This window comes from Neoarius graeffei, chromosome 1 (assembly GCF_027579695.1).
Source record: "Neoarius graeffei isolate fNeoGra1 chromosome 1, fNeoGra1.pri, whole genome shotgun sequence".
Lineage (NCBI taxonomy): Eukaryota > Metazoa > Chordata > Actinopteri > Siluriformes > Ariidae > Neoarius > Neoarius graeffei.
The window spans coordinates 126,249,295-126,393,473 of NC_083569.1; the positions used below are offsets into that span (position 1 = coordinate 126,249,295).

Sequence of the window (144,179 nt, forward strand, 5' to 3'; positions counted from 1 at the left end):
CCTCTCGCCGTACGGCCAATGCACGGCCGACTTACTTGACACGCATGGATGACATGCGAAATATCTGAACGTGCGTTGGCCGCACTAATTAGGTATGTATGTACGTATGCACGACACACAGAGTCCGCAAGTGCGACGTACGAAAAAAAACTGACATTTTGCCCAAACCTGACACCAGCAAATCGTACGAAAGACGCACATCGGCCGTACGGAAGACACACGAGGCCGTAAGTTTGTCTTGCAACCTGAAAAAAACGTAAGCACCCGTAGAGTTTGTTTGACATGACAAAGAACCTCTGCGGCCAGTCTACGGCTCGAAAATCAGCACGTCTGTTAGGTTTATATAAGTATTATTCTTATAAGTATTATTATTAAAATGGTGACAAAATTAAGAGTTAACTTAAGGTTCAGTTAAAAATGACCTTCTGTCTCGGCTGGACATTGTTTGGGAACATTTTGTTTATGAAATGTGTATTTTGAACAGAGAAGTGTCTGAAGGACCCACCAAGGTCTGTTTTAGTGTCAGATCGACCCACACACACTTTAATGTTGGATGTAATGGTAGCCTTATTGCTGAACAAAGAGTTAAGACTCTTATATTTGTACAGTATAGTTATAGTATATATTATAGTATATATTACTTATAGTATATTTTAGAGCTTTTTAAGATCCTTTATTATTTTGGACTATTGCATATACTATGGCAGTGATTTTAAACTGTTCCTGTAGCCTGACCTTCGTCCAGTGGAGAACACTTCTTTGTTAGACCAAACTAGTCTTTGTTTAAAACATTGTCGTAAAAACATCTCATGCGCTTTGACGTGCGTAAATGAAATTGCTGAAATATTATTTTGCTTATGACTGAAGGCTTCATTCACACATACATATGGAATTAAGATGTGATTTGCTGACCTAGCACATAGACACAGATATCAAAATGATGTCACTCACTCACACCCTCCCATAGACACACACACACCCCTCTCTGAGGTCACATACAAACACACACACATTTGACAGACACAATAGCCGTTTGGAGAGATTATGATTTGTTATAAAAGGTGTTTGTAATCTTTCATCTTTGATGAAGTGACTGTGCGAATAAACCGGCATGTGAAACCTCTGGTTCCTTGTCTGTTTCTCTCGACCTGATCATTCTTGTCCCGGATCCGAGGGGACTCACGAAGGAATCTTGGGGTCTCTTTCTGGGTGAACCCCAACAACGTCACACGCGTGCCCTCCGTGCGTTTCTTTGCGTTTTTTGCACGTAGACCGGCCGTAGGAGCATGTACGGCCGGTTGTGACCGAGGCTTTAGACGAGCTTCATTTAAGTGCTCCGTACTCATTTGGTTTGATCGACATTTCCATTAAACATTAAAATCCTGATCAGTAATAATTACATGAACAATTAGTCTCATGCTGCAGTACTACACTGATAAGTGTTACAGTTAAATCATTATTTGTATGGTGGCAATTAATGACTAAAGAGCAAAAGAAAACATTAACAGTCTCATTTTAAACATAACTATAAGGTTACATATTTTAAAACAGTCATAGAACACTGGTCTACAGCCAAAATGCTTCTGAAATATAGTCAAACTTTACTATTTCTGGATTGCTGAGAACGAAAATGAAACTTAAAATTGTTCATTGGCTCGTTTTCAAGATTGGCTCTATGAATAAATCAATGAGTGGGTTTGGATAGTACTTACTTTTTTGGGAAAACAATGAATGATGCAATCTGAAGCCGGTATTGCATCATACATGACATTAGGTTATTCCTAGAAGTCACTGATGATGCATTCATAAGTCAACTGACATCACTCTGCTGAACAAACTGGTCTTATATCAGCTCAAAAAAAAAATTCATACAGTGCTATGCACTTGAGATCAAGTCTTTGCTTGACAAGAGATGCTCCGTTTCATGAACACAAGAGACAAGCTGCCAATAAATAAATAAACCCACTGCATACACACAGAATAAGGACTAAACCTATTCAGTACTTATACATAATTGGTTTTTGCAATTTTGTTCATAATACATTTTATTTATATAAACTTTTGGCTGATTTTCTAGTGTTACATGAAGAGAACAGGTGAAATATCATGTAAACCGACCATAAACACGAGACCTAGTTTTACAATTTATATTTAAAACATTACGATCTACACAATGTACATAAGTATAAAATTTAAAATCTTAAATATCTTGGAAGCCATAGCCAATCAGCTGATTAACTGTCACTTCTAATTCAACACACCAAATTTCATAATAGCCAACTTCATCTCTGAAGCAGACAACTTCTGAAAAATTGTTGACCAGTATAACATGAACAATAAAGTTCAAAGTACAGGTCATTTTCAGTCAAAACTGTAATAACCATATTTAATTTGACAACTTTAAATCATGCAGTGTCTCTGAGTTAGTGCACTTGAAGGTCTTAAATGTAACTAAACAAGCAAACATCTTCCCACACTGTGAGCAGTGAAACGGCTTCTATCCTGTGTGAATGTGCTGGTGTTGTTGGAGATGACTCTGACGAGTAAAACTCTTCCCACACTGTGAGCAGTGATATGGCTTCTCTCCTGTGTGAATGCGTTGGTGTCGTTGGAGAGTCCGCAGATGAGTAAAACTCTTCCCACACTGTGAGCAGTGATACGGCTTCTATCCTGTGTGAATGCGCTGGTGTTGTTGGAGAGTACTCTGACGAGTAAAACTCTTCCCACACTGTGAGCAGTAATACGGCTTCTCTCCTGTGTGAATGCGCTGGTGTCGTTGGAGATCACACTGTTGAGTAAAACTCTTCCCACACTGTGAGCAGTGATACGGCTTCTCTCCTGTGTGAATGCGCTGGTGTGTTTGGAGATTATTCTGCTGAGTAAAACTCTTCCCACACTGTGAGCAGTGATACGGCTTCTCTCCTGTGTGAATGCGCTGGTGTTGTTGGAGAGTACTCTGACGAGTAAAACTCTTCCCACACTGTGAGCAGTGATACGGCTTCTCTCCTGTGTGAATGCGCTGGTGTTGTCGGAGATCACTCTGTTGAGTAAAACTCTTCCCACACTGTGAGCAGTGATACGGCTTCTCTCCTGTGTGAATGCGCTGGTGTGTTTGGAGAGCACTCTGATGAGTAAAACTCTTCCCACACTGTGAGCAGTGATACGGCTTCACTCCTGTGTGAATGTGCTGGTGTTGTTGGAGATTACTCTGCTGAGTAAAACTCTTCCCACACTGTGAGCAGTGAAACGGCTTCTCTCCTGTGTGAATGTGCTGGTGTCGTTGGAGAGCACTCTGAAAAGTAAAACTTTTCCCACACTGTGAGCAGTGATGCCGCTTCTCTCCTGTGTGAATGTGCTGGTGTCGTTGGAGAGCACTCTGACAAGTAAAACTTTTCCCACACTGTGAGCAGTGATACGGCTTCTCTCCTGTGTGAATGCGCTGGTGTTGTCGGAGAGTACACTGTTCAGTAAAACTCTTCCCACACTGTGAGGAGTGAAACGGCTTCTCTCCTGTGTGAATGTGCTGGTGTTGTTGGAGATGACTCCGACGAGTAAAACTCTTCCCACACTGTGAGCAGTGATACGGCTTCTCTCCTGTGTGAACGCGCTGTTGTGTTTTGAGAGCACTCTGGTAAGTAAAATTCCTACCACGCTGTGAGCAGTGATGTGGATCTCCTCCTGTGTGAATGCACTGGTGTGTCTTGAGTGCATTCTGATAACTAAAACTCTTTCCACAATCTGAGCAGTGGTGAATTTCCTTCTGTATATCATTATGGGAAGTATCAGAATGGATATCATCAGTTGATGTTGGTTGACGCCTGGAGCATTTGGAGGGGATCTGAAGCTTATATTTAATCTCTCCTGATTCTCGCAGTCTCACGTACTCTTCATAGTGGCATCTCTGGATATGCTTGTCGAGGTAAATTGGAGATGCATCGGAACGAGGGCATGTGGAGCATGAAAAGACTTGCAGCAGAGCGTTCTTTACTTCTGGAGAAATGAAAGGACAAAAATAACAAATTGAACATGAAATGCAACAAGATTATAAAATATAACACTAACCCAATGTAAGGAGTGCTTTTACTGAAACTTAAGATTCTACATGAATTAAGACTGAGACAAAAACAAAAGGTTGCAGACTAAGACATAGCAGCCTCTAGCTTGGAATACTGGGAGATTCAATAAGGTCCTGGAACAGCAGCTATGCACAGCATTGGCCATAGCCCCATGGGTCTGAGCGACCAAAGGGGAGTTGTTGGTTCTTGTTGGACATCATGTCAAGTCGAGGTAATGGCAAGCCTAGCCTTATTTACATCTCATCCAGGATTGAGAAGGAAACTCAGCCCTCACATTCAAGGTTCTGAAAGATCCAAAAATGGGCCTTATTTATCAAACTGGATATGGATAAATTTATTTGCAAATAGTTTCTAGTAGCATTTACACAAGCAAATATGTATTTTCTATCTGGATTTTTTATATGGATTAGGTTGTCAAGTTTAAAACACATTAATTTCAATTACACACAAATTTCATGAAATTAAGTTTTGTGGGATTTTGTGAAGCCCAGTTGATTCATATTAATGTAATTGATGAAAGCAAGCCAACATCCATAAATTAAGACACATAACAATAGTCATTTAATTTAAATGTAGGCGTATAAAAAAAAAAAAAAAAAAAAGGGACACACTGCATCTGTTCAGATGGCATTCAAGTAGGTCTGCAGCAGTAAGAATTTCCTTACTGCAGTATTTGAAGAACGCCATGGTGTGATTTGTAGTAATAAAGCAACCAAACCTCCATGTGTTTAATTGTTCGTTAATTCATCAGACGCTATTTGTTCCTTAACATGTTGAAGTTCTTCAGCTGCAAGAGTTTAAAGTGCATATCCTGGACCAATTTATTTATTTTATATATGAAAAGTATGTCCCTTTACACACTCATCCAGAAGGGTAATTTTGCACAAGACCATCTGTCGACAGCAGAAAAAAATAAAATAACAAAATGCGTCTGGAAAAATCCCAAGGGAGTCTGGAGCCAGATTCGTGACGTCACCTGCGGAAGCGCCAGCAGGCTGCGAGAGCTTGCACGGTTTCAGTGCACAGCCTGTGTAGACCAAGCGCTCCCATTTCTCTCTCATTGTCCGGGCTTTTGGGAAACGATGAGTACTAATCCCATCAAGACTGGTGTTGCTACACCCTCCTACGATACATCTGTTAACCATTTTAATAATTACACGATAACGAAGAAATTTGCAGAAAACCACCAGGTCATTTTCTCATAAACAAACCAGCGCTGACGTAGGATTCAGGAGGGAGGCGTTCCGCACGCGACATCACGTAAATCAGTGTTTGCCGGGAAATTCAAATGCCAAGTTTTTCCAGAGGCGGACCAATTCACCTCAAATGGCTTGATTTCAACTGAATTTTTCTGGTATTGCGCAAGGTAAAAAAAAATTTCAGAGAATGCAGAATGGTATAGATATTTAACCAAAGTTTAATATAAAATAGGAGAATTACATTGATCTTGCTCATGAATTTACCCGTGATATACACTTTAAGGAGCTAAAATTTAACATAATTAAAAAGATAAGTTCTCCATGGTATGACTCTTGTGGAATTATTGAATTCCATAAAAATACTAAAATTGTTATTGCTTGATAACATAACCATCACATACGCTCCTGAAATAAAGCAAATGTGTTGCAATTGATTTTTATAATGGTTGATGGGTTTGAGTGACATCTGCATTATCCAATTAACAACTTCGCTTGGTTCAGACACACTGCATGTGTGTGTTCAACTAACTTCTTTCCAGCCAGCTTGTTATATTGCACTGAAGGTATTATAATGACGCCCCCCCACCAGTGTTTCTGTAATATGGGGAGGTCTGATATTATCCTATATTATGTGTTTGCTGTGACAGGGCATTCCCCCCCGATTTCTCCCCAATTTAGCCATGGCCAATTCCCACCCATCAGACTCCTCTCCAGTATCACATAACAGATACCAACCAGGGAGGGCTATCATGTTCTTCCTCCAAGACAAGAAACACCAGTTGACCACGTTTTACTCATACAATGTCGGGGGCTGCAAAGCACACTTGGACGAAAGCCCAATCCACTTACTTCCAATTAAATGTGCCCTCACACACCCATGACTGGCCAGTGTAACTGACAGGGCAAAGAAGAGAGAGCATGCCATCTCTCCCTCCCAGACAGCCCAGACAATTTTGCTCTCGAGCTTCCAACCACAGATGATTGTGGCGTCATCAGGATTTGAAAGTGGCATTATCTGGATGATGGGGAAGATGACAGAGACAACACTTTTCTGCTGTGCCACTTGGGATCCACAGGGCATGCATTTTATGCTACTTCTGGTTAAACTGGGCATGATGAATAAAACAACAATATCTTGTGGTTTACTATATACAGTGGTGCTTGAAAGTTTGTGAATTCTTTAGAATTTTCTATATTTCTGCATAAATATGACCGAAAACATCATCAGATTTTCACACAAGTCCTAAAAGTAGATAAAGAGAACCTACTTAAACAAGTGAGACAACAATATTATACTTGGTCATTTATTTATTGAGGAAAGCGATCCAATATTACATATCTGTGAGTGGCAAAAAAGTATGTGAACCTCTAGGATTAGCAGTTAATTTGAAGGTGAAATTAGAGAGTCAGGTGTTTTCAATCAATGGGATGACAATCAGGTGTGAGTGGGCACCCTGTTTTATTTAAAAAACAGGGATATATTAAAGTCTGACCTTCACAACACATGTTTGTGGAAGTGTATCATGGCACGAACAAAGGAGATTTCTGAGGACCTCAGAAAAAGCGTTGTTGATGCTCATCAGGCTGGAAAAGTAGAGGAAATTCAAGACCGTTGTTACCCTCCCCAGGAGTGGTCAACCAACAGAGATCACTCCAAGAGCAAGGCGTGTAATAGTCGGCGAAGTCACAAAGGACCCCAGAGTAACTTCTAAGCAACTGAAGGCCTCTCTCACATCGGCTAATGTTACTGTTCATGAGTCCACCATCAGGAGAACACTGAACAACAATGGTGTGCATGGTAGGGCTGCAAGGAGAAAGCCACTGCTCTCCAAAAAGAACATTGCTGCTCGTCTGCAGTTTGCTAAAGATCATGTGGACAAGCCAGAAAGCTATTGGAAAAAAGGTTTTGTGGATGGATGAGACCAAAATAGAACTTTTTGGTTTAAATGAAAAGCGTTATGTTTGGAGAAAGGAAAACACTGCATTCCAGCATAAGAACCTTATCCCATCTGTGAAACATGGTGGTGGTGGTATCATGGTTTGGGCCTGTTTTGATGCATCTGGGCCAGGACAGCTCGCCATCATTGATGGAACAATGAATTCTCAATTATACCAGTGAATTCTAAAGGAAAATGTCAGGACATCTGTCCATGAACTGAAACTCAATAGAAGGTGGGTCATGCAGCAAGACAACGACCCTAAGCACACAAGTTGTTCTACCAAAGAATGGTTAAAGAAAAAAGTTAATGTTTTGGAATGGGCAAGTCAAAGTCCTGACCTTAAACCAATCAAAATGTTGTGGAAGGACCTGAAGCAAGCAGTTCATGTGAGGAAACCCAGCAACTTCCCAGAGTTGAAACTGTTCTGTATGGAGGAATGGGCTAAAATTCCTCCAAGCCGGTGTGCAGGACTGATCAACAGTTACCGGAAACGTTTAGTTGCAGTTATTGCTGCACAAGGGGGTCACACCAGATACTGAAAGCAAAGGTTCACATATTTTTGCCACTTACAGGTATGTAATATTGGATCATTTTCCTCAATAAATAAATGACCAAGTATAATATTTTTGTTTCATTTGTTTAACTGGGTTCTCTTTATCTACTTTTAGGACTTGGGTGAAAATCTGATGATGTTTTAGGTCATATTTATGCAGAAATAGAGAAAATTCTAAAGGGTTCACAAACTTTCAAGCACCACTGTAGTCAGTTTCGCAATAGCAAGATATGCAGTGGGCGGACTTCACGTGTCTCAAAGGAAGCTGATAGACTTCACCCTCTCTGGTTGATCACGGTCATATGATCGAGAAGACCTACCTGGTTGGTGTAACACGCCAAAATGAGTTCTCTGAGAAATGCTCTAGTTATTGCAGACTGCATTGTACAACAGCTTTCATCCCAGAAACACTGGTAGGCTCAGAAACGTCACGAAATGATGCAGAAAATAACCTCTATAACCTCTTAGACAAAAGTAACACCTTGCTGTCTGGTTGTTCCTGTAGGTGCAGGACTGAGTTCTCTGGTGTATTCCTCTTCATACCACACCAAGAGCTCCTGTCCTGGGTTAATGGATCGACAGCAACGATACAGAATTCCCCCTTGATACTCAAATGCCACAAGATTTTGTTCTTCTTCATTACGGGCACAATTCACATACCTAAAAGAGTGAGGCAACGTTTCAGAAAAAGGTAAAAATCAGATCAGAGTTACAGACTTGGAGAAAGCATGGTGGAGATATCAATGACATGAAGATAAAGTTCTTCCAACAAATGAGGAGCTGTAAAATCAAATCACTAAAATGACCCAACAGCTGGTGTACTGCTCACCTCATCCAATTCACATGCATCTCTCTTTTGGCATTGATGTATTCTGCACACTGCATGCTCCTGTATACCTGTAAAAAAAATATAATTTACTTTTTTTTTTATTACATGAAATCAATACAGTGGGGCAAAAAAGTATTTAGTCAGCCACCAATTGTGCAAGTTCTCCCACTTAAAAAGATGAGAGGCCTGTAATTTTCATCATAGGTACACTTCAACTATGAGAGACAGAATGGGGGAAAGAATCCAGGAAATCACATTGTAGGATTTTTAATGAATTAATTGGTAAATTCCTCAGTAAAATAAGTATTTGGTTACCTACAAACAAGCAAGATTTCTGGCTCTCACAGACGTGTAACTTCTTTAAGAGGCTCCTCTGTCCTCCACTCGTTACCTATATTAATGGCACCTGTTTGAACTCGTTATCAGTATAAAAGACACCTGTCCACAGCCTCAAACAGTCACACTCCAAACTCCACTATGGCCAAGACCAAAGAGCTGTCAAAGGACACCAGAAACAAAATTGTAGACCTGCACCAGGCTGGGAAGACTGAATCTGCAATAGGTAAGCAGCTTGGTGTGAAGAAATCAACTGTGGGAGCAATTATGAGAAAATGGAAGACATGCAAGACCACTGATAATCTGCCTCGATCTGGGGCTCCACGCAAGATCTCACCCCGTGGGGTCAAAATAATCACAAGAACGGTGAGCAAAAATCCCAGAACCACACGGGGGGACCTAGTGAATGACCTGCAGAGAGCTGGGACCAAAGTAACAAAGGCTACCATCAGTAACACACTACGCCACCAGGGACTCAAATCCTGCAGTGCCAGACGTGTCCCCCTGCTTAAGCCAGTACATGTCCAGGCCCATCTGAAGTTTGCCAGAGAGCATTTGGATGATCCAGAAGAGGACTGGGAGAATGTCATATCGTCAGATGAAACCAAAATAGAACTTTTGGTAAAAACTCAAATTGTTGTGTTTGGAGGAGAAAGAATGCTGAGTTGCATCCAAAGAACACCATACCTACTGTGAAGCATGGGGGTGGCAGTGTCCTTATGTGGGGCTGCATGAGTGCTGCTGGTGTCGGGGAGCTGCATTTCATTGATGGCATCATGAATCCACAGATGTATTGCTCGATACTGAAAGAGAAGATGCTACCATCACTCTGTGCCCTTGGTCATCGTGCACTTTTCCAACATGACAACGATCCTAAACACACATCTAAGGCCACTGTTGGATTTCTGAAGAAGAACAGGGTGAACATGATTCAGTGGCCAAGTATGTCTCCTGATCTGAACCCAATCGAACACCTATGGGGAGTTCTGAAGAGACAAGTTGAGCATCGCACTCCATCCAGCATCCGGTCACTAAAAGAGGTCATTGTTGAAGAATGGAGAAAGACTGATGTTGCAAAATGTCGCCAACTTGTTCATTCCATGCCTAGAAGACTTGGTGTTGTCATTAAAAATCATGGAGGCCACAGAAAGTACTAGATGTAGTCGTAGTTTTTGTTGTGGGGTGTACTCATTTTTACACCACCCTAATTTGAGTAAAACTGAAAAATGTGTAATCTAAGTGTGGCAGCGGGGGCGTGGTCAAGCGCCGGTCTGTGACAGGAGGGAGGAGTCAGGGAAGGTAAGTGGCAGAATCACTACACCTGACGGCAATTAACCTGTGTTTGTGTGTGTCTTCCCAGTGACCACGCCCTATTTAGGGAGGTAGACCGAGAGCAGAGGAGCTGACCCCGAAACCAGATGCCGGTTGTGTGCGCGCGCATCTGTGTGAAGCATATTGTTAGACTGAAAAGTGTGGCAATAAAAGCCTTAATTTACAAACCTGATCTCTGTCCTGCCGTCCTCTGTGCTCCACCCCTAGTCGAAACCGTTACCATGGTGCCGAAACCTGGGAGAGTGGAGCGCCAGCCGATCAGCCCCATGGAGTCCTCCCCGTTCACCGACCTGGTCCACGCCCTCGCCACGGCCCAGCAAAGCCAGCACCAGGCGCTCGTCATCCTCCGGAAGGAACAAGAGCGACGCTTCGAGGCCCTGGTGCTGGCCCAACAAGAAGACCGAGAGGCGTTCCGGCACCTCCTCGCGTCGGCGGGGTCCACCAGCACTCCTACCGCGGGCCCGTCTCCCCTCACCGTCACCAAGATGGGCCCGCAGGATGACCCCGAGGCATTCATCACGCTCTTGGAGCAAGTCGCAGAAGCCTCGGGGTGGCCGATGGAGCAAGTCGCAGAAGCCTCGGGGTGGCCGATGGAGCAGCGTGCCTCCTCCCCCTACTAACGGGAGAGGCGCAGCTGGCCGCGCTACAGCTCCCCACCGACCGCCGGCTGGCCTACGCGGACCTCCGCCGGGCCGTCCTCCAGCACATGGGGCGCACCCCAGAACAGCAGCGCCAGCGCTTCCGCGCGTTGCGCTTGGAGGAAGTCAACCGGCCGTTCGCGTTTGGCCAGCAGCTCCGGGACGCCTGCTGGCGGTGGTTGAGGGCCGACAACCGTGACGCCGAGGGAATCATCGACCAGGTGGTGCTGGAACAGTTCATCGATCGCTTGCCAGCAGGAACGGCGGAGTGGGTCCAGTGCCACCGCCTGGCGTCGCTGGATCAGGCAGTCGAGCTGGCGGAGGACCATTTGGCGGCTGTCCCGGCGGCAGGACAGCAGATGGCATCTTCCCTTCTCTCTCTCCCCCTCCTCTTGTGTCCCGTCCTTGCCCCATTCCCCCACCGCGGAGGCGGGGGCCGGCACCGGCCCGCCGCACCCGCAGTGCCCTCCCGTTTCTCCCTTCTCTGCCTGTCTCTCCCCCACCCCCCTCAGGTGAGTGAGCCCCAGAACACCGGTTCAGAGGGAAAGCCCGGGCCGGTTTGCTGGCACTGCGGGGAGCCGGGCCACTTTCAACAGCAGTGCACGGCGATGGAAGTGGGCGCGGTGGTTCAGATCCCCGACGCGCCAGAGGCCGCCCTCGATCGGGCCGGAGCGTATCGCATACCGGGGAGTATCCAAGGGGATACATATCAGGCGTTGGATTCTGGCTGTAATCAGACCTCAATTCACCAAAGCCTGGTGCAAAATGAGGCATTGGGGGGAGCACAGGGGGTGAAGGTGTTGTGTGTGCACGGGGATGTTCACAGCTACCCTTTGGTGCCGGTCCACATTTTTTTCAGAGGGGAAAAAGTTATAGTGAAGGCGGCGGTTAATCCTCACCTTACCCACTCGTTGATTTTGGGGACTGATTGTCCGGGATTTCAGAATTTAATGACGCACTTAGTCAAGAGTGGGTCCTGCCATATAACGGGGGGAGGTCCCAGTGTTGCTTTGGCGGGAGCAGCCGTCACAGAGCCATCTGCGTCATCTCCGCGTCAGAGTGAGGAGCCGCCGGCCCCTCCTCTCACTATTGGGGAATCCCTCGCAAATTTCCCATTAGAGCAATCATGGGACGAGACTCTGCGATATGCGTTTGATCAAGTGAGAGTAATCGATGGTCAAACGCTCCAGCCGAACGCCACCCCGTCCTTCCCCTACTTCGCGATTATGAAGGATAGGTTATACCGAGTGACGCAGGACACTCAAACTAAAGAGCAAGTCACGCAGCTTTTGATTCCGAAGAGCCGCCGGGAATTGGTATTCCAGGCGGCTCACTTTAATCCCATGGCTGGACACTTAGGGCAGGATAAGACACTAGCCCAAATAATGGCCCGATTCTATTGGCCGGGGATTCGCGGTGATGTTCGTAGGTGGTGTACGGCATGCCGCGAATGCCAGTTAGTAAATCCAGCGGCCATTCCAAAAGCACCTTTGTGCCCTCTTCCATTGATCGAGACCCCGTTTGAAAGAATTGGGATGGCTCTCGTTGGGCCATTAGATCGGTCAGCACGGGGGTACCGCTTTATATTAGTTCTGGTGGACTATGCAACGCGATACCCGGAAGCAGTGCCTCTGCGCAATATCTCAGCACGCAGTATTGCAGAGGCACTCTTCCGCGTCATCTCCCGAGTCGGAATCCCGAAAGAGATCTGACTGATCTGAATGATCAAGGCACTACATTTGTGTCACGGACACTGCGCGAACTGTATGGGTTATTGGGGATTAAGCCGATCCGCACCAGTGTGTATCACCCACAAATGGACGGTTTAGTGGAACGGTTCAATCGCACCCTCAAAAATATCATTAAAAAATTCGTAAGTGAGGACACATGTAATTGGGATAAGTGGCTCGAGCCCTTGTTGCTCTCAGTGCGAGAGGTTCCCCAAGCCTCCACGGGGTTCTCCCCGTTCGAATTATTACATGGGCGTAAGCCACGCGGCATCCTAGACCTGCTGCGGGAAAATTGGGAGGAGGGACCTTCACAAAGCAAGAACGAAATTCAATACGTTATGGACCTGCGCGCAAAACTCCACACGCTCACCCACCTAACCCAGGAGAATTTGCGGCAGGCCCAGGAATGGCAAGCCCGCCTGTACAACAAGGGTACGTGCCTTAGGGAGTTCACCCAGAGAGATAAAGTACTCGTACTGTTGCCCACTTCGAGCTCCAAATTGATCGCCAAGTGGCAAGGACCCTTTGAGGTCACACGGCGAGTCGGGGACGTCGACTACGAGGTAAGGCGAACGGACAGGGGTGGGGTGCTACAAATTTACCACCTCAATCTGCTTAAACTCTGGAAGGAGGAGGTCCCCGTGGCGTTGGTGTCGGTGGTTCCGGAGAAGGCGGAGCTGGGGCTGGAGGTTCAAAAAGGGGCATTGACATCACATACCCCTGTGGAGACCACCTCTCCCCGACCCAGCTCACGGAGGTCACCCAGTTGCAGACCGAGTTTACGGATGTGTTCTCGCCCCTGCCCGGTTGCACTAACTTCATACAGCACCACATAGAGATGCCCCCGGGGGTAGTAGTGTGTAGCCGCCCTTACAGACTACCCGAACACACAAAAAAAAGGTGGTTCGGGAAGAACTCGAGACCATGCTCGAAATGGGCATCGTCGAGGAGTCCCACAGTGACTGGAGCAGCCTGGTGGTCTTGGTACCCAAGGCCGACGGGTCGGTCCGGTTCTGTGTGGACTACAGAAAAGTCAACGCGGTGTCTAAATTCGTGTGGCAGCGGGGGCGTGGTCAAGCGCCAGTCTGTGACAGGAGGGCGGAGTCAGGGAAGGTAAGTGGCAGAATCACTACACCTGACGGCAATTAACCTTTGTTTGTGTGTGTCTTCCCAGTGACCGCGCCCTATTTAGGGAGGGAGAGCGAGAGCAGAGGAGCTGATCCCGAAACCAGATGCCGGTTGTGCGTGTGCATCTGTGTGAAGCATATTGTTAGACTGAAACATGTGGCAATAAAAGCCTTAATTTACAAACCTGATCTCTGTCCTGCTGTCCTCTGTGCTCCACCCCTAGTCGAAACCGTTACACTAAGTTATATTATTAACCTTACTTTCACGTTATAAGTTACAGATGTTATTTTAAACTTTGTCTTGTCAACATTTTGGAAATTGTGTTCATTTAGATATTGTTTAAAATGTTACTTTTTAAAGGGGGTGTACTCATTTACGCTGAGCACTGTATGTGGAGTTAGCCACGACTAATGGTGATGAGCGCTATTTTCATATGAAGACGTTACTTTGTTCAGACCAATGCCGTGTGTGTGTCCTGACTCATATACCCGTTAGAATCCAGGAGCATTATGAAAGCCATGCGAGCAGGGAAGTGAGCGAGTCTAGCAAACCGGATTCACTCCCGCTTCCCAACTACGGTCAGGAATGTGAAAAAGAGGGAAGGCAACATACTGGAATGGATTTTGCAAAGGATATTTCCCCTAGCTGTAAAAATTCCCTTGAGAAGTAAGCTAGGATGACTGTCTGAACAGAACCAGCTATCTTGGGTCATGTTTATTCATCAGGGCATAATGAACAGAGATTGTTTTGCCGTGCTTTTACCGGCCCTCTCTGTGGGCCTGTCATTTCAGGTTCACATGACAGCATACGTGTTCTCACCGGTCAATCACAACCAAGTTAGCTAATGCACATTAACATTCTACACTAATGCAAAAGCAGTGTGCAGCAGTGAAACAAAAGCCATGGAAAGGTCAAAAATGAAAGGAGGGGCCAAAAAAACAAACAAACCAGGCATTAGAGGCAGAGGCTTCTAAATGTTTAAAAAAAGAAAATCTACATACTGTTTGGGCATCAGCACCCTGAATTGGCCTGCAATGCCATTTTCACGGACCAGAATGAAGAGCTTAAAATGGACATTAAAACATAGCTATAAACTAGGCTGTTGCCTCTCGCGGTTACCAGAGGACTAGCCCCCCTGTAACCCTAGCTGTGTAGGTGAGAGGCCGAGGGCTATGGAAACGAAGGTCAGTGCCGCCCAATGCGCCTGACTGCATGGAGCGGGAAGGACTTTAGAGATGGGCTAGGCTGCATGTTCATTTAAAACTGCTGTAACTTGCCCAACCATAACTGACTATCATATGTGCCAGAGATTTCCAAGCTTGTTGGGGCTGAAGCACATCAAAGGTCAAATCAGAATGTCAAGGCACACCAAATTAAAAGTTGGCTATCGATTATGAAGAATGTCACACACATTATGATGGGCTAGAAGGTCATTTGCAAAATTTGACCCAGATTGCACTTCAGCAGATTGTCAAATAATTATTAAAACAGATAAGTAAATCAGACAGGCAATTGTATAATTTATTAAAAACGTGAGGCAATGCTCATTACAGTGTTTTCCATTAGTTACCTAGACTGTAGTGACGGAAGCATTTTCAGAACACAAACACTATTTGATTTGAGACTGATAACATTAACTTTACAGTGTCCACTCCAGTCATCCACTAGTCCAAACACAATACTATGGTTATCAATTTAAAACAGCAAACAGATAACATCAATGAAGAAGTTAGCATTGATAATTAGCATTCATCAAACTTGAGCTTAGAGAACGTTAACATCAGCATGTCCGAATCTCATATCCTCGCTTTAAAACAGTGCACGGTTAAATTTGTAGAGTTTTAGCTTATTTGAATCAGAAAAGTTGCTAACACATCCGGTAGCATGTATTCGTCATTCAAAACACAAGTGCATGCTCTAACCAGAGTTCAAAATAGGTTTATTTTTGGCTAAAATGCATGCTCTCTATTAAATATTTTAAATTTTCTAAAAAAAATAAATAAACCAGTTGAACACAGGTAACCACTTCTGCTTCATTTCTTTGAGGGATGAAGTGTATGCTCTAGTCATTTTTTTAACCGTTTATGAACTGTTAAACTCCTTAACCATACTTTGTGAGTGTGGCCTTTTTGCTGTGGCATCACCATTCATATCGATACAACCAGTGTGTGTATGCTTAAATTACTAAAAGCACAAAATTGTTTTGTACAAGTTCTTCATAGATCTAAAACTCTTAATTTTGCTCTCAAAGTGCACCAGTTTGATATATTTAACTTTAAAATAAACAAAATTATCTCACAGGGGAGCATGCCCCCAGAGCGAGGGTCACTGACCCTAGTTTCACAAAATCCTGAGGGAAACACTATTATTCTGTCTTTTTTTTTTTTTTTAATAACTACTGCCAGTGGAAAAGCTACCTGTTCTTTTGCAAGTTAGGGTAGCTGTGAAAGAAATCTCTCTCAACTCAAACATAGAAGTAGGTGACCGTGATTATGCAACATATCCTAGAAGCATGTTGATGTTCAAAAATAAACTTGACGGGTAGTGAACTAATGCGGCAAGTGTGTGTGGAAGGAGAAATCATGAGACGGAGAGCTCCGCTTTTGAATAGAAAAGTGTCTCATTGCAACGAAATTGGACGCCATCCTACCAGTGCAACATCTGCTTATTTTTTAGATTTAATTATTTATTTTGGTAGTTTCAACTTTCAATAACATACACACTGGTTACATACATATCAGCAAGAAAGACCGAAAAGGATTAGACTGAAGCAAAAGCTTATTGCGTCTACCCTCATCACATTTCATAAATTAATAAATCTTTTTTTTATGCCAAAGGAATTAAGGAAAGAAACAAAAAGGAAAAAAAATAAAATAGTAACAACAGTATCCGTTACATTTTGTTCAATGCAATTTTACAGCTTTCAATTTCAAATGAACATCAAAACATACATATTGGATTTTGCCGTTTTCGTAATCTGTAGCATTACATATCAAGTAGCTGGATCAAATTTAAATCAAACCATTTCTTTCCAAACATATTTCATATCTCAGTTTTGTATTTACTGATAATCTTATGTTTGTATGCTTTTTTAAGGCCTTTAAGCGTGTTACACAGTTTAATTTCATTTTCAAGACCATGCCATAAATTAACTCCTGTTATAGATATACACCCCTGTTTCACATTTGTTCTGAACTTTGTTTTAACAAACATATGAGTTCCTCTCAACTCAAATCTCTGATTTGAAAGAATCTCTGAATACAGTCAGGGATAGTTTTGTTTTTGATTTTAAACATAAATTGAGCAATTTTGTAATCCACAAAATCACGAAATTTAAGGCCATTCAAGTTTATAAACAACTGATTGGTTGGTTCACTATAACATACGTTGTGTATGATCCTAACAGCTCTTTTCTGCAATATGAAGATCGGGTTTGTGATTGTTTTACATGCATTTCCCCAGACCTCCACACAATAAGTTATGTATGGAACAAGCAGAGAATAATTATAAAGTGCGTGCAATGATTTTTGGCTTAGAATGTGTTTAGTTTTATGAAGTATTGCAATAGACTTGGACATTTTTGTTTTTACATGTTTAACTTGACAGGTAGTGAACTAAATGTGGCAAGTGTGTGTGGAAGGAGAAATCATGAGACGGAGAGCTCCACTTTTGAATATAAAAAAGTGTCACTGCATATCGTACAACGAAATCGGATGCCATCCTACCAGTACAACATCTGCTTATTAAAAATAAAGAAATAAAATATGTCCATATAATATATATTAACAACTCAAAAACTCTAAAAAGACATACACGCACAAAACATTCACACACTGCTGTTTTTTTTTTTTTTTAATTGCACGGTCCCTTTAAAAGAAGCACTGTTTAGTGCAGTTATGGCTCTTGGGTAGAAGCTCTTTCAGTCTATAGACCCCTTACACTGACATCACATTTACGTTAGCAACGGTCACTACCCTACCCTATACCTGGGGGACAAGCAAACTTTGTTTACATACTGTTCACATACTGAAGCCAAGCAAAGACGTCAGACGTCCGTTGCTGTTGTCTGAAGAAAACTACAGCTAAAAAAGCTCTACTAACAGATTACTTGGATAATCTTAGTTATAAAGAAGTGAAGGATACATGGAAATTAGAGTTTATTAGTGGCTATGATCTGTACAAAATTCCTCAAAACCAATGGAGTGATGGTACAGATTTGTGGCCTAGTGTTAGCTACATGTTGGAATGTACTTTCCTTTTCCTGAAGAATCCGGACATAGAAGAACAGTTTAAAAAAAAAACTGCACACCCCACTACATAAAGAAGAAAACCTTTGTGTAAAGAATTTTTACCGACATCAGTTTTAGGGAACAGAATGCTGCAAAAGCCTGAGCATTTACTCTCAAAGGACTACTACTTGAACTGTGGGCTAGATGGTATTCCCGGCCCGCCATGTCTCAACAACCTCAAGGACATCAAGTTACAGAGCTATTTGCACTCATTTATACATTGATATTTATGATTAGTTAAAAAAGAAACAAATCTCTGAAGTATTATTATTTGTAAAATAACGTTATCTTGCTCTAGACCAGGGGTCGGGAACCTATGGCTCGCGAGCCAGATGTGGCTCTGTTGGTGACTGCATCTGGCTCGCGGACAAATCTGACATTTGTTAACAGTTGGTCAAAAATAATTTTGTTAAGCATATATTATCAAAGTTTAAAAAATGACTTCCTGAAATCTAAATGTTAAATTAGCTTTCAAAATATAAAATATGATCACGTATTTGCAATCCATTCCATCTGGGGGTTTTTTCCACCGCTGAAGTTCACGGGTGCGTCAGATCAGCCAATCCCAGCAGGCGACACGTCAGACATTAAAAAAAACCGCGATTTTTATTGGACAATAAGGTGCCTACGGGGTCGTGTGAGGTAAAATTACATCCGCTTTATTTAAAATTCCAGCTAGCTACCTGTTGCATGCACAACTAACAAAGAAGATGGCGAAGAGAAAAAAGGATGACGATTACCGAACATTTCAAAATGCGCTTCCAGTCACATACCACACACTGCAGCGAGTGAGCGTTGCTGTGTTGACCATGTTCGGATCTACGTATACATGTGAGCAGTCCTTCTCTCATCTAAAACACATCAAGACCAACCTAAGATCGCGTCTAACTGATGAAAGCCTCAACGCCTGCATGAAGCTCAACCTCACCGCATATCAGCCAGATTACAAAGCCATCAGTAAAACGATGCAGTCCCAGAAGTCTCATTAATGGTGAGAAGTGGTTTTTTTCCCCTTCTTGGCTTCAATATAAAAACGTAATTAAAAATAATACATTCGTACACTCTAAAATTGTTTGGTCTTTTTAAAAATACATAGGCCTACATTTAATTGTATTCATTTTTTTTTAATGGTATGGCTCTCACGGAAATTTTATTTTTTAAAAATGGGCATTTATGGCTCAGTCAGCCAAAAAGGTTCCCGACCCCTGCTCTAGACTTTCAAACAATGTTGTAAGATTTTATTTTAATTTTATCTAATAGTGGATGGTACAATAATTACAAATGCAAACAGAATCGGCACATTCCAGGTGTAGCTGTAGTCATATAGCTAACTATAATCATATAGCTAACTATAATCACCCTTGTAATAATAATTTCAATAAACTGTTCATGTTCAGTTCCCTCTTCATTTATTCTCTATTCAAAAGGCACAACTGAGTCACACAGGTTGATAAGTGTGCAACAGACAGTAACAATTTTATCCAAAATAGTTTTTCCTGCCTTAGTCGATTTATTTCCATTTCACATGCCTGCAGCTGTTGTGAAGTTCAGTGCGTTTGTGTAGAACTCTTTCAAACTGTAGGTTCATTACTACACTCTGGCTTGACATTTTGCACAGGACTGAGTTCCTCTGATAACAGAAGCAAAGCTTCAGCACTTTTTGCTCTTAATCCTTTGTTCTTTCAGGATGCATCAGGAGCATGTCGCTCCTTGTTGGGTTTAACGAATTATGTCAGCGTTGTTTCGTGCCCAATCTGGGTTTTCCATGTCAAATGAGGAAGTTGGTTCATTTGGAAGAAAATCATTTGGTTTTGTCTGAACACTTTCATGAAGAAGCTAATTCAAATGTGAGCAGAAATAAAAGGAGATTCTTAAACACTTCCATACTCTGTTGCGCCTGTCTATTTTTAAAAAAATACATTTTAAATAGTCGCAAATTTCTCTGCAATTTCCAGGGTTAGCTCCTCTCGCTGTATTCTCTTTAACCACTCATTTCTTCATTGTTCTTGAAGCATTTGCTTCTCTTTGTTAACATTTTTCTTCATAGCAGGGAAATGGTAATATCTTATCTATTCCTCGATTTAAATGATTGGAACAACCAAAAACAGCACAAAAATGAACCATATTTAAGACTGGTTAAGCCTTGCTTACACGAAAACTGGTGTCTTTTCACCTGGGGGTCAATTATCACGTGATGCGTAACGTCATGTGCAAGGGGTCTATTTGTCCATTTCTTAATTGACCTGAACTGCCTGCCCAAGGGCAGCAGTTCAAACAGAGAATTTCTGGGGTGGGACGGATCTTTTAATATACTGAGGGTTCTTTTGAGGCAGCAGGAACTGTAAAGCTCTTCCAGGCAGGGAAGAGGGCATCCGATGATCATCTGGGTGGTGGTGACAACCCTCTGGAGCACTTTTTTCTCTGCTCCTGTGCAGCTGACAAACCACACACTGATGCAGTATGTATGTAAGTATGTTCTCTATGGAGCAACAATAGAAGGACACAATTTTTTTTTGAGGGAGGTCGTTCATCCTGAGGATCATCAGGAAGTAAAGTCTCTGCTGTGCGTTCTTTATCACTTGTGTGGCATTAGAGCTCCAGGTCAGCTCCTCCTCTATGTGCACCCCTAGGAACCAGAAGTCCAGGATGCTCTCCACATATTGCGCACTGATGAGAATAGGCTGAAAGTCCGTTTTCTTTTTCCTGAAGTCTATGATCAGCTCCTTGGTTTTGGTGGTTGAGGACCAGGTTTGTTGTCTCAGCACCACCCAGACAGCTGCTCAGCCTTGTGCTGATAAGCAGACTCCTTCCCCCCCAGAGATGAGCCCCACTATGGTAGTATCATCCGCAAATATGATGCCATTACGGGAGCGAGCAGGGTGCAGTTGTAAGCGTCGAAGAACAACTTGTTTAATCCTAAATAAAGCCGTGGCACAGCAGTTATGCTCATATTTACATAGGAATAACATCCATGAAATGTATCAGTCAGGATTTAGACCTCATCATAGCACAGAGACAGCTCTGGTAAAAGTAGTAAATGACCTACTGTTGGTGTCTGATCAGGGCTGTGTCTCGCTGATTGTGTTGCTTGACCTTAGTGCAGCATTTGATACCATTGATCATTCCATTCTTCTGGATGGACTAGAAAATGTTGTGGGAGTTAAGGGAACGGCCCTCTCCTGGCTCAGCTCTTATTTAACTGATTGCTATCAGGTAAATGGTGATTTTTCTAGGACATACTGCGCATATATATCTATCAGGGCTTTACATTAGCACCCGCCAAATGCGGGTAAAATTCGGCTTTGGCGGGTAATAACTTTAGTCTCACTAGCCACTTTGGCAGGTGGTTTATTCTGTGGTATGACAATATTTTAATTGCAGTTTTCTCTGAAGGCATCTGATATAATAAACACATTGCAATGTAATATTACACGCCTACAACTCCCATGAACACCTGCGCAAACACTGACATGTTAGAATTGTTTAGAACGTTCGTTAACGTCTCGGATAAAATCAAATGATACGGTAACTTGCGGTTAATGAACAAAGCAGCAAAGTTGCTGATGACTGACAAGCACACTGTGTGGCAGCATATAGCTGGAGTTTCAAACCCTGCTGCTCAGGAAAAAAGGGGCAGAAATGAGCAGGGCCGGAGCAGCATTTTAAAAATCACCGAGGTCCGTGATGGGCAAAGCGCGCGGTGAAAAATTTTCGCCATATTTAAATAAGAGGGGTGAATTACACACCACACAAGAGATCTCATCTCATTATCTCGAGCCGCTTTACCCTGTTCTACAGGGTCGCAGGAGTCTATCCCAGCTGACTACTGCGTGCGAAAGGCAGGGTACACCCTGGACAAGTCACCAGGTCATCACATGGCCGACACAGACAACCATTCACACTCACATTCACACCTACGGTCAATTTAGAGCCACCAGTTAACCTAACCTGCATGTCTTTGGACTGTGGGGGAAACCGGAGCACCCGGAGGAAACTCAGGCGGACACGGGGAGAACATGCAAACACAGAACACAGAAAGGCCCTCGCCGGCCACGGGGCTCGAACCCGGACCTTCTTGCTGTGAGGCAACAGCGCTAACCACTACACCACCGTGCCACCCAGATTGGCTCGTTCATAGCAAAACCATACCATGTACTGCGAAGACTGTAGAAAGTCTGGCAAAGACAGGCACCAGTAATTTTAAGTTCGAAACTATCAAGGACCACAAAAAGTCAAATGCACACATCGGTACTATAACATCAAAACCAGCCAAGACGGCTGGTTCACTACAGGGCAGCATTGCTTTCAGTCCCTGGCTGTCGTGAAGTCGGCTGAGCTGGAGAGGATGGAACTGCCATTTAGAAACGTTCACGTGATTGTAAAGAAGTTGATCCGCCCCAGCTATCAACTCATGACCTGCTGGAAGCCTCAGGTCACGAAGACCATTTTTCATGGACCATTCAGACTCATCTGATGATGAATGTAATGAGGACATTTAATGTCTCTCTGCACATGTTCTCACACACACACACTTAATAGATAATACATAATATACATAATACTTGCATATCAAAACATCAAATGTTTTTCAATGATAAATGTTTTGAATTGGACTTTTAATATTAGAATCAGTTCAGTTGTACTGAATGTTATTTTTCATATTATACGATATTTCATATTGTAAGGGGCTTGAATTTGAGTTCAATAAACAGAAAGCTCTGCTTATATTTTTGTCTGAATTGGTTCCATGTTTTCATATAGGGAGCGACCTTAACAGCACTGAATACTTGAGCGCTACTGTAGAGATACATTATACGCTGCCATTCATGATTAAATCTAGATCTTCCGAACTTTAACGTATCATTGTGAAGAAAAAACTGCGATTTCCTGGCAACAAAATTGTGGCTAGTGAAAAGGCTGAATGGTTAGTGACTCAGGAAAACCACTAGCCACACTGGCCGGTGAGCAAAAAAGTTAATGTAAAGCTCTGATATATATATAAAGATGCTAGCTGGATCAGCGTACATGGAGAGGCACAACCAAGTGGCTGGGATAGTATACAGGAACATCTGCAACCAGTATGGAATAGAAGTACCCAAGTCCCAATGGGCCATACCACAGAAGGTGGCCGAGAACAACAGGGCCAAGGTTCTGTGGGACTTCAGCTTCCAGACTGACAAACAGATCCTGGCTAACCAACCGGACATAGTGGTGGTGGACAAAGAGCAGAAGAGGGTGGTGGTGATAGATGAAGCGATCCCAGCTGACGCAAACATCAGGAAGAAGGAACATGAGAAACTTGAGAAGTATCAAGGGTTGAAAGAGCAGCTGGAACGGATGTGGAAGGTCAAGGGTTGCGTGGTCCCCGTGGTAGTGGGGGCACTTGGGGCAGTAACCCCCAAACTGGGACAGTGGCTCCAGCAAATCCCAGGAACAACATCTGAAGCCTCAGTCCAGAAGAGCGCAGTCCTAGGAACATCGAAGGTACTGCGCAGAACCCTCAAAGTCCCAGGCCTCTGGTAGAAGACCCGAGCTTGAGGATGACGTGGATACCACACCCCCCCGCAGGGGGTGAGAAGGAGATTTTTTATTTATTTTTATATATATATATATATATATATATATATATATAAAAATCTCCTTCTCACCCCCGGCGGGGGGGGTGGTATCCATGTATATATATCTCCATCCTCTGGGTGATATTCATAAACATATTCGTTTCCACTGTTATGCTGATGACACAGTTGTATGTTTCTACAAAACCTGATGAGAGACACCAGCTTAATAGAATTGAGGAATGTGTGAAGGACATTAGACATGGGATGCTTATTAACTTCCTTCTGCTTAACTCTGACAAGACTGAAGTACTTGTACTCGGACCACATGCAGCTAGAAGTAAGTTTTCTGATTCCACAGTAACTCTGGATGGCCTTTCTGTTTCTTCACGTGCAGCAGTAAAAGACCTCGGAGTGATTATTGACCCCAGTCTTTCATTCGAAACTCGCATCAATAAACATTACCCGGTTAGCTTTCTTTCATCTCAGAAATATTTCTAAGAGAAGAAATTCAATGTCACTACACGACGCAGAAAAACTAGTTCATGCTTTTGTTACCTCCAGGTTGGATTATTGTAATGCCTTACTGTCTGGATGTTCCAATAAGTGCATAAACAAGCTCCAATTAGTTCAAAATGCAGCAGCAAGAGTCCTTACTAGAGCTAGAAAATATGACCCCATCACCCCTGTCTTATCCACACTGCATTGGCTCCCAATCAAATTTCACATTGATTGTATAATACTATTCTTGACTTTGAAAGCACTGAATGGTCTCGCGCCACAGTACCTGAGTGAACTTCTGCTCCTCTATGACCCACCACGCCTACTTGGATCAAAAGGTGCAGGCTATCTGCTGGTACCTCGTATAGTGAAGGCTACATCAGGGGGCGGAACCTTTTCTTACAAAGCCCCAAAGTTATGGAACAGCCTTCCAAGTAGTGTTCAGGAATCAGACACAGTCTCAGTGTTTAAGTCTCGGCTGAACGCATATCTGTTTAGCCAAGCCTTTTGTTAAGAGCGTTTATGAGGGAAAGGAGTAGATCTGGAGAGTCCTCAGACAGATTGTTTTGGTAAACTGGGATGTATGGATGCTGTCAGTTCCCCACTCACTTGCTCGCTCGAGTTTGTTGATCCTGTCGTGGCTGCTGCTTTATGTCCCGGGGCTCCCTCATGCCTGTGTTACCTTCTGGCTCTCCCCTTTTAGTTATGCTGACATAGTTAGTTGCCGGAGTCCCTGCTTGTACTCAGTGCAAAATGTATACTGTTCCTACTCATCAGGTGACATTGGGCATACCCAACAACCTGTGTTTTCTCTTTCTCTCCCCCCATCTGTCCCTCTTAGTTACATGGCAATCCTGACCTCTTCTGCTCCTCAGACCTGCCTGATCCATTCTGATGCCCTACATCTGGTTGGAGTCTCATCACATCGCTCCTGTGGAGGACGGCCCCATATGGACAGTTGAAAGTCACACGTGGAAGACACTCTGGATTCTTACAGTAATGCTTTTATGGCTGAGGACTACAGCCGACTTGCCAACTTTAGGACTGCAGTTGTCATGAACAGTTTTGCACTCAAGTTTCCATCAATGAAGAGTTAGAACATCAACAAAACTGATTTCATGTTAAAAATGTTAGAATCACATTGTCTATCATCACCCAAATGAGGATGGGTTCCCTTTTGAGTCTGGTTCCTCTCGAGGTTTCTCTCTCATGTTGTCTGAGGGAGTTTTTCCTTGCCACAGGTTTGCTCATTGGGGATAGATTAGGGATAAAATTAGCTCATGTTTTAAGTCGTTCAAATTCTGTAAAGCTGCTTTGCGACAATGTCTATTGTTAAAAGCGCTATACAAATAAACTTGACTTGACTAGAGGGTGAAGAGTGGGGAGCCATTGCTGAGGCAATCAGACAGGAAGTCCTTTATCCAGAGGCAGATGGATTAAGACAGTCCCAGGTCTGTCAGGTTGGACACCAGTCTGTGAAGGAGAATGGTGTTGAATGCTGAGCTAAAGTCCACAAAGAACAGCCTAGCATAGCTCTCCTGCTGCTCAAGGTGAGTGAGGGCAGTGTGGAGAGTTGTTGCTATGGCGTCCTCTGTAGACCCATTAGCTCTATAAGTATACTGGTGTCTAACATGAGTGGGGGACTTGAGATGATGCAAGTCTGAACCAGTTGCTCAAAGCGCTTCATGATGACGGGTGTAAGTGCCACTGGTCAGTGGTCATTCAGGCTGCTAATGGTCTTTTTTTGGCAATGGAAGATGGTAGAGGACTTCAGGCAGGGTGGGATGGTGGACTGGGACAGGGACTGATTGACTAATGTGACATCCTATGCTCTGTACATAACATGGTTCTACATGTTTTATTTTACTGCAAGATACATGTCTATCAGAAATACTGGACAGAGGTGGTCAATTACTGCAGGAGTCTTGGTCAAGGTGGCTCATTGATATTTAGCCCCTACTGTTCTCCAAGCTTTAACATTAACAGCCCCATGAGCCTTTGCACTCTGGCAAGGCTCCGTGGAACTGGCAACAACGAAAGCGACTGCCTTTTCTGGTCGCTACAATAATAATCCTCCTCCCTGGACTCAAATTTATTTTCAAAATGGGATTAAAGGCCATTTAGCTAAAAAAAAAAAAAAGTGACTACCTACAAACATTTTTAATGAAAAAAGTACAGTCATTGTTGTATTTAAAAAAAATTATATTTCATGAGCCTGCATGAAAGTGCATGGGGTTGCTCAAAATTCCACAGCACACTTCACTTTGTCTCACAGCACACCGGGTATATACTGTCTCATCTCATTATCTGTAGCCGCTTTATCCTGTTCTACAGGGTCACAGGCCTATCCCAGCTGACTACGGGCGAAAGGCGGGGTACACCCTGGACAAGTCGCCAGGTCATCACAGGGCTGACGCATAGACACAGACAACTTGAGCACTGAGGTGTTACTAGTATTTTTATTAACAGGCAAGTTCCACCACACTAGCTAAAAGAACCGATGTTGGACCGGATTGTGCTCAAACTTGCGATTTCAGGGATGAGAATGAAAAATATTTTAAAAGTCTGAAAAAACCGGGGCGGGGCCCATGGGGCTAATGATTTTTGGATATATTTTTTTACCCCAAAACCATTAATTTTATCAGCAAAAATTTGCAATTTATTTGGAAATAAATTCCCCTTCTTGGTGGACTCCCAGGTGAAAATTATTAATATGGTACAAGAGACTTGTTTTTAATCAATTCACATTTGGTGATTTAAAAAAAAAATCAAATGCACCTTTTAATATAAACGAGCTCTACAGTATTATATTTCTGCATTTTAGCTATTCATGTCTTTGAATACTCTAATCCTTTAAAATGAAGTGCAAACCAGAAAAAAGTTCTATCATATAATTCTCTTAAGCTTTCTTCTGATGTCATCATGGTAGCAAGAGGTCTTGCATATTAAGCAGGCAACATTCAACATCACTTATCACTTCCCTTTCAACTGTTGTGTGTACTAACTAGGTTTTATCTGGACAGGATGTTGTGTAATGTAATACAGATACCATACGGTCAATTTGAAGATCGAGATGGTGATTTTGAATTAAAGAACAGGCATGTACAATGGGCATTACATTTTGGAAATTTTTTTTAAATCAAAAACTATAAGTTCATCTCGGCCTAAAAAATTTGGACAGACGCTCCCGCGCGGCACATGCCAGCAATTCCGTACCCCTATGAAATGAGCAATAAGTAGGAGAGTTATACATGCTATCATACTTAAAATTTCATCAGAAATATAGATATGATACTCAGACCCGTTGCAACAAGGTAGGCAGACTTGGCAATTGCCTAGGGCCCCAGCCCTCGAAAGGCCCCCGCTGTCGAACGACTGGTTATGTATTCAATAGCAATGACAACTTTTTGAGCGCGGCAGCGCAGCGCCTAATGACACTTGTTGAAATACCCTAGTTCCAAGGGGGCCCCCCTAATGCACAACAGCGCATCCCTACATGCTTTGGCCGAAAAGTACAATGACAGTCTGTTGTCAACCCCTCAACGCCCATCTCCGTCCAGTCAAGTGGTTGCAGAGCTCCGCGGCAAAAAAACAAAAACAAAAATCAAATATGAAGCGAAATTACCCCTCAGGGAGCCAAAAGAGAAAGAAGAAAAGGGAAGAGGAAGACAGAAAAAAACAAGACACTGGTAAGTGAGAATGTACACACATTAATACCAAGCGGGTCGACAAGCAAATTTGGTAGCTAGCTTACGTTAATGGTAGTTATCTTGTAGACAGTGTTTATAACAGTGATGTAAACGTTGTCATGCACAACAGGCTTACAAACTTGCAAGGACTGGCTAAAAATTCTAATATGTGCCATGCAAATAGGTGAAAGACTGTCAACTTCTCCCAGATTAACTTATTGTGTTTATCAAAATGTCATAGTCAGAGTCAGTTTCAGCGAGCTGCATGGCTTTCATCAGAAGTAGCTAGTGTGTCATGAGCATGAGTGGAGTAGGACAGGGGATGGCTCACAAGAAAGCTCTTTTTTTTACATGGGCCAAGAGAGGCTCTCCGGACTGGCACTGATGTCAATTGAATGTGATGTCCGCAGGTCTTTGGACATGGAGGGTATTGTGGCTGCCTTTGCTGAAGCCAAAGCCCGCAAGCAGCAGTTTTAGACATTTTGCCCATGATTCAAGTTGTGTATTCTTAAATTGTGTGTTTTTCTATACCTTTTGCACTTTTCTGTGTGTGCTGGTTCTTATTAAGATTCTTATTCATGTTTGTAATCATTTAATCACCATTTGAAGTTATTTCTACTTGTGTATATACTGTAAATATTTAGTGTTGTGTTATTTGCACATTTTATATTACTTTGTATTATTTTCATAATTGATTTATATATATATATATATATATATATATATATATATATATATATCAGCTGGATAGTACAGTGGTAATGCTCACTGACTACCACGCAGGAGATCGGGGTTCGAATCCCGGTCGGGGCAAAACATCATCCAGTAAGGGTCCTTAGGCAAAACCCCTCATGATATATCAGCCTACCTCAGGAATGAGTGAAAACATAACTGATAGAGTCATACCGGCTCAGACGTCGCCCGGGTCAACAAGGTCTGCGTCAGTTGCTAGGGAACCAGGGCAAACTGATGAGAAATGGGCTACTGGAACAAGACATCGATGGACGAGGACAGAAAATATGGATTTGCTGGAATGCTACTATACAAGCAATCCCAGAGAGAGGGGATACATGCAGAGAATGTGGGACCATTGGATACTTCGAAACCCACAATCAAGGCTAACAAAGAAACAGCTATTAGCCCAGTGTTCCAACATCCATAATCGAAATCTGCTATCACAACTAGAGATTAATGAAATACAACAACGATGCTACGGCAAGGGGGAGCCAGGAAGACAGGTCAGCGGGGAGATGTCATCATCCCCACAACCAGAGATGGGGTACCAAGCCAACAGCTAACAGCTAACAGCTGTTAGCCAACAGCTAACAGCCTCAACACAAGAGCTGCTGACCTGAGAAGGAAGATCGTGACCCAACTGGAAACCTGGAGCCCCCGACAAATACCGAAGCTGAGTTGCCAAGTACCTTCAGAAGATCTACTAGTAGATGTGAATGCTGCTCTGAAGACAATCTCCACAAGAACCATCACTGAGACCAACAAGCTGATACACAGTACAGCAACAGTAATCATGGAGATGCTTGGACACAAGGTGGGCTTGGGACATAAACAGTATCCACCATGGAAGAGACGATTAGAGGCCAAGATAAAGGCAGCAAGGAGAGAAGTTAGCCAGCTAGCTGAACTACAGAAAGGGAACATGGTGAATAAAGGGGCGCCCAGGAAGTACAACTCACTCTCCATACCAGAGGCACTCGAAACTGCCAAACAGCGACTAACAGCTCTGGCCACCCGGTTGAGGAGATACACCAAGGAAGGAGAGGCCAGGAGAATAAACAAGCTGTTCTCCACTGAACCAGCCAAGGTGTACTCTCAATGGCAGGGGAACAACAACCGGGCAGACCCACCAAGAGCTGAGGTGGAAAAATACTGGAAAGACATATGGGAAAGAAAGGCATCACACAACACCGATGCCCAATGGTTAGTGGACCTAAGAGCTGACCACAGCAACCTCCCAGAACAAGAACCAGTAACCATCTCAATGGCAGACGTCCAAGAAAGAGTGTCAAAGATGAAGAGCTGGACAGCACCAGGCCCCGATATGATCCATACGTACTGGCTGAAGAAGCTAACTGCACTCCATGAACGCCTAGCAGCACAGATGAACCAGCTGCTGAGGGATGGAACCCACCCAGAATGGCTAACCCAAGGCAGGACAGTCCTAATCATGAAGGACCCCCAGAAGGGACCCATCCCATCCAACTACCGGCCAATTACCTGTCTCTGCACAACATGGAAGGCCCTGTCAGGCATCATTGCGGCAAAAATGAGTAAGCATGTGGCTCAATACATGAGCGAGGCACAGAAAGGAATTGGCAGGAACACCAGAGGAGCCAAGCACCAGCTACTGGCCGATAGAACAGTCGCCCGAGACTGTAAGAAGAGACAGACCAACCTGTGCACTGCCTGGATTGACTACAAGAAAGCATACGACTCAATGCCACACACATGGATACTGGAATGTCTGGAACTGTATAAGATCAACAGGAACCTAAGGATCTTCATACAGAACTCAATGGAAATGTGGAAGACAACCCTAGAGGCCAACTCAAAACCCATTGCCCAAGTCAACATCAAGTGCGGCATATACCAAGGAGATGCGCTATCACTGCTGTTCTGCATAGGCCTGAACCCCCTCAGTCGGATCATCACGAAGAGCGGCTACGGGTACCGATTCCGTAGTGGGGCAACAATCAGCCACCTGCTCTACATGGATGACATCAAGCTGTATGCCAGGAATGAGCGAGAAATAGACTCGCTGATCCACACCACCTGGATCTACAGCGATGACATAGGGATGTCATTCGGATTGGACAAGTGTGGCCGGATGGTCTCAAAGAGAGGCAAGATGATCCGGACTGAAGGGATTGACCTACCAGAGGGCAACATAGGTGATATCCAAGACAGCTACAAGTACCTTGGCATCCCACAGGCTAATGGAAACCATGAAGAGGCCACAAGGAAGTCAACCACAGCCAAATACCTCCAGAGAGTAAGGCAGGTCCTGAAAAGTCAGCTGAATGGTAAAAACAAGGTCCGAGCCATCAACATGTACGCACTACCAGTCATCAGATACCCCGCTGGTATCATAAACTGGCCAAAGGAGGAGATAGAAGCCACAGATATCAAGACTAGAAAGCTCCTCACCATGCATGGAGGGTTCCACCCCAAGTCCAGCACCCTGAGACTATACACTAAGCGGAAAGAGGGAGGCCGAGGGCTAGTGAGCGTCAAGACCACGGTCCAGGATGAAACATCGAAAATCCGAGAATACATCAGAAAGATGGCCCCAAAGGATGAACTGCTAAGTGAATGTCTCAGGCAGCAGAACCCTGATGAGAGTGCAGAGGAGGAGGAGGAACAGACAACCTGGAGAGACAAACCCCTACATGGCATGTACCACCGTCAGATAGAGGAAGTGGCTGATATCAAGAAATCCTACCAGTGGCTGGATAATGCAGGACTGACAGACAGTACAGAGGCACTAATCATGGCAGCACAAGAACAGGCCATAAGCACAAGAGCCATAGAGGCCAGGATCTACCAGAGTAGATCAGACCCAAGATGCAGGCTGTGCAAAGAAGCCCCTGAAACAGTCCAGCACATAGTAGCAGGGTGTAAGATGCTAGCTGGATCAGCGTACATGGAGAGGCACAACCAAGTGGCTGGGATAGTATACAGGAACATCTGCAACCAGTATGGAATAGAAATACCCAAGTCCCAATGGGCCATACCACAGAAGGTGGCTGAGAACAACAGGGCCAAGATTCTGTGGGACTTCAGCTTCCAGACTGACAAACAGATCCTGGCTAACCAACCGGACATAGTGGTGGTGGACAAAGAGCAGAAGAGGGTGGTGGTGATAGATGAAGCGATCCCAGCTGACGCAAACATCAGGAAGAAGGAACATGAGAAACTTGAGAAGTATCAAGGGTTGAAAGAGCAGCTGGAACAGATGTGGAAGGTCAAGGGTTGCGTGGTCCCCGTGGTAGTGGGGGCACTTGGGGCAGTAACCCCCAAACTGGGAGAGTGGCTCCAGCAAATCCCAGGAACAACATCTGAAGCCTCAGTCCAGAAGAGCGCAGTCCTAGGAACATCGAAGATACTGCGCAGAACCCTCAAACTCCCAGGCCTCTGGTAGAGGACCCGAGCTTGAGGATGACATGGATACCACCCCCCCCCGCCGGGGGTGAGAAGGAGATTTTTTATATATAGTCTATTCTTGTGTTTAATTGGGTTTGATAATTATTTATAATAATGTAGAGTTCATTTATTAAGTAAAAATCGTAAGAATGATTACAATATGTGTGATGTTTATTAAGTCTTCAGTGGGTAGGTGGCCATAAGGCCTTTCGTTAAGGGGGGGGTAATTATGGGCCCCAGATCCCCCTTTGCCTAGGGCCCCCAAATAGCTTGAAACGGGCCTGATACTACATCCCCGACTCCAAAAAAGTTGGGACAAAGTACAAATTGTAAATAAAAACGGAATGCAATAATTTACAAATCTCAAAAACTGATATTGTATTCACAATTGAACATAGACAACATATCAAATGTTGAGTGAGACATTTTGAAATTTCATGCCAAATATTGGCTCATTTGAAATTTCATGACAGCAACACATCTCAAAAAAGTTGGGACAGGGGCAATAAGAGGCTGGAAAAGTTAAAGGTACAAAAAAGGAACAGCTGGAGGACCAAATTGCAACTCATTAGGTCAATTGGCAATAGGTCATTAACATGACTGGGTATAAAAAGAGCATCTTGGAGTGGCAGCGGCTCTCAGAAGTAAAGATGGGAAGAGGATCACCAATCCCACCAATTCTGCGCCGACAAATAGTGGAGCAATATCAGAAAGGAGTTCGACAGTGTAAAATTGCAAAGAGTTTGAACATATCATCATCATCTACAGTGCATATCATCATCAAAAGACTCAGAGAATCTGGAAGAATCTCTGTGCGTAAGGGTCAAGGCCGGAAAACCATACTGGGTGCCCGTGATCTTCGGGTCCTTAGACGGCACTGCATCACATACAGGCATGCTTCTGTATTGGAAATCACAAAATGGGCTCAGGAATATTTCCAGAGAACATTATCTGTGAACACAACTCACCGTGCCATCCGCCGTTGCCAGCTAAAACTCTATAGTTCAAAGAAGAAGCCGTATCTAAACATGATCCAGAAGCGCAGACGTCTTCTCTGGGCCAAGGCTCATTTAAAATGGACTGTGGCAAAGTGGAAAACTGTTCTGTGGTCAGGCGAATCAAAATTTGAAGTTCTTTATGGAAATCAGGGACGCCGTGTCATTCGGACTAAAGAGGAGAAGGACGACCCAAGTTATGAGCGCTCAGTTCAGAAGCCTGCATCTCTGATGGTATGGGGTTGCATTAGTGCGTGTGGCATGGGCAGCTTACACATCTGGAAAGACACCATCAATGCTGAAAGGTATATCCAGGTTCTAGAGCAACATATGCTCCCATCCAGACGACGTCTCTTTCAGGGAAGACCTTGCATTTTCCAACATGACAATGCCAAACCACATACTGCATCAATTACAGCATCATGGCTGTGTAGAAGAAGGGTCCGGGTACTGAACTGGCCAGCCTGCAGTCCAGATCTTTCACCCATAGAAAACATTTGGCGCATCATAAAACGGAAGATACGACAAAAAAAAAGACCTAAGACAGTTGAGCAACTAGAATCCTACATTAGACAAGAATGGGTTAATATTCCTATCCCTAAACTTGAGCAACTTGTCTCCTCAGTCCCCAGACGTTTACAGGCTGTTGTAAAGAGAAAAGGGGATGTCTCACAGTGGTAAACATGGCCTTGTCTCAACTTTTTTGAGATGTGGTGTTGTCATAAAATTTAAAATCACCTAATTTTTCTCTTTAAATGATACATTTTCTCAGTTTAAACATTTGATATGTCATCTATGTTCTATTCTGAATAAAATTTGGAATTTTGAAACTTCCACATCATTGCATTCCGTTTTTATTTACAATTTGTACTTTGTCCCAACTTTTTTGGAATCGGGGTTGTATGATTCTCCCCAACATGCTACATTAGATAAGCTAACCCCTTTTATAAAAGATACACACTTATATAGGACATGTAATTGATGTATATTTTTTGGGGCGCGCGCTCTCTCTCTGCCATGCCGATCCTGTAGGCTGCACTGACTCAACTGAAAACTCCGGTCTTCGAGAAAAGAGATAAAAGCCCGCCCACACTGAAAGCTGATTGGCTTATTTTGCTGAGTAACCCAATCAAGATGCTCTTTGTCTGGCATGCGCTACATGAACAGGCACACAGGCAGTGTTGCCAGATTGGGTGGTTTTAAGTGCATTTTGGAAGGTTTTGAACATATTTTGGGCTGGAAAACGTCAGCAGTATCTGGCAACACTGCACACAGTCTCCCTCGCGCACGCACATTCTAAGATGCGTGATGCAGACCTTAATGTTGCGCGCGCACGCTCTTGCTCGCTTCTATCAATATGCAGGAGACTCACGGAACTTCCGGGAGACTTGGGATGTCTGCGTTATAAGGTGACCACAAATCATTAATCATAAACCCCCCCCCCCAAAAAAAAAAGAAAAAAAAAAAATTCTCAACGGATTTAGATCGATCTCAAAAACGATCATTTTGGTCTGAAAAAGTCGGAAATCCGCCAATCGGCGGAAAATTCTCATCCCTGGATTTACACCACTACTCCACATATCTGCAAGAGGAAATTGATATTAATTGGAGCTACCTTCATCTAGTCATCATATTTTGTTACATAAAAATATACAACCTTTATAATAAAATTTATGACAAACTCACAACCGAGGAGTCTCCACTGTTCTTGGCTTCCTCTCTGTTCACCAGCTCTCCCTGGCAGGGGCCGAAGTGTGCACCTACTGGAACAGTCTCCCCCTTATTAAACACTCCCAGGCCTGCATCAGGAATACTGGACTTCTGGATTTCTAGCCCAGGAGGAAGTGTTTGTCTGGCTCGGTCAGGGACTCCCATGGGAACAGGAGTATCGGGGATGAAGAGGGGTGGTCCATGAACCTCGCATTTGTTGAGGAAGAAGGATTTGCAAACTTCACAGTCTGGGAGTAGAGAAAACACAACAGGAAGAAATGAGGCCCAAATGTGTGTGTCTATCTAAGACCATATACGGTACATTAGCACTGTATAAAGATTATCCTAAGAAAGCTTGCCAGTAAGGTTCACTGAGCATCTGGTTGAGACTAGGTGTCCATCAGGACTGGGATCAAACAGGACACAACAAAGTACCAGTATTGGCAAAAAATATGGAAATACCTACCAAAATGACAAAACACCACAATTTGACCTTTTGTTCTCAAGTTCTCTTAATAAACTAAACATTTTCATCATAACAAACAGATGTTACAAGTAACCAGAGTAAATCATTCTAAAATATTATCAATATTTGGTATGGAACCCCTTGACACTGAAGTGCACTGACACGATCAGGCATGCTATCATAAAGTTTATGAATAAAATCAAGTGGAATTGATCTCCATATATCTTGCAACACTTCCCAGAGCTGTGGCAGGTTTGAAGGAGCCCTTTTCAACTTCTCTCGCTCCATGTAGTTCCAGACTTGCTCCATTATATTCATGTCAGGACTTTGGGATGGCCAATCAAGAATTGCCAAGCTGCCATCTTGTTCTTTGTTTTGTAAATACTGTTTAACCATCCTGGTTGTGTGTTTTGGGTCATTATCTTGCTGGAAGATAAAGTTGTTGCCAATGAGAGCTCTTCCAGAAGCCACAGCATGATGGATAAGGATTTGTCTGTACTTGTCAGCAGTGATGGTCCCATCTATTTTGTAGAGATGACCAACTCCATTGTAGGTGATGGCTCCCCATACTTGCAGGACCCCTCCGCCATGTTTTACTGTGGGAGAAATACAGTTTGCCTTGCATCTTTCTCCCTTTCCGCACCTGACTTACTGTTGCATAGCGTTGCCAAATAATTCAAAATTTCTTCTCATCTGAGAACAGGACCCTTTTCCACTGCTCAGAAGTCCAACTCCTGTGAATTTTTGCCCAGTTAAGTCTCTTCTGCTTATTTCCACCTCTCAACAAAAGTTTTGCACACTGACACATGACCTTTGAGGCCTTCTGCTGAGAGCATCTTCCTAACCAGGTGTGGGGAGACATCCTTGCCTGTAGCATCTTGGAGGGCCTGTGCCAGTTCCTTGCTGGATTTCTTCCTCTCTCGTAGGGATGTAGTTTTGAGGTACTGGACATCAGCTTTAGTCAACTTTGTCTTCCTTCCTCTGCCTGAAATGTTCTTGAAGTTCCCAGTCTTCTGGTGATGCTTGAGGCATTTTCAGACAGCACTGTGGGTCACATGCAGTTTCTTTGCTATGGCTCATTATGAATGGCCCTCCTCCCACAAAACTTTCATCCTAATACGCTGCTCTTCTATAGTTTCTCTCTCTGATGCCATTTCTGCCTGTTGCCTGGCTGTAATCAGAGGATAAATACTTTTTCTAATGAATTATTTGTAGAGACCACATGATTTAGTTAATGGTTTTCACCTGTGGAATAAGTAGCATATCATGGTAGGATTGCCCAACAAGGAGTGATTGTGGTTTTTGGGGCTAAACTAAACAAGAGATACTATTTCCAATATTTTTATGATGTTTATCATACAACGATGGCCAAAACTGCTAGTATTTGCATGGGTAAAGTATAAAATTGTGGTTAAAAGGTGTCTCTGTATCTTCATAATGTATTTCAGTTGCCTTCAGTGCAGATTCTGATGTCATTTGCACGGATTAAGTATGCAAAAATCGATCTTTTCCTAGGCATTTCCATATTTTGTGCCAGTACTGGATACAAATATGAGTTTTTTTACTTCCTTGTGGGAATAAACAAATGGTCAGATACAAAGCTTGCAGGGCAAAATAAAACGAATGTTCATTAACATGACTGGCACTGCATGATGTATTTACAGTATTCTCTTAGGACTTGCCTGGTCAGGGTTGTTTTAAATTCAGCTACTTGTTTGCTTATCTTCTGGGGAACAGAATTTCCCAAATTTGTAATGAAAATCACATGCAGGTGCAAACAAAATTAACTGCGGCACGGTGGTATAGTGGTTAGCACGGTTGCCTCACAGCAAGAAGGTTCTGGGTTCGAACCCAGCGGCCGGTGAGGGCCTTTCTGTGTGGAGTTTGCATGTTCTCCCCATGTCTGCGTGGGTTTCCTCCGGGTGCTCCGGTTTCCCCCACAGTCCAAAGACATGCAGTTAGGTTAACGTGGGGCGGCCTTGGGCTGAGGTGCCCTTGAGCATGGTACCTGACCCCTAACTGCTCCCCGGGCGCTCTGGTGTGGCTGCCCACTGCTCTGGGTGTGTGTGTGCGCGCGCGTGTTCACTGCTTCAGATGGGTTAAATGCAGAGGATGAATTTCACTGTGCATGAAGTGTGCATGTGACAAAAAGTTTCTTCTTCTTCTTCTTCTTCTGTCCACACAGTAAGTAAGAAAGTAAGTAAATAAATAAATAGTCCAACACAGTCCAACGGGGACAGACAGCAACCCGAGCTTAAAATCGAATCCAGGACCCCGGAGCTGCGCCACTGTGATGCCCCGAAATCCGTATATTTGGACTCCTGTCTCTCACACCCACTGTCTCTGACTGAACATTCCATTCCAGAGGCATAATAAGGGGCATACTCTCTGTCCCCTATTAAATCACAGCTGGTTGGGATCTTCTGCGAGCTTATACATGTGGGGAACAGAGCACATAGCACTGTCCTCCAGGTGTGTTTTGCTATCATGTGACACAGCATGAGCTGCAATTGAAAAAGAGGAGTTTGATGGCTTTACATGTCTTGGAGGAAGTACGTGTTAGCCTTCACTCACATGGTTCGAGAGACCTGGCTAGTGGGTGGATACTAGCAGGTGACCACACTGGACGACAAACGGTTGGAAGAAAGAGGGAGGAAAAAAAAACCTTATAATCTTCTAATGTGGTGAAGACGTTACGACACATTTATTTAACATTTATGGAAGGAGACCCAGGTATCAGTCAGTAAATTTCCCCAAGATGGAAGAGTCTTCAGGACAGAGGACTTTGTGCTTTCTGGTTTCTCAGGTCACACGACATCCCACTTTTTTTTTTTGTCTCAGAATAAAACACAGGAGTGGCTGGAGAGAATGACAGACATTCTGCAACACTAAATGTAAACAGAAACAAATTAAACATTGAATGTGTCATTCATTAATAAATTAAAAATTGCAATAACAAGCAAATCACTATGGTTTGAAGGGAATCATACATTTTGGGCCATGCTGTAATATGAAAATAAAACTACGCAGCATAGATTTTTTTTAATACACACCCATCGTGTGATATTCCATGCTTTTTTTGTTCAGGTTAACATCCTCAGTTTATAACGACTAAAGTATTTAAAGGAACAGTCCACCGTACTTCCATAATGAAATATGCTTTTATCTGAATTGAGACGAGCTGCTCCGTACCTCTCAGAGCTTTGCGCGACCTCCCAGTCAGTCAGACGCGCTGTCACTCCTGTTAGCAATGTAGCTAGGCTCAACATGGCCAATGGTATTTTTTGGGGCTGTAGTTAGATGCGACCAAACTCTTCCGCGTTTTTCCTGTTTACATAGGTTTATATGACCAGTGATATGAAACAAGTTCAGTTACACAAATTGAAACGTAGCGATTTTCTATGCTATGGAAAGTCCGCACTATAATGACAGGCGTATTAACACCTTCTGCGCGCTTCGGCAGCGCATTGATACGGAGCTCAGGTATCAATGCGCTGCCGAAGCGCGCGGAAGGTGTTAGTACGCCTGTCATTATAGTGCAGACTTTCCATAGCACAGAAAATCGCTACGTTTCAATTTGTGTAACTGAACTTGTTTCAGGCGGCACGGTGGTGCAGTGGTTAGCGCTGTCGCCTCACAGCAAGAAGGTCCTGGGTTCGAGCCCCGGGGCCGGCGAGGGCCTTTCTGTGTGGAGTTTGCATGTTCTCCCCGTGTCCGCGTGGGTTTCCTCCGGGTGCTCCGGTTTCCCCCACAGTCCAAAGACATGCAGGTTAGGTTAACTGGTGACTCTAAATTGACCGTAGGTGTGAATGTGAGTGTGAATGGTTGTCTGTGTCTATGTGTCAGCCCTGTGATGACCTGGCGACTTGTCCAGGGTGTACCCCGCCTTTCGCCCGTAGTCGGCTGGGATAGGCTCCAGCTTGCCTGCGACCCTGTAGAAGGATAAAGCGGCTAGAGATAATGAGATGAGATGAGATGAACTTGTTTCATATCACTGGTCATATAAACCTATGTAAACAGGAAAAACGCGGAAGAGTTTGGTCGCATCTAACTACAGCCCCAAAAAATACCATTGGCCATGCTGAGCCTAGCTACATTGCTAACAGGAGTGACAGCGCGTCTGACTGCATCTGACTGACTGGGAGGTCGCGCAAAGCTCAGAGAGGTACGGAGCAGCTCGTCTCAATTCAGATAAGAGCATATTTCATTATGGAAGTATGGTGGACTGTTCCTTTAAAATAAATAAATAAACAGTTTCTCTCCCTCCTCGCTACCATGTTACATGCTCTATAAACAAAGTTCATACTTTAATCAATAAAAAAAATCTAAATTTCAATGTCAAATTTGTTGATTAAAATTGAGAGACTGAGGCTACATGCCAAATGTACTGTATTGCACTTTTAGTGCACCAGATAGTGTGCAGGGTAGAATAAACAGTGAGTGTTACTGAGCACCAGAGTGGCCTAATGTCTTACAGAGATAGTCTTTATCGTCAGGATCTTCCACTTTAATGGAGAGACCTTCAGGTGGGTTGTCGAGATAGGCTCCATAGCTGTAGATATTCAGCTCCAGCGTCTCCTCTTTCTTCACACAGGCTTCTGAAGTCTCTCCATCCATGGATGTCTCTGTTTTCATGTCCTCACACAGCTAAAGATCAAACAAATCTGTTAGGGCGGGACGGTATCCATCCTACCCGGGAAGATGCTGCTCTCATTTCTTGCAGCATAGCTCATAGTCTCAGAACAGGCCTAGTTAATCCACGACAATCCAGAGCCAAGGCCAGGGAGCAGACGGACAGGCTAAACTGTCTGCTACCTGCACAGAGTCATCACACAGGATTCATTACATTGAGACTGTGCCTGTTCCCCGAGCTATACAAAAAAGTAGAAATACTCAATACAAAATATTGATGAATTAACAGAGTACTGTTCTCCTCCAAATTCTGAAACAGAGAAACAGCTTTTGTACACATGCATGAGTTGTCTTTGAGGTTGTTGTGCTAAATGATACCTACTTTTAGCTTAAGGCAAATGCCAGATAAATTATTTACTAATAAGAACACACCTAAAGGATTATTGTGTCGCATTTTTGGACATAGTCCAACCTATTCTTCTTGTGATCCTGATAAATAAAACTCAGCCAATGTTGTCATAACCTATTGATATAACAGTGTACAATGAGGAACAGAAATGGTAAGTTAGGGAAAGAAAAAAAAAGCAAGTAAGTGTGAGGCTACATGTGCTATAATAAGAACTGGATGTTTCTAATGACAGCCCAAACATCCAGTTTATGAAAACCTCGTATGGCGAGGATTGTTTAGCACAGTTTGATATATGGGTAAAGGACTTAGAATTCCCTGAGAAGGGCAGTTTTAGTCCCAGGCAGATAGGACAGTTAGAAGAAAAGTTGAAACAGAAGGAAAAAGAAGAGTCTGCAGATAATGTTAAGTTCTTAGGGGACTGGAGGGTGTTTTCTGAATGGAAAGAAGAAATACTTAAGAGAAAGTACGAAAGAGAGACACGACAGGCAGGGCTCTCACCCTCTTCTCAGTGTTTGAAATTTAAGATGGACCCTGACCTGGAGTCTGCCCCACCACCCTGACACACACTGCCTCCTCAGCAAGGCGGAGCATCACTCCCACAAACGCTTCACCCACAGAAAGGGGGAGAAGTCGAGACAAAAAAAAAAAACCTGAGCCTCTGGAATCTCTCCCAGCCTACCAGCTGCCTCCAGCATCAGCGCCTCTCAGCGCTTCTCCATCACACACGAGATCCGGTCTTGCATATGGTGATGAAAGAGACACCCTCCTGGACCTGACCACATGCTCACCAGTGGGTCCACAAGGCTGTAACCTAAAGTCTGAAGTTCTTCATCTTCCAATGGTGGAAGTGGCTGGAGCCGACAGCGTGCTTCTAGTCCGCAGACCCTGGACGACAGCTGACATGAAGGAAAGCATGGCTTCTCTTCCCAATGTGAGAGAGGTAGGAGGAAAGAGATTTGGTAATGAGCTGTTGATATTTTGCAGAGAATTCTGACCGACCACCCATGAACTTCGCCGCCTACTCATGACCAAGATGGGTATAGATTGGAACAAGGTTTCCAGAGAGTGGCCGGAAGCTGACCAGTGAATGACTACACCAGACTGGAGCGCGGCTGGCAATGGTGAGTATAGAGATACCATCACTGCTCTCTGTGCTCGTCTGGACAGTGCTTTCCCTTGAACATAGACATTACTAAGATCAGTATGTGTAAGCAAGAAGATGGTGAAGTGGTGTCAGCATTTATCGTCCGTCTCACCACCACGCATGAGAAAAAAAATAAAAAATACAGTGGCCTGACCAGGCCCATGACCCTGGCTGCAGTGGAGGGCACTCCTGAGCCTCACCAAGATCGAGCAGTACGCTGTGCATGCAGAAAAGCTGCTGAAAGAGAAGGAGAAGACAAAGTCAGCACAAAGAGACCAAGACCTACACGCCGCCACTCTCACTCTTCTCCAGACTGCTCAGCCTGGACCTAGAGGAAGAGGTCGAGGTAGGGCCGAGGCAGGACGACCTGGGGTGACTCGTCCTGGATAAAAGGCGCAACCTGCTACAACCGCAATCAGAAGGGACACATTGCTCGAGATTGTCTCCACAGAAGCAGCCAGAGGCCTCGTGAGGAGTACAGCAAAGCAGACTGATGGGCGGATTCCAGGAACGGGCCCCGCACAGAGAACAGGGGAGGTAATACACGCACACACCTGATGATACACATACACATAGACAGGAGCATTCACATAACGTTAAACACATTAGTAGCAGCACCTGCATGCAACAGCAAGACTACACAGAAATGCCCGATACACCAGTCCAAATAGATACACCTGAAGTTGCATTAAGTTTGTTAAAATACACAACTACTCCCTTCTCTAAACTCCCTTGTATGCCCCTCACTGTGTGTGGGCATGTGTTAACCTTTTTAGTAGATTCTGGAGCAGGACACTCAGTGATACAACATGGGGTACTTCCAGTAGACCCACCGCTCAGCTCAAATTCTATTCAGACAGTGGGCATCTCAGGACGACCTGTAACCGAAACTTTCTCAGTCAACCTCCCGTGTGAAAGCGAGGGAGGAATAGTTACGTCCCACTCATTTCTCATCCCACATACATGTCCAGTAAGTTTGTTAGCACGTGATTTAATGTGCAAATTAGGAGTAAATCTCACGTCCACTCCAGATGGACTAACTATTGAAGTAAGTGAAATGTGCAGTGTGCAGTATGGGTTTGGAAGCCCTCTGTATGTGTACGTCTGGCGGCTCTGCTGTTGACACAGACTATAGGAAAGAGGAAGATTTACATTGCACAGCACATGTTCACCAAGGGCAAGATGTAGAGTTTGAAAATACTTGGCTTGCAGACCCCCATGCACGTGAACGATTGACCCTCAAAACTACATATTGGTCTAAACATTATTGTGCTGTGCAGGTCCATTTTACTCGTTGTCCGAACAGCTGCATCAATGCTCATCGCAGTGTTCTCAAACATGTTATGCGCGGCCTCATAACAGAGGACTCCGAGGTTGACTGCTGCCAACATGATCTCTTTGACATTGTTAATTCTATACCCCAGGTCTCATTAGCAAAACCGCGCCGCCCATTGGAAAGATGTGGGGAAGTGGGTCAAGAAGTGCGCAGCCAATGGCAATGAGTGGTCCCAAACAGAGGACCCTAGTGTGTTGTTTTGCAAAAAGCTTGGAGTCTACAACAAAAAGTCATGCCATGTTAAGCGCAGCGTAATATTAGCCACTGATGACCAGGGTCTTGGGGACCCCGGCCATAGTGGCCTGTTTGTCTCTGTTTCCACAGGCATAAGTCCAGCAGAGGTGCACCCCAAACTGGCAGGAGTTCCAAATGACATTTGGGTGAAGGGTAAACATGATGTGGGCCTAATAAAGAATGCTGAACCAGTGGTGATCACCCCAAAATCAGATTTCAGGCCTAGACAGACCCAGTACCCACTTAAACCAGAAGCAATCACAGGTATAAAGACCGGTCTTTGATTCGTTGCTGAAGGCAGATGTAATTGTCCCTTGCCAGGACTCTCCAGTGCAGACTCCTATTTTTTCCAGTTAAGAAGACAAGAAAACCGTCCCAGCCCGATGAGTGGAGGTTTGTCCAAGATCTGCAAGCAGTCAATGCTGCAGCTTTCCCATGCGCGCCTGACGTCCCTAAAGAGCGCTCTGCAGACCACACCCGCTCTGGGACTGCCTGACCCCAATAAACCATTTGTTCAAACTGTAGATGAAAAGAAGGGTTTCATGACCTCTGTTCTTTTGCAGAAACACGGGGATAGATTGAAACCTGTAGCTTACTTCTCCAGCAGGCTGGATCCAGTGGCGGCTGGACTTCCTGTTTGCCTGCGTGCAGTTGCTGCAGCTGAAAAGGCGGTAACTGCCTCCTGAAATATTGCGGGGTATTCTAACCTCACCCTTTTGGTCCCACATGCTGTCTCCCTGCTTCTGTTGGAGAAAAAGATGTCACATTTGTCAGCACAGAGATGGTTGAAGTATAACACTGTCATACTTGATATGCCTAACATCATTGTGAAACGTTGTTCTGTTCTGAATTCTGCCTCTCTTCTCCCTACAGAGGACAATGGAGAGCCACATGACTGTGTTGCACTCACTAACGATTTTTGTTCCCCCAGGGCAGATTTAAAGAGCGACCCTTTGGAAAATCCAGACATGGTCCTCTATGTGGATGGTTCAGCCTCCAGAGACCCAGAGATGGGAAAGAAGAAAGTAGGTTTTGCCGTAGTCTCAGATCACGAGGTCCTCAAGGCATCGTGTCTGTCCTCAAACCTGTTGGCACAGGCCGCAGAGCTCTGTGCCCTTATTGAGACATGCAAATTGGCTGCAGGGTGACCTGTCAATATTTTTACGGACAGTAGGTACACGTTTGGCGTTGTGCACAATTTTGGCACTATTTGGAAACACAGAAATTCTCACTAGCACAGGATCTCCCATTGCACATCATACACTGGTCTCTGAGTTGTTGGATGCTATTCTACTCCCTAGAGCCATTGCTGTGTGCAAGTGTGCTGCCCATACTAACAATACTGATCGTGTCTCAAGGGAATGCCAGGGCGGACGCGGCAGCCAAGTGTGCAGCCTCAACTTCCAGTTCACCCTCTAACCTCGCCTTTCCTCAGGTTTCTACCCCCTGTTTACAGCTAGCGGACCTTCAGAGCACTGCCACCCAGGACGAGAGACGAGTCTGGAAACAGGCAGGCTGTATCTTTGCAAACTCGGTCTGGTCTGGGTTTGTCCCTCGGGCCGTCCCTGTCTACGAAAATACATGTTCCCTTTCTATGCAAAATTGGCACAATGGGCTCACCCATGTGTCAAAAGGGGGGATGGTAGCAGAAGTAACAAAGAAATGGTTCATAGAGGGGTTTTCAAATTATGCTGCGAAATTTTGCAAGCAATGCTTGATATGCGCACAACATAATGCAGGTCATGGTATCAAACTAACTCAAGCAGCACACCCAATACCAGACAAACCATTTGATCATCTCCAAATGGACTTCATTGAACTGACACTTAGAGAGGGAAAATTGGCCCCTTAAAATAAACTAAGCAAAGCTTGTGCAGAAACAGGGCTAGGATGGACAAAGGTCCTCCCTGTAGTACTCACACAAATGAGGATGCAAACTAGACCTAAACATGGGTTAAGCCCATTTTCAAATTCTGTTTGGACGAGTACCCAACACGGGGATAGGGCCAGTTCAAGGAACACTGCCGGACACCACACTGTGTGATGATGCAATGTTGAATTACTGTGCAACGTTGTCCTCTGCTTTGAAATCTATCCACAAACGGGTAAAAGAAGCACTTCCCAAACCCGCTGAGGGACCTCTGCATGATCTACAACCAGGGGATTGGATCGTGGCGAAGGACTTCCAATGAACCAAGTGGAACAAGCCACGGTGGAATGGCCAATTCCAGGTCCTGCTCATGACCCCAATGGCAGTGAAGGTCACAGGCAGTGTGATGTGGATCCACACTAGCCACTACAGGAGGGTTCCTGAACCAGCTGAGCAGGAGGAAGAGGAAGGCCTAAGTGACCAGACGCTGACTAAAGCTCGTGAGGAAGAAAGGAATCACTGCATGGAACAGTGCAAGTATCACATCAATCACGTACACACCCTCAATAGGGAAGAGTATTTCAGTGTCTAGCCAATAAAGTCTTAGGGTTTCGAATTTCCTCCAAGTCCCGGTGAGGTGGGACGAGGGCTGATAGGGCATGCCCGCCCTCTGAGCACCAATACACGTCAAGAAGGGCAAGGGTTAACTCGGTAACATCACTGAGGCACTGAACAAGATGCGCAAGGTTGCTGAACAATTATGAGCAGATGAACATGGAGGAGTTGAAGACAGCTGATGGTGTTGGTTGAGTGGATGAAGACTCTGATTCTATCCACCATACCGGTCCTGGGCTTAGTGATTGTGATGCTATTTTTGCTCCCTCTTTTCTGTCAATGTTGTATGTCTGTGTTTCAGAGGCAGCTGACAAATACTGGTTACCAGATGGGAAAACAGACTCCGACGACTTACCTGACTGGCCTCCAAACCCACACGAAGACTATAACCCACCGTTTGATAACATCAGCACAGTTGACATGAATTAGTCCTAACTTAAAACACTTTCATTTACGGTTGTTTCCTGTTCTATTATTCCTGATCTATGTATATAGCTTGCTAACGTTAACTTAAGACGTCCATGTCTTACAAAACAGCCTTAGCATTATCCCTGTACACTCAATGACGTGTTAAGTCGAATCTCTCTGGGAACTCTCATCACTGAAATTGGGTACATTTCTTTTCCTTTAGCAATTATTATCCTGTAGGATAAAAAGGGGGGGAGAATGTCAGGGAAATTTAGTGGATGAACATTCCTATTCTCTGTGTTTGTGTGTTGAGCTCAAGTGGCCTAATATACTGAGAAAGATGTTTTTTCCAATGTTGTAATCGCTTTTCTGTGGCCTTGGTGGTAATGAGCAGGGTGCTTGAGTTCGTCCTAACTACGCATCTTCTCATGATGTAACCACCTTTCCTGACCTCGGTGGTGATGAGCAGGGAGCTTGAGCTCTCCCTAACTTGCATCTGCCTACACGTACCAAAGCATGCCAGGTGCACTCATTAGTAAAACTTCATAGAAAGTCTTGAGCCAATCACGTGAAGACACAAGCAGTGAGCGAATGCCTTCAGAGTATAATAGATAACATTCCTAAAACACAACTCGGAGTGTGCGTACTCTCGGCATCAGAAGTGGTATCTTCTCTTCTTCTTTCCCTTCCTATTTTATATATCTGTTTATATGATCTACTATAATAACTGAAAAGACGACTGCTAAGCGTTCTGAAGTGTTTATTAGAAATTTCCTTTACAGAGAGTGAAATTTGTGGCTGAAAACACAGTTTAAATGAGAAATTTAGAGCTTTTTTTTCAAGCTGTCTACACTCTAACTGGATCACCTTCACTGAAGTGCAACATCATAGACACTCAGTATAAAGTCTGAATTTCTCCAGAATTGATCATGGTGATTGATCTGTGACTGATCAAAAAGTATAGAACCTAGCAAAAAAACTTGAATGCAAGATCCACACAGGAGAATTTTTTCTCCATTTTAAAGTTTGAATCATGTCTCTAGGTGAAAGCATGCCAGAGCAGCGGATGTTTGAAAAACGATAAAAATGTGCGATTTTTCTTCATTTATTCCCATTGAAATGAATGGGAAATTTTGCGTGATTTTTTCGCGAAGTAGAATGATGAACAAAGTAATAGCATAGCGAGTCCAATCGAGCTGCACGTTTTGATATATTGTTTGTTTGTGTGCGATGTACGGTTATTGGGTTATTCGAAATCGAATTTTGTACGCAAGATGAATAAGAAGAAACACGCAGAAGAACAAGAGTTTGCTGTGCTTTGCACTGCAAACTATTGACTCCCATATACAGTTAGGTCCATAAATATTTGGACAGAAGCAACATTTTTCTAATTTTGGTTCTATACATTACCACAATGAATTTTGAACAAAACAATTCAGATGCAGTTGAAGTTCAGACTTTCAGCTTTAATTCAGTGGGTTGAACAAAACGATTGCAAAAAATGTGAGGAGCTAAATCATTTTTTTAAACACAATCCCTTCATTTCAGGGGCTCAAAAGTAATTGGACAAATTAAATAATTGTAAATAAAATGCTCATTTCTAATACTTGGTTGAAAACCCTTTGTTGGCAATGACTGCCTGAAGTCTTGAACTCATGGACATCACCAGACGCTGCGTTTCCTCCTTTTTAATGCTCTGCCAGGCCTTTACTGCAGCGTTTTTCAGTTGCTGTTTGTTTGTGGGCCTTTCTGTCTGAAGTTTAGTCTTTAACAAGTGAAATGCATGCTCAATTGGGTTGAGATCAGGTGACTGACTTGGCCATTCAAGAATAATCCACTTCTTTGCTTTAATAAACTCCTGGGTTGCTTTGGCTTTATGTTTTGGGTCACTGTCCATCTGTATTATGAAACGCCAACCAATCAGTTTGGCTGGATTTGAGCACACAGTACGTCTCTGAATACCTCAGAATTCATCCGGCTGCTTCTGTCTTGTGTCACATCAATAAATACTAGTAACCCAGTGCCACTAGCAGCCATGCATGCCCAAGCCATCACACTGCCTCCACCATGTTTTACAGATGATGTGGTATGCTTTGGATCATGAGCTGTACCACGCCTTTGCCATACTTTTTTCTTTTCATCATTCTGGTAGAGGTTGATCTTGGTTTCATCTGTCCAAAGAATGTTCTTCCAAAACTGTGCTGGCTTTTTTAGATGTTTTTAGCAAAGTCCAATCTGGCCTTTTTATTCTTGAGGCTTATGAGTGGCTTGCACCGTGCAGTGAACCCTCTGTATTTACTTTCATGCAGTCTTCTCTTTATGGTAGATTTGGATATTGATACGCCTACCTCCTGGAGAGTGTTATTCACTTGGTTGGCTGTTGTGAAGGGGTTTCTCTTCACCATGGAAAATATTCTGCGATCATCCACTACTGTTGTCTTCTGTGGGCATCCAGGTCTTTTTGCATTGATGAGCTCACCAGTGCTTTCTTTCTTTCTCAGGATGTACCAAACTGTAGATTTTGCCACTCCTAATATTGTAGCAATTTCTCGGATGGATTTTTTCTGTTTTCACAGCTTAAGGATGGCTTGTTTCACCTGCATGGAGAGCTCCTTTGACTGCATGTTTTCTTCACAGCAAAATCTTCCAAATGCAAGCACCACACCTCAAATCAAGTCCAGGGCTTTTATCTGCTTAATTGAGAATGACATAAAGGAATTTCCCACACCTGCTCATGAAATAGCCTTTGAGTCAATTGCCCAATTACTTTTGGTCCCTTTAAAAACAGGGTGGCACATGTTAAGGAGCTGAAACTCCTAAACCCTTCATCCAATTTTAATGTGGATACCCTCAAATGAAAGCTGAAAGTCTGGATTTTATGTCCATTATATAACTAGAATATGTTTCAGTAAACGGGTAATAAAAACAAAATTTGTGTCAGTGTCCAAATATATATGGACCTAACTGTATGGGAGTCAATAGTTTGCAATGCATAGCACAGCATCACTAACTAGACAATTCCCCTGTGGGAAATCGTGAGTGTGATACAGTGGGCGTAGCAGTCGCTATTGCAGGAGTTGTACTGTACTGTGTGAATGTGTGACTTGCTATGATGCTCCGATGCTATGATCATGTGTGTGTTTGAGAGAGAGAGAGAGAGAGAGAGAGAGAGAAGCCCCTCCCCCATCTGTTCTCTGACTGGAGCTGGTTGCCTTGGTGACGGTGCTCAGGTGCAGAGCAGAGACATAATATTACAGGCAAAGAGAGCTTTCTCAAATTTTCTTCTCCGAACAACAGTGATTTACATGAAAACGAAAGGAGGTATTCACAAAATTCTTTCACATTGAGTGCAACAAGGCTCTCAACACACTGATGTAATCTTTTTTGTCCCTAGTGTAAAAAATGTGGACAATAGAGCAAGTTGAAAACAACTGACATTTCTGATTTTGTAGTAAAATCGCTCTCGGGATTATAATGGGAGTCAATTGGGCAGTGAACCTGTCACTTTGAGGCTTCTCGTGCAGAAAATGTAAATCCTATCATTTAGGTAGACACATTGTGTGAATCAAGACAAGTGTGACTCCAACTTTTGAGAAAATTATATGTGTAGAGTGAAATTTGTGGCTGAAAACAGTTTTAATGAGAAATGAAGAGCATTTTTTAAAGCTGTGTACACTCTAGCTCGACTGCATAGACACTCATTATAAAGTCTGGATTTCTCCAGAATTGATCTGTGACTGATCAAAAAGTATATAACCTAGCAAAAAAGTTGAATGCCACATCCACACAGGAGAATTTTGTCTCCGTTTTGAAGTTTGAATCATGTCTCTAGGTGAAAGCATGCCAGAGCAGCGGATGTTTGAAAAACGCTGAAAATGTGCGATTTTTTTCACCTTCTCCCATTGAAATGAATGGGAAATTTTACATACGTTGGTCACTGAAGTTTGGGTGCGGGGGGCTGGTCCATCCGTGGTCCTGGACCGTGGAACCGGGCTGGAGGGGGCGTCGTCTTGCAGTCTCTGTGACAGCCTGGCTGGAGGGGCTCCAACCAGCTGTTGACAGATGAGAACAAATATATTAAAATTCAGACAGAGTCTAGTTATGTCTCCATGAAGACACCGTGTCAACTGTAAACACTGACTGTGTGTGTCAGTTGTGTGACATACGTTGTTCACAGGAGACTGGCGGTGGGGGGGGCATCTCTCCGCGGTCCTACGACGCCTGGCTGCCGCTGGGGAGGCCACCTGCAAAGTCAAATAAAACATAGCATCAGTAACTGTAGGGAACAAGGAGAAACTTTATAATACAGCTGAGAAGAGACATCAATTTACCTTCTTGCGTGCTGGAGGAGACTTGCAGTCCTCCACACCAGACAGCTGAGAAGGAGACACCTCCTCCATAGCACGAAGGATCATGCTACTAAACCACACTGGGTTCAGTGGGAGGAAGGACTCCTCCTATGAAAGACAAAAAAACAAACACAAATACACATCAATATTTGTCTGGTCAAATATACAAACTTTAAATACTAAATAAACCAGTTAACTTATTGTTAAAAAAAATAACTCACCTGCTGCTGAGCCAAGCTGGCCTGACCAGGAACCTGCAACTGGGAAAATTAACATCACATATTTGATTAAATAGATGCTTTTTAATTACAACTGTGAACCTGTTCACCAAAACGTACACAAACACATAATATAATAAAAAAAAAAAAAAAAAAAAAAAAAAAACTTTAACCTTGCTGCTCTGACCAACGACCTTCCACTGGAAGGGGTCAGGAGACAGAGGAGCACGTACCTCTCTCTTCACAACCAGCTTAGGAGAAACCGGGGGAGGTGGTGGTGTCTCCAGGAACTGCTCCGTGGCGGTCCACAGCAGCTGGGTAAGGATGCCCATCCCCTCACGATCGCTCAGGTGAATCTGCAGACATGACAATACAAATCCATTTACAGACAAAGTTCAACTATAAAAAAGTAGCTTGTGTTGACTGGTTCATATCAGCACACAAGAAATTATAGCAAATTAGACTTTTGTGTCACACATAGATATTCTACTTACGCCGTCTCTGCTCCACAGATCCAAGCGCGTAAGGGGGAAGTGCTCCGCCACAGAGAAGTACCTCACACCTAAAAATATAAAAAAGAAAAAAAATAAGTCATTACAACACCCACACGTGTATTATGACTATGTTCACTACTATATCTTCACAGACATTTTTAAGTACATTTCTTTTTCTTGTTTTTATTGACATGATGTGTTTACACACCCATACGAGCTGTCACGCGGTGGTACTCTTGACGAAGGAGAACCTGGTATGTCTCATCCTCCTGCAGACGGGGGGGGAAATCCAGCACAAAGACCTGTAGAAAACACGTTTGTTACCAATTGACATTTTCATTCAAAATCACACACGTTACAATAAATACACATGATTTATTAAAAGCTCATACGTTTAATCTTAGAGTAAGGCAAGGCAAGTTTATTTCTATAGCGCATTTCATACACAGTGGCAGTTCAATGTGCTTTACAGAGGTAAAAGCAAAACAGTAAACAATAGAAAATAAAATTACATAAAATAAAGGGGGAAGAAGAGAGAAAGTTCAGTGAAAACAGCAGAATAAAATGGAATAAAAGTTAAGTAAAGTTTAAAACATGTAAAGATGAGGATATTTATCAATTAGCAGAAAGCATCTGAGAACAGCTTGGTCTTTCGTCTAGATTTGAAGCTGCCAACAGCAGGAGCATTTTTGAGGTCCTCTGGCAGTTGGTTCCATAGCTGTACTGCATAGTAGCTAAAAGCTGCTTCACCACACTTTGTTTTAACAACAGGTTTTACCAGTAAATTTTGCTGCTGCGATCTGGTAGATCTGATTGGGTTAGGCCGCTGCAACATATCAGAGAGGTAATTGGGCCCTGTACCATTTAGAGATTTGTACATCAGCAGCAATGCTTTAAAGTCAATTCTGTAGCTTACTGGAAGCCAGTGAAGGGACCTTAGAATTGCAGTAATGTGCTCTGTTCTTTTTGTTCGTGTGAGAACCCTCGCCGCTGCATTTTGAACCAGCTGAAGTCGTTTGATGGTCTTTTTTGGCAGGCCTGTGAAAAGGCCATTGCAGTAATCAACCCTACTAGAGATGAAGGCATGGATAAGTTTTTCCAGATCATTTTTTGACACAAGTCCTCTTAGTTTGGAAATGTTTTTTAGGTGATAAAATGTCGATTTAGTGATTGCTTTCATGTGACTGTCAAAGTTTAGCTCGCTGTCAATGAAAACACCAAGATTTTTAACCATATCTTTTGTTTTAATCCCCTTTGTGTCAAGAATAGTGGTAATCCTGAGTCTTTCATCTTTTTTTCCCCAAATAGAAGTAATTTTGTTTTATCTGTGTTCAGGTGGAGAAAATTTTGTGACCTCCAGTTGTTGATTTGGTCGATACACTGGTAGAGACATTCAAGGGGGGTATAATCATTAGGTGATAGAGCAAAGTAAATTTGGGTGTCATCTGCACAGCAGTGATACAAAATTGAGTTGTTCTTGATAATTTGTCCAAGTGGGAGCATACAAAGGTTGAATAATAAATGGTCCAAGGATCGACCCCTGGGGGACACCACAGGTCAAGGACATTGATGTCGAGGAACAATTTCCCATGGTAACAAAGAAGCTTCTATCTTTTAACTATGATTTTAACCAACTGATAACTTTACCAGTCAACCCAACCCAGTGTTCAAGTCGATATAGCAGTATGTTGTGATCAACAGTATCAAAAGCTGCACTGAGGTCCAGTAACACCAGGACCGATGTTTTGCCTGCATCAGTATTAAGACGCATGTCATTTATAACTTTAATCAATGACTTTAGTCAATGTACCTCTAGTGTTGTTAAAGTCCTACGAATACAGGACAAGCGAGACATGAAATAGCACGTACCTCTGGCCAGCGGCTCCTCACAGCAGTGAGGAAACTTGCGTAATCGACGGCTGCCTCGTCGATGGTCCTGCTCGCGGTCAGGTTGTTGCTAGGGGCAAGAACACAAACAGCGTCAGGGGACCGAGGAACATTAGCATGTAGGACCTCAGTCCGCAGCTGAGCGGCGTGGGCCCCATAGGTCGACAGGACACCAAAAGAAAACTTTCCTTCTGGCATCACGGTGAAACCATCTGCGATGGACCGGAGGTGGGAGTCCCCGACAATCAGAATGAACTGCAACAACAAAGAAAATTTCTTTAGCATGAAAATCATTAATCCCTCTCAAGATCAATTACTTTCTTCATAAACTGGACAATAATAACACCTTCTTGTCAGGAGACTCCGGTGGGATAACCAACTTGTGGCTCCGTCCAGTGAGCTTCGAAATTGGCCACCTCCACACCCGATGGCGGAACCCGGTACCGCGGCCTGTTTAGTAAAGGACAAAACAGATAACGGTATTACTGAATTGAAAACAAACCAGGAAATGTCAACAATCATTCGTTTATATGAGCAAAACAGTACAGAAAAGAAAACCAGTTTAAAAAGTTTAATATTGATGATGAATTAGTTTATTGATCATTTAGGGATAAAACAGGTGGATACTCACGTGCACGAACTTCGGGACACACATCACCCAGGCTCCCGAAAGGCTGGGCTGGGGGTGAAGATCCAACCACCTGATGACACATAAAATAAGTGTCTTTCAAAACACTCAAGGTGACTTTGCATCACATAAAAAGAACATGGTTAAATCAAACAAAGCTAAGATAAAACCAGACAAGTTCAAACAAACACATTTTAAATACAAGACGATGTGTGACTGTAAACATATTAAACCTCAGACAGTGTCTCAGTGTAAACACTGTCTGCGTTCTTTAAAATAACTCCCTCTGTGTGCGAGTTGTGATAGGAACATACGTTGCTGACTGGAGCTCGAGAGCAGGGGGGGTGGGTCTCCCTGGTCCTGGACCCTGCGTCCAGTGGGGTGGACACCATCTGGACCGTCTGATGAAACATCAACACCAAAGAAATCTAAGTCATGGCAGTTACATACTGAACTCAGCAGTTAAAAAGAAAGCAATATGTGACATTTCTACTGCTATTTTCATGCAGACAGTTGTCACTGTGACACAGAAGCTTATCTACTGTGTAAATACCTTCGGGGGGGAAGTGACTGGAGTTGGCTCCTCCAGGTTGCGCTTCCTCCATCGGCGCCTCGCTGCCTCGGACCTCTTTCCCTTCCTCGGCATCCTGCTGGACAGAAGACAAAAAAAAAAAAACTTCTTCCAAAGATAATAGGTTAAGTAACCTAAACCTTAACCTAACTACTTAATGTAAATTAATCTAATCTAAAATAACCTAATATAATATTGAGAGTGGAAGAAAGGATGATGTGGTGATGGTGTGTGTGTAAACAAACTGCTCCAGGAGTCCTGAGGGTGAGGAGTTGAGGGCGATGAATCTCGAAGATGATGATCAAAACCTTCAATCAAAGAAAACCTGCAATAAAAATAGAAATGTCCCTCTGTTACTTTGAGTCAGCAGCAAGCCAACAGCATAACAGACACGTTAAACATGTTTACTTTTTGTAATGTGCGTTTGTGAGAGAGCAGAGCAGGGCCTGCTGACTTATCAGTAAACTACATTTTTTTTCCTCAAGACAAAGAATCACATTAACACTATAAATATACTACCACAAGTAATACTACTAACTTAAGCTAATGTGCAGGATTTTATCATCAAAATGTACATTAATTACTAAAAGTCAAAGTAGTCATGTAGGAAAATGCTCGCTTTTCTATTTAATCAATGTAGGTTGTTAAATCATATATATTACATTTAAATGTAATTTCTTTCTAAGTCCATACAGAGACATTTAATCACAGTTTATCACAAACAATCAAACAAACACGGAGAAATGTGGTTTTCCCTGGACAGAAGGAGAATGTAACAATGTAGTCTGAATAGATAGATAAATATATAGCTTTCATCTTTAATCTTCTTGTTTAGAAATACACCAACAGTTAAAACCAGGGATGAGAATGAAAAATATTTAAAAAGTCTGAAAAAACCAGGGTGGGGGCAGGGGTTCCAGGGGCGAATGATTTTTGGCTATTTTTTTTTTTTTTACCCCAAAACCATTAATTTTATCAGCAAAAGTCGCAATGTATTTGGAAATAAATTCCCCTTCTTGGTGGACTACCAGGTGAAAATTATTAATATGGTACAAGAGACTTGTTTTTAATCAATTCACATTTGATGATTTCAAAAAAATCAATGCACCTTTTACTATAAACGAGCTCTACAGTATTATATTTCTGCATTTTTGCTATTCATGTCTTTGAATACTCTAATCCTTTACAATGAAGTTTACCAGAAAAAAACAGAAAAAAGTTCTGTCATATAATTCTCTGAAGCTTTCTTTGGTAGCAGGAGGTCTTGCATATTAAGCAGGCAACATTCAACATCACTCATCACTTCCCTTTCAACTGCTGTGTGTACTAACGAGGTTTTATCTGGACAGGATGTTGTGTCATGTAATGCAGATACCATACGGTCAATTTGAAGATCGAGATGGTGATTTTGAGTTAAAGAACAGGCATGTACAATGGGCATTACAAATTGGAAAAAAAAAATTTTAAATCAAAAACTACAAGTTCATCTCGGCCTAAAAAAAATGTGGGTAGACACTCCCGTGCGGCACATCCCAGCAATTCCCCCCCATGAAATGAGCAATAAGGAGGAGAGTTGTACACGGTATCATACCTAAAATTTTATCAGAAATATAGATATGATACTATGATTCTCCCCAACATGCTACATTAGACAAGCTAATCTCATTTATAAAAAGATACACACTTGTATATGACGTGCATTTGATATATATGATGTATATTCTTACGTTGTTACTTTACGGAAATCTTCAATAAGTTTGGTCTTTTCATGACAGCCTGTTGTAGACCTAAATAAAGAGGTGTCAAAAGTATTACCATTTATTACTCAAGTAGAAGTACTGTGGTTTAGAAATACTTTTTATGAAGTAAAAGTATCAGCTGAAGCTTTTTACTCAAGTAAAAGTAAAAAGTATACTGATTTCTAAACTACTTTAAAGTACAAAAGTAAAAGTAATGAAAGAGGAAAAAATGCTATTAAGGACAAAGGCGCAGCCTAGAAGTCCACATACAGTCCATTCTCCTGACCCATTAAAATGCGTTTCATGGAGCACAACAAGTAATAATGACTTGTTGTCTAAGTGTTGTAATGGTGTAAAACTTCATACCTCAGAAGTTAGTTATCAATACATTTTTATTGAAAATGTATATATTAAAAAAAAAACATTGTAATGTCCAAAATATTGTATAACGCAATATTTTTGCAGTATGCTGGCAATCATTTTGTGTCCAAAGTTGCATTGCATTCACTGTCTAAACAGCAGTAATACAGTATTTGAATGCTATGAATGAATGAATACTACACTAACACTACTGTAAAATTGCAGGTTTTTTTCTTTTTCATATGGGATGTGCAGTAGAGGCAGCTAAAGGCAGCTTCCAGTTAAAATGCAAGAAAAACACTTTCTCATCCCTACTAGTTACTGGCTCACCGAGAGAAGTCAACAGAATGTTTGTGTTCCAACAATGCGAGGCTGAACACAGGCGAGGAGAGAAAGGGCGGCCGCTGGAATGCCGACACACTACAAGCTAATATAACGTTTACTAAGCTAAGACCTGTCACTTTACTCACTAACACCCACCAAGATACCATAACTGCGTTTGTAAACTTAACCTGACTCAGAAAAGAGAATGCCATATATGGTTCGAATGAGAGCCCGCAATTTACTAACGGTGTCGAAGTCAGAGCTCGGATTGCTGTGTGCTTGGAGCGCCCTGAGTGGCAGTTTATTAGGTGGACAAAGTAATATAAGTAATATAAAGACTGGCGCAATGAAATGCAAGTAACGAGACTATTATAAACGTAACAAAGTAAAAGTAAATGCTTGAAAATGTAACGAGTAGAGATAAAAAGTAGGTTGAAAAATTATTACTCCAGTAAAGTAGAAAGTACCAAAATTTCTACTTAAGTAAAGTAACGAAGTATTTGTACTTCGTTACTTGACACCTCTGCCTAAATATAATGCACAAGAAATGACACTCCTCAACTCAACATCTCATCTCATTATCTCTAGCCGCTTTATCCTGTTCTACAGGGTCGCAGGCAAGCTGGAGCCTATCCCAGCTGACTACGGGCGAAAGGCGGGGTACACCCTGGACAAGTCGCCAGGTCATCACAGGGCTGACACATAGACACAGACAACCATTCACACTCACGTTCACACCTACGGTCAATTTAGAGTCACCAGTTAACCTAACCTGCATGTCTTTGGACTGTGGGGGAAACCGGAGCACCCGGAGGAAACCCACGCGGACACGGGGAGAACATGCAAACTCCACACAGAAAGGCCCTCGCCGGCCACGGGGCTCGAACCCGGACCTTCTTGCTGTGAGGCGACAGCGCTAACCACTACACCACCGTGCCGCCCGGCTCACCTCAGCATGTCCTTTACAATCATTTAAGCCACCATGGGCAATGCTGAAATCACTGCTGCCAACAGTACATCGCGCGAAACTGTCATTATTTTCTACCGTTATTAGACAGGGAGATTATTAGACAGGGAGATTATTTTGTGTAATCTGAGCTGAAGTGGGTTTTGTACTTTCGTTTTTTGGGGCGCGCGCTCTCTCTCCGCTATGCCGGTCGGTCCTCGAGAAAAGGGATAAAAGCCCGCCCACACTGAAAGCTGATTGGGTTACTCAGCAAAATAAGCCAATCAGGATGCTCTTTGTCTGGCATGCGCTACATGAACAGGCACACAGGCAGTGTTGCCACATTGGGTGGTTTTAAGTGCATTTTGGCGGGTTTTGAACATATTTTGGGATGGAAAACGTCAGCAATATCTGGCAACACTGCACACAGTCTCCCTCGCGCGCACACATTCTAAGATGCGTGATGCAGACCTTAATGTTGCGCGCGCACGCTCTTGCTCGCTTCTATCAATATGCAGGAGACTCCCGGAAGTTCTGGGGGACTTGGGATGTCTGCATTATAAGGTGACCACAGATCGTTAATCATACCCCCCCCTGAAAATTTCTCAACGGATTTACATCAATCTCAAAAATGATCATTTTGGTCTGAAAAAGTCGGAAATCTGCCGATCGGCGGAAAATTCTCATCCCTGTAAAACAAATTCTATCCCCAAATCATGAGTAATGTCTACCTTCAATAATCTGAATTTTGTTTAAGCTTGTTTGCTTGTCAGTAAAGTTCAGGCTGCTAGCGGTCGGTGAAAGCAATGGCGGCTTTTCGTGCCGTTTGCCTAGCTCCGTCTAAAGGCAATTAGCTACATTAGCTTTTCATGATCACAATGGCGGCTTTTCACGCCATTCGCCTAGCTCCGTCTAAAGGCAGTTGGCATCGTTAGCTTTTTAGCTCGGCTTAATGTTCTTGTATAGAAACAAACCTACCGTAAAATCACCAGAGAGTAATATCTAGCTTCAATAATCTCATTTTTGTTAAGGATGTATTCATATCTGTGATTGAGAGAATGCGAGACTGGCTTTTAATTCCTTGACGTCCTCATGAAGATGTTCAAGTATATAAAGTTTGTGGTTTTTGGACTCCAGTAAACGGACCTCGATGGATGTCACCTTGGTGGTACTGATAGCGGGGGGAGTCTCTGGCAGGGGTGGGCGTATCAATCTGAGTATCGATAGTATCGATACCAAGGTGAGTATCGGAATCGAAACTAGCGTGATGAGATCGATACTTTCGTCGCAGTTTCTCTTCAATACGTCCAGTAAATTACTCGAATTTACTCAGAGTTCATGCGAGCATAGTTTCTCTCTCTCAATCTGTCTGTGTAGACAGCACACCTCTCTCTGCCGCTCACACCTTGCCCCTCCCTGCTTTGTCGGAGAGCGGAGAGTCAGAGCACGGACTGAAAAAGAAAGGATTTTCTCTAAGGCGGGACAGTTAATAACTCTGAGAAGTGCAATCAAAGGGAAGAATGTAATGTTACTGTTCCTGAACAAAAACCTTTAAATCTGTTATCAACATGGGAACAGAGTCAAAAGGGCACCTCAAGGGATACTTCCTTGAAGGGCTTTGTGCGTAAAGAGCCAAAGGTTACAAGCCACTTGTAGTTTACACCCGATTTGCACTACTGACTATTTTTCACACAGATATGCGTGCAATGGAAGGTATAGAACTGAGTTCACAAAACTCTCTTTTATTCAGCTTTTCAGCGTTCATATATACTCTCACACACACACACACATACATCAGCCGTCTGGTTGGGGAGAGAGCTCCCTCTGCTCTCGCTCTCTCTCCTTAAATAGGGCGCGGTCACTGGGAAGACACACAATCACATTAATTAATGACAGGTGTAGTGATTCTGCCACTTACCTTCCCTGACTCTGCCCTCCTGTCACAGACCGATGCTTGACCACACCCCCGCTGCCACAGCGTGTTATCTCCCGGCGCAAGAACAATGTGTCAAAAACGCCGAAGTGTGAAATGTTTTTCTTAGACTATAATCGTCAGACTGACTAAACTAATTGCTGGTAAATGAGTTTCACACTCGGGTGTTGCCGCGTTGTCGGTACTCCAACAGAGAAAGGCTATCTGTCACAAAGAAAACAAACGGACGTCTCTTCCTTTTGTAAAGGGGCGGCAGAAATTAAACGGGGGCGGGAATCACAGAAAGGGGGGCGGCACGCCCCTCTAAAACCCCTCGTGGAGAACCCTGACATTGTTGCTTTTGTTTACTTATTTTGCACTACTGACTTTGTTACTTTATTACTGACTTTATTTTTCACAAATATTTGCATGCAATGGAAGGTATTTTTGTGGTGTTGTTGACATTGTTATATTTATATTTTTATTACATTGTTGCTTTTTTGTTATTTTGCACTAGTGACTTTTCTTAAACAATTTTGTGTAGCAGAAGGTGATAAGGGAATTATTTTATTATTAATATACTGTTACATTGTTTTATATTGTTGTAGTTAGTTAATAAAAAACATTTTTATTTGCCTAAAATCTTTGTCCTGTGTTTTATCATACTCATAACTAAAAAAGGAAAAATCACAAAATTATTCAATGATCATAACATTTCAAGTAAAAAGTATCGCTATCAGTATCGGCGATACTAGCCCTGTATTTACTTGGTATCAGATCAATACCAAAATTCCCAGTATCGCCCACCCCTAGTCTCTGGAGCCTCGTCTGTCTCAGTTGACCAGTCGCGTGTTGGGCGTTTCTTGCTGGGTTCAGATGTCATAGTGTCCGGAATGAAGTGGCCGTCGGAAAAGGTAAACAGATTGGCCGGTTCTTGTTGAGGGGTAATAACCAGTTTAAACAGAAGGAAAAGAATATTCCTGTAATCCTGTGTTTACAAACGGTATTCAGCGCGCCGCCATGTTGGATCTCACCCAAAGTCTCGCGATAGACTCAGTGTAACATCGCCGCCTCAAATTAAAAGCCAGTCTCGCATTCTCTCAATCACAGATCGACACACTCGTATTAGAAAACAGTGAACTAAAAGGAAAGGTCACAAACTTGTCCAACCAGGTAACTCATCTCACTAGCAAAAATAGAATCATGAAAGAAAAAAAAAAAAAAAAAAAAATATATATATATATATATATATATATATATATATATATATATACACACACACTAGACCTCCAATGCCACAGCATGCGCGACCACCTCATTTTTTCAGGAATCCCACTATCAACAACTATACCTGATGATCCTGAGAAAGCTGTGAAAGAATTCATGTAGTCATCTCTGAAAGTCCCATCAGACGCAGTCAACAGGATTACCTTTCATCGAGTCCACCGTCTCACTTCCAAAGACAATAAAAAGCCACCTCCGATAAGAGCCAAATTCAAACACTACAAGCACAAAGAACTTATTAAAAGCAATAGAAAAGAACTGAAAGGCACATCATATGGACTAAACGACCAATTCCCACGAGAAATCCAGGAAAGAAGAGCCCTCTTGCCTGTAACGAAACAACTCAGGTAAGAAGGTAAATGAGCTACACTGTCTGTCGACAAGCTTTATGTTAATGGAACACTCTACTGCGACCGCAATATCACCACCATAGCTGCACAATGGCGCCTCCCGTGGTGAACGTGTTTGCGACGCGCTCCCGACACCGATTGTCTTTTAGCAAGTTTGATTGTGACAAATGCTCAGTGCTTGTACACTAGGATCACCTACAGCAAAGACACACTTCTGGACATTGGTAAAATTCACCACTGGCCCAGGCCAGTCCTTCTGGACTGTAGCTTTCTTCTCATCACCGACACCGACCGAAGCTACACCGACACCATCCGGCAGGCCGCATCATCACCAGACTCGAGTAGGCGAAACGGCCGATGATCCACGCACCCAAAACGGAGGCGCGGTAAGAGAGGCGGGCTACATGCTAGGCTAAAGGCTAGAGTTACAAGACAACCGCTACCTAGCCTTCTGCTAGCTAACGTTCGCTCGCTCAAGAATAAGATGGATGAGCTGAGAACCAGGATAACATCTCAACGTGAGATCAGAGTGTTGTGCCCTGATTTTTACGGAAACCTGGACTACTGCAAGCCTGCCAGATCCGGCCATTGAACTACAGACCCACTCCATGCACCGCGGAGACCGCACATCTGCTTCCGGTAAAAACAAAGGTGGCGGTGTGTGTGTTTATGTTAACAACAGATGGTGTACAGACGTACAGGTGGTTGAAAAACACTGTTGTGCGGACATTGAAGTGCTGATGGTGAAGTGCAGACCCTTTTATCTACCGAGGGAGTTCAGTGCTGTGTTTATGCCGGCTGTTTACATCCCGCCGCGGGCCGACCGCACTACAGCGCTAGGACTACTACATGACATCATCGGCAAACACGAGACCACACACCCAGATGGTGTGTTCATCGTGGCTGGGGATTTTAATCATTGCAACCTCAGGACTGTGCTACCAAAGTACCATCAACTCGTGAGCTTTCTGACAAGGGACAACAACATCCTGGACCATGTCTACAGCAACGTGAGAAATGGCTACAAGGCTGTGCCCTGCCCCCACTTTGGACAGTCTGACCACATCTCTGTGTTCCTCTACCCAGCCTACAAGGCCCTTCTCAAACAAGCCCCCACAGTGAGTAAAACTGTTAAAGTTTGGAATGAAGAGACTGATCTGGTGCTCCAGGACTGCTTCAGTTCTACAAACTGGGATGTGTTTAAGACAGCTGCTTTGAGAGAAGACTGTTCTGTGGATTTAGAGGAATATGCATCTGTGGTCACCAGCTACATCAGTACGTGTATTAATGACATTGTCCCCACCAAGCGCTGCAAAATATATCCTAACCAAAAACCTTGGATTAACAGTGAAGTACGCTCCATGCTACATGCACGCTCCACCGCTTTTGCCTCTGGTGACGGAGATGGATATAAAAAGGCCAGATATGACCTCCGCAGATCCATCAGGGAAACCAAGAGGCAGTGCAGACTGAAGCTGGAAGGATATTACAACACCTCAGACTCCAGATGCATGTGGCAGGGCCTGCAACACATCAATTTCCAGCAGAAGAACGGCAGGGTCACAGCCAACCACAACGCATCACCAGATGAGCTGAACGAGTTCTATGCTCGCTTCGACACCCTCAACACCAACCAACACCAAGGGATTCTATCAACAGAGGCAGCACAGAGCTCTTCACCTATTGTGACCATAACCGAGGTGAGCAAGGTCTTCAGGAGGACTAACCCCCGAAAGGCAGCCGGCCCTGACAACATCCCCTGCCGTGCTTTGAGGGCCTGTTCCACACAGTTAGCAGAGGTCTTCACAGACATTTTCAACCTGTCCCTCTCCATGTCTTCTGTGCCCACATGCTTCAAGACCACCACCATAGTGCCCCTCCCAAAGAAAAACAATAGAACATGCCTGAATGACTATCGCCCAATTGCACTCACTTCAGTTGTAATGAAGTGTTTTGAGAGGATAGTCATGTCACACATCAAAAAGGGCATCCCAGACACAATAGACCCCCTTCAATTTGCATATCGTCAGAACTGTTCAACTGATGATGCCGTCAATGCAGCCATCCACACAGCCTTGTCACACCTGGAACACAGGGACACCCATGTCCAAATGCTGCTTGTGGACTGCAGTTCAGCCTTCAACACCATCATCCCCAGCAGACTGACAGAGAAGCTCTCCACCCTTGGACTGACATCCTCCCTCTGCTGCTGGGTCCTGGACTTTCTCACAAACAGACCCCAGGCTGTCAGAGTCGGTACCAGAATATCCAGCACCAAGACAGTGAGCACAGGGACCCCCCAAGGCTGTGTGCTCAGTCCACTCCTGTACACCCTCTTCACCTACAACTGCACCCCCACCCAGAGCAACACTTACATCATCAAGTTCGCTGACGACACCACTGTCATTGGGCTGATCACCGGCAGAGATGAGTCAGTCTACAGGGAGGAGGTGGCTCAGCTGGTCTCCTGGTGCCAGGAAAATAACCTCTCCTTGAATGCTGAGAAGACCAAGGAGATGATTATTGACCCGAGGAAGAGGAGGAGAGACCAGCACGCCTCGTTGCACATGAACGGGACACAGGTGGAGAGGGTGAAAACATTTAAATTCCTCAGAACTCACATCAGTGAGGATCTCACCTGGACACACAGCAGACCATCAAGAAGGCTCAACAGAGACTCTTCTTCCTGAGGAAGCTGAGGAAATTTGGACTGTCCACCAAACTCCTCAGCAACTTCTACAGGTGCACAGTGGAGAGTGTCCTGACAAATTCCATCACTGTGTGGTACGGGAACTGCACAACTCAGGACAGAAAGGCTCTCCATTGTGTCATTAAAATGGCACAATTCATCTGTGGAGCTGTCCTCCCCCCACTACAGGACATTTACAACACCCGGGTCACAAAAAGGGCACAGAGCATCATCAGGGACCAAACACACCCACAACACAGACTATTCACGCTCCGACCATCTGGCAGACGCTAAAGGAGTGTGAAAGCAAGGACTACTAGACTGACACAGTTTTTACCCCCAGGCCATCAGGCTTTTGAACCATGGATTATAATCACCATCTACCTCTATATTTCCATCAGGCTTTGAAGCAATTTTGCACAAGACATTGCACGGTATATCTACCTCTATATGTGTACATTGTTTGTTTCCCCCCCCCCTTTTTTTTTAAATGTTATCTTCATTTTTCATTCTACTTTTATATTTTGCATTCCATATGCACTTTATATTTCATATATTTCTTTTTATATTGGTAAGCATAGTTTGGTCGGGCAGTTGGGTCATTCCATGTCAATTCACACACCCTCCCCAGTGACACCTCTTCAATTTGCCTGATATTTATTTTATTAGTGCCTTATGATGTCAAAAGAAAGAATCCAAAATTTTAGCTTCCTAGCTGGAATGGTTTTTGAATTTTGGCCCTTCAAAGTTTGGGTGCCACACCCACTTTTGGGGTCTGGGAAATGTACACTTAATTTGCAAGCATTTTTGGAGGCCCATATATTTTGTTCTAAGGGGAATATATACCTGTAAATTGCTATAGCTATGTATTCTGGCCCCGTCTATCTGATTCTGCACCTAATAATAGCACAAGTTTACTAACTTTAGAGATATTAACCCCTTAGAAGTGGATTTTTTAATGACAAATTTTTTTTTTACATTTCAGGGGTCCATATCTTGGAAAGTTTTTGTGTTGATAGGGTTTAAACTGATTTATCATCATATTTGGGAACGCTACTGTGTACTTAGAGAGTTTCAGGGCACTCAGAGGTTTGGTGGGGGTACAGGAGGGCCCCAAATATGGCTTCGGGACAAAATTACCATTTGGTACGTCCTACTTCAGGCCATTAGTTGGCCATGTGGGCACATGATGACTGGAATGAGCCTTTAACCCTATCAACAGACACCTTTTATCAAACTTTTAAGCCAATAAAAACTTTGATTATCCAACTCCTTCAATATAAACTAAGCATTTGTATATGGTATTATTTTTGCATATTTTCTGAAAAATCCGAGAAGTCCGGAAAGTAGGTCAGCTATCGTCTTAACTGCCAATTCAAATCAAAAGGTACTAAAACACATTCAAATTATAAAATACTAAGATTAAAACAAGGATAATATCACTGAACACATATTTGAATATATAAACTGACAGTTTACATTTATTAACCCTTTGCACACTGTACACACACGTAACTTAAACTACACTTACTTAAGAATAGTCATGTGATCAGATCAGACAATTTTAATGAGGCATGGACGCCATTTACTGCTGTAAAATACATGTAGGCACAACACAAAACGATTCAATTCAATATAAAACCATGACCAGGCTTGCTGACTGACACTGACAGTTAAGCATGAATGTACTTTGGAAGAAGCGTCTCAATTCTTTCTACATCAACTGCAACAAGTTTATAATGCCGAGCACTATGACCTTGAATCTCTGGTGCATTTACACGACATATAAAGTCTTGAAATGGCACCCAGCATGGTGGATTTTGGCGGTTTTCAGCAGGCCAAGACAGAGTCGTGTTTGACCGTTTCATGAAATGACAATATACATCATTCAGTGCGTTTACATGTACATCCAAATCGAGCTGCTGTCGGTAATCGAGCTAAGGGTCCCAGCAGGGGTGCCAGAGAAATCCAATCCTACATGCACACAAGGAAATCGAGCTATTGTGTGAGGCACATTGTGCACCCGAGCCACAGGTGGCGCTACACGCCCCATCATGTTGGTACACTTCCGGTTGTCGTCATGAAGAAGAGCTATTCAAGAGTATAAACAAAGTTATCAGTTCCGTGTTCACAAGAAGAGTGTTTGTACATACGAATAGAAGTGTTCCTAATAAAATGGCCACTAAGTTGAAGTTGATCTGTAATGGTGAACATATTAACTGTTCGCTTGCTAACATGCTAATAACCTACCAACTAATTGGAAATGGATGCATACATGCCCAGACACAAGTGTTCCTAATAAAGTGGCGGCTAAGGTGACGTGTCATGCCGACCGAGGCTGTTGTGTTTCCCGCTTGTGGTCTCGTCACTCGTCACTTCCGGAAGGGGCAGTGCTGAAATAAGCAGCTCGATAGAGTTTACATGCACTAAGTAGCTCGGCTACAATCGCATAATCTAGGTCGCGTAGCTCGATTACGAGAAATCCAGTTCGGTTCGATTTCAGCCGAGCTAAGGTGTTTCCATGGCATTTAGAACTTCGATTTCAGTCGAGCTACGGCAGAAATTCGATTTTCTCTATGTGCATGTAAACGCACTGTGTTCATCAGAACGGTCGACAATGTTTGCCACATACCAGTTGTTGTCATACACACAAGCAATATATTGCCCAGGCTGATATGAACTGAAATCCTCTGCACCATCACAAGCATGACTTGGGGTTGCAGTAGAATCAGTACCATCAGAGGCACCCACCGACACAATGGAAAATGTCAAGTCCTGAGAAATCTTCCACATCTCCAGTTTTCCACTGGAAATAGGTATGAAGCTGTGATGAGACTGAGTACCAGATATCGCCTTGGCTGATGAATACCTGCCATCAAGTTCGAACTCTTTCTCATGAAGAGAGATACCCTCGCTGGTAACAAATAAGAATTTCACATTCTCAATATGTTTGCTTGCCCATTGATACATCTGTTGAGCAGTGAGAATGTGATCATCATCAGTGGCCTGCAGACTTGCTCGGGCAACCAGGCGCTTCACAATGCCACCGATACCATCACATGATTAAAATCACTATATGGGTGTGCTTTTACTACCTTAATGTAAGTACAACGCCACAGTCCCTTTAAGAAACTACAGATCCCACCAACCAACTTCCGCGTTGACCTACGTCACTTCTTCCACGAGTAGAGGGACTGAAAATCTGCGATCGCGGAAAACGGACGGAAATCGCGGAATTATGCATCTGAAACGGAATTTATTGTCAGAAATGGAATCTACACATTCTAAGCTTGGGGAGGCTGGGACCTCCCCTGCCCGAGCTACGGGCGTCCAAAGTGGGGCTGGAGCCACCGATGGGAAAACGAAACTAAAGCCGAGCACCGTGGCTCTTCGTCCCGAAGCGCGGGGCTAGCAGGCCCTGGCAGGACTGGTTTTTTGGGGAGAGGGCAGAGGTCTCTGGCTGTCAAGTTTGGGGCGGCTGGGACCTCCCCTGCCCGAGCTACGGGCGTCCAAATTCGGGCTGGAGCCCTGGATAGAAGTGAAACCTAAGCGCAGCGCCGCGGCTCGCCTCAGAGCGAATTACATCCCGAGGCGCGGGGCTAGCAGGCCCTGGCAGCACTGGTTCTTTGGGGAGAGGTCTCTGGCTGTCAAGTTTGGGGTGGCTGAGACCTCCCCTGCCCGAGCTATGGGCGTCCAAAGTCAGGCTGGAGCCCTGGATTGAAAGGAAACCTAAGCGCAGCGCCGCGGGGCGAATTACGTCCCGAGGCGCGGGGCTGGCGCGCCGTGCCCACGCTGGTTCTTTGGGGAGAGGGCAGAGGTCTCTGGCTGTCAAGTTTGGGGCGGCTGGGACCTCCCCTGCCCGAGCTACGGGCGTCCAAAGTCGGGCTGGAGCCCTGGATTGAAAGGAAACCGAAGCGCAGCACCGCGGCTCGCCTCAGGGCGAATTACGTCCCAAGGCGCGGGGCTAACGGGCCCTGCCTGCGCTGGTTCTTTGGGGAGAGGGCAGAGGTCTCTGGCTGTCAAGTTTGGGGAGGCTTCTTTAAATATAAACTACATTTCGAGCACAAGAGGCTGGTGCTAGCAACATTCAAACAGCCACAATAAAGCTATGCAGAAGCCTCCCCACCACCAGATACCTGAAACAATAACTTCATATGTTAAAATGTACTTGAAATAATCTTAAACCTAGTTTTCAGTGCCAAAAAAAAGCATTTGCAAAAGCATACGAGTTATTAATTGTAGCAAAATCAAAGATATAAACATCAAATAAAATATAATTTTATTGTAACATATAACAAAGTGGGCTAAATGTCACAGTTTTTAAATTTTATTAGTTTTTTTCTAAATTAAATATCAAATTATCTGAAACGGAATTGAAATAGAATTCACTATCCTCCGAAACGGAATTTGCTGTTTTTTGAAACGGAAAATCAGTGGCTCTACATGAATCTATAAGTGACGCAACCACAGTCCGCCTAAGAACTACAAATCCCATCAACCCACTTCCACCATGGCCTACGTCACGCCGGGACGGGATCACCTACGGCACATAATGAAGGCATAAGTAACTGAGCAACACTTCCGACTTCCTCTTTTGGCTCCGTGTGAACTCAAGCACACGGACACAAGGAGGACCGCTCGTCAGAGCCCCCAAGATAAAGACGTCTTTCTCCCAAGAAAACGATTCAACACGGTTTTTGTTTACCCTTGGCCACGGTAGAACTACTTAAATCATGCTATCTCTCTCTCGGTTGAGCTACAGCCGGTTTTGTTTGTCTATTATAGTAACGTTACGAACTGCCGCCAAAAACAGTTCATTTAAAAAGTTAGAAGTGACCGGATTTCCTTCTAACTAAAAGCGCTGTGCACATTGTTTGATCAGAGACCTTCTTCCCACGAACTACGAAGCGTCGGACCAAGAATTCTCTGCTTTCTACAGAAGCTACTCATGCGCTCCTGTGGACTCAAAGTTTCGGAACATCTCTGTAATCTTGCACTGGGAGCAAGATACTGAAGTAAGAAACTGGCAATTGGGCAAAACTAGTCTTAGGAATTAGCTTTAGTATTAATTGTATAGCTTTAGTATGAATTAAACTCAGGAATTGTTTGTGTACACTGCAAACACTCGGTGTTGAATTGATTGTTCTATTTTGTTTTGATCTCTCAATTGCTTAATAGATAGGCTTTTGCATGCTTTCCTCTATTCCCTTCTAACCCTTAATTTCATTATTACACATATTTTGACCTCATCAAGATTTCAGTGGATTTAGTAGTGTTATAAGCTAGCTTAGCTAGCAACACACGGCTAATTCTTTTGTCTCATTAGCAAGCTAGGCTAACCTTTTGTTTAGGCCACAAGGCCTACACCACGTGGTCACAAGGCCTCACACCCACAAACACACCTTAGTTAGCAACAGAGCTAATCCTTTGTTCTACTTAGATAACATTCCTTTGTCTTAGCTAGCAACCAAGCTAGGCCTCCACCACGTGGACACACACACACCTTAGCTAGCAACTAAAGCTAACTTTTGTTCTACTTCGAAACACGTGGTCACCTCCCCCTACACATACACGCTCAAGTATATATCATATTTGTATATATTTCAACTGCCATTATTCATTTTTATCTTTGTTGTAATAAATTCAATTATTATTGAAACTGTGTGTTTATTTGTTGTGCCTAATATTTTTGAAGTAGCCCAATCTCAAAAGAATTCCAAGGTGCATATGAGTTATGTAATACGGTAAGTGATCATAATAATTTGGAATATACCATAATTTAGCTGTTTGGTAATTTATTATTAAGCATCAAAATTAATAGTATTAATTAATGAGACCGATTCAATGAGACTGATTTAATGAGATTGATCACTTAACACCAACTGCCCCTACATTAATCATGAATAGGCAGTCAAAACAGTTGACCTACTTTCCGGACTTAGGATTTTTCAGAAAATATGCAAAAATAGTACCATATACAAATGCTTAGTTTATATTGAAGGAGTTGGATAATCAAAGTTTTTATTGGATTATTGTCATTAAATTGTCATTAAAAAAAATCCACTTTTAAGGGGTTAATATCTATAAAGTTAGTAAACCTGTGCTATTTTTAGGTGCAGAATCTGATAGACAGGGCCAGAATACATAGATATAGCAATTTACAGGTCTATATCCCCCTTAGAACAAAAAATATGGGCCTCCAAAAATGCTTGCAAATTAAGTGCGCAATTTCCAGACCCCAAAAGTGGGCATGGCACCCAAACTTTGAAGGGCCATGACTCAAAAAACGTTCGAAGCTAGGAAGCTAAAATTTTGGATTCTTTCATTTGACATCATAAGGCACTAAGAAAATAAAAATAAGGCAAATTGAAGAGGTGTCACTGGGGAGGTTTTGGGCATTTGTGTGAATTGACATGGAATGACCCAGTTGCAAAATAAGAATTTCATTACCCAATAATAAAGCGCTGTGTCTGTTATTGTGTATATGACAAATAAGCATCTTGAATCTTGAACCTGGTTATAGCAGCTCATACCCCACGCCAATATCTATCTTGATTGTAATTTTGTCACCATTCTCTCCCCCTAACTTACTGTACTGGCTCTGATGCATCGAACTCTGTCTCCACATCTTTTTCCCTTTCTAAAGGCCAATTTATGCTGACAACGCAGTCCTCACAGATGGCGTCTGCGTAGCCCCCCACCTTCGCAGACGCTCTGCACGCACCTCCCAAAAACTGTGACCACCGCAGAAGCCTCGCAGACAAGAGGGCTCTGATTGGTCCACTCTACATCCGCTGTACACGCACTTCCGCTTCCCTACTTTCCCGGTTTGGTTTCTTTCACGACCGCCATTTTTAAAAACACGAGCGAAGATGGAGCAGCACAAAGAGCGGTTGATCGAGGAAGTACGTACATCTATACGACTCCAGTTCTAGTCATTATAAGTAACCGGAGGATAAACACTCCACTAACCACACCCACCAACTACTCCTAGCGATTTCGCACCCCTTGCGTTGTGGCGGTGAATACCATCGCGTACGCCTATTACTCCCCGCTCAACGATAAATTACAACTGTCTGAGAAAAGCTATCTGCAAAAGCCTTGTCGCAAGAGCATGCAGAGGCCTTAAGCCTGCCTCTCTCTCTCTCTCTCTCTCTCTCTCTCTTTGGTTCACTCCATCTCATTTTTTTCTCTCAATGTTCAGTGTATTTCAATGTGTTGTGTCTTTATATGTTGGCTCGTATGTCCTGTCTATTTTTGTTCAATATGTCTACAGGCTGAATTTCAATAATCTCACTTTTGTTAAAGATGTATTCATATTACCACAGTCAGCTCCATTAGCTTTTCTTGACAACAATGGCAGCTGTTTGCACGCCGCTCAAAGGCAATTAGCTCCGTTAGCGTTTTAGCTCGGCTTAAAGGGCTGATCACATGAACATGACTCTATGCAATTTCTTAAATAAACTATACAACATGGCAAACATGTTAGATTTCTGTTATAATTACGTGAAAAGAAGCTGTTGTTACGCGAATATCCAACTTTTAATTGCACAGCGCAAGAAAACTGGGTCCGTGGCTCGCGGCCATGTTGTGACGTCAGCGGAAGAACACGCTGCGGTTCACTGGCTGTCTACTCAATGGAAATGGTGCATGAAAACGCCGGTGAACTCTCTAGCTCTTCCTCTTCTGGGAGTCTAGAATTGTGTTGTGAGTGGGATAGATCGGAAGAATCAAGTGATGACAAACACGGGTGCATCCAACCGTACAGGTTTGAACCTGTTACTGTGCAATCTGAGAGCGACTCCGATTCCGACTCCAAGATAGACAGCGGACAGGCAGACAGCCCAGCATTGAACACCACAAGGTTGGATAACAAGGATTGGTAGGTCAACCCGTATTTGTTCAAAATGTTACGGAATCAATATTTTAATATTGTGTATTGTTGTCTTGCATGTGTAAACACTGCTTAGATCATGTAAGCCATATGCTACACTGAATACATAGTTCCTAATGGAGCATGCAAATGGCTAACATAATAAGCTTACGACTATGCCTGATCCGTGATACATTTAGGATAATATTGGCAGGTATGTCTTCTAGTTTATGGCTTCTTAGTTTTATCCTTGAATGAAGCAAAATATTTGATAACCTACATCAGCGTAAGCAAATGACAATCTGTAGCCTACTTGTCTGGCTAAGTTAGCTTTCCCTCAGTGTTTGCTTTGAGAAACAAATTCTTTCAACTTGGCAATAAGAGACCACAATGCAAAGGCAAAATACTACAACTGCTACTACAAATCTGTCACATCAACAAACCAGCAAGTGAGGAGGAAGACTAGGCGATATGATGCCCATACCCATAGATCAGTTTTTTTTGTATTAGTACTAAGACGACGTAAACAAACAATCCAACACCATCGAAGACAGTGCAAGCTTTCACAAGCAAATACATGACTGATATCACGCCGACTTTATGATTATCATGAATGTGTACTCTATGATGTGTACTCTATGAGCGCTCTGGAGCGAGTCACTTCCAAGATGGTCGCACAGACCGCATGGTTACTATTTTTAGCATCATGTCGGAGCTAGGGTTGGGCGGTATTATGGTAAGAAGGTATCCCGAGGTATCCAAAAGTACCAACGGTATCGGTCTCATTACCGTCATTTTAAAAAATATATATAATATCTAAATAAATATGGAGTACATGAGGTCATAATATAAAATAATAAATTGAAGATCATCCCGAATAACTGTGTGATCGTATTTTCACTAATTCTATCAATTTCCTAAAGAAGTTCTCATCGCGTGCAGGGTTGTTTATGTCGTTACCATGGCAACCCTGCGTGACATTGGGAGTCTGACAGAAAGCTTCGCAAGAGACTGAGACCGCGGTTGAAAGATGGCAAGTCAAGATAACGAGTTAGTGGCAAAAAAAAAAAAATACAACATCGGCAGTGTGGCAGTATTTTGGTTTCAAACCAAACGAAAAGGAAGAGCCAGCAATAATGTAAATGACCGCGCAAAATCGAAAAAAATCTAATATGTCCCCTAAGGCACACCATAGCCTGGGGTACTCCACTTCCACGAGATCTCTCCAATGAGTTGTGTTTTGAGTAGGTTACATGAGTAACAACAAGGTAAAATAATATAACGTATGACACTTGAGATGTGGGTAATAAACGTTTGAAATGTCATCTACTGAAGAAACGGAAGAAAACATCGTAGCGTAAACCGTTCGGTTTCTGGTGGGAATTAGCAATGCGCTTGCTATCTTTGTTGGGTGTGTTAAACTGTATGGATTTAAGTGGAATAACTGTAAGGAGTTATGTGATCAAGACAACGTTTTAAGCAAGGTAAGGCCATTTGATTATTAATTTCCCCGCCATGGCATGACGTGGGCCCATATGATTTTGCCTTGTGCAGCTATCACGCATTTGAATTAGGTTCGCCTCATTTGCGCTGAAGAATATGGTTTATCGCGCAGTCTAAACGGACTTGGGTGTTGGTTGATTCTTTTTCTTTTCTTTTTTTTATTTCCCATGCTTGAAAGGGTATGATCCTGCTCATCGTGTACTTTTTTTTGATGGAGCAGGTGAAATAGTGCTGCAAATGGCGTTTCAACGCAGACATGTGTAAACGACAGTTGAATGCTATTTTCAAGATGAAGGAAGAGTTGCGTGATGCTTTGAAATATCTCTTAATCCATTCATCAATGCACAAAATTCGCTTTGCTGCTTAATCCATACCACAATGCACATAATTCGCTATGCTGCTTTTAAATAGTACATTTGAGGCATAGGCGCAGGTCTGGACAAGGTCCGCCGGTATAGGCGCACGTTACACAGTAGGCCGAAACAAAATATTATTTTTTTCTCGGTAATACCGTATACCCCGGGAAAACACAGAGACAGTTTAAAGGTATCAAAATTTGGATACTGCCCAACCCTAGTCGGAGCACTCTATAGCTCTACATACCTTTATCTTACGTCTTTTCTCAACACATGTTCTGACAGTTGGACTGTCTTTGGAGGAGTCGCCTTGTCCCAGGCGACTGCTGGATCCGGCATAGCTACTAGTAGACCCCCTCCGGAATACTATAGGCACTGCTGATGGCAGCAACACACGTTTGTGCTGAACTGAACACCCAAGAGATTCTTTTAAGCTGGGAAGGGTGTCACAACCCAAATCGAAGTGTTCAGAGCACAGGACGGATGTTGGTGAGGGCTCCCACTTGTCACGAGTGCGCCTGACTTGCTTCACCCACTTCGCATGCAGCTCGGGATCTCTGGGAAACTTGAATAAACTTACCCCATCCTTGTGGGTTTTGGAGCAAAAGCCGGCAACACAACGCGAAGGCATAATAACTATATATTATAATAACGTATAATTATTATTATTATTATTATTAAGTGAACACCTGCCGCATCAACAACAAACTGGTAAGTGAGGAGGAAGGTTCTTTCGCTGACGTCATATAGCTCCTCCTTCTCTTTCGTCTCCTGGGTGCTGCAGCCCCGTCAAATTTGCCCAAATAGCCGCGTTTTTTATCATAACTTGTAAAATAGGCGCCTTCGTGAATTAATATATGGATCATCGGGAATTATTTTTTATGTTATAAAACATCACCAAAGATGTCAAAAACGTGTCATCAGCCCTTTAATGTTCTCGTATAGAAACAAACCAACTGTAAAATCACCGGAGAGTAATATCTAGCTTCAATAATCTCACTTTTGTTAAAGATGTATTCATATTACCACAGTTAGCACTGTTAGCTTGGCTCAATGTTTTTATACAGAAAAAGCACAGTCACTGCGTTAGCTTTTACCGCGGCTAAACATGCTTTTATATAAACACACCGACCATAAAAAATTAAATACATTTCCGGAATAACGACAGAACAATATCTAGCTTCAATGATTTCACTTTTCTTTTACAATTTAAGTATGCTAATATCTGTTAGCTATAAGAAATAAACCGTACACTTGCTATGACTTGCTAAGATGCTACGATGAAATTTTCGCCAAAATTTCATTTTTCACCTCATCCTGTCTTTCTTTTATAATGAAGTGTTGGTGACTTGCGAGGAAGTTGCAATTTAGAAGAAAAAAGAAAGCGATGGAAATGAACTTGAAGTGAAGATTTAAATACTTTCAATATACAACTAAACAGGTTAGCCAAACTACAACTCTCTCCTGAGTGGATAAATAGTGCACTATCTAGGGTGCACACGGCATTATTTCATACTGAACGGAGTTCCTAAAACAGTAAAGTGGAGATATATTTGGGATTCGACCGCACACCTTCAGTTTAACTTACCTCAGGGTTTTAAATCCTCAGAGCCAGACACAATAACGCTTTTTATTTTTATAACTCGAGGGACTAAAGCGGCTCAGACGAGCAGCGTCTTGTTCTTCTCCAATGTTTACTGGTGGTTGGAGAAGCAGCTACTGGACGCATTAGCGCCACCACCTGGACTGGAGCGGAGTTTCAGGGTGGAGGACGCCTATCCCAGCCCAACCCAAAAGCCAATCAGTGCGTTTACATGCACATAGAGAAAATCGAATTTCTGCCGTTGCTCGACTGAAATCGAAGTTCTAAATGCCATGGAAACACCTTAGCTCGGCTGAAATTGAACCGAACTTGATTTCTCGTAATCGAGCTACACGACCTAGATTATGCGATTTCTGCCGAGCTACTTAGTGCATGTAAACCGTATCGAGCTACTTACTTCAGCACTGCCCCTTCCGGGAGTGACGAGACCACAAGCGGGAAACACAACAGCCTCGGTCGGCATGACCAGGCTCGGACTGGTAATCTGTGATTTTGGGCATTATCCCGGTGGGCCGCTGTACCTCAGACGTGCTTTGGGCCGGCCCTCACAAGTTAACACCGGCCCTGTTCTCTACATAGCAGTTACAAGTGACTACTAGCAATAGAAAATCCGCTATTACGTTTTCGACGAAGCACATCATGATTTATAGGGGGAGCGTGCAGTTTATATACCCCTTACTTTTGATACACATCTTTGTCATGGTGGGCATGTGGCGTAATTTTATTTTGCTTCTTTTAACTGTAAAATCCTTACAACAAACTAAAACAAACTAAACTAAAAACTAAACTAAAAACTTTGTTGAAGCCAAACTACGATGTTCCTTTTGTATTTGGTGGATTTCTGTTCGAAGATTTTGCAAAAATGTGTAGCGGTGCATGATGGGGAAGGAATCTAACGGCTGTCGTCTACCGTTTGATGTTATGAGTTGTGCAGGTTCATGGGAACACGGATGTGTTCAGTATATTCAGTATATTCACTGAATAAATAATGGAAAGAGGTGGCAAAAAGAGAAAAGGGGGAGCGGAGAAGATTCGCGACAAAAAGCAGAAAGCTCTTCAAGCTTACGCTTCCAAGTGTTTTAAAATAGATAATTTGTTTGCTGTGGCCAGTAGTGCTACTACTAGCGTTGCTGCTAGTGTTCCCGACGTCCCTACTACAAGTTCAATGGGCGAAAATGAGGACAACGTTACTGGAGAGGTCAGTACAGGCTCAAAGCCAAGTGATGTGTATGTTGGGTCGGACTCGGAGGATTCCGTGGCCAGTGAGCAGGTCGAGGGAAAGAACGCACAGGAGATTACAGAACCCGAAGTTGATCATCATGCTCAAATTCATGCTAGCACTTCCAGTGTTAACGTTCCTTCAGAGAGGATTACGTCTGAGGCCGAGCCTGCTATGGACTATTTCAGCCGCCCTAACCAAAACGAACTGTCTTTATTTTTTGAAAAACACCTAACGTGCATGGCCATCCCCGAGACTGTCTCCTGTAAGGTAAGGTAAAGTAAACACACACACACACATAAATTCTCCCGATGAGAATTTATCACGTCGACGGGACGACGTTAATTTTAATCCCACACACACACATTTTGGAGACACAAAAGCTTGTGTGCTTGTGCTTCTGTTTTGTAATATGTTCAAGGTGAAATTGAAATGACAGTGAAAGTGTGTTTTCATGGTGTTTAGGTGTCTGGTATTTGTTCATTGGGGGTTCGGTGTGGACGGGTGGGTGGATGTGTGTGAGTGCGTGTTTGGGGGTGGTTTCGTCGGGCCAATAGTGGGCTGGTCCAGAGGAAAAATGCCAGGGCCGAAATTTGTTCCCAGTCTGACCCTGGGCATAACACTTCACCTTCGCCGCCACTTTATTAGGAACACTTGTGTCTGGGCATGTACGCACCCAGGGGCGCCGCTGGGGGGGGGGGGGGGGGGGAGTTAGGACGATTCTAAGGGCCTGGCACTGACAGGGGGGCCTGTGAGGGATATTAATATTATTTTAATAGTATTGCCTTGTGTAAGTTTTTAAAATAAAATATTTCATTTCATTTGTTAAAATATGCAAATTATACATGGTTATGATTTGCTATAACATTTTTCTTGAATTATTTATGATATTGTCATTTCACCCCTCCACCCTTTTTACTAATGGTACAGTGTGATTCTGGGCGCGGGACAGTGAAATGTGTAGCTCCGTGTGTGCGCAGCGCCGCTATTAGCACAGCTTAGATCAGCTGTCAGTTTTTCTATGTGCGCAACAGAGGTGAGAATTCTAGAAGTTGCTAAGCAGGAGCAGGTGTGATGAATTATGAAGTCCGGATATCACACTGTGTGTAAAAAAAAAATCACCTTTTTTCATAGGTATCTTTATTGTATAATTAATTCTAGGTGTTTTGCCATTGTTCATGTGTGGATTTGTTGATATTGTTAAGTATTGGCCCTTTTCCACTACCCTTTTTCAGCTCACTTCAGCCCGACACGGCTCGCGTTTCGACTACCAAAAACCAGCACGACTCGGCTCGTTTCAGCCCTGCTTAGCCCCTAAAACTCGCACCGTTTTGGAGTGGGGCTGAAGCGAGCCAAACCGTGCCGACTGAGGTTGGGGGCGTGAGCAGACACTCCCCTGTGCACTGATTGGTGAGGAGGAGTGTCCTCACATGCCCACACACGCCCCGCGAGCGCGCTGGGATCTGTAAACACCGCAAACCCGGAAGAAGAAGAATTACGAATTACGAGAATTTCTGAAGCCTTATGCGCCTCGCCTCATCTATACACTCTTGCCAGTATCTGTTGGCGTTGTCGGTGACAACAAGCCACAGCACCAAGACCAGCAACACTAACGACTCCATGTCCTCCATGTTTATTGTTTACTATTCGGGTCGTGAGACTACCGCTGAAAAGCTCACTGAATCAGTGACATACAGAGCATCGTGGACGAGTTCGCGGAGCGCAAGGCTCGTCGTATGCCCTTCAAATAATGCGCGCAGTAGGCTATTGATGTTTTATTCTGAGCCATGTACAGTATGTCGCCTAATGTTTTTTTTGTTTCTGAGTTACATGTTCGTTTGAAGGACTTAATGTACAAAATAACATAGTTGCACCCCGTAGTGTTGAAATTGGTAAACACAGTGCATTTAGTGAGGTTTGCACCGCCCTCCTTTTATTTCTGACTCTTCCTGTCAGCGTTGCAACCTCTGAGCGCTCATTCGTATGCCCTTCAAATAATGTGCACAGTATAGGCTATTGATGTTTTATTATGAGCCATGTACAGTATCCTAATGTTTTTTGTTTCTGAGTTACATGTTCGTTTGAAGGACTTGATGTACTAAATAACATAGTTGCACCCGGTAGTGTTGAAATTGGTAAACACCGCAGTTGCGGACATTTTGTAGCCTAAAATGATGTTATGATAAGCTTTAATAAAGGGCCCGGTCATTTGCCCCGCCCCCGGCCCGGCTCTGACTTGTTCCGCCACTGTCACTGATGTCACTGTTTGCGCTGCTTAACGACATCACATGACGTCCACCCACTTTCACTAACTCCACCCAATGTGTCCACCCACTTCCAGCCAGCACGGTTCAGCGCGGTTGTAGTCGAAATGCAACTCCAACAGCCCCGCTCAGCCCGACTCAGCTCGACTTGGCACGGCACGGCTCAGCCGCGTTTGTAGTGGAAAAGCGGCATATTTAACTTTAATGTTTTGCACATTAGCTGTGGTCATAGATATCATTGCTATTGTTCATGTGTGGATTTATTGATACTGTTGCTAAGTATTTAACTTGAATATTTGAACATTTGCTGTGTTTTCTAATAAATGTGTGATGCCTAAAAGAAACCAAAAACACTTAGTGGATTTCTTGCAGTGCACTCTGTAACTGTATCAAAAAACTAGTGTAGTTATTCATCAAGGCATACATTTGATCACATACAATAAGTCAATAAATGGAGGAAACAAAGGAATACATTTTGTAATCCTGATTATTGATGATGTTTGCTGGAGGGCTCTGGAGTATCCATAATGTGCATACAGAATGTTATAAATCCATACTGATACAGTGATGCATGCAATTTCTCTCAACACAAACATTTGGATTGAATGAACTCCATAGGCTACTGAGTGGCCTAATAATAGTTGCTCATAAAAGAAAAAAAAAAAAAAAATATATATATATATATATATATATATATATATATATATATATATATAATCATTTTTAAGGCAACAGTCTATTCAGTCTAATTCTGACAGTTCTGCATTTAAAATGTTCATATACCAAATAATTGTATCACCTAAACTTGCTCGGCAGCTGATCACATGCATAGTAAAGTAGAAGTGTCAGCCAAAAACAGACTTCAAATTCAGTTGCTTGAGTTTGAAAATTTTACCAGGGGGGGCCCTAAATTGTAATCTTTCATAGGGCCCAAGATTTCTAGCGGCGCCCCTGTACGCACCCTTTACCCAGTTGGTAAGTTATTAGCATGTTAGCAGGCTAACAGTTAATATGTTCACCATTACAGATCAACTTCAACTTAGTGGCCATTTTATTAGGAACACTTCTGTTCATATATACAAACTACAAACACTTCTTGTGAACACGGAACTGATAACTTTGTTTATACTCTTGAATAGCTCTTCTTCATGATGACAACCGGAAGTGTACCAACACGATGGGGCATGTAGCGCCACCTGTGGCTCGGGTGCACAATGTACCTCACACAATAGCTCGATTTCCTTGTGTGCATGTAGGATTGGATTTCTCTGGCACCCTGCTGGGACCCTTAGCTCGATTACCGACAGCAGCTCGATTTGGATGTGCATGTAAACATACTGAGTATCTCACTGGGCTGCGACAAATTGCGAACGTCATGCGCGAGAGAGTTTCAAAAGTGTCTTGAAACATTCGCGGGGCTTCTCAATTTCCTCGCATGAGTCACAAAGTGTCGCTCCTTCATCGCTGATATTTTGAACATGTTCAAAAAATGAGTGCGACACAATTTCTCTCAAAATAGCCACAAATGCATCGCTGGTGTCTCAAAGCCATCACGAACCCTTCTTAAGTCAGTTTCCGTGAGACAGGAAGTGCGAGTTCTTCAGCCAGTATCTCACTGGGCTGCAACAGCCTGCAGCTAGTTGGAGACACAGCAATTGCGATAAAATATGTGAATATCAATTCAGTGTGGGGTGGCACGGTGGTGTAGTGGTTAGCGCTGTCACCTCACAGCAAGAAGGTCCGGGTTCGAGCCCCGTGGCCGGCGAGGGCCTTTCTGTGTGGAGTTTGCATGTTCTCCCCGTGTCCGTGTGGGTTTCCTCCAGGTGCTCTGGTTTCCCCCACAGTCCAAAGACATGCAGGTTAGGTTAACTGGTGACTCTAAATTGACCGTAGGTGTGAATGTGAGTGTGAATGGTTGTCTGTGTCTATGTGTCAGCCCTGTGATGCCCTGGCGACTTGTCCAGGGTGTACCCTGCCTTTCGCCCGTAGTCAGCTGGGATAGGCTCCAGCTTGCCTGCGACCCTGTAGAACAGGATAAAGCGGCTACAGATAATGAGATGAGATTCAGTGTGATTCTAAGTGAAAATTGTTGCTAATTCCTATATTTTATCACAATTGTTCTGTCTCCAACTAGTCGCAGGCTGTCGCAGCCCAGTGAGATACTGGCTTAACCCTCACACACTTCTACTAATAATGTAATTTTAAAAAGTGTAATGTTGCATGTCTGGACCCATTTGGTTGTTCTGAACACATCTGGATTGGATTTTTTTGATTGTTTGTTTGTTTGTTTGTTTTCTGCCAGAAGCTAAAATTCTCTGGGGCTGGAATAATAAAGACTCCTCTGAGGCACATAAAGCCAGCATCTCTTTGAACCGCTGCTCATACAGCATCACACACACCAGCTGTCTACCCATTTCTATATGTAGGAACTCATAGACATTTGGCTAGTGTTACTTGCAGTCAGTGTCGGGCACGTTACTTTCAAAAAGTGATTAGTTATAGTTACTAGTTGCTTTTCCCAAAAAGTAACTGAGTTAGTAACGGAGTTACTTTGTCATAAAAGTAACTAATTACCAGGGAAAGTAATTATTCCGTTACATTTTGTGTTATCCCCCCCAAAAAAAAATCAAATTCAATTAGTGTAATCATAATAAAAGTGAATGTTAAATGTGTTTAATGACTGAAATGGACACTTAACAGAACCAATTAGTAACGTTATCTACACTATATTAATATTTTTGTCGGACAATGTGAGATAAGACATCTATCAAATTTAATATATTTTTGTAGTTATTAAAATTATGTTACTAATTACTGGCCACTGACGAGGACAAACACTTTGTTCCTCGACATAATGTGCATTGCATGTAGACATTTTTGCCTTTTATTTCAAGTAGTGAAAAGCAATGGCTGTATTTCCAATTTGAAAGCGCGGTCTTGGGCTGGGGCGGCATGGTGGTGTAGTGGTTAGCGCTGTCGCCTCACAGCAAGAAGGTTCTGGGTTCGAGCCCCATGGCCGGCGAGGGCCTTTCTGTGTGGAGTTTGCATGGTGTCTGTGTGGGTTTCCTCCGGGTGCTCCGGTTTCCCCCGAAGACATGCAGGTTAGGTTAACTGGTGACTCTAAATTGACTGTGAGTGTGAATGGTTGTCTATGTGTCAGCCCTGGGATGACCTGGCGACTTGTCCAGGGTGTACCCTGCCTTTTGCCCGTAGTCAGCTGGGATAGGATCCAGCGCGCCTGCGACCCTGTAGAACAGGATAAAGCGGCTAGAGATGATGAGATGAGTCTTGGGCTGACTGCTCGCCATCGCTGTGTCTTCTGATTGAAAGTGTGTGCAGTAGGCGTGGCCTACCTACGTATGTTGTCCAAATCTACTCTGATTGGCTTACTATGCCGTTGTCTTGCGTCTCCCCACCCCACACTAAAGCAGAGTAAAAGCTGAGTGAGCAGCGTGCCAGATGAAAACAGCTTTAATAAAGTAACACATAGTATTTTATTGTAAGTAACGGGAACGGCATTATAGTGATGTAAAAAGTAATTAGTTAGATTACTCGTTACTAAAAAAAGTAACGCCATTATTCCCATCACTGCTTGCAGTTGACACCTCTCCCTTCCTGAATTTTGACAACATCAGGATTTGGACTCACAATCTCTAGATGATAGGGTGAATGCTTTTCTGTTGCACCAATTAGGCACCACTGCCCAAGAAGCTCCATCCATCCATTATCTGTTGCTGCTTATCCTGTCCTACAGGGTCGCAGGCAAGCTGGAGCCTATCCCAGCTGACTATGGGCAAGAGGCAGGGTACACCCTGGACAAGTTGCCAGGTCGTTGCAGGGCCAACACATAGACACAAACAACCATTCACACTCGCATTTAGAGCCACCAATTAGCCTAAGGCAGCTGGGCCATAGAAGGTTCACGCTGCATGCTGCACGCTACACGCGTGTAAAGAAAAGTGGACAAACGTAGCATGACTTGCTCTGGGCCATAGAACGGCGTTCACGTTGCACGCTGCACACTTCACGCGTGAAGCGAGAAATGAACATGCACACTTTTTTCTAGGCGTGAAGATGGAAATTCCAGTCAATGCATGCACGACCCCAAGGTCACCGCCGCGCCAGCCAATCAGAACGGGTCTAGGGAGAAGGCACAAGTTTGGGAGGACTTGAATGAGCGTGTGAAATCACCGACAGGTATGTGTTATAGTCTTCGGGCGTGTGCCGTCAAAAAGCACTGGGCTATCGTTTTGATTTTGATATCATTGTTTTAGTCTTGAAGCGATCTTTCCAGCAGTATAAAGCATGGCATAATTTGGTGATAAATGTAATTTCGGCTGACCTCCCTAGCATTGGGTGTGGTGGTGTGTGTGTGTGATGGGTGTGGGGGGTGCGTGCGTGCGTGTGTCAAAGAGTGAGAGAACGAGAAAGACAGACAGACCGACAGACAGACATATAGACAGACAGATTGAAGGACACAGTAACAGAGACAGAGTGAGGGAGGGAAAAATTGGATACGTGTAAAGATTTCAATTCCAATGATGCTATGCTAGCATACAAAAACCTGTACTACTAAAAACTTTTCTTTTCATTGTGTTTTAATTAATGCCATTTGCAATAACATTTTGGGATAATGTAAAGTAGAACAGACGCAACACGTGAACATCCAAGCATGAAGTTTAATGGCCCAGGGTCCGGTTCTTCACGTGAACGTGTAGCGTGTAGCGTGCAGCGTGAACCTTCTATGGCCCAGCTGCCTAACCTGCATGCCTTTGGGGGAAACCGGAGCACCCAGAGGAAACCCATGCAGACACAGGGAGAACATGCAAACTCCACACAGAAAGGCCCCCATCAGCTGCTGGGCTCGAACCCAGACCTTCTTGCTGTGAGGTGACGGTGCTAACCACTACACCACCGTGCCGCCCCCTGCCCAAGAAGCTTTCTGTCAAAATCTTGTTGATGTCTACAAAAAGTGTCCATCCAAAGGGATATTCAGTGTTGGGCAGTAGCGTCACTACAAGTAGCACCATTAGTAACTCAACTAAATTTCTCAGTAACATCACTATTTACTGAATCAAATAGCTTTTCAGTAGCTTAACTCTTTTATTGATCAAGTAGCATGGCAATGGCCACACAAGCTACTTTTTTATTGGGTATTTCCGTGCTAAACACAGTGGAGCAGCTGCCTGCAGTCTAAAATTATCCCCGCAACACAAGCACTCTCTCTTTTTTTATCTTTATTGAAAATAACAGCAACAAAATATAAATACAGTTATTAATACACACACACAAACAACAAACCAAGAGCCAGGGGGAGTTTTCAAATAAAAACATTAAATAATAAGCACAAATGAAAAAAATTTAGCAGCTTTCTTGTTTTTGGAGTTAGAGATGATTTTGATTTCCTGTTCAGTTTCCTTTTTGAAGGCTATAAATAAAGGTTTTGAATGACTAAACTTGGCTTTATGAATATGGTATTTTCCTAAAATCATCAACAAATTTATATATAATTCTTTTTATTTTGTTGTTATAGAAATCAAACAGTACATATTTCCAACACAGAGAAAAATCGGAGTCAAGCTTGGCTGTAATGTACTGGGTTATTTCTGTCCAGAATGCGATGGTAAAGGGACGTTGCCAGAACAAGTGCACTATTGTTTCCGGGTCTGTCTCACACAATGAACAGTCCACACAAATGTCTCTCTTAAACTTAAGCATAATGCTTGGCAGGATAGTATCTATGAATCAGTTTGAAAGACACCTCCCTTACTTTATAAGGAAGTATCTGTATGGGAGGTTCCACACACTGCTCCAGTTCAGGTCACCAACAAGACCAGTCCAGTATTGAACCACAGAGGGGATAGTGGTGATATGTGCCTGGAATAATGCACGAATATTGTGATTATTGTCCTTGGATGTGACAGAGAAGCATACCTGACCCACTGAAATTTATTAATTAATTAATTTCATTTCGGTCTATGTTGAAAACGCATCCAATGAAAACGTCCTACCTGTTGTGGCACTCTGTTTTGCCTTGGCCCACTTCAGTACCTCACAGTGACTATCAAGAGACAAAGAAGTGAACTCCAAATGAAGCTAGGTATGTAGTTAGCATGCGTGTGCGCATGCACACACACAATTCCAATTGAAGTTTTATCCAATAATGTTACTCCAACACCAAACTGATGACGTTATCAACTAAATGTTGCCAGATAACAAAATCTGTCAATTTCATGTGTTAATAGTTTATTTTGGTCAGATTATGCACACTAGGTTTGCCCCATTCCATGCACAAAAATAAAGGACACCTATCATAGCAGGGCCACAACCACCACGAGCCCAGTGACGCAGCAGTGGAGGTAAATCATAACTTAAATCATGGTCTAAAGAAAGTATTAAGGTTCATACTGAATATTTGAAGTGCTTTATTACCAATGGACATGAGAAATAAACTGAATGTTTATCCAAGGTGGCTTTACAATTATAGGGAACAAATAAATAAATAAATAATAAAGTCCACCAAACAGAGGCCAGGATGTCATTCCAATGGTGTAGCAGCCACAGTCCCACGAAAAGGAGCACGAAAATAAGTCCCACACTGCCAGCACAGCCGCCGCGATGCCGCCGGCAACATCACCCGGACCACGACGCCAAGCACTAAAGCACAGAGCGCTGGACAACCACAATGTTAAAATGAGCAACGAGCTCACTGCAATCCATAGCCAGGAGCACAGGCATCATCCACGGCGAACCAAGGCCTAGAGGGAACCAACGCCCAAAACTGGGTCCAGAGCTACACCACAACCAGTGGACAAAAACACTCAAACAAAAACAAACATCAAACTACAGAAACACACACACAAAACTAAAAAATAAAAAATAAATAAAAAAGAGATTGATTGATTGATTGATTGATTGATTGATTCCGAACAGTAAAGAAGATATAAAAACAAAAAAATAAATAAATAAAAATAAAAAATGCAGTCATCAAAACATCATCATAAACAAACAAAATAGCGTAGCCACAAGGCAGTAACATAATAATGTTCGGAAAGGATTAGGAAGAAGTAAATAACTTATCAAATCCTAACCCTCTATACCACCGCTAATCAAACGTCACTTTCCACCATAATAAACTATATATATGAAAGAAAGCAAAATAAAATAAAAAAAATACCAACATACCAAGACATACCAACATGGTATAATATCGACCAAATCAAATCATATATACAAATACTTAGGTTATGCATATATACACACATACTGTACAATACATTTACACATATACACATACCTATAACTATACACATCCATACGTACACAGACACCCATATCATAATTATGCATATTATGCTTTTATATATATATATATATATATATATATATATATATATATATATATATACAACCCCGATTCCAAAAGTACAAATTGTAAATAAAAACGGAATGCAATGATGTGGAAGTTTCAAAATTCCATATTTTATTCAGAATAGAACATAGATGACATATCAAATGTGTAAACTGAGAAAATGTATCATTTAAAGAGAAAAATTAGGTGATTTTAAATTTCATGACAACAACACATCTCAAAAAAGTTGGGACAAGGCCATGTTTACCACTGTGAGACATCCCCTTTTCTCTTTACAACAGTCTGTAAACGTCTGGGGACTGAGGAGACAAGTTGCTCAAGTTTAGGGATAGGAATGTTAACCCATTCTTGTCTAATGTAGGATTCTAGTTGCTCAACTGTCTTAGGTCTTTTTTGTCATACCTTCCGTTTTATGATGCACCAAATGTTTTCTATGGGTGAAAGATCTGGACTGCAGGCTGGCCAGTTCAGTACCCGGACCCTTCTTCTACGCAGCCATGATGCTGTAATTGATGCAGTATGTGGTTTGGCATTGTCATGTTGGAAAATGCAAGGTCTTCCCTGAAAGAGACGTTGTCTGGATAGGAGCATATGTTGCTCTAGAACCTGGATATACCTTTCAGCATTGATTGTGTCTTTCCAGATGTGTAAGCTGCCCATGCCACACGCACTAATGCAACCCCATACCATCAGAGATGCAGGCTTCTGAACTGAGTGCTGATAACAACTTGGGTCGTCCTTCTCCTCTTTAGTCCGAATGACACGGCGTCCCTGATTTCCATAAAGAACTTCAAATTTTGATTCGTCTGACCACAGAACAGTTTTCCACTTTGCCACAGTCCATTTTAAATGAGCCTTGGCCCAGAGAAGACGTCTGCGCTTCTGGATCATGTTTAGATACGGCTTCTTCTTTGAACTATAGAGCTTTAGCTGGCAACGGCGGATGGCACGGTGAATTGTGTTCACAGATAATGTTCTCTGGAAATATTCCTGAGCCCATTTTGTGATTTCCAATACAGAAGCATGCCTGTATGTGATGCAGTGCTGTCTAAGGGCCTGAAGATCACGGGCACCCAGTATGGTTTTCTGGCCTTGACCCTTACGCACAGAGATTCTTCCAGATTCTCTGAATCTTTTGATGATATTATGCACTGTAGATGATGATATGTTCAAACTCTTTGCAATTTTACACTGTCGAACTCCTTTCTGATATTGCTCCACTATTTGTCGGTGCAGAATTAGGGGGATTGGTGATCCTCTTCCCATCTTTACTTCTGAGAGCCGCTGCCACTCCAAGATGCTCTTTTTATACCCAGTCATGTTAATGACCTATTGCCAATTGACCTAATGAGTTGCAATTTGGTCCTCCAGCTGTTCCTTTTTTTGTACCTTTAACTTTTCCAGCCTCTTATTGCCCCTGTCCCAACTTTTTTGAGATGTGTTGCTGTCATGAAATTTCAAATGAGCCAATATTTGGCATGAAATTTCAAAATGTCTCACTTTCGACATGTTCTCATCATCTCTAGCCACTTTATCCTTCTACAGGGTTGCAGGCAAGCTGGAGCCTATCCCAGCTGACTATGGGCGAAAGGCGGGGTACACCCTGGACAAGTCGCCAGGTCATCACAGGGCTGACACATAGACACAGACAACCATTCACACCTACGGTCAATTTAGAGTCACCAGTTAACCTAACCTGCATGTCTTTGGGGGAAACCGGAGCACCCAGAGGAAACCCACGCGGACAGAACATGCAAACTCCACACAGAAAGGCCCTCGCTGGCCCCGGGGCTCGAACCCAGGACCTTCTTGCTGTGAGGCGACAGCGCTAACCGCTACACCACCATGCCACCTTGATATGTTCTCTATGTTCTATTGTGAATACAATATCAGTTTTTGAGATTTGTAAATTATTGCATTCCATTTTTAATCACAATTTGTACTTTGTCCCAACTTTTTTGGAATCGGGGTTGTATATATACACAAAAATACTCACTTTTTATATAATATATCCATATGTACCCATACCCACATATATACACTTATATTATCAATAGCATGTTATTGTAATTCCTCCTCCCTATACCTCATAAAGATCTGTTCCTTATACCTTTTTTTGAACTGGTTTATAGTTGTACATTTCATGAGCTCCACATTCAAACTGTTCCATAGCTTTACTCCACAAATAGAAATACTGAACATTTTTAACGTTGTCCTAGCACTGCGAATTTTAAATTTCAATTTCCCCCTAAAATTATAGCCCCCCTCTCTATCCGAGAACATTGTTTGGATATTCCTTGGTACTTTATAATTCCTTACATTGTACATTACTAAGGCAGTTTTATATTCTATAATATCCCTGAATTTTAAACATTTTGAATTTAAGAATAGTGAATTAGTATGATCTCGGTAACCAGCACTATGAATTATTCTTATAGCTCTTTTTTGAAGTATAGTTATTGCATGAAGTGAACATTTATACGTATTTCCCCACATCACTGAGCAGTAATTTAAGTACGGTAAAACCAGGGAACAGTAAAGAATGCGGAGTAAATTATAGTCCAGGACATGCTTAGCTATACTCAACACAGATATGCTTCTTGATAGTTTAATTACTATGTATTTTATATGCGATTTCCAATTATTTCTATCATCTATTATTACCCCAAGAAATTTATTATTAGAAACTCTTTCAATATCAACACATCTACCTGTACATTTATTGCCCTATTTATTTTATAATTATGAAATAACATGATTTTTGTTTTAGACAGATTTAATGATAATTTATTTCGATCAAACCAACTTTTTAACCTGCACAATTCTGAAGAGATTATGTTTTCTAACTCATGTAAATTTGTTCCAGAACAAAACATATTTGTGCCATCTGCAAATAATACCATCTTAAATATCTTTGATACATTGCACATATCATTTATATAAAGAATAAACAGTTTAGGACCCAATACTGACACCTGGGGGACACCACAATCAATATTCTCTGCGAGCCTACCACACAGATTTAATACTTGTCATTTTTAGGGCATACCTAACAACGTGTTTTCTTTCTCTCTCTCTCCCCCCCCCCCCCCCCCCCCCCATCTGTCCCTCTGAGTTACATGTTGATCCTGGGATTGAGATGCTGGCCTCTTCTGCCCCTCGGACCTGCTTGATCCATCCTGGTGCCCTGTGTCTGGTCGGAGTTTTATCGCCCCACTCCTGTGAAGGACGGCCCCATGAGGACAGTTGAGGGTTATACCTGTTAAAACTGTTAATATTATAGTCAGGTTGTCTGTTGTTGCCCAAATGAGGATGGGTTCCCTTTTGAGTCTGGTTCCTCTCGAGGTTTCTTCCTCATGTCGTCTGAGGGAGTTTTTCCTTGCCACCATCGCCACAGGCTTGCTCATTGGGGATAGATTAGGGATAAAATTAGCTCATGTTTTAAGTCGTTCAAATTCTGTAAAGCTGCTTTGCGACAATGTTTATTGTTAAAAGCGCTGTACAAATAAACTTGATTTGATTTGATTTATTCAAACGAGTTGAGACAGAATCACCCAACTTCACAAATTGTGTCCTGTTGCTCAAATTACTTTTTATCCAATTTAATATAACTCCCCTTATCCCAAATTGTTCCATCTTATTAATTAATATATCATGATTAATAGTATCAAAAGCTTTTTGAAGATCAATAAATATGCCAGCGACATATTTCTTATCATCTATAGAGTTACTGATTTCTTCAACTGATTCCGTTAGTGCCATCTCTGTTCATCTATTTGCTCTAAATCCATATTGACTATCACTGAGTAGTTTGTATTTTTCAATGAATTTATCTAATCTGTTATTGAATAGTTTTTCAAGAATTTTGGAGAATTGAGGAAGTAAAGTAAAGTAAAGGTCTGTAATTTGTGAAGTTGTGTTTGTCCTCAGATTTATACAATGGAATTACTTTTGCTATTTTCATATTGCTTGGAAATGTACCGGTTTGAAATGACAAATTACAGATGTATGTTAATGGTTTAGAAATCCCCCCAATAATAGCTTTCACTAGTTTCATATCAATATCATTACAATCTGTGAATATTTTATTACTACATTTATTAACTATATCAATAATTTCCTTCTCATCTACTGGTGTAAGAAACATAGAACAAGAATTCCTTTTTATAATATTATCTATACAATCATCATTTGTTCCCGGATCAGAGATATTTTTAGCTAGTCCTGGTCCAACATTAACAAAAAAATTATTAAAACTATTAGCAACTACATCCATGTTATAATTTTCAATACCTTTGTCATTAAAGTATTTAGGGTAATGTATTTGTCCAGAGCCATCTTTAATAATACTATTTAATATATTCCATATTCCTTTAATATTTTGTTATTATATATTATTTTACCATAATAATCCTTCCTACATCTCCTTATGATACTCGTTAACTTGTTTTCATCTCATCTCATTATCTCTCTCCGCCTTATCCTGTTCTACAGGGTCGCAGGCAAGCTGGAGCCTATCCCAGCTGACTACAGGCAAAAGGTGGGGTACACCCTGGACAAGTCGCCAGGTCATCACAGGGCTGACACACAGACAACCATTCACACTCCATCTACAGTCAATTTAGAGCCACCAGTTAACCTAATCTGCATGTCTTTGGGGGAAACCAGAGCACCTGGAGAACATGCAAACTCTGCACAGAAAAGCCCTTGCAGGCCACAGGGCTCGAACCCAGACCTTCTTGCTGTGAGGCACCAGCACTAACCACTACACCGCCAACTTGTTTTTATATTTTTTATATTTATTTTCTGCCTCTTTGGTTCTTAATTTAATAAATTCTCAATATAGAGTGTTTTTCTTCCTACAGGCATTTTGTAATCCCTTAGTAATCCAAGGTTGGTCATTATAGTTTTGTTTTGTACTATATTGCTTCAGTGGGCAATTTTTATCATATAATAATTTGAATATACTTAAAAAGTTATCATATGCTCTATCAATGCTATTCTCTATATAAACTGATTCCCAGTCTTGCATTAATAAATCATTATTTAATGCAAACATGGCCCCCTCAGTCCTAACTTTTCTATACTTAAGTTTATGGTCTGTCACATTTCTCTTATGATTACAGTCATAAATTGTAAAAACTGGTAGATGATCACTAATATCATTGATTAATATTCCACTTATAATGTTATTATCTATATCATTGGTAAATATATTATCTATTAAGGTAGCACTATGGTCAGTAATTCTGGTGGGTCTGGTAATTTTTGGGTGGAGACTCATACTGTACATGGTATTAATAAATTCCTCAGTCATACTGTGCTTATTAGGTTTCAACAGATCAATATTAGTATCCCCACAAATGAAGATAACTTTTTTATTATCTACTGAAAATGTCTTTTCTACCCAGTCCTTAAACGCCTCTATACTAGTCTCTGGCGCTCTATATATACAGCTAATTAATACATTTCTACTTTTTTCAATATTAATTTCGATTGTTAAACATTCTAATAAGTTATCAATCACCGTTGTCATCTATTAACTTATAATTCAAATTACAGCCCACATACACCGCCACTCCTCCTCCACCTTTATTTTTCCTGTTTATATAATTAAATTCATATCCAGTCAGTTCAAAATCCACTGCTTTCTCCAGGTCAATCCAGGTCTCCGATATGGCAATTATGCCGAATGGATGAGTAAACTGACTTAAGTATTTCTTGATGTATTTGAAGTTAGGCTACATCCACACGACAACGGCAACGAGATTTTTTTTTTTAAATATCGCGTCCACATGGGCAACGGATCAGTAAAATATCAGGTACATATGGCAACGCAATGCTTGCTGAAAACGATGCAATACACATGCCACACCTCTACGTGCGCTCTAAGATGGTCCCATCGGAGACACCAGAACAATAGAAGAAGTAAGATGCATGCGCATAAACCCCTTCTTCTACCCGGCGTCATAGACATATAAACATAGATCAAAACCATCTGCTGCTTTTTCTTGACAGTGGTGTTCTCAAAATTCCCAGCAGAGGCAACAACTTTATCTATCTGACTATAAATTTATTTGCTGAAGGCAGCTCACCTGCCCACCATTCCCTGACCTCGAAAATTGTCCACAAGGAGGCCTGATTTTCAGTGTTCTGTCATGAGTTTGGCATTGATCAGTGTCTTTGTATCACGAAGACAAGCATATAGACATTCAAAAGTCAAAGAGTCCCATATACATTTTCATACATACATTGGGGAGTGCCTGTTAGAAAGCACACTCTGTCTAGGCCATCGGCATGCTGGCCAGTTCCTTTCCTCGCCACCTTTAACTTCCCCAGTGTTTCCAGCAGGTCCCCATTCACTGCTGGGTGGACAAGAGGCAAGCCCCAGATCACCATCCGAGGCGAGGCTCAAACCGGGGACCGTTCACTTGGCGGTCAAGCACTCTAACCACTTGGCCACCTCACCGTACACATTACGGGAATGAAATAAGGCCCACCCCCAGTACCAGCCCAAATTCCTTTTCCAGCCCAAATTTGTCGCGACAAGCAGTGTATCCAGTACATCAAAATTGTGTTCGTCCAGGACTTTCAGCTGGCTACAAATCTTTTTCACCATCCAAAAGATACATGTCATCTCCAGTCCTTTCACCCTCAAACCAAATGGAACATTTAGAAAGTCTTGTTTGATGTAGTCTGGGTCCCTGCAAATGGATGTAATGTTGAAAAAAAGCTGGGACCCGATGTTGACACTATTCCTGTGTTGATAAGAAACAGAAAACATAGAGCACATTTAATCCTGGGGGTGAACCAATCTAATCTCCTTCCTGTTTTAAAACAGCATCAGAGTGCACAACCAAATATTGCTTCTAGAATTTCTGTAAAGCTAGCTTTTCTGAACATTAGATCACTTTTAAACAAGTCATTTTTAATTAATGATCTTATTTGTAAACACAATCTTGATTTTTTGCTTCTAACTGAAACCTGGCTGGATCAAGCAAATAGTGCTACCACCCTTATCGAAGCAGCTCCCCCAAATTTTAATTTTTTGAATGTTACCCGACAAGGGAAAGGTGGAGGGATCGCAAATATATTCAAAGTCTCTTTTCAATGTTAACAATCCTCACTTGGTGATTTTACGTCCTTTGAACACTTATGTGCACTTGTTACATGCTCTCCTAACATATTATTATTAACTATTTATAGGCCTCCGAGACATTCAGCCAAAGTCTTTCTTGAAGAGTTTGGTGAACTGTTATCAGTCATTTGCTTAGAGTTTGATTGTCTTATTATATCTGGGGATTTTAACTTGCATGTAGATAATCCTGATAACATTTATGCCAAAGAACTATTTGCAATTCCTGATAACTTTAACCTGGTACAACATATACAGGGACCGACCCACTCTCGTGGTCATACTCTTGACCTCGTCATCACAAAGGGTCTTACTGTTTCTTATACTGTTGTTGACCTGGCCTTATCTGATCATTTCTGTGTTTTCTTTGAAGTTTCTATGTCTCCTCACATTCAGAATAGCTCAACGACTATAGGTAGGAGAGTCATAAACGACAACACGTGTTCTTTTTGAGCAAGCTCTCTCACAGAACTCAACCAAAATGTCAGACTCTGTAGATGATTTACTGGAATTTTTTAATTTAAATATGACCCAAATTATGGATGATATTGCTCCATTCAAAATAAAAAGAGTCAATGATAAGCAGAAAGCACCATGGAAGCAGTTTCCGGCTGTTAAACTGCTAAAGAGAGAATGTAGAAAGACTGAAAGAAAATGGCGCAAATCTAAACTTCACATCCATTATCAAATCCATAAAGAGATGCTTTGTAATTATAATTATGAAATTCGTAAAGCAAGACAGTCTTTCTTCTCCAACATCATCAGCAGGAATATGAACAATGCCTGTGTGCTATTTTCAACAGTAGAGAAGCTAACTAATGCCCCACCACAATTAGCACCTGAACTTCTATCAGTTAATAAATGCAATGAGTTTGCATCTTTTTTCAAAGGTAAAATTGATAAAATAAGGAAGAATATTTCTCATAATATATCTCAGTTGCAAAAAATTGAAAAACTGCAATCACCAATGACACAGATAGATAACTTTAACACAATGTCAGAATTTTGTTTAATTGATTATGAGACTCTTGAAAAAACTGTACAAAATCTCAGTTCTTCAACATCTGAACTGGACATTCTGCCCACCAACTTTTTTAAGTCTGTTCTTCATCTTATAATTACAGATGTGCTTCAAATTATAAATACATCCTTGGAGACTGGCGTTGTTCCTGTGTCCCTAAAAAAAGCTGTTGTAAAGCCCCTTCTTAAAAAAAATAATCTGGATCCTTCAGTGTTAAATAACTACAGGCCAATATCAAATCTACCATTCATCGGGAAAATCCTGGAAAAAATTGTCTTCAATCAATTAACTGCCTTCTTGATATCAAACAGTCGTTTTGATAATTTTCAGTCAGGATTTCGTGCCAATCATAGCACTGAAACAGCGCTGATTAAAGTTATAAATGACATACGTCTTAATACTGATACAGGCAAAACATCGGTCCTGGTATTACTGGACCTCAGTGCAGCTTTTGATACTGTTGATCACAACATACTGCTATATCGACTTGAACACTGGGTTGGATTTACTGGTAAAGTTATCAATTGGTTAAAATCATACTTAAAAGATAGAAGCTTCTTTGTTACCCTGGGAAATTGTTCCTCAACGTCAATGCCCTTGACCTGTGGTGTCCCCCAGGGGTCGATTCTTGGACCATTACTTTTCAAACTTTATATGCTCCCACTTGGGCAAATTATCAATAAAAATTCAATTTTGTATCACTGCTATGCAGATGATACCCAAATTTATTTTGCTCTATTACCTAATGACTATGCCCCCCTTGAATGTCTCTACCAGTGTATCGATCAAATCAATAGCTGGATGTCACAAAATTTTCTTCAGCTGAACACAGATAAAACAGAAGTAATTCTATTTGGAAAAAAAGACGAAAGACTCAGGATTACCACTATTCTTGACACAAAAGGGATTAAAACTAAAGAAATGGTAAAAAATCTTGGTTTTTTCATTGACAGCGAGCTAAACTTTGACAGTCACATGAAAGCAATCACTAAAACGGCATTTTATCACCTAAAAAACATTTCCAAACTAAGCGGACTTATGTCAAAAAATGATCTGGAAAAACTAATACATGCCTTCATCTCTAGTAGGGTTGATTACTGCAATGGCCTTTTCACAGGCCTGCCAAAAAAGACCATCAAACGACTTCAGCTGGTTCAAAATGCAGCGGCAAGGGTTCTCACACGAACAAAAAGAACAGAGCACATTACTCCAATTCTAAGGTCCCTTCACTGGCTTCCAGTAAGCTACAGAATTGACTTTAAAGTATTGCTGCTGGTGTATAAATCTCTAAATGGTACAGGGCCCAATTACCTCTCTGATATGTTGCAGCGGCCTAACCCAATCAGATCTGCCAGATCGCAACAGAAAAATTTACTATTAAAACCAGTTGTTAAAACAAAGTGTGGTGAAGCAGCTTTTAGCTACTATGCAGTACATCTATGGAACCAACTGCCAGAGGACATTAAAAATGCTCCTGCTGTTGGCAGTTTCAAATCTAGGTTAAAGACCAAGCTGTTTTCAGATGCTTTCTGTTAAATAATTAATATTTTTACATTTTTTAATCTTTACTTTCTCTGCATGTTTTAAATTTACTTTAATTTTATTCTATTTTATTCCACTGGTTTCTTTTTCTTTTTCTCCTTTTTTCTTTTTGGCATTTTATTATTTTATTTCTACTATTGTTTAATTCTTATTATTTTCTTTTAATTCTTTTAATTCTTTTAATACATTGTTTTAGATTAAAAATAAAATTTATTTTATGTAATTTTATTTCTCTATTGTTTACTGTTTTTTGTTTTTGCTTCTGTAAAGCACATTGAACTGCCATTGTGTATGAAATGTGCTATATAAATAAACTTGCCTTGCCTTACCAACAGCTGTCACAGTATGTTACTCATGTCTAAGCCTCACAACTCAGAGCTGTTTTGGTATCAAAGTGAATAAGGAAAAATCAGAGTTGATTTCATGGTTTTCTAACATTTTTCACCATGTTGTTCTTAAGCACAAGACATAAAAAGACATAATACGTAATTAAACAAGTGCTCTGACTTGTATACGTATATTCATGATTGATATTCATGAAATGAGGATGTGCTGACATTAAAGCCAGACTTTGCAAGTGTTTGACTTTGGTGCAGACCCAGCAAAGTATTTCAACTGAGCAAATCGAGTACACATAAAAGAAGATTCTGTAGCCGAGACGAGAAACATCTGAAGAACAATCCTAGCAGTTTCTGAGTGACTGTACTATTTCAGTAGGGTACAGTGGTGACCCAATGGATAAGGCACTAGCCTCTTAAACCAGAAATTGTGGCTTTGAGTCCCACAGGGGCTGAGTAGTGCAGTAAGAGTGTGCTGGGCCCATTACCCAGAGGTTGTGAGATTGAAACCATCATTTGCTAGTTCTGAGGTCTTTGATGCCAATGCTTTCCATGAGCCAGGCATTGTGGGTTTGTGTCCCACCTGAGGTGTGAGGTCACCAGAGTGGTGCAGTGGGAGCGTGCTGGACCCACAAGTCAATGGAGCAAAACCTTTCTCTGCTTGTTCTGAGGTCTTTTCTGTCAATGGTTTCCTTGAGCCAGGCAGTAGGGGCCCAAGTCTCATTTGGGGCAGAGTGGTGCAGCGGGAGCATGCTGGGCCCATAACCCAGTGATTGATGAATCAAAACCATCCTCTGCTAGCTCTGGTGTCTTTTATGCCAGTGTTTTCCATGAGCCAGGCATTATGTGTTCAAGTCCCAGGTAAGCCATGCAATGAGCAGAGTGGTGCAGTGGGAGCGTGTTGGGCCCATAACCCAGAGGCTGATGGATCAAAACCATCCTCTGCTAGTTCTGAGTGATTTTACACCAATATCTTCCATGAGCCAGGGATTGTGGATTCGAGTCCTATCTCGGGTGTGAGGTGAACAGAGTGCCGCACTGGGCCCAGAACCCAGAGATCAAAAGCATCTGTTGCTTTTTCTCTCCAGTTTTTTTCCCCCAAAATTCCCAGCAGAGGCAATAAACTTCATCTATCTATCTTACTATAAATGTATTTGCTGAAGGCAGCTCATTGGCCCACCGTTCCCTGACCTCAAAAATTGTCCATAAGAGGCTTGATTTTTAGTGCTCTGTCACTAGTTTAACATTGATCAGTGTCTTTCTATCACATAGACAAGCACATAGACATTATCGGAATTAAATAATGCCCATCCTAAGTCCCAGTTGTTGTCACAGTGTGTTACCCATGTCTCAGACTCCCAACTCAGAGCTGTTTTAGTATCAAAGATCCTGGTAAATGAATAAGGAAATATCAGAGTCGATTTTATGGTTTTCTAACATATTTCACCATGTTGTTCTGAAGCACAAGATATAAAAACACAACACATAATTCACAGAAACATTTCGTGTTGACTCAGGGAAGTTCAAAGCAGAATGTCTGTCCTCTTTCAAAAAACATGGAGAGGAAATGGGCATTTTGCTTTGTTGTGTGGCATATTCAAAAAATGCCATCGGGAGTGATGGCAGAAAAAAAAAAGAACACTATGGAGCGCTTTATACACTCTGTGCACATTACAGTTGCTGTTTATTTTAACCAAGTAGGTGCCAGATGGTGAAATAATTAAACACCAATGTGCTCTTTCTCAACCCCCCCAATAAATAAATAAACAAAATAATAATAATAATAATAATAATAATAATAATAATTGAGAAAGAAACAACCCCAGAATCTTCAAACATATTGAAGCAATTCACTGATAAATCATTCAACATATTGTCAAAAGCAATCTCAGGGTGACAAAGGTGAACAAGGACCCCCTGGTGAGCCTGGGCCAAAGGTAAGCATGCATGTATTATTCATTATTATAACACAACTGATTTATTCTCATTCTGTGACAGGCATGTGACCAGAAGTGGTAGAAGCAGACCAATTTTATACCCAAGTAAAAGTGCCAAGTCTTGTGTTTAAAAAAAAAATCCTTCAGTTAAAGAATAAAAAAAAGAATTCCTTAAATTACCTTGAAGTGCAAGAATAAAGAAAGCAAGAATAAAGAAAGCTTGTTACCTGAGATTTTGGGTAACAGTAACTAACAAACTGAAGCTAGATGTGCAATCTCTCAAATGTTAGCGAGCCTGTTAATAATTCTGACAATACAGCCTTGTTTACATGCTAGTAATAAGCAGATATAATACAAATTTGATGATACAAATTCAAAATACAGCTCACAACATATATTTGAAACAATGCTGCATTTTTTGGAGAGAAAAATATTGCTATTTAGTGTAAACACTCTGCTTACACATGTAAAATGTACATATAAATATTTCACCCATTTATTTATGATTTCACATAAGCTAAAAATTTGAATGAAGGGATCAGAAGAGAAAAAATGAGGTAAAGTTTTGAAAAAATATGTATATCATAGAATTTTGAAATTTATTTATCTCATCTCATTATCTCTAGCCACTTTATCCTTTTACAGGGTCGCAAGCAAGCTGGAGCCTATCCCAGCTGACTACGGGCGAAAGGCAGGGTACACCCTGGACAAGTCGCCAGGTCATCACAGGGCTGACACATAGACACAGACAACCATTCACACTCACGGTCAATTAAGAGTCACCAGTTAACCTAACCTGCATGTCTTTGGACTGTGGGGGAAACCGGAGCACCTGGAGGAAACCCACGTGGAGAACATGCAAACTCCACACAGAAAGGCCCTCGCCGGCCCCGGGGCTTGAACCCAGGACCTTCTTGCTGTGAGGCGACAGCGCTAACCACTACACCACCGTGCCGCCAAATTTATTTATTTATTCATTTGCACATGATAAAAGAGATTTACAAGAAAACATAAATGGAACAAAAACAGAAAACATGCTGGGGAAGAAAAAAAGCACAATGGCTTGTTCTAAGTCTTCCCACGTTTAAATTAACAAGTAATTAATACAAATTTAACAAATTAGAGAATAACTATATTAACAATAGTAAATAATAACAAAGATAATAATCTCATTATCTCTAGCCGCTTTATCCTTCTACAGGGTCGCAGGCAAGCTGGAGCCTATCCCAGCTGACTATGGGCGAAAGGCGAGGTACACCCTGCACAAGTCGCCAGGTCATCACAGGGCTGACACATAGACAACCATTCACACCTACGGTCAATTTAGAGTCACCAGTTAACCTAACCTGCATGTCTTTAGACTGTGGGGGAAACCGGAGCACCCGGAGGAAACCCACGCGGACACGGGGAGAACATGCAAACTCCACACAGAAAGGCCCTCGCCGGCCCCGGGGCTCAAACCCAGGACTTTCTTGCTGTGAGGCGACAGCGCTAACCACTACACCACCGTGCCGCCTAAAGATAATAATAATAATAATAATAATATAATAATTGGTAACAAAATTATACATTAAACTGTAACTGGTATCATAACTGAAATAAATATAAACAATGTCAATTGCAGACAACAAAATATAAGTTAACAAGTGAAAATAAGAAACGAAAACAATGTAACCTAGGATCTATACATAAAGTAAAAAAAAGTATAATTGATTGATTTTGAATAAATATTGTACTAATAACAGAAGCCTGGTGCATGGTGTGGTGTAATATTTTACAATTTGATCCAAGACTGAACTATATTTAAAGATAAAGGTCAAGTGTGGCTGGGGAATGAAAATAGGTGTTTTTTGAGATTATGTTTAAAACTAATCAAGGATGTAAAACTTTTAAGGTGGAGGGGGAGGTTATTCCATTCAATTACACATTTGCATTGAACACTCTTTTGTCCTAGGGATGTTTGCCTTAGGGGGATATGTAGTTGGTCGCTTTGTCGAGTTTGGTAAGCATGAAATTGGGAATTAAGATTTAAAAAACTATCAAACGTGTCTGGAAGAGAATTTCTAAGAAATTGGAAAGTGAAGATATTTAGCTGAAGTCTATTGATATCAATAATATTTAAAATCTTAAGCTTTGTAAATAGAGGTAAAGAATGGGCATAAAAACTGGATCCGGTGGCCACACGAACAAATCTTTTTTGGAGTAGTATTAGGGGCTGTAGTGTAGTTTTGTAGGCACATCCCCATACAATATTTCTGTAGGTCAGATACGGGTATATTAAGCTATTGTATATGGTGATAATGGTTTGTTGCATGAGAAGATGTTTGATTTTTCCCATAAGTCCAATAGTTTTAGATATTTTATTACATAACATGGCTATATGTGGTTTCCAGGTCAGTTTGTCATCTATTATTACGCCTAAGAATTTAGCTTGACACTCTTGAGAAAGGGGCATACTTTTTAGTAAGATTTTTGCATTATTTCTATTGTAGGTTTTATTTTTATTTTTATTACAGGGGTTGATGTGGTGTGAGGAGGGAGCTGTTGTGTCAGAGGTATTATGGGGGGGAGTAATACCACAGACTGGTCAGGACTATGATGGGTGGGGAAGGGTGGGGTGGCACAGTCAAATCTGTTGAAAAAGAGATTCAACTCATTTGCCCAGTCTTGGCCCCCAGATACAGGGCCCCTCCCACTGTCCTTTGTGTGGCCAGGGATGGTTTTCAGGCCTCTCCATACCTCTCCGGTGTTGCTCCCCTTGAGGTGCTCCTCCTGTAGCTGTCCTTGCCTCTCCTTATCCCCCTCTTCAGCTCCCTCTGCACTCTCCTCATCTCCTCCTTAATGCAGTTTTTTCTGGCAGCATGCTCCTTTTGATGCCAGCTTATTGTGCTGACATTACAACGAGCAAACAAATGTGAATTTAGTGATATTCATTCACCAAGGCAGTTAACTCTTGCTAAGTTGCATAACAGTTTACGACTGACTGTATGTCCTCATCTAACCCTCAAATTTGACTTTTATTTACTCAAATTCACTCTTGACTGTATGTCTGTAGCTAACGCTCAAAGAACCCAACCAGAATATTGTAATCAGGTTTTCCAAAGTTTTCTTGTATTGCAATAGTAAGGGGAACTTGAATACAACCAAAAGGGAATGTTTTCCAAAAGCTCTCCTGAGGTTCCCACTTTACAAATGTTAGGAGAAAGATCCAGCAACCAAAACATGCAAACAAAAACTGCCGTTATACATACATGTAGAAATAATTAAGGTGGGTGGAGCACAGAAGCACAGCAGGCCAGAACTGAGTTCGCAAGAACCCTTTTATTTTAGCTTTTCACCTTTACATTTATTCTCCCACGCATGCACACACACACAAGTGTTCTGGTTGGGGGAGAGCCCCCTTCCTCTGCTCTCCCTCTCCTCTTATAGGGCATGGTCACTGGGGAAGACACACAAACACAGGTTAATTCCCGTCAGGGGCAGTGATTCTGCCACTTACCTTCCCTGACTCCGCCCTCCATTCACAGACCAATGCTTGACCACGCCCCCGCTGCCACATACCCCCACCGCCCGACTCAGGCCGGGGAGCCATCCAGCCTGCAGCTGAAACCCCCCCCAACGGGAGAGGAAATCCGCCATGACCATCTGCACCCCCGGCCTGTGGACCACCTCGAACTTAAACGGCTGGAGTGCCAGAGACCAATGGGTGATCCGCGCGTTGGCATCTTTCATGCGGTGGAGCCACTGCAGGGGTGTGTGGTCTGACCAGAGGGTGAAAGGGCACCCCAGAAGGTAGTAGCATAGGTCGAGGACTGCCCACTTGATGGCGAGGCATTCCTTTTCAACGGTGCTGTACCTGCCCTCGCGCACCGACAGCTTCCGGCTGATGTACAGCACTGGACAGACCTCCCCCTCCACCTCCTGGGACAGAACAGCCCCCAGCCCTCTGACCGACGCATCCCTCTGCAAAGCAAAGGGGAGAGAAAAGTCAGGGGAGTGTAATAGTGGCCCCCCACACAGTGCAGCCTTTACCTTAGAGAAAGCCTGCTGGCATTGCTCCGTCCACTGGACCGGATCTGGTGCCCCCTTTTTTAGTGAGATCAGTCAGTGGGCTGGTGACATCCGAATAATTAGGTATAAACCTATGATAGTAGCCAGCCAGCCCCAGGAACTGTCTCACCCCCTTTTTGGTCTTGGGCCTCGGGCAGGCCACAATCACTGCTGTCTTATTGATTTGGGGATGCACCTGCCCATTGCCCAAGTGGAAGCCCAGATACCGTACTTCTCCCTGCCCAATCTCACACTTGTTCAGGTTGGCTGTGAGACCCGCTCGCCTCAGTGACCTAAGGACGGCCCTTAGGTGTTCTAGGTGCCGTGGCCAGTCATTACTATAAATAATGATGTCGTCCAGGTATGCGGCCGCATAGGTGGCGTGGGGGTGGAGGACCCTATCCATAAGCTGCTGGAACATAGCGGGCACCCCAAACAGCCCAAAAAGAAGTGTGATGAATTGGTGTAAGCCAAATGGTGTGGAAAAGGCCGTTCTCTCTCGGGATAGCGGCGTCAAAGGGATCTGCCAATATCCCTCTGTCAAATCCAGTGTCGAATAAAAACGAGCCGTGCCTAGTCGATTGAGCAACTCGTCAATACAAGGCATTGGGTACGCATCAAATTTAGACACCGTGTTGACTTTTCCATAGTCCACACAGCACCAGACCGACCCGTGAGCCTTGGGAACCAACACCACCAGGTTGCTCCAGTCACTGTGGGATTCCTCGATGATGCCCATTTCAAGCATGGCCTCGAGTTCTTCCCGAACCACTTTTTTTTCTTGTGTTTGGGCAGTCTGTAAGGGTGGCTGTGCACTATTACCCCTGGGGGCGTCTCAGTGTGGTGTTCTATGAGGTGGGTGCGGCTGGGCAGGGGCGAGAACACATCAGAAAATTCTGTCTGCAACTGGGCGATCTCTGTGAGTTGGGTCGGGGAGAGGTGGTCTCCACAGGGGACTGGAGCAGTGGGCGATGTCAATTTTCCCTTTTGAACCTCCAGACCCAGCTCTGCCTTCTCTGGAACCACCGACACCCACGCCACAGGGAACTCCTCATTCCAAAGTTTTAACAGGTTGAGGTGGTAAATCTGTAACGCCCCACCCCTGTCCGTTCGCCTCACCTCATAGTCGACGTTCCTGACTCACCGTGTGACCTCAAAGGGTCCTTGCCACCTGGCGATCAATTTGGAGCTCGACGTGGGCAACAACACAAATACTTTATCTCCCGGTGTGAATTCCCTAAGACGCGTGCCCATGTCATACAGACAGACTTGAGGTTCTTGGGCCTGCTGCAAATTCTCCAGGGTTAGGTGGGTGAGTGTGTGGAGTTTGGCGCACAGGTCGATAATGTATTGAATTTCATTTTTGCTTGTTGAAGGTCCCTCCTCCCAATTTTCATGCAGCACATCTAGAATGCCACAAAACTCACAAAAGCCATCATTGTCATTTAATAAATCCCAGCTCACAAAAGTCAGGAAGTTCAGCATACTTGCTGACCAAGTATGTACAGTGTTAGCCCAAAAAGAATATGATTTTTTTTTACATTACCATTTAATAAATCTAAGATCACTCAAGTCGGGAAGGTCAGCATACTTGCTGACCATACCAGGGAAGAAGCTGAGGAGGCCCTGCATTACCTGGTCTGACCACCAGATGGCAATAGTGGGCTATATTGGCCTCCAGTGAGGTTTTGCAGGCAGACTGGTGTACCAGAGGGCCCAAAACAAAAGAAGGGCCATTAAGCAGGACAAAGAGCTGTGGAGGGTTGGATTGCAGCCTGGGTTAGCAAGTTGGGTTGCAGTTCCATGGCCTGATTAGATAAAAAATGTTGAAAAATGGAATTAAAAGTTAAATCTATCCCAAAGTCTCCAAACTTGTTGTATGAATATTGGCCAGTATACAGGTGCTACTCAGTGGGTCCAAGGGTCCAGGGTTGGGTTGCTTTCAGCAACGTTTTGGCCTAAGTTGTGACTGTCTCTCTTGGCAGAGATCACCAAACTTATGGTTAGTTCCCTGTAATCTAATGTATTTTGATTTTTCTGTATTTCCTGGTAGTCCTCTCTCTCTCTCTCTCTCTCTTTGATGATGATTAAGTCCTGAGTTTTTTTTTTTTACTATGGGCATCAGGCGGACAAATGGGAACATCCCACTGCTCAGATTTACCATGGGCATTAGGCAGAAAAATAGTAACATCCCACTGCTCAGTTTTACAATGGGCATCAGGCGGAAAAATGGCAAAGTCCCACAGTTCAGAAAAATGGCAAAGTCCCACTGCTCAGTTTTACCATGGGCATCAGGCGGAAAAATAAAGTCCCACAGTTAGCATGTATGCTGACTCACCAAGCACATGAGCTTTTTACACCTGCATATGTGCTTTTCATGTATAAAAGCACCACAAAAACATCAGGGGTCATCAGGCTTGGGTTCAACACACCCCTCTAGAATCTTAAATTTCAGAATTTATTATTTTTTTTCAGAATTTTTTTTTTCTCCCCAGCTCATGTGCTGCCAAGGCTAGGGCTCTCGAGGCCAGGGCTGTCAAGTCCAAGGCCTTAGAGAAAGTTGTGCAAGTGGACAGAGAACCTACAAAAACCATCAGAAAGGGTTCTACACACCCCTGCACAGGGTTCGCCCACAAAGAATATGAATATGATTTATGAATATGATTTTTTTTTCAGAAAATCAAAATTTTGATTAAATCTTTGACATGCTCTTTGATTTGTGTTAAGTTCAGGAGAGAACTATTCAATTTCCAAAATAAGGCTTTCAGACTTGCTGAGTGACCTCCAGACAATGATATTAATAAATGGATCACTCTGTGATCAGTCAGAGGCCATCTATCTAAGGTATTGTTTAATGCTATGTTAAAATCCCCCCACCCCCCCAGATTAAAGAGGTATTAGGATATTTGGTAAACCAGTCACAAATTTTCTCTTCTAAGGTATCAAAGAGGGTGGTATTCTCCATAAAAGAGTGGTATCCATAGAAAATAATGTTAATATTATTTATGGCTATTATCATAATAATAAAGTGTCCTGAGGAATCTATATTAGTCTGAATAATATTTCCATTAAAGTTATATTTAAAAATTCCAACTCCAGCTGAATGCTCAGATCTGTGAGCTAACCATATATTGTTTCCCCACTGTGACCTCCAAAAGCTTAAATCATGGGGTGTTGAGTGACATTCTTGAAACAACTAAAAATCTGCCTTGTACTTCTTTGCAAACAAAAATAATGCCTTACATTTCGTATTATCTTTAAGACCTCTAGCATTGAAAGACAACAAAGACATGAAATAATATGAAAATTTTTTGAAAACTAGAGGATTTCAACTTTTTCTCACAACACTTGATGTAAATGAACTCCACAACAGATCAATGAACCTATAGCCTGAGCAGTAAGGGCAAGTAGGTCAATACATATATGCTAACTTATCTTCAATAAGTATAAATTCAAACATGAGGAAGAAATCCAAACACTATTTAACCTTCTCAGAAAAAAAGGAGAATATCATATAATTTGAATATAATTGCTAGAGTTTTCAAACAAAGAAGTTTTTTTCTCCTTCTTTCATTTTAAGTGACACCAAATCATGACAGGAATGCACTATCACCTGGTGACTAACAGTATAGCATGCAAACCTCAGATTCAAAGGAGAAAGATTCTCATCTCATTATCTGTAGCCACTTTATCCTGTTCTACAGGGTCACAGGCAAGCTGGAGACTATCCCAGCTGATTACGGGCGAAAGGCAGGGTACACCCTGGACAAGTCGCCAGGTCATCACAGGGCTGACACATAGACGCAGACAACCATTCACACTCACAGTCAATTTAGAGTCACCAGTTAACCTAACCTGCATGTCTTTGGGGGAAACCAGAGCACCTGGAGGAAACCCACATGGAGAACATGCAAACTCCACACAGAAAGGCCCTCGCCGGCCACGGGGCTCGAACCCAGACCTTCTTGCTGTGAGGCAACAGCGCTAACCACTACACCACCGTGCCACCCATGAGAAAGATTGATATTGCTTAATAAACCATATTACATGCTTTTTAGTAGTTTAACCCCACAGAAGGCACTACTACACAAGAATGGCAGCAAATAGAAAAATTGTTTTCATTCACTCTTACTATTTTTTTTACCAACAATGTATGCAGAGAGACCTTTGAAGCCTGCTTTCTTGCCCTCTTTCCCAGCCTGTTCAACCAACGGCCACAGTTTGTTTCTTGCATCCTTGAGCTCTTGAGTCAGATAATGTTGTGTCCTATCTAGTTATTATGGGATATCTGTGACTGGACCTGAAAAACTAAACCAAATTAAAAACTAAACTAAAATTAGTCAATTCCTCAAAATAAAGCTAAACCTACCTATGCGCTTGTAAAATTAATGAAGAACTAAACTGAAATTTTAAAACAAACAAACTGAACAACTAAAAAAAACTGATGAAAATTTAAAAACTATAATAATTCTGGTGAGGACGCTGTGTAAAATATAAATAAAAATAGAATGTGTTGGTTTGTAAATCATGGAAACCCTATCTTTCATTGAAAACAGTCCAAAGAAAACATATCAAATGTTGAAACTGAGAAATTTTATTGTTGTTTGAAAAAGATATGCTAATTGTGAATTTGATGCCAGGAACACATTTCAAAAAGTTGGGACAGGGGCATGTTTACCACTGTGCTGCATCACCTCTTGTTTTAACAAAACTCTGTAAAAGTTTGGGAACTGAGGAGACCAAGTGCTGTAGTTTTGAAAGAGAAATATTGTCCCATTCTTGCCTGATTATAGGATTTCAGTTGCTCAAGCATTTGGAGTCTCCTTTATCATATTTTGCATTTCATAATGCACCAACTGTTTCCAATGGTAACATTTTCCAAATGACCTGATTGACAAAATTCTGGTAACATTTTCAAAGTGAGCTGATGGACAAAATTCTTCATGTTCTAAAAGAAAATACATATCCTATGGTTCAATACAGCTCATCTTAGAGCCTGCACAGCTCAGTAGATAGGACCAAGGTTCAACATTCTTTGAGTTACATTTAACATTTTCTGAAGCTAAAGCGTCCTTCAAAAAGGCCACTGAAACCTGTTTTCTGAAAGCTATCTCTGACAAAGCTCAGCTCACAGTCTGACCATGGGCTGTGACCAGCAACCAAAAATCAAATCAGGTTGCAAGATCTTGAAAGCATTTAATTGCAAATTTGCACTTAATAAATAAAACTGCCTTGGGATGAGCAGAGAAAATGCAATCATGACGAAATATTTAACGATTTCAGCAGATGACCATTTGCAGATGGATCTTTGACTTTCTGACAGGCAGACCCCAGGTGGTGATAATCGGTAGCCACACTTCCTCCTCGCTTATCCTGAACACAGGTGCGCCACTGGGCTGTGTGCTCAGTCCCTTCATGTACTCCTTGTTCGCCCATGACTGTACTGCTAAATACAGCGCCAACATCATCATCAAGATTGCTGATGATACAACCATCTCGGGCCTCCTTACGGACAACGATGAGACGGCATGCAGAGAGGAAGTGAAGGCGTTAGCCAGCTGGTGCCAGAACAACAACCTCTCTCTCAATGTCAGGAAAACTAAGGAGATGATAGTGGACTACAGGAGACAGCAAGGGAGGACACACTAGGCCATCTACATCAACGAAGATGAGGTCGAAAGGGTCAGTAGCTTCAAGTTCCACACTGTGGTCAGGAAAGCTCGCCAGCAGCTGTGCTTCCTTAGGAGGCTGAAGAAGTTTGGCATGAAGGCAAACATCATTTCAAACTACTACAGGTCTACAATCGACATATCACAAGACTCTGTTTATTTCACAAGACTCCGTTTACATATCACCAACATATCTCAAGACTCTGTTTACATATCACCAAAACATTTACATATTTACTGTTTCCACATTTACCAACACATATCAAAACTCTGTTTACATGGTCAGTACTTAATTTGTCTTCAACAAAGTGCAATCACTGGTAGCCGCACGTGTCAGATTTTCCTGATGTGTAATACACAGACCCTCCAGGATTTCGCGATGTTGCGATTTGCAACTTCAACGCAAATTCAACCAATCCCCGCGAATTCAGGGCGGTGTTGCAATTATATCCAATCACCGCAACTTTCCCGCAAATTTGACCAATCGTTGGCGTCGTCTTGAGGTGACGTCAACAAACTACCTTCCGCCTTACTTCCATGTATACGTTCAAGAGCAGTGTTGCCAGATTGTTGGGCGGTTTTGAATTCTACTTTGCGGGCAAAAAATGGCTTTGGCTGGTTGACAAAATTGGGTGGGTTTGATGTTCGTTTGGCAGGTTTTTATCATTGGCATAAATTAATCATTTACAATAAACATTAATCTCTAAGTATTATTTAAACAAAAAAATGTCGATGTAACTGTAAGACTAATATGAATGTGTGTAATGTAGTGCAGAAACTGAACTCATAAACTAGTAAATAAGAATGATGCAATCCTCTAAGAATATAATCCTGAATACTCCTAAACCTACTCTTGTAAATGCGCGGCCCAAGGGTGACTGTCGTGTAGTGTAGCAGTTTAGGGTTTACTTTAGGCTAGCTATAATACGTGCTGCTCTGTACATTTTGTACTTTTTCATGTTCTTTTCCTGTTTCATATCCTGATTTTGTCTATGTTTTTGTGTGAAACATCCTGTTGAACTGTGCATAACTCTTGTGACCTTGACTGAGTGTGCAAAGCACATTCCATAATTTTCCACTGCTGATACTCCCTATGAAGAGTGTATATAAAGCCCCGACGCAGCTGCGCGTTGGGGCACGACTGAGAATAAACCAGATTGATTTAAGTCATGTGGTTCGCTCTCTTCTTGTCCTCGGAGATCTCCTGGTAACGCATCTGAACAGCACGCAGCGCAATCCTAACAAATCCATTCTCCATTTTCTCTTCTCATGTTACATTCAGCCATGCATCATAGCCTAACTTTTTTTTAATTGAAGTATATAAAACAGGTACAATCTAACAAATCCACAAAAATCAGGATAACAGATGAAGAAAATACATGGATGTAGACAAAAATAAATTAAGCAGAATAACTAGGCCTATAAAATTAATTATTCTGCTTAATTTATTTTTTTGTCTACATCCATGTATTTTCTTCATCTGTTATCCTGATTTTTGTGGATTTGTTAGATTGTACCTGTTTTATATATACTTCAATTAAAAAAAAAAAAAAGTTAGGCTATGATGCATGGCTGAATGTAACATGAGAAGAGAAAATGGAGAATGGATTGCATCATTCTTATTTACTAGAATGATGCAATCCATTCTCCATTTTCTCTTCTCATGTTACATTATAGCAGAATAACTAGGCCTATAAAATTAATAGGGGCGGCATGGTGGTGTAGTGGTTAGCGCTGTTGCCTCACAGCAAGAAGGTCCTGGGTTCGAGCCCCGGGGCCGGCGAGGGCCTTTCTGTGTGGAGTTTGCATGTTCTCCCCGTGTCCGCGTGGGTTTCCTCCAGGTGCTCCGGTTTCCCCCACAGTCCAAAGACATGCAGGTTAGGTTAACTGGTGACTCTAAATTGACCGTAGGTGTGAATGTGAGTGTGAATGGTTGTCTGTGTCTATGTGTCAGCCCTGTGATGACCTGGCGACTTGTCCAGGGTGTACCCCGCCTTTCGCCCGTAGTCAGCTGGGATAGGCTCCAGCTTGCCTGCGACCCTGTAGAAGGATAAAGCGGCTAGAGATAATGAGAATGAGATGAGATAAAATTAATAAAACAAACAGAATAAATAAAAACATAAATAAATAAAAGAAATAAAAAATAAATAACCTCAGCAATGCAGATGTTAGATATGCATCGTAGCCTAACATAGCCTACATAATATTCTGCATGTGCGTCACCTACTGGTGCATGTAGGATTCAGAACCCAGCAGATGATTGCAAAGTTATAATCTGATTCAACCATATGGAGCCGAGTACCAGACAGCAGATTTTTCACCTCCAGCACTGATGGGCTCATGCTGCCATTTTGAAGTTGTTTGCTTTGTTGTTCGATTTACAAATAGTATACTGATCTTTAGCTGCATATTTTTACTTTACAAGATAGGCATCAAGTACATTTTACATTTTGGGCGTTTTTAAGTGCATTTTGGCGGGTTTTGAACATATTTTGGGCTGGAAAACGTCAGCAGTATCTGGCAACACTGTTCAAGAGAAGCAGCATGTGCGAGTCAGTGTTTATGTAGGCTTAAATTCTGTTACTGAAAGTGTGCTATGTTTACAGTGAAGGACTGTGTCCACTTTACATTATTTTTTTTACTTAATACAAGAAATTAATGGATGCCAACATTTTTGCCAAAATGATATTTTATTTTCCATTGTTTAGGCAGCTTCAGCATCATACTGTGAGATTCTGTTTTTTTTTTTTTTCTATGAAGCCTGAGCCATTTATTTTATTAGTTTATGATTATTGTTTAATTTAGTCTTCAGGAGAGACTGCCTGCACACAGTACTAGTATGTAGGACTCCCTATGTGTGGGTGGAGCACAGAGGACGGCAGGACAGGGATCAGGTTCCAAATAGTGTTTATTGCTAGACTTTTCAGCTTAAACAATAATTCCTTCATTCATTTATTCATGCAGACACACACACAACCGGCGTCTGGTTCAGGGATGAGCTACCTTCGCTCTCACTCTCCCTCTTCATATAGGGCACGGTCACTGGGGAGACACACAAACACAGGTTAATTGCTCTCAGGTGAAGTGATTCTGCCACTTACCTTCCCTGACTCCGCCCTCCTGTCACAGACCGGCGCTTGACCACGCCCCCGCTGCCACATAGTATTAATAGTTTTTTTTTTCTTACATGAAAGCTGAGGCATTTATATTATATTTTAAGGTAACTTCATGTTGTGCTGTGAGGTTCTCTGCACTTTCACTTTTGAACCAACAGGTGCATTTGTATAAGTAAAGCCTATTTTTCTGCATTTTTGTAGTCCTGGTAATCTTTTATATTGGTAAAGTTGTTTAGAGGACCATTTCTCAGTGCCTTTGTTTTTTTAAATAAAAAGTTTTTCAGTAATAACTTAATATTTAACATACTCAATTTTAATCACAAAAAGAGAAAATTGCAACAATTTCTTGCAACTTTCACTTCCTCCCGCAATGTAATCGCAACAAAAACGTAAAAAACACCGCAAATTTCATCGCAATTTTTTGGAACCCCCCCCCGCAACATCAGACATTTTAGCCCGCAACAATCACAAAAAAAGCCCGCAAAATCCTGGGGGGACTGAATACAGGTGCTTGTGCTATGCTATACCCCCTCCGCACACTACTCCCATGAGACAATGCATGCATACATCTCAGTTATTTCTATTTTCACTTGAATTTAACTTCCTTTTTTTATCTTTAGGACTTTGAATCTTTTTTTTAACTGATATTCTGTTAAACTCCTGTCGGGCTCCAATGCAGAGAGACTTGTTTCTGGTTCTTATCTCGTTCACTGCATTTCATTGTAAGTTGGCCATGTGTTAACATAAAATGAGCAATGAAATTGAACTGAACTGAACTAAAAAGCTGACTGTTCTCACAACACCAGGCCAAAAGTGGACCGGGATGGCCTGATCCATGTCTAACCACTGAGTTTGTGGCAACCTGATCATGCACTCTGGCCTTGGGAGGTGGTGTGCAGTGATGACATTGTGGTTTATACTGTCCGTTGTAGCTGCAGCAACCCTGGCTTGAATCTGGGTCTCGGTATTGCATTTTCCATCTCACTATTGAACAGTGACTAAATGGAAAATCATACGAAGTTTGGATCTCACTTACCATGGCTCTGCTTGGGCCAGTGGCGCAATGGATAATGGGTCTGACGACAAATTAGAAGATTCTCTGTTAGATGCTTGGCTGACCACAAAATGCTTCAACCAGCAGCTGATTTTCTGGTAGGGGAACACAGATAAATCAGAGTCTGGAGAGCCATAATCAGGGAAGCGATTGGATTCTGTTCTGGCATCTCCGTCACCCTGGTTGGAATCTGGGTTATATCATTGAAATTTCAGTTTCACTGAATCACTCTTCATCTCTGAGTTTGTCCATGGATTGCAACTGTTAGCATGGCTTGTGAGGGATAGAAAAATGAGAAAGGATCACCACTGCCTGAAACCTTACGTTGGCTTGGGGCATGATGGTTGGTGCGTGTGACCTCGGATCGGATGCTTCTCGCATTGCTGCTTGGTTCTCTCTTACCCCATACAGCACTTTGTACACGACTCATTGTTCACACTGAAAAAAGCTTGAAGCTTCTGCTCAGAGTCTGACCATGGGCTATGACCAGCAACCCTTTGAGAGAGGAAAAATTTTCTTACAGATAACATCTCCACTCAGTTCTGCATCACTCTTACAGTGGTGCTTGGAACTTTGTGAATCCTTTAGAATTTTCTATATTTCTGCATAAATATGACCGAAAACATCATCAGATGTTCACACAAGTCCTAAAAGTAGATAAAGAGAACCCAGTTAAACAAATGAGACAAAAATATTATACTTGGTCATTTATTTCATCTCATCTCATTATCTCTAGCCGCTTTATCCTTCTACAGGGTCGCAGGCAAGCTGGAGCCTATCCCAGCTGACTACGGGCGAAAGGCGGGGTACACCCTGGACAAGTCGCCAGGTCATCACAGGGCTGACACATAGACACAGACAACCATTCACACTCACATTCACACCTACGGTCAATTTAGAGTCACCAGTTAACCTAACCTGCATGTCTTTGGACTGTGGGGGAAACCGGAGCACCCGGAGGAAACCCACGCGGACACGGGGAGAACATGCAAACTCCGCACAGAAAGGCCCTCGCCGGCCATGGGGCTCGAACCCAGGACCTTCTTGCTGTGAGGCGACAGCGCTAACCACTACACCACCGTGCCGCCCCGGTCATTTATTTATTGAGGAAAATGATCCAATATTACATATCTGTGAGTGGCAAAAGTATGTGAACCTTTGCTTTCAGTATCTGGTGTGACCCCCTTGTGCAGCGATAAATGCAACTAAACATTTCCGGTAACTGTTGATCAGTCCTGCACACTGGCTTGGAGGAATTTTAGCCCATTCCTCCATACAGAACAGCATCAACTCTGGGAAGTTGGTGGGTTTCCTCACATGAACTGCTCACTTCAGGTCCTTCCACAACATTTCCATTGGATTAAGGTCAGGACTTTGACTTGGCCATTCCAAAACATTAACTTTATTCTTCTTTAACCATTCTTTGGTAGAACGACTTGTGTGCTTAGGGTCGTTGTGTTGCTGCATGACCCACCTTCTCTTGAGATTCAGTTCATGGACAGATGTCCTGACATTTTCCTTTAGAAATTGCTGGTATAATTCAGAATTCATTGTTCCATCAATGATGGCAAGCTGTCCTGGCCAAGATGCAGCAAACCAGGCCCAAACCATGATACTACCACCACCATGTTTCACAGATGGGATAAGGTTATTAGTCTGGAATGCAGTGTTTTCCTTTCTCCAAACATAATGTTTCTCATTTAAACCAAAAAGTTCTTTTTTGGTCTCATCCGTCCATGGAACATTTTTCCAATAGCCTTCTGGCTTGTCCACGTGATCTTTAGCAAACTGCAGATGAGCAGCAATATTCTTTTTGGAGAGCAGTGGCTTTCTCCTTGCAACCCTGCCATGCACACCATTGTTGTTCAGTGTTCTCCTGATGGTGGACTCATGAACATTAGCCAATGTGAGAGAGGCCTTCAGTTGCTTAGCAGTTACCCTGGGGTCCTTTGTGACCTCGCCGACTATTACACACCTTGCTCTTGGAATGATCTTTGTTGTTTGACCACTCCTGGGGATAGTAACAATGGTCTTGAATTTCCTCCATTTGTACACAGTCTGTCTGACTGTGGATTGATGGAGTCCAAACTAATTAGAGATGGTTTTGTAATCTTTTCCAGCCTGACTAAATAAAATAAAAAATAACAGCTACTTTTCTGGAAAATGCCTGAGTTCTCACCAATGGCCTAAGCACTTCAAAGGTGGCCTTTTCACCTCAAGGCTGTCCCATATGGTCTAGTGGTCAGGATTCCTGGTTTTCACCCAGGTGGCCTGGGTTCAACTCCTGGTATGGGAATGTGTCTTTGTTGTGTCACTTGAGTTGCAAGTCACATGACCTTGAATGAAATCTTCATTCTATATGCTCTTGCTTTCATGAGTCCTTTTGGTGTCATGATGGGACAAGAAGTCTGATGACAGTGCAGAAGATTCCAGGATTCACTCCTGGCCTACTCTCCTTAGCTCTCTCTTACCCCATCTAAGGCCCTGGGCCTAGCTGTTTGTTAAATCCAACAAAGCACAAGGGCTGTACTCTGAATCTGACCACAGCAGCCGGAGTTCAGCGTTACAGCTATTTTTTTAACACCGTGGGCTCAAACCTGTACAGAGGGAAACGGTAAGCATCCTGGTTTTCACTACACCAGGCCAAATGGGTGCCAGTGCATCCAGCTGTTCTTCCAACATCTGATGTAGGGGCAGCTACCATGCCCATAACCATAGTAACCATTTCACAGTACAGTTTGAAAACATCAATCTCTGTACTCGATGCGATGTTCTATCTCTGCCCATTCTTCTGAATCCCTGTAATGGTATTGGACAGAGACAATACCAGATACCAAATACAGTGACGTCACGACTGCTTTAAACCAGTGGCGGCACCAAAATTCTGTCTCTCTGGTGGTGGATTTCCTCTCTGGCGGTGGATTCCACACGTGAAAGAGAAGCCGTGCATTGGCGCTACAGAAGGACAGAGAACGAAGAACCAGCTATTGATACCGGACTTTAGCCAAAGTTCAATGTATTTGACCTTCGCAGAGTTGTAATAATAATTGAACTGGTTAGTTACTGCAGCCCACGCAGTGTTTCAAAGAGAAAAGGTGACCGGATTCCTTTTCCCTTTTTCAATATCAACAAATTATAAACAAGATTCCTTCTAGATTATCGGACAGCCAACAGGACATCGAGGATCTTCAGCTGACAAGCTGTAAGGAACAAAACCGTCTTCATCCTGGATCTGCATTCCGCACTATCTTCGGAGAAGGCACACTTCAATCGCTAACAAGAGCAATCACCCAAGTGAGGCTAGCATCTGGGCAAAATGTGTTAGTTTTTACTTGCAGTGAGTTAATAGTGTTCTTTATTTGAATTCATTTATGATTTAAATGTACACATTTTGATTCACATGAAAGTCAGTCTTAGACCACGTGTTGTTTGATTTACTTTATTTACGATCTGTATTTAGTTATTTTGTGCATGCATTCTCTCTCTCTCTTTTTAACTCCCTCCATCGTACTTCACTCCTCAACATTGGGATTTGAGTAGAATTTGGGTTTAAGGCCGAGCCAAGACTAGTTTTAACTTCAGATTCCTTTGTTCAATTTCGCACGCCCTTTCTGGGCTGACCATCCACCTTTTGGGCATGGCTGCATTCCATTCGCATTACACACACACACACACACACACACACACCCACCCACAAACATGTGGATTCCCTATCACATTTTTAACATCCACTCACCCCTACACTGCAAACTTGGATATAGCTTATTACTTCTGATCACCATTAGTGCCTTAGTTATCATCATATACACTACTGATTCTTATTTGTACATATTGTATCACCAGTTATATTGAACTATTCCTTGGCTGCTATCGTTGCTATATCCGATTAGTATTAGTTTGCTAATTCATGTCAGCTATTTCAATAAATGGTATCTTTGGAATAAAGTCTCTCTCTCTCTCTCTCTCTCTCTCTCTCTCTCTCTATATATATATATATATATATATATATATATATATATATATATATATATTTGTCCTGGGTATGACGTTAAACTGCAACCGGTGATAGGGCCATGGTCTGGCTGTGGGGAGAGTGGAGTGACCCCTTAGCTATCACTACTCCCAGGCTCGCTTTGCCCAGAGTGACAGTACCTGTCAAGGGCCCCAACTATGGGTAAATAGTCTCACTGCCTTGTGAGTGCTAGGGATAGTGGAAGGCTAAGGAAGTAAACCCTGACAGAAAACATGGAGCGGAGCCCCCTTAGGCAGTTTGACCTGGCTACCAGTCAACTCTTCCGGCAGCTCCTGCAACCAAGTTGGTGCCAGATGTACTGCACTGCTTTCTTCTGGACCACATCAGCAAGGCCGAGAGGGGGGTCCTGACACTTGGGCAACTCAGGATCTCCATAACCCTGCCCAGGCATTTTGCGTCATGGAGAGGTCACCCCATCTTTGTGGTTACAAGCAAGGGCACAACACGGGAGTCAGCAGTTACGGATAATAAGTCCTATTTAAATTGGCATAGAAAAAGGACGCCACGGGCTGACTCCGATGGTGGGAGGAGCCGCCACGCTCCACTGATCAGCTACCGCCTGCCTGAAGCTGGGCAGCCCCCAGGCAATAGGGTGCTGATCCGTCACGGTCTGCTGCTCCTTTGGGTGTAAGGGGCTTAGGGTGCTCGCGCTTGACAAGCAGGCCGATACTCAGCACACCTGCTCGCACAAAGCAGAGGAAGTCTCCAGCACTTCGTATAGCAAGCTGGAACATTAGGACAATGTTAACAGGATTGTCAAATGACTTACAACTTATCGATGACAACCGAAAAACAGCTGTCATTGATGCTGAACTTGCCAGACTAAATGTGGACATTGCTGCACTCCAAGAAACTAGACTTGCAAATGATGGCTCGTTACAAGAAAGCCAATACACCTTCTTCTGGAAGGGGAAACACCAGGATGACAGACGTGAACACGGAGTTGGGTTCGCAGTAAGAACATCTCTCCTAACCACCTTCTGGCGGTACCGAACGGCTACTGTGCCTTCGTCTAAACTCCACAAACGGTCCAGTAAACCTTGTGTCTTTCTATGCACCCACGCTTAAGTCCCCTACTGAGACAAAGGACAAGTTCTACAATGAGCTCGATGAGCTTATTAGTCAAATGTCTCCAACAGAGGACATCTACCTGCTTGGCGATTTCAATGCCAGAGTTGGCGCTGAGCACAATGTCTGGCTGGCATGCATCGGCCACTTTGGAGTGGGCAAAATAAATGAAAACGGACAGAGACTTTTGGAACTATGTTGTGCCAGGAACTTATGTATAACAAATACTTAGTTCCCAAACAAGGAAAAGCACAAAGTCTCCTGGATGCACCCCAGATCACATCGATGGCACCAGCTTGACCTCGTCATTACCAGAAGGAAAACCCTCCAAATGGTGCACAGCACACAGAGCTATCACAGCGCTGACTGTGACTCCGATCATTCCCTTGTTATCAGCAAAATAGCACTACAAGGAAGAAAACTGCTGCACCATGCGAGGCCTAGGAGTCTCCCAAGGATAAGCACTTCCTGTACTAAAGACATTGACAGCAAAAACAAATTCCATTCCCTTATCAACAGCCTGAGACTGGCCAGGGATGTTGTGTCAGCAGAAACACAATGGCAGCATCTCAGCGCTGCTATATACAAGTCTGCTATTGCCGCATTTGGGAGGAAGGAAAAGAGAAATGTTGACTGGTACAAAGCCAACCTTATGGTTATGGAGCCAGCAACCTGGGCCAAAAAAGAAGCATTAGTTAAATGGAAGAGGGACCCCACTTTGCAGAACTTACTCTTGCTAAAGAACGCTAAGGCTAGTAGTCAAAAACTAGCAAGGAAATGCGCAAATGACTATTGGCTATAGCTGTGCTCCTCCATAGAACATGCATCCTTGACTGGCAATGTAAGGGCTATGTACGAAGGCATTAAGCAGGCCACTGGTCCGACCATAAAGAAAACAGCCCCCTTAAAAGCAAAAACTGGCGACACCATCACTGACTGACGGACAGATGGATCGGAGGGTTGAACAATTCTTGGAGCTGTACTCCATGGAGAACACAGTATCTGAGGAGGCCATAAACAGCATTCCATCAATGACAGTCCTCAAAGAACTAGATACAGAGCCTACTATGGCAGAGTTAGAGAAGGCAATTGATGCCCTCTCTAGTGGAAAAGCACCAGGGAACGATGCAATCCCACCAGAGGTAGTTAAGGAAGGAAAACCAGTGCTTCTCCCACACCTTTATGAACTTCTTTGCTTATGCTGGAATGAAGGTGAGGTGCCACAGAGCATGCGGGATGCCAATATTGTGACTTTGTATAAAAACAAAGGGGATAGAACCGATTGCAACAACTATCATGGGATTTCGCATCTCAACATAGTTGGGAAGGTCTTCGCTCGTGTGGTTCTTGTCAGACTACAGGTACTAGCCGACCGTGTCTACTGAGAGGCACAGTGTGGGTTCAGAGCGGGGCGCTCCACTATCGACATAGTATTCTCAGTGAGACAGTTACAGGAAAAGTGTCGGGAGCAGCGGAAACCCCTCTACCTTGCTTTTGTCGACCTCACAAAGGCTTTCGATCTCGTAAGCCATAGCGGACTGTTCAGGCTACTTGAGAAGATAGGTTGCCCACCAAAGCTGCTCAGCATAATCAAGTCCTTCCACAGCAACATGAAAAGCACTGCCAGCTTTGAGGGTAGTACCTCCAAGCCTTTCCCGATTCTCAGTGGAGTTAAACAGGGCTGTGTACTTGCCCCAACGCTGTTCAGGATCTTTTTCTCACTCCTCTTCATGTATGCCTTCCAGTCCTCCAATGATGGGGTCTACATCCACACCCGCCATGATGGCAAACTTTACAACCTGGCCCACTTATGCGCCAAAAGAAAAGTAACACGCGTGCTCCTTAGGGAGCTACTATTTGCCAATGACGCAGCCCTTGCGAGTCATACACCTGATGGACAGGTTTTCAAATGCCTGTAAAGAGTTTGCCTTAACAATCAGCATAAAGAAGACTGAGGTGATGGCCCAAGATGCTCCAAGCCCTCTGGTAATATCGATCAATGGCTCTTTGCTTGCTGTGACTGATCGATTCACATACCTAGGATCCACTGTCACAAACAACTTGTCTCTGGATGCTGAAATAAACACAATAATTGGCAAAGCAGCCTCCGTTATGAGCAAACTCAACAAAAGAGTTTGGGGAAACAAAAACCTGACAATAAACACCAAGCTAAAGGTGTACCAGGCCTGTGTGCTAAGTACTCTCCTCTATGGCAGTGAAACATGGACGACATATGCCAAACAAGAGGCAAAGCTCAATGCCTTTCACATGCGGTGTCTTCGCAGGATCCTAGGAATTAAATGGCAGGACAAGGTAACAAAAACTGATGCTCTCGAGAGGTCCAATTCCAGGACCTTATTTGCAATGATCAGTTTACGCCGCCTGACATGGCTTGGACATGTTCGCCATATGGGGAAAGGACGTATTCCGAAAGATCTCCTATATGGGCAGCTTGAATGCGGTTCACGTCCAACTGGTCGCCCGCACCTGAGGTACAGAGATGTGTGCAAGAGAGATCTTAAGTCAGCTAACATCGACGTAAACTCATGGGAGGAAACAGTGATTGACCGGTCAGCATGGAGACAAATTGTCAAAGCAGGGGTGAAGGAAGCTGAAGCTACCAGATCCCAACTCAGAGACCAGCGGCGACAGAAGGCACCTTCTGCCAACACCACCACATTCAGTTGTGCAGGATGTGGCAGAGACTGCCACTCTAGAATTGGCTTGTTCAGCCACCAAAGAAGATGCCGACCATGAACAAAACCCATCGTCTCTTTAAGACAGACGGAGGCCAATGATATACATATCAAGCTATGTTAGTTCAGAGTGCCACAGGGTAATTTTCTCACACACCAATCTGCATATTCCTAAAGGAACATACTGTCTTGTACAGTGCCTTGCAAAAGTATTCATACCCCTTGAACTTTTTCACATTTTTCCACCTTACAACCACGAACTTAAAAGTTTTTATTGAGATTTTGTGAGAGACCAACACAGAGTAGCACATAATTGTGAAGTGAAACGAAAATGATAAATGGTCTTCAAAATTTTAAACAAACAAAAATCTGAAAAATGTGATGTGCATTAGTATTCAGCCCCCCTGCGTCAATACTTTGTAGAGCCACCTTTTGCTGCAATTACAGCTGCAAGTCTTTTGTGGTATGTCTCTACCAGCTTTGCACATCTAGACACTGAAATTTTTGCCCATTCTTCTTTGCAAAATAGCTCAAGCTCAGCCAGATTGGATGGAGAGCGTCTGTGAACAGCAATTTTCAAGTCTTGCCACAGATGCTCAATGGGATTTAGGTCTGGACTTTGACTGGGCCATTCTAACACATGAATATTCTTTGATCTAAACCATTCCATTGTAGCTCTGGCTGTATGTTTAGGGTCATTGACTCTCCTTCCCAGTCTCAAATCTTTTGCAGCCTCCAACAAACAGGTTTTCTTCCAGGATTGCCCTGTATTTAGCTCCATCCATCTTCCCATCAACTCTGACCAGCTTCCCTGTCCCTGCTGAAGAAAAGCATCCCTGTAGCATGATGCTGCCACCACCATGTTTCACATAGGGATGGTGTGTGCAGGGTGATGAGCAGTGTTAGTTTTCCACCACACATAGCGCTTTGCATTTAGGCCAAAAAGTTCAACTTTGGTCTCATCTGACCAAAGCACCTTCTTCCACATGTTTTCTGTGTCCCCTACATGGCTTCTGGCAAACTGCAAATGGGACTTCAGATTTGTGGAGTGTACTACTTATAACTATAAGACAGATTCTCCCACCTGAGCTGTGGATTTCTGCAGCTCCTCCAGAGTGATCATGGGCCTCTTGGCTGCTTCTCTGACCAGTGCTCTCCTTGCTCGCTCTGTCAGTTTAGGTGGACGGCCATGTCTTGGTAGGTTTGCAGTTGTGCCATACTTTTTCCATTTTTGAATGATGGATTGAACAGTGCTTCTTGAGATGTTCAGAGCTTGGGATTTTTTTTATAACCTAACCCTGCTTTAAACTTCTCCAGAACTTTATCCCTGACCTGTCTGGTGAGTTCTTTGGTCTTCATGATGCTGTTTGTTCTTCAGTGTTCTCTAACAAACCACTGAGGCCTTCACAGAACAAGTGTATTTATGCTGAGAGTAAATTACAAACAGTAGGACTCTATTAACTAACTAGATGACTTCTGAAGGCAATTGATTGCACTAGATTGTATTTAGAGGTATCAGAGTACAGGGGGCTGAATACTAATGCACACCATATTTTTTGGATTTTTATTTGTTTAAAATTTTGAAGACCATTTATCATTTTCATTTCACTTCACAATTATGTGCTACTCTGTGTTGGTCTCTCACATAAAATCTCAATAAAAACTTTTAAGTTCGTGGTGGTAAGGTGGAAAAATGTGAAAAAGTTCAAGGGGTATGAATACTTTTGCAAGGCACTGTACAAGACAGTACGTTCCTTTAGGAATATGCAGATTGGTGTGTGAGAAAATTACCCTGTGGCACTCTGAACTAACATAGCTTGATATATATATATATCATTGGCCTCCGTCCGTCTTAAAGAGACGATGGGTTTCGGTCATGGTCGGCATCTTCTTTGGTGGCTGAACAAGCCAATTCTAGAGTGGCAGTCTCTGCCACATCCTGCACAACTGAATGGGGTGGTGTTGGCAGAAGGTGCCTTCTGTCGCCGCTGGTCTCTGAGTTGGGATCTGGTAGCTTCAGCTTCCTTCACCCCTGCTTTGACAATTTGTCTCCATGCTGACTGGTCAATTGCTGGTTCCTCCCATGAGTTTACGTTGATGTTAGCCGACTTAAGATCTCTCTTGCACACATCTCTGTACCTCAGGTGCGGGCGACCATTTGGATGTGAACCGCATTCAAGCTGCCCATATAGGAGATCTTTCGGAATACGTCCTTTCCCCATATGGCAAACATGTCCAAGCCATGTCAGGCGGCGTTCACTGATCATTGCAAATAAGGTCCTGGAACTGGACCTCTCGAGAACATCAGTTTTTGTTACCTTGTCCTGCCATTTAATTCCTAGGATCCTGTGAAGACACCGCATGTGAAAGGCATTGAGCTTTGCCTCTTGTTTGGCATATGTCATCCATGTTTCACTGCCATAGAGGAGAGTACTTAGCACACAGGCCTGGTACACCTTTAGCTTGGTGTTTATTGTCAGGTTTTTGTTTCCCCAAACTCTTTTGTTGAGTTTGCTCATAACGGAGGCTGCTTTGCCAATTATTGTGTTTATTTCAGCATCCAGAGACAAGTTGTTTGTGACAGTGGATCCCAGGTATGTGAATCGATCAGTCACAGCAAGCAAAGAGCCGTTGATCGATATTACCAGAGGGCTTGGAGCATCTTGGGCCATCACCTCAGTCTTCTTTATGCTGATTGTTAAGGCAAACGCTTTACAGGCATTTGAGAACCTGTCCATCAGGCATTGGAGTCCATCAGGTGTATGACTCGCAAGGGCTGCGTCATCAGCAAATAGTAGCTCCCTAAGGAGCAGGCGTGTTACCTTTGTTTTGGTGCGTAAGCAGGCCAGGTTGTAAAGTTTGCCATCATGGCGGGTGTGGATGTAGACCCCATCGTCGGAGGACTGGAAGGCATACATCAAGAGCAGTGAGAAAAAGATCCTGAACAGTGTTGGGGCAAGTACACAGCCCTGTTTAACTCCACTGAGAATCGGGAAAGGCTTGGAGGTACTACCCTCAAAGCTGGCAGTGCTTTTCATGTTGCTGTGGAAGGACTTGATTATGCTGAGCAGCTTTGGTGGGCAACCTATCTTCTCAAGTAGCCTGAACAGTCCGCTATGGCTTACGAGATTGAAAGCCTTTGTGAGGTCGACAAAAGCAAGGTAGAGCGGTTTCCGCTGCTCCCGACACTTTTCCTGTAACTGTCTCACTGAGAATACCATGTCGATAGTGGAGCGCCCAACTCTGAACCCACACTGTGCCTCTGGGTACACACGGTCGGCTAGTACCTGTAGTCTGACAAGAACCACATGAGCGAAGACCTTCCCAACTATGTTGAGATGCGAAATCCCATGATAGTTGTTGCAATCAGTTCTATCCCCTTTGTTTTTATACAAAGTCACAATATTGGCATCCCGCATGCTCTGTGGCACCTCACCTTCATTCCAGCATAAGCAAAGAAGTTCATAAAGGTGTGGGAGAAGCACTGGTTTTCCTTCCTTAACTACCTCTGGTGGGATTGCATCGTTCCCTGGTGCTTTTCCACTAGAGAGGGCATCAATTGCCTTCTCTAACTCTGCCATAGTAGGCTCTGTATCCAGTTCTTCGAGGACTGTCATTGATGGAATGCTGTTTATGGCCTCCTCGGATACTGTGTTCTCCATGGAGTACAGCTCCGAGTAATGTTCAACCAACCGATCCATCTGCCCTTGTTGGTCAGTGATGGTGTCGCCAGTTTTTGCTTTTAAGGGGGCTGTTTTCTTTATGGTCGGACCAGTGGCCTGCTTAATGCCTTCGTACATGGCCCTAACATTGCCAGTCAAGGATGCATGTTCTGTGGAGGAGCACAGCTATAGCCAATAGTCATTTGCGCATTTCCTTGCTAGTTTTTGACTACTAGCCTTAGCGTTCTTTAGCAAGAGTAAGTTCTGCAAAGTGGGGTCCCTCTTCCATTTAACTAATGCTTCTTTTTTGGCCCAGGTTGCTGGCTCCATAACCATAAGGTTGGCTTTGTACCAGTCAACATTTCTCTTTTCCTTCCTCCCAAATGCGGCAATAGCAGACTTGTATATAGCAGCGCTGAGATGCTGCCATTGTGTTTCTGCTGACACAACATCCCTGGCCAGTCTCAGGCCGTTGATAAGGGAATGGAATTTGTTTTTGCTGTCAATGTCTTTAGTACAGGCAGTGCTTATCCTTGGGAGACTCCTAGGCCTCGCATGGTGCAGCAGTTTTCTTCCTTGTAGCGCTATTTTGCTGATAACAAGGGAATGATCGGAGTCACAGTCAGCGCTGTGATAGCTCTGTGTGCTGTGCACCATTTCGAGGGTTTTCCTTCTGGTAATTATGAGGTCAAGCTGGTGCCATCGATGTGATCTGGGGTGCATCCAGGAGACTTTGTGCTTTTCCTTGTTTGGGAACTAAGTATTTGTTATACATAAGTTCCTGGCACAACATAGTTCCAAAAGTCTCTGTCCGTTTTCATTTATTTTGCCCACTCCAAAGTGGCCGATGCATGCCAGCCAGACATCGTGCTCAGCGCCAACTCTGGTGTTGAAATCGCCAAGCAGGTAGATGTCCTCTGTTGGAGACATTTGACTAATAAGCTCATCGAGCTCATTGTAGAACTTGTCCTTTGTCTCAGTAGGGGACTTAAGCATGGGTGTATAGACAGACACAAGGTTTACTGGACCGTTTGTGGAGTTTAGATGAAGGCACAGTAGCCGTTCGGTACCGCCAGAAGGTGCTTCTATCATGGTTAGGAGAGATGTTCTTACTGTGAATCCAACTCCGTGTTCATGTCTGTCATCCTGGTGTTTCCCCTTCCAGAAGAAGGTGTATTGGCTTTCTTGTAACGAGCCATCATTTGCAAATCTAGTTTCTTGGAGTGCAGCAATGTCCATGTTTAGTCTGGCAAGTTCAGCATCAATGACAGCTGTTTTTCGGTTGTCATCGATAAGTTGTAAGTCATTTGACAATCCTGTTAACATTGTCCTAATGTTCCAGCTTGCTATACGAAGTGCTGGAGACTTCCTCTGCTTTGTGCGAGCAGGTGTGCTGAGTATCGGCCTGCTTGTCAAGTGTGAGCGTCCTAAACCACTTACACCCAAAGGAGCAGCAGACCGTGATGGATCAGCACCCTATTGACTGGGGGCTGCCCAGCTTCAGGCGGGCGGTAGCTGATCAGTGGAGCGTGGCGGCTCCTCCCACCGTCGGGGTCAGTCCGTGGCATCCTTTTTCTATGCCAATTGAAATAGGACTTATTACCCATAACTGCTGACTCCCGTGTTGTGCCCTTGCTTGTAACCACAAAGATGGAGTGACCTCTCCATTATGCAAAATGCCTGGGGAGGGTTATGGAGATCCTGAGCTGCCCAAGCATCAGGACCCCCCCTCAGCCTCGCTGATGTGGTCCAGAGGAAAGCAGTGCAGTACATCTGGCACCAACTTGGCTGCAGGATCTGCCAGAAGAGTTGACTGGTAGCCAGGTCAAACTGCCTAACGGGGCTCTGCTCCGAGTTTTCCGTCAGGGTTTACTTCCTTAGCCTTCCACTATCCTTAGCACTCACAAGGCAGTGAGACTATTTACCCATAGTTGGGGCCCTTGACAGGTGCTGTCACTCCAGGCAGAGCGAGCCTGGGAGTAGTGATAGCTAAGGGGTCACTCCACTCTCCCCACAGCCGGACCATGGCCTTATCACCGGTTGCAGTTTAACATCATACCCAGGACAAATATATATATATATATATATATATATATATATATATATATATATATATAGAGAGAGAGAGAGAGAGAGAGAGAGAGAGAGAGAGAGAGACTTTATTCCAAAGATACCATTTATTGAAATAGCTGACATGAATTAGCAAACTAATACTAATCGGATATAGCAACGATAGCAGCCAAGGAATAGTTCAATATAACTGGTGATACAATATGTACAAATAAGAATCAGTAGTGTATATGATGATAACTAAGGCACTAATGGTGAATTAATAAGCTATATCCAAGTTTGCAGTGTAGGGGTGAGTGGATGTTAAAAATGTGATAGGGAAACCACATGTTTGTGTGTGTGTAATGCAAATGGAATGCAGCCATGCCCAAAAGGTGGATGGTCAGCATAGAAAGGGTGTGCGAAATTGAACAAAGGAATCTGTAGTTCAAACTAGTCTTGGCTCGGCCTTAAACCCAAATTCTACTCAAATCCCAATGTTGAGGAGTGAAGTACGATGGAGGGAATTAAAAAGAGAGAGAGAGAATGCATGCACAAAATAACTAAATACAGATCGTAAATAAAGTAAATCAAACAACACCTGGTCTAAGACTGACTTTCATGTGAATCAAAATGTTTACATTTAAGTCATAAATGAATTCAAATAAAGAACACTATTAACTCACTGCAAGTAAAAACTAACACATTTTACCCAGATGCTAGCCTCACTTGGGTGATCGCTCTTGTTAGCGATTGAAGTGTGCCTTCTCCGAAGATAGCGCGGGATGCAGATCCAGGATGAAGACGGTTTTGTTCCTTACAGCTTGTCAGCTGAAGATCCTCGGTGTCCTGTTAGCTGTCCGATAATCTAGAAGGAATCTTGTTTATAATTTGTCGACATTAAAAAAGAGAAAAGGAATCCGGTTGCCTTTTCTCTTTGAAACACTGCGTGGGCTGCAGTAACTAACCAGTTCAATTATTATTACAACTCTGCAAAGGTCAAATACATTGAACTTTGGCTAAAGTCCGGTATCAATAGCTGGTTCTTCGTTCTCTGTCCTTCTGTAGCGCCAATGCACGGCTTCTCTTTCACGTGTGGAATCCACCGCCAGAGAGGAAATCCACCACCAGAGAGACAGAATTTCGGTTCCGCCACTGGTTTAAAGCAGTCGTGACATCACTGTATTTGGTATCTGGTATCGTCTCTGTCCAATACCGTTACAGGGATTGAGAAGAATGGGCAGAGATAGAACATGGCATTGAGTACAGAGATTGGTGTGTTCAAACTGTACTGTGAAAGGGTTACTATGGTTATGGGCATGGTAGCTGCCCCTACATCAGATCTTGGAAGAACAGCTGGATGCACTGGCACCCATTTGGCCTGGTGTAGTGAAAACCCGGACCCTTACCTTTTCCCTCTGTACAGGTTTGAGCCCACGGTGTTAAAAAATAGCTGTAACGCTGAACACCGGCTGCTGTGGTCAGATTCAGAGTACAGCCTTTGTTGGAGTTAACAAAAAGCCGGGCCCAGGACCTTAGAAGGGGTAAGAGAGAGCTAAGCTGAGTAAGCCAAGAGTGAATCCTGGAATCTTCTGCACTGTCATGAGCCTTCTTGTCCCATCATGACTCATGAAAGCAAGAGCCTATAGAATGAAGATTTCACTCAAGGTCATGTGACTTGCAACTCAAGTGACACAACAAAGACACATTCCCATACCAGGAGTCAAACCCAGGTCACCTGGGTGAAAACCAGGAATCCTGACCACTAGACCATATGGGACAGCCTTGATGTGTAAAGGCCACCTTTGAAGTGCTTAGGCCATTGGTGAGAACTCAGGCATTTTCCTGAAAAGTAGCTGTTATTTTTTATTTTATTTAGTCAGGCTGGAAAAGATTACAAAACCATCTCTAAATAGTTTGGACTCCATCAATCCACAGTCAGACAGACTGTGTACAAATGGAGGAAATACAAGACCATTGTTACTATCCCCAGGAGTGGTCAAACAACAAAGATCATTCCAAGAGCAAGGTGTGTAATAGTCAGCGAGGTCACAAAGGACCCCAGGGTAACTCCTAAGCAACTGAAGGCCTCTCTCACATTGACTAATGTTCATGAGTCCACCATCAGGAGAACACTGAACAACAATGGTGTGTATAGCAGGGTTGCAAGGAGAAAGCCACTGATCTCCAAAAAGAACATTGCTGCTCATCTGCAGTTTGCTAAAGAGCACATGGATAAGCCAGAAGACTATTGGAAAAATGTTCTGTGGATGGGTGAGACCAAAATAGAACTTTTTGGTTTAAATGACAAGCATTATGTTTGGACTGCATTCCAGCCTAATAACCTTATCCCATCTGTGAAACATGGTGGTGGTAGTATCATGGTTTGGGCCTTTTTTTGCTGCATCTGGGTCAGCACGGCTTGCCATCATTGAGGGAACAATGAATTCTGAATTATGCCAGCGATTTCTAAAGGAAAATGCCAGGACATCTGTCCATGGACTGAATCTCAAGAGAAGGTGGGTCATGCAGCAAGACAATGACCCTAAGCACACAAGTCCTTCTACCAAAGAATGGTTAAAGAATAAAGTTAATGTTTTGGAATGGCCAAGTCAAAGTCCTGACCTTAATCCAATGGAAATTCATTCATGTTGTGTAAGGACCTGAAGCGAGCAGTTCATGTGAGGAAACCCACCAACTTCCCAGAGTTGAAGCTGTTCTGTATGGAGGAATGGGCTAAAATTCCTCCAAGCCGGTGTGCAGGACTGATCAACAGTTACTGGAAATGTTTAGTTGCAGTTATTGCTGCACAAGGGGGTCACACCAGATACTGAAAGCAAAGGTTGACATACTTTTGCCACTGACAGATATCTAATATTGGATCATTTTCCTCAATAAATAAATGACCAAGTATAATATTTTTGTCTCATTTATTTAACTGGGCTCTCTTTATCTACTTTTAGGACTTGTGTGAAAATCTGATGATGTTTTAGGTCATATTTATGCAGAAATATAGAAAATTCTAAAGGGTTCACAAAGTTCCAAGCACCACTGTAAGAGTGATGCAGAACTGAGTGGAGATGTTATCTGTAAGAAATTTTTCCCTCTCTCAAAGGGTTGCTGGTCACAGCCCATGGTCATTCTCTGAGCAGAAGCTTCAAGCTTTTTTCAGTGTGAACAATGAGTCTTGTACAAAGTGCTGTATGGGGTAAGAGATAACCAAGCAGCAATGCGAGAAGCATCTGATCCGAGGTCACACGCACCAACCATCATGCCCCAACCATCATGCCCCAAGCCGACGTAAGGTTTCAAGCAGTGGTGATCCTGTCTCATTTTGCTATCCCTCACAAGCCATGCTAACAGTTGCAATCCATGGACAAACTCAGAGATGAAGAGTGACTCAGTGAAACTGAAAATTCAATGATATAACCCAGATTCCGACCAGGGTGACGGAGATGCCAGAACAGAATCCAATCGCTTCTGATTACGGCTCTCCAGACTCTGAGTTATCTGTGTTCCCCTACCAGAAAATCAGTCGCTGGTTGAAGCATTTTGTGGTCAGCCAAGCATCTAACAGAGAATCTTCTAATTTGTAGTCAGCCCTGTTATCCATTGCACCACTGACCCAAGCGGAGCCATAATAAGTGAGATCCACACTACGTATGAATTTCCATTTAGTCACTGTTCAATAGTGAGATGGAAAACACAATGCTAGAACCCAGCTTCAAGCCAGGGTTGCTGCACTTATAACGCAGAGTACTAACCACTATACTATCACAGTGCTCCACCTCCCCAGGGCAGAGTGTCTGATCACGTTGCCACAAACTCAGTGGCTAGACATGGATTGGGCCATCCCGGCCGACTTTTGGCCTGGTGTTGTGAGAACAGTCAGCTTTTTAGTTCAGTTCAGTTCAATTTCATTGCTCATTTTATGTTAACACATGGCCAACTTACAATGAAATGCAGTGGACCAGATAAGAACCAGAAACAAGTCTCTCATCACTGGAGCCCGACAGGAGTTTAACAGAATATCAGTTAAAAAAAGATTCAAAGTCCTAAAAATAAAAAAAAACAACGGAAGGGCAATTCCATGTAAATGTCAACCTCACCATGCAAAAATAAAGCAACATGTAATACATCAAAACCACTCCCAGAGATATCACCTAGGCCTGTATTTTACAGATGTGAATAAGTTGAACCAATTTGTAACCAACCTAATATGTCACTGTCAGTCTTTCTTTCTTATAATGTAAAACCCAAGCTAAAATCAACTTTGACAATGTACAATTCTATATTATTGCCACAAGCCACAGAAATGTATGCTAAAATCCACAAAACAGCAAAACAATAGCCATCCTAAATATTATTTAAGAACTTTGATAGTTTTAGCTGATATTTAGAGAGTTTTTCAAAGGGTTATGGTGGTTAAATTGCTGATTTTCTAAACGTATGCCATGTCTATTTCAGATGCGTCACATCCATAACAGAATTATGTCACATCCATAACGCTGATTTTTTCTTCCTAGATTCTGCTTGAAATAGAAAATATTTTAAACAAAGGCTTTTTTTATTTTCAGCTAAGACTCCTTTATTAAATGCATGCCTGCATTTGGATATTATGTTTGCAATTTCACAGAGTTTGATGAATATGTGTAGTCACCCTGGAAATGGGGTATTTTTTCCGTCACATCCATAACGCATGTCTTTTTTGGCATTTTCTAGAGTTCTAAATGCACTATGGGAATTCTTTTTTTCCCATGACTTCTCCAATATGAGAGGTCTTAAAAATATACAACAAATTTTAAAATACTGGAAAGGAATAAAAATTAACTAGGTCAGTTTTTGCCATTTTGAGTCCAAATGTCACATCCATAACGCTGGAATTGCTCGGAAGTTAAAATCAAGTGAAAATAGAAATAACTGAGATGTATGCATACATTGTCTCAGTGGGGAAGTGTGGGGATGGGGTGTAGCACAAGCACCTGTATTGCACATCGGCAAAACTGACACGTGCGGCTACCAGTAATTGCACTTTGTTGAAGACCAATGAAGTACTGACCATGTAAACAGAGTTTTGATATGTGTTGGTAAATGTGGAAACAGTAAATATGTAAATGTTTTGGTGATATGTAAACAGAGTTTTGTGATATAAACAGAGTCTTGTGATGTGTCGATTGTGGACCAGTAGTAGTTTGAAATGATGTTTGCCTTCATGCCAAACTTCTTCAGCCTCCTCAGGAAGCACGGCCGCTGGCGAGCTTTCCTGACCACAGTGTGGAACTTGAAGCTGCTGACCCTTTTGACCTCATCCTCGTTGATGTAGATGGCTTAGTGTGTCCTCCCTTGCTGTCTCCTGTAGTCCACTATCATCTCCTTAGTTTTCCTGACCCTGAGAGAGAGGTTGTTGTTCTGGCACCAGCTGGCTAACACCTTCACTTCCTCTCTGCATGCCGTCTCATCGTTGTCCGTAAGGAGGCCCGAGATAGTTGTTTCGTCAGCAATCTTGATGACGATGTTGGCGCTGAATTTAGCACTGCAGTCGTGGGCGAACAAGGAATACATGAGGGACTGAGCACACAGCCCAGTGGTGCACCTGTGTTCAGGATAAGCGAGGAGGAAGTGTGGCTACTGATTATCACCACCTGGGGTCTGCCTGTCAGAAAGTCAAAGATCCATCTGCAAATGGTCATCTGCTCATGAAATTGTTACATATTTCGTCATGATTGCATTTTCTCTGCTCATCCCAAGGCAGTTTTATTTATTAAGTGCAAATTTGCAGCTAAATGCTTTCAAGATCTTGCAACCTGATTTGATTTTGGTTGCTGGTCACAGCCCATGGTCAGACTATGAGCTGAGCTTTGTCAGAGATAGCTTTCAGAAAACAGGTTTCAGTGGCCTTTTTGAAGGACGCTTTAGCTTCAGAAAATGCTAAATGTAACTAAGAATTTTGAACCTTGGTCCTATCTACTGAGCTGTGCAGGCTCTAAGATGAGCTATATTGAACCATAGGATATGTATTTTCTTTTAGAACGTGAAGAATTTTGTCCATCAGCTCACTTTGAAAATGTTGCCAGAATTTTGTCCATCAGGTCATTTGGAAAATGTTACCATTGGAAACAGTTGGTGCATTATGAAATGCAAAATATGATAAAGGAGACTCCAAATGCTTGAGCAACTGAAATCCTATAATCAGGCAAGAATGGGACAACATTCCTCTTTCAAAACTACAGCACTTGGTCTCCTCAGTTCCCAAACTTTTACAGAGTTTTGTTAAAACAAGAGGTGATGCAGCACAGTGGTAAACATGCCCCTGTCCCAACTTTTTGAAATGTGTTCCTGGCATCAAATTCAAAATTAGCATATCTTTTTCAAACAACAATAAAAATTTCTCTGTTTCAACATTTGATATGTTTTCTCCACATATCACCTCCACACCACTCTGAAAGCTGCTCAGAATGTAGTGATTCATTTTTTGAGAGTAACAGCTCTGACAGTATTTCCAGCCGGAAGCCCGAAAGTACTGGAACAGCAAGGACAATTCTGTTTGTTTGTTTTTTTGCCATACACTGAAGACATTTGCGTTTGATGTCAAAAGTGGGTGGCACGGTGGTGTAGTGGTTAGCACTATCATGTCGCATCAAGAAGGTTCTAGGTTTGAACCCATTGGCCGAGGGGGGCCTTTCAGTGTGGAGTTTGCATGTTCTGCCTGTGCGGGTTTCCTCTGGGTGCTTTGGTTTCCCCCACAGTTCAAAGACATGCAGTTAGATTATTATGGGGTAGCCATGGCCTGAGGTTAGGCTGAAGTGTCCTTGAGCAAGGGCACCTAACCAACAACTGCTCCCTGGGTGTTGTAGCATAGCTGCCCACTGCTCTGGTTATGTGCGTGTGCTCATTGCTCACTTGTGTGTGTGCGGGTGTGTGTTCACTGCTCCAGATGCATTAAACGCAGAGTTTAAATTCCACTGTGTGCTTAAGAATTACATGTGACAAATAAAGGCTTTTTGGCTTGCCTTCGATATGTGTTAGGTCAGAATTTCAGCTTTTATTTCTTGATATTTACACCTATATATGTTAACAGAATGGTGTTGGGAGTTTTGCACAGTCAAATGCAGGGACTTTCAGGTCAAGTCAAGTCAAGTTTATTTGTATAGCGCTTTTAACAATAAACATTGCCGCAAAGCAGCTTCATAGAATTTAACAACTTAAAACATAAGCTAATTTTATCCCTAATCTATCCCCAATGACCAAGCCTGTGGCAACGGTAGCAAGGAAAAACTCCCTCAGATGACATGAGGAAGAAACCTTGAGAGGAACCAGATTCAAAAGGGAACCCATCCTTATTTGGGCAACAACAGACAACATGACTATAACATTAACAGTTTTAACATGAAGTCAGTTTCGGTGATGTTATAAACTCTTCATTGATGGAAACTTGAGTACAAAACTGTTCATGACAACTGCAGTCCTAAAGTTAGCAAGTCAACTGTAGTCCTCAGCCATAAAAGCATTACTGTACAGTGGCATGCAAAAGTTTGGGCACCCTTGCTGAAAATGTCTGTTACTGTGAATAGTTAAGTGAGCAGAAGATGAACTGATCACCAAAAGGCATAAAGGTAAAGACGACACATTTCTTTTCAGAGTTTTCTGCAAGATTTGTGTATTATTTTTGTTTTGTACAATTGGAGAGTGAAAAAAGAAAAGGAACACCATGCGAAAGTTTGGACACCCCAATACATTTGAGTTCTCAGGTAACTTTTACCAAGGTTCCAGACCTTAATTAGTTTATTGAGCTGTGGCTTGTTCAAATTCTGCGTTAGGAAAGGTCAGATGATGCAGATTACAAAGCTGTATAAATTCTCTGACTCCTCAAACTTGTCTCTAAAATCAACAGCCATGGGCTCCTCTAAGCAACTCCCTCGCATTCTGAATAATAAAATAATTGATGCTCACAAAGCAGGAGAAGGCTACAAGAACATAGCAAAGTGTTTTCAGGTAGCCGTTTCCTCAGATTGTAATGTTATTAAGAAATGGCAGTTAACAGAAACAGTGGAGATCAAGGTGAGGTCTGGAAGATGAAGAAAACTTTCTGAAATAACTGCTCGTTGGATTGCTAGAAAGGCAAATAAAAACCCCTGTTTGACTGCAAAAGACCTTCAGAAAGATTTAGCAGACCCTGGAGTGGTGGTGCACTGTTCTACTATGCAGCGACACCTGAACAAATATGACCTTCATGGGAGAGTCATCAGAAGAAAACCGTTCCTGCGTCCGAGCCACAAAATTCAGCATCTGAAGTTTGCAAATGAACATCTAAATAAGCCTGATGCATTTTGGAAACAAGTCCTGTGGACCGATGAAATCAAAATAGAACTTTTTGGCCACAATGTGCAAAGGTATGTTTGGAGAAAAAAGGGTGCCAAATTCCAGGAAAAGAACACCTCTCCAACTCTGAAGCATGGGTGTGGATCGATCATGCTTTGGGGTTGTGTTGCAGCCAGTGGCACAGGGAACATTTCATTGGTCGAGGGAAGCATGGATTCGAATAAATACCAGCAAATTTTGGAAGCAAACATCACACCATCTGTAAAAAAGTTGAAGTTAAAAAGAGGATGGGTCCTACAATAAGACGATGATCCAAAACACACCTCAAAATCTACAACGGAATACCTCAAGAGGCACAAGCTGAAGGTTTTGCCCTGGCCCTCACAGTCCCCTGACCTAAACATCATTGAAAATCTGTGGCTAGATCTCAAGAGAGCAGTGCACGCAAGACAGCCCAAGAAACTTGTAGAACTGGAAGCCTTTTGCAAGGACGAATGTGTGAAAATCCCCCAGGTAAGAACTGAAAGATTATTAGCTGGCTACAAAAAGTGTTTACAAGCTGTGATACTTGCCAAAGGGGGTGTTACTAGGTACTAACCATGCAAGGTGCCCAAACTTTTGCTTTGGGCCCTTTTCCTTTTTGGTCATTTTGAAAATGTAAAAGATGAAAATAAAAAAATTGTTTTTGCTTAAAATATAAAGGGAATGAGTCATCTTTAACTTTATGCCTTTTGGAGATCATTTCATCTTCAACTTGCTTAACTGTTCGCAATAACAGCAATTTTGACCAGGGCTGCCCAAACTTTTGCATACCACTGTAAGTGTCCAGAGCATCCTCCAAGTGTAACTTTCAACTGTCCACATGTGGCCATCCTCCACAGGAGCGATGCGATGAGACTCCAAACAGACACAGGGCACCAGCATGGATCAGACAGGTCCGAGGAGCAGAAGAGTTCGGCATCTTGATCCCAGGACCGACATGTAACTCAGACGGAAGGATCGGGGGGGGGGGGGACGCGAGAGAAAACACAGGTTGTTAGGCATGCACAATATCACCTGAATAAGAAGGAACAGTATAGATATTGCACTGAGTACACGCAGGGACTCCGGCAAAAACTAACTATGACAGCATAACTAAAAGGGGAGAGCCAGAAGGTAACACAGGCATGAGGGAGCCCTGGGACATAAAACAGCCAGCCACTACATCGTCAACAGACTCGAGTGAGCAAGTGAGTGGGGGACTGACAGCATCCATACATCACAGTTTACCAAAGACTCTATGTCTGAGGACCCTCCAGATCTACACCTTTACCTCATAAACACAATTAACAAAAGGCTTGACTAAACAGATATGTTTAGAGCCGAGACTTAAATGCTGAGACTGTGTCTGATTCCCGAACACTACTTGGAAGGCTGTTCCATAACTGTGGGGCTTTGTAACAAAAGGCTCTGCCCCCTGATGCAACCTTCACTATACGAGGAACCAGCAGATAGCCTGCACCCTTTGATCTAAGTAGGCGTGGCGGGTCATAGAGGAGCAGAAGTTCACTCAGGTACTGTGGCGCAAGACTATTCAGTGCTTTAAAGGTCAATAGTAGCATTTTATAATCGATACGAAATTTGATTGGGAGCCAATGCAGTGTGGATAAGACAGGGGTGATGTGGTCATATTTTCTAGTTCTTGTAAGGACTCTTGCTGCTGCATTTTGAAGTAACTGGAGCTTGTTCATGCACTTATTGGAACATCCAGACAGTAAGGCATTACAATAATCCAACCTGGAGGGAACGAAAGCATGAACTAGTTTTTTTTTCCGCGTCATGGAGTGACATGAAATTTCTTATCTTAGCAATATTTCTGAGATGAAAGAAAGCTATCCAGGTAATGTTATCAATGTGATTTTCAAATGAAAGACTGGGGTCAATAATCACTCCGAGGTCTTTTACTGCTGCATGTGAAGAAACAGAAAGGCCATCCAGAGTTACTGTGTAATCAGAAAGCTTACTTCTAGCTGCATGTGGTCTGAGTACAAGTGCTTCAGTCTTGTCAGAGTTAAGCAGAAGGAAGTTAATAAGCATCCAGTGTCTAATGTCCTTCACACATTCCTCAATTCTATTAAGCTGGTGTCTCTCATCAGGTTTTGCAGAACCACACAACTGTGTGTCATCAGCATAACAGTGGAAAATAATACAGTGTTTATGAATAATATCACCCAGAGGTAACATATATAAAGAAAAAAGCAGTGGATCCAAGACAGAACCTTGTGGAACACCAAACTTTACTGCAGTATGTCTAGAAAAAGCACCATTTACATCAACATACTGATAGCGATCAGTTAAATAAGAGCTGAGCCAGGAGAGGGCCATTCCCTTAACTCCCACAACATTTTCTAGTCTATCCAGAAGAATGGAATGATCAGTGGTATCAAATGCTGCATGAAGGTCAAGCAACACAAGCAGCGAGACACAGCCCTGATCAGACACCAACAGTAGGTCATTTACTACTTTAACCAGTGCTGTCTCTGTGCTATGATGAGGTCTAAATCCTGACTGATACATTTCATGGATGTTATTTCTATGTAAATATGAGCATAACTGCTGTGCCACAGCTTTTTCAAGGATCTTGGAGATAAAGGGGAGGTTTGATATTGGACAGCTGACAGGGATCAAGGTCAGGTTTTTTAATCAATAACTGCTAGTTTAAAGGATTTGGGTACATAGCCAATCCTAAGAGAAGAATTTATTATTTTTAGAAGTGGTTCAATTACTTCAGGTATTATCTGTTTGAATAGACGTGTACGTAAGGGATCTAGTACACAAGTTGAGGCTTTTGATGTGGAGATTAATGAAAGTAATTCAGTTTCTCTAAGGGGAGTAAAACATTGTAATTGATGATCTGATACAGTTCTATCAGTTAACTACAGGGTCACTTACATTGTCTGACCTTAAATTAGTAGTTTGAGACTTTTGTTGGGTATTCTCAATTTTGTCATTAAAGAAATTCATGAAGTCGTTGCTACTACATACTACAGGTATGCACGTGTCTATAGTGGACTTATTCCTGGTTAATTTTGCTATAGTATTAAACAGGAATCTAGGATTATTTTTGTTATCTTCTATTAGGGAGGGGAGATAAGTTGATCTAGCAGCACTAAGAGCTTTTCTATACTTCAGGAAGCTCTTCTTCCACGCTAATTTGAAAGCTACCAATTTTGTTTGACGCCATTTACGTTTCAAGTGGTCTGTTTTAAACTTGCAGGTATCAAACCCCTGATTAAAAAACCTGACCTTGATCCCTGTCAGCTGTCCAATTATAGGCCAATATTAAACCTCCCCTTTATCTCCAAGATCCTTGAAAAAGCTGTGGCACATCAGTTATGCTCATATTTACATAGGAATAACATCCATGAAATGTATCAGTCAGGATTTAGACCTCATCATAGCACAGAGACAGCTCTGGTTAAAGTAGTAAACGACCGACTGTTGGTGTCTGATCAGGGCTGTGTCTCACTACTTGTGTTGCTTGACCTTAGTGCAGCATTTGATACCATTGATCATTCCATTCTTCTGGATAGACTAGAAAATGTTGTGGGAGTTAAGGGAACAGCCCTCTCCTGGTTCAGGTCTTATTTAACTGATCGTTGTCAGTATGTTGATATTAATGGTGATATTTCTAGACGTAATGAATGAATAAACCCTATATTATCACTGTACCAGTGAAATTGACCATCAACCTGCCCTTACAGAGGGGCACAGGACAGGAAGACAGGGATAAAAGAAAAAGAAACACAGTAGTAACATGAGGAGAGATGAGGGAAAAAAGCACCCCCACATTATGCTCCTGTCAGGAGTACAGTGTGGGAACAAAAACCTCCGCACACAATAACAATAACACAAATACACTTTAAAACACAGGACTTGGGGGGGGAAGGGGGGAAAGAAGGGGGCAATCAGGGGTGGGGGGTAAGGGGGCGAGGGGAGGAGGTAGAGATAACCCAGCACAAGCAAGCAGCCATCCACTCTTGCAGCCATGAGGGCGCTGGTCATGCACCCGCTTGTCACACTGGGGGTGAAGCAGCGATTGCGGAAAGTTGGAGAAGGAATGCGAGGAATGCGAGAGCATCTCCCAGCAGTGACCTTCAGGGGGAAATGTTGTCCCAGCAACGGCCTTACCCAAGGCCGGTGCTGTCTCAGGGAGCCGAATGTCGATAAGATAGAGAATGTTTGGTCTTTCGAACAGACGCAGTCTTTGCACGTCCACACCGCTCATCCATATCTGTCCATTTCGTCCATTCCGTTCAAATTGGTCTTCGAAATACTTATTCCTTGCAAAGCTGAAATCTTCTCCAAGATGACAACCATATTGTGGTTCAAGTTCTGAATAGCTACAGTCTGAGTGCCAACAGCTTTGCCCACAGCTTCAATCATATCGGGCAGCTTTGTGGGGCTTTGAACAGCTGTCACCGTTGTCTGATTTCCTTGATATACCAGGGCAATGCCTAATCCAATCAGCAAAAGTCCTGTAATCATGGTTCCGAATAGGTAGATAACTTCAATGTCCTCCACAGAAAGAATCGCCAGGCACACGACCCACCACCGCTCCCACGCGTCCATCGTGTAACCAGCCGCGAACATTCTGTCAGGACAGGCGGGTTCCCACCAGCCGCGAACATTCCAGCAGGACAGGCGGGTTCCCCCGAAGCCAGACTTCTCATTGAGAAAACTGTGTCAATTTCATTAGGAGACCAGTTTATCAATTCCATGCTGTTTTTTTAGTTTAGAAAGCAATGCGGAGAGAGTCTCTTCAAAAAGACAGATGAGACAAGACAAAGAAGCACAAGCAGGGAAAAAAGGAGGGAGAGGGAGAGCAGAGAAAATGCGACTGCCTTCCGTGGAAGCACGGAGACAAAAGGTAAAGTTTGGTGTTCCACAAGGTTCTGTCTTGGGTCCATTGCTTTTTTCTTTATATATGTTACCTCTGGGTGATATTATTCATAAACATTGTATTAGTTTCCACTATAATGCTGATGACACACAGTTGTATGTTTCTGTAAAACCTGATGAGAGACACCAGCTTAATGGAATTGAGGAATGTGTGAAGGGCATTAGACGCTTTATTATTAATTAGACGCTTTAATTAGATGCTTTAATATTAATTAGATGCTTATTAATTTCCTTCTGCTTAACTGTGACAAGACTGAAGTACTTGTACTAGGACCACATGCTGCTAGAAGTAAGTTTTCTGATTCCACAGTATGTTAGGACTGGGGACTGTTTTTGGCCTCTAAAGGCCGCTGTTATTTCTTTATCTTGTCATGTTTGTTTTGGCCTCTAGAGGCCGCCACTGTTTTCTGTGTTTTGTGTTTGTTTTGACAGCCTTTGTTTCCATGTGCTTTTTGCCTCACCTGGGGCCTCATGTACAAAGCTTGTGTACGCACAAAAAAGCTACATACGTCACTTTCTGCGCAAACATTCATATGTACAAAGATTGACTTGGCATGGAAAAGTGCGGTACTCTACGCAAACCTCATGGCTGGCATACGCACATTTCTGGTGCATCTTGGTACTTGGCAACACTTAGAGGCAGAGCAACGCAACTACATTTAGGCCTACTCGGTCAAGAGTCATGACATGGCGATAAGAGGCATCCAAAAATGCATCGGAACATCAGGATGCGTGAATTGAAATGTATGTCAGTCATACGACATTGTCGAGACACATAATGCGAGACTCTTGGGTAAATGCCAACAGATCCATCAACCATCCCTTCCATATTGTAATTACGGGAAATGAGAAACCCCAGCAATATCATTTCGATATTATTCCCATTGACTATTGGTTTATTAATTAAATTAAAGAATGCACATGCAGGACCATGCATTGCAGCTAGCTTAATAGATCTTCCTCACGCATTTGCCGCGAGGTGTCAGACTGAAATATTATTATTAGTTGATGTTGCGTGGGGTAGCCTTATCACATAATTACCAAGATCAATATATGAAACGATTTCCAAGTGCGTACAAATCAGACACAACCGCGGCGTGTGGGGACCAATCACTAGCATGCATCAAATTAAATGAGAATATAAAAGCATGCGCAACATGTGGCGATAACCAATAGGATGACAATGGCGTGGTTGGCCTTATTGGAAGACACTGCAAATGGTCGGATTAGGAGGGAACGGGTGTTCCGTGATTACACCGATTTCCTGGCTCACGATGATGACTGGCTTATCAGCCAATTCAAACTTCCAAGAGCCATTCTTTTGGAGCTCTGTGCTGAGTTGGGCCCAGGGTTGGAGAGGGAGCTGGCGAGGAGTCACGCCTTACCTGTTCCTATCCAAGTCCTGACCACGCTTGGGTTCCTAGCAACAGGCTCATTCCAGAGGGAACCGGCCGACCGGTCGGGAATGAGCCAGACAGCTCTCAGCCGCGCTATTCCGTCTGTGTTAAATGGGATCATCCGACTGTCGGCCAGGTACATACGGTTTCCCTATGATGTGGCAGACCAAGCACAGATAAAAGCGCAATTTGCAGCGATAGCCGGTTTTCCAAATGTAATCGGAGTGATCGACTGCACGCATATTCCTATAAAGGCGCCATCTGAGGGTGAATATGCGTACGTGAATAGGAAACATTTCCACTCCATAAACATACAGATTATATGTGATGCCCAAATGCGCCTGACAAATATCGTGGCAAGGTGGCCTGGGGTGACCCACGATGAATTCATCCTGGCGAACAGCTCGGTGGGAAACAGGCTGGATGCCGGCAGAGTGCGTGATGGGTGGTTACTTGGTAAGCAATCTAAAACACTTGAAGTGAATTCACTTGAAATATACACATGTTGGATAGCTTATGCTGGACCTATCCCAATTGCTCATTGGAGACAACGGCTACCCACTCCGAAAATGGTTACTGACCCCCCTAGCCAACCCACGGACTGATCAGGAGCAGCGCTACAACAACCTCCACGCACAGACGCGGTCAGTGGTGGAGCGCACCATTGGCCACCTGAAAAGCCGGTGGCGCTGCCTTGACCGGAGTGGGGGGTGCTGCTCTATCAGCCCGACAAGACGTGCCGTATTGCGCTGGCGTGTGGTGTGTTACACAATGTGGCGCAGCAGCATGGCGTGCCAATAATGGAGCGAGACCTGCTGGAGGACCCAGACCCTGGGCCTCACAATGAGGTGCCACAGCGACATGGCATACAAACCCGGCAGCGCTTAATAGCCACAATGTGAAAAGGTAAGGGCAGACGGGACACGGGACACCATTCATTTTTTAAGATATGCTTTTAATGTGTTTTCAGTTCCTTCAATTCCTTGCGGATTCCCTCGAGGTTGTCGTTAATCACCTCTATCCCCTTTAAAATTTCCCCCTGCAACTCAAGGACCGCGCGTGTCAGCACCCGGCCTGTGGACCTGGCGACAGGGGCAGGCGGTGGAGAAGGGGGGCAGGTGACAGTGATGCTGGATCCGCTCGGCTGGGGATCCTCTTCCTGCTCGGGTGGGATGGACTGGGGGCCTCCTGTTGTTCCCTGGCACCCTGCTAGAATACATTTGTCATTAAAATCCTATTGTGGAAAATATGTGCACATGTTTTATTTCTGGTTACATGTGGCTAGGAATATTGCGCCTACTAAGAGAGGAAGACATTTCCCCAAATACAGGGTGTCCCCGAAAAAATTTACACATTAGAGCACTAAAGGTGTTTTTTTTGTTTTCAAAACCCATGTAACTCAAATAGACACTCATTGTGGCGCAGGCACTGCGGACGATGCGAATCATACCGTTATCTTGGTATAGGCTACATTCACATTCAGTGGCATACAATCAGTGACCGTTGCATGTCTCATAGCATACACTTTGAACATCACTTTAATTGGAGGTGACAGAACAATTAAGTGATGTATGTGAATTCTATTACACTGTGCTAAAGGCAGGGATTTCAGTTCACACATACTTTATGGCGATTTAGAGTATAGGCTACATTTTTTGGGACGCCCTGTATGAAAATGATTACAGCACCTGTGAGATCCTGCTGGGCCAAGTCGGAGTCCCCCTCTTCGGGCGGAACCACGCCGACTAATGCATGGTCACCGAGGACCGCGGTCACCCTCTGGTCAAAAGGGGAGAGGGCCTCGACCCCCAGCCCGCCACCCGTCTTCATTGCGCTCCTGTGCTGCACAGCCATCCTCCTTTTCACATCTACTTTGATGTCCGACCATTTTTTTTTGAGTGTCGGCTGTGGATCGATTGTTGGCCCCGACTTGATTGATGACATTAGTTATTTGCTCCCAATTCAGATGTTTGGTTTTGGTGCTGATTCCAGAGGGGAGGCTTCCGAACAAGATCTTGCCTCTACCTCCGAAATCAGCGCCTCCACCTCGCAATCTGTGAAATTTCTTTTTCGAGATTTCGCCATGTCTTTTACCTAACGCGGGCCTTACTGCAGGTCTATTTATACTAATTAACATATTCAGTGTGGAATAATTGAGGGAGGAGACGGGGCGGGGAACGGGGCTCGTGCATGTGCGCCGAATTCCACGTTGATTGGGATGTACAACAGGAGAGTGTGTGGAAACCTTCGTATGCACTGATTGATACATCCGGATTTTTTTGGTCGTACGCAAATTTCCCGATTTTGACGTGCGCACATATTTAGTGGGAAATCCACGCAGGTCTTTGTACATGAGGCCCCTGTTCCTTATTGCCTGCCCCGCCTAGTTCTAATTACCGTGTATAAATACTTCCTCAGTTTGGTCCCTAGTCACGGAGTCTTTGTGCTGTTATGTTATTTCTTGAGATCTCTGGTCCATGGTCCTTGTCTTTGTCCTTGTGGTCTTTTGTACTTTGCTTTCTTGTGGATATTTTGGATTTTGTATTTACCATTTTGGATCTTCTGAGCATTTGGCTTTTTGCCTTTTCTTTTCTTATTTTTGGCCTTTTGTTTTGACTTTGAACTTTTGGATTTTTTAATTTTTTTTCTCGTATATCTTCTGAGCGTTGGGATTATACTTTTGTTTTTTGCCTTGGATTTTTGCACTGTAAATAAACTGATTTTTTCTACTCTACTTTCGCCTCACTCGTCTGCACTTGAGTCATTCCCCTGGTGGCCTAGTGGGGGTTTGCTGGATTACTACACCAGTGACCTGGGTTCGATTCCCAGTAAAACCTTAACAGAAAGACTCCGTCATGACCGACTCAGCAGAGGCTTCTTCAACTGTCTACCCGGCTAACCTTCAGGGAATGATGGCCACTTTAACACGCCTTGGATCTACCATGGACACTCAGGGACGGACTCTTGCAAGCCAAAGTGAGACCCTTGCTCACCATGAGGTACTGCTTCAGCAAATTGGGAAAGCCCTGGTACAGCTGACCCCTCTGTCCCCATCTCCTGCCCCACCATCTGCTCCCGCTCCAGTGCCTCCTGCCATGCTGCTTTCTTCACCTTGCGAGCCCTGCCTTCCTGCACCACAGAGGTATGATGGCAAGCACGGTGAGTGCCGGGAGTTCCTTACCCAGTGCCAACTCACCTTTGAGCTCCAGCCTACCACCTACACTATGGATTGCCGCAAGATTGCCTTTGTGATAACCTTATTAGCTGACAAGGCACGAGCTTGGGCAACGGCTGTCTGGCAGAGACAGGGACCCGAGTGCTCTGACTTCAAGCTGTTTACAGAGGAGATACTTCTGGTCTTCGATCAGGCAGACATCAGTAAAGACGCAGCCAGGAAGCTCATGTCCATCTGGCAGGAAGGAAGCGTTGCTGACTACGTCATCTTGTTCTGGATGCTTGCAGCAATCAGTGGATGGAACGAAACTGCCCTGGTTTCAGCCTTCCACCATGGTCTGACCCCATCAAGGACGGTCTGGCATCTATCGGATGCCCAAATGACCTCAAAACTCTGATTTCACATGCCATTCGTCTTGACAACAGGATTAGAGAATGCCGCCAAGTCCTGAGCCTCCCCGGCCTCACTGCATCGACCTGGAGCCCGTCTACCTCCTCCAGTGACTGTCTGGAGCCCATGCAACTGGGCCGTGCCCGTCTCTCCGCATCTGAGAGGGAGCGCAGAAGGAGGGACAAGTGCTGCATCTACTGTGGCAAGCCTGGTCACTTCCGAGCATCATGTCCCAAGCTCTCGGGAAAAGGACAGCCCTGTCCAGCCGAGGGAGGGTTGTGACGGAGCCTACCCTCTCTCCTGAACTTCCTGGCCAAGGAGTCGACATCCCGGTCTCCACCTCCTGGGGTGAGTCTGTCCACTCTTGCCAGGCCTTGCTAGACTCTGGGGCGGCTGGAAACTTTATGGATGTCCACTTCGCCTGCAGAATCAATGTCCCAACTGCTCCTCTTGAAGTCCCACTGTCTGTGTCTGCCCTGGATGGCCAAGCTTTAAGTGATGGAAGAGTCACCCAAGTTACTTCTCCAGTCTTTCTCCAGTCCCAAGGTCACCAAGAAGAAATATCCCTGTACCTGATTCATTCACCAGAGTTCCTGGTGATTCTAGGCCTTCCTTGGCTTACCCACCACAACCCTCGTATAGACTGGGTAACAAGCCAGGTTGTGGAATGGGGTCCTGCATGCTATGCCTCTTGTCTGCTCTCTAGCTCTCCTGTGTCTCCTGCCGAGCCTCCTGATCTCACCGAGTTATCTCAAGTTCCCACAGAGTACTGGGATCTGAAAGAAGTTTTTAGCAAGTGCAGGGCCACCGTTCTTCCACCACACCGTGCCTACGACTGTGCCATCGACTTGCTCCCTGGAGCTACCCCTCC

General features: G+C 43.1%; 1 protein-coding gene and 2 non-coding genes across 3 annotated transcripts; 1 reads left to right on the plus strand and 2 right to left on the minus strand.

The window, feature by feature from the left end:
* Positions 1-1,496: 1,496 nt before the first annotated feature.
* LOC132883309 (histone-lysine N-methyltransferase PRDM9-like) lies at positions 1,497-74,969 on the minus strand. The gene is made up of 19 exons (XM_060916765.1): positions 74,847-74,969; positions 54,168-54,247; positions 53,905-54,001; positions 53,666-53,752; positions 53,355-53,424; positions 53,070-53,173; positions 52,706-52,978; positions 51,045-51,138; positions 50,837-50,904; positions 50,516-50,698; positions 50,346-50,384; positions 50,107-50,232; positions 49,942-50,019; positions 49,705-49,827; positions 39,603-39,774; positions 34,638-34,909; positions 8,598-8,665; positions 8,250-8,428; positions 1,497-3,990 (listed from the first exon to the last, which is right to left on the minus strand). Exons 3-19 carry the CDS (start codon positions 53,995-53,997, stop codon positions 2,666-2,668), a joined length of 3,354 nt encoding a protein of 1,117 aa, XP_060772748.1. The 5' UTR covers positions 53,998-54,001; positions 54,168-54,247; positions 74,847-74,969; the 3' UTR covers positions 1,497-2,665.
* A 38,833-nt stretch (positions 74,970-113,802) lies between these two features.
* On the plus strand, positions 113,803-113,874 carry trnae-uuc (transfer RNA glutamic acid (anticodon UUC)). Its single transcript has one exon. It is a non-coding gene; the product is annotated as a tRNA-Glu (tRNA).
* A 12,920-nt stretch (positions 113,875-126,794) lies between these two features.
* On the minus strand, positions 126,795-126,866 carry trnae-uuc (transfer RNA glutamic acid (anticodon UUC)). Its single transcript has one exon. It is a non-coding gene; the product is annotated as a tRNA-Glu (tRNA).
* Positions 126,867-144,179: the final 17,313 nt, after the last annotated feature.

What these genes read in the sequence shown, in the direction of transcription:
- LOC132883309 (XM_060916765.1), bottom strand. Translation starts at nt 53,997, where the DNA reads ATGCCGAGGAAGGGAAAGAGGTCCGAGGCAGCGAGGCGCCGATGGAGG. An exon ending in CTCGAGCTCCAGTCAGCAAC is followed by an intron (nt 53,425 to 53,665) that starts GTATGTTCCTAT and finishes ATGTGTCATCAG; the next exon opens with GTGGTTGGATCTTCACCCCC. An exon ending in CTCCTCCAGCACGCAAGAAG is followed by an intron (nt 50,020 to 50,106) that starts GTAAATTGATGT and finishes TTGACTTTGCAG; the next exon opens with GTGGCCTCCCCAGCGGCAGC.